The sequence below is a fragment of the Dermochelys coriacea genome, chromosome 24, assembly GCF_009764565.3.
Source record: "Dermochelys coriacea isolate rDerCor1 chromosome 24, rDerCor1.pri.v4, whole genome shotgun sequence".
NCBI lineage: Eukaryota > Metazoa > Chordata > Testudines > Dermochelyidae > Dermochelys > Dermochelys coriacea.
The window spans coordinates 10,979,350-11,087,925 of NC_050091.1; the positions used below are offsets into that span (position 1 = coordinate 10,979,350).

At 50.4% G+C, this 108,576-nt stretch overlaps 3 protein-coding genes and 1 long non-coding RNA gene across 4 annotated transcripts; 1 reads left to right on the plus strand and 3 right to left on the minus strand.

Moving 5' to 3' along the window:
- Positions 1-43,171: 43,171 nt before the first annotated feature.
- Positions 43,172-49,973, minus strand: LOC119847830 (serum amyloid P-component-like). The gene is made up of 2 exons (XM_038382953.1): positions 49,790-49,973; positions 43,172-45,086 (listed from the first exon to the last, which is right to left on the minus strand). Exons 1-2 carry the CDS (start codon positions 49,851-49,853, stop codon positions 44,464-44,466), a joined length of 687 nt encoding a protein of 228 aa, XP_038238881.1. The 5' UTR covers positions 49,854-49,973; the 3' UTR covers positions 43,172-44,463.
- Positions 49,974-54,134: 4,161 nt separating this feature from the next.
- Positions 54,135-73,049, plus strand: LOC122457401. Its single transcript, XR_006276927.1, has 3 exons — positions 54,135-54,164; positions 56,719-56,723; positions 72,900-73,049. It is a non-coding gene; the product is annotated as an uncharacterized LOC122457401 (long non-coding RNA).
- LOC119847894 (serum amyloid P-component-like) lies at positions 58,206-65,810 on the minus strand. Its single transcript, XM_038383092.2, has 2 exons — positions 65,681-65,810; positions 58,206-59,060 (listed from the first exon to the last, which is right to left on the minus strand). Exons 1-2 carry the CDS (start codon positions 65,751-65,753, stop codon positions 58,447-58,449), a joined length of 687 nt encoding a protein of 228 aa, XP_038239020.2. The 5' UTR covers positions 65,754-65,810; the 3' UTR covers positions 58,206-58,446.
- A 6,961-nt stretch (positions 73,050-80,010) lies between the features above and the next one.
- LOC119848058 (mucosal pentraxin-like) lies at positions 80,011-90,666 on the minus strand. Its single transcript, XM_043502280.1, is given in 7 exon segments — positions 80,011-80,424; positions 80,427-80,653; positions 84,782-84,951; positions 86,027-86,075; positions 86,078-86,116; positions 86,988-87,005; positions 90,495-90,666. Coding segments are annotated over 7 exon segments (1,089 nt in total).
- Positions 90,667-108,576: the final 17,910 nt, after the last annotated feature.

Below are 108,576 nucleotides of genomic sequence, written 5' to 3' on the forward strand. Positions count from 1 at the left end.
CTCCAAATAAGGCAAAGCTACTTTTGAAACTTGCACTATATGTCAAATAAAAAAAATGCTGTTAAAAAAAGTGGGTTTAACAAATTGTGTTTTTCAGCAATATAAGCTCCTGTATTTTCTGTATACGCCAGAGCAGCTTTGGCTAACTCTCCCTGTATGCGTATGCTTGAATAAATGGACCTCAAGCTTTGTTCTGATCCAAACACAATGCATGGTTAATTTTCCGTGAACGATTGTTATGTGGAGGAGGGTGATAAATTGTTCCTCTTATCCACTGAGGCCTGGACAAGAAGCAATGGTCTTAAATTGCAGCAAGAGAGATTTAGGTTAGACCAGTGGTTCCCAAACTTGTTCTGCTGCTTGTGCAGGGAAAGCCCCTGGCGGGCTGGGCCGGTTTGTTTACATGCCACGTCCGCAGGTTCGGCCGATTGCAGCTCCCAGTGGCCACTGTTTGCTGCTCCAGGCCAATGGGAGCTGCGGGAAGCGGCGCGGGCCAAGGGATGTACTGGCCACCACGTCCAGAAGCTCCCATTGGCCTGGAGCAGCGAACCGCGGCCACTGGGAGCTGCGATTGGCCAAACCTGTGGACGTGGCAGGTAAACAAACCGGCCTGGCCCGCCAGGGGCTTTCCCGGCACAAGCAGTAGAACAAGTTTGGGAACCACTGGGTTAGACATTAGGAAAAGCTTCCTAACTATCAGGGTGGTTAAGCACTGGAACAAGTTACCTAGGGAGGTTATGAAATCTCCATCATTGCAGGTTTTTAAGAACAGGTTAGACAAACACCTGTCATGGATGGTCTAGATAATATTTAGTCCTGCCTCAGTGCAAGAGACTGGACTAGATGTTTTATTGAATTCCTTTCCAGTCCTACATTTCTATGATTCTATGATCTGGCAAATGGGGTGTACAGTGAAGTGAAAAATGTTTGGTTTCAGAGTAGCAGCCGTGTTAGTCTGTATTCGCAAAAAGAAAAGGAGTACTTGTGGCACCTTAGAGACTAACAAATTTATTAGAGCATAAGCTTTCGTGAGCTACAGCTCACTTCATCGGATGCATTCCGATGAAGTGAGCTGTAGCTCACGAAAGCTTATGCTCTAATAAATTTGTTAGTCTCTAAGGTGCCACAAGTACTCCTTTTCTTTTTGAAAAATGTTTGCAGATGATACACAATTATTTAAGATAGTTTGTCCAAAGCTGACTACAAGAGCTACAGAGGAATCTCACAAAACTGGGTAACTGGGCAACAAAATGGCAGATGAAGTGCAACATTGATAAACATAAAGTAATGCACATTGGAAAAAATAATCCCAAATGCACATATAAAATGGTGGGTTTTAAATTAGCTGATACCACTCAAGAAAGAGATCTTGGAGTCATTGTGGATAGTTCTCTGAAAACTTCTGCTCAGTGCACAGCAATGATCAAAAAGACAAACAGAATGTTAGGAACCATGAGGAAAGGGATGGAAATAAGATTGAAAATATCATAATGGCACTATATAAATCCATGGTGCACCCGCACCTTGCATACTGGGCAGTTCTGGTCACACCATCTCAAAAAAGATATAATGGAACTGGGAAAGGTTCAGAGAAGGGTGACTAAGCTCATCAAAAGTATAAAGTGGGATGAAACTACAAAGATTAGGACTCTTCAGCTCAGAAAAGAGACGACTAAGGGGGAAAGCCAGCAGCAGGAACAGGAAGCTGTCTGAACAACTGAGCTCCACCCTGGACTTTATGCCTTGTGCTTCCTGCTCCCGCTCCCCCAGCTTGTCTTCCTGGCATCTGACTTGTGAGTCTGACCTCTAGTTTGTCTCCTGCCTCTGATCCCTCCCGGTATCTTGTCTTGGCCTGACTCTGGTTACTGACTCGTGGCTCTGATCTCAAATTTGTCCCTGCTTCTGATCTCCTGGTATCCTGACCCAGCTGACTCTGGACTCCTGTCATGGGACTGTGGACCCAGCTCTGATCACTAGGTCTGGTTGCTCAGGGTCTGGCCATGATAGCTTGTCTAGACCACAGTAACCCTATAGCAGGGGTAGTCAACAGGTGGGCTGTGGGCCAAATCCAGACCACCAGATGCTTTTGAACAGACACCAAAATCTTTTAATTTACTTATTATCATCATTTTTTAAAATTGTTTTCTCTGGAGTCTCGACCTTGACCAAGAAATTTGGACTTTGACAAAGAAAATTGACTAGCTCTGCCCTACAGGACTGAACCCAGCATGAGAACAATGGATCCAACTGCACTGCCACAGCCATCAGAAGCATTGGACTTGCCTGAATTGACCATCTGTCTTCAGTGGATAATCAAGCCCTGCAAGCCCAAGTTATGCAACTGATTGGGAGCAACCAGCAGCTGCAGGGGCAAGTGAGGCAGCTCAGTGCTGAGAAAGCCATGCTGTGAGCACAGCCTGTGGTGTCTTGCCTGGAACAGGGGCCTACGATACTCTCACCAGAACAGTTAAATGGGAGTTGCTGGTGGTTCCGGGTCTTCGTGAACCAAAGCTGCCTTCTGTTCCAGATGCCCCGCAGAATCTATGCCTCTGGCCAGTAATCAGCCAGCCGACGGAAGGTGCATTAGACTGGGCCTCCCCCAGCTGGAAGGCCACAGTCTAGTGCTGTCAGACTGGGATGCTTTTCTCCAGACAATATCAATCATCTTTGTTGCCTTGCACCAAACTTGAATGGCCGAGGTTGCTATGAGGAGGCTCCAGTAGGGGCCAGGCACATAGGATTGCCAACTTTCTAATGGCACAAAACCAAACAACCATAGCCCTGCTCCTTCCCTGAGGTGCCACCCCACTCACTACATTCCCCCTCCCTCAGTGGCTCACTCTGCCCGACCCTCAGTCACTTTCACTGGGCTGTGGTAGGGGCTTGGGGTCCAGGAGGGGCTGGGGATGTGAGCTCTGGGGTGGGGCTGGGGATGAGGGTTTGAGGTGCAGGAGGGGGGGTTCAGGCTGGGGGGTGGGGCCAAGGGATTCGGAATGTGGGAGGGGCCTGTGAGTTGAGGCAGGGAGTTGGAGTGTGGGAGAGGATGAGGGCTCTGGGCTGGGGGTGCTGGTTGTGGGGTGGGGCCAGAAATGAGGGTTTCAGGTGTGGGAGGGGGCTCTGGGCTGGGGCAGGGAGTTGGGGTGCAGGAGGGGGTGAAGGCTCTGACTGGGGGTGTGGGCTCTGGGGTGAGGTTGGGGATGAGGGGTTTTGAGGTGCAGGAGGGGGCTCCAGGTTTGGGGTGGCTCAGGGCTGGGGTAGGGGGTTGCGGTGCAGGAGGGGGTATGGGTTCTGTGCTAAGGGTGTGGTCTCTGGGGTGGGGCTGGGGATGAGGACTTTGGGGTGCAGGTGGGGGCTCTGGGTTGGGGGGGCTCAGGGTTGAGGCAGGGGGTTGGAGTTTGGGGTTGGGGTGTGGGCTTACCTTGGGCACCTCCCGGTCAGCAGCGCAGCGGGGCTAAGGCAAGCTGCCTGCCTGTCCTGACATCGTGTTGTGCATACCCTGGAAGCGGCTAGTGGGTCTGGCACTAGTGTGGAGGAGGGACAGAAATATCCATGTGCTGCTCATGCCTGCAGGCACCACCCCCAGATCCTATTGGCCAGGTCCTGGCCAATGGGAGTGTGGAGCCGGTGCTCAGGGCGGGCACCTCCACCCCCGCAATAGTGCCAGACCTGCTGGTCGCTTCCTGGGTATAGCACAGTACCAGAACAGGGAGGGACTATCCTGCCTTAGCACCCCAGCACTGCTGACCAGACCTTTAATAAGCCGGTCAGCGGTGCTGACTGGAGCCCCCAGGATCCCTTTTGACTGGGTGTTCTGGTTGAAAACTGGACAGCTAGTCACCCTACAGGCACAGTGGCCTCTTACATGGCACACTTCCACTTCCTCACAGTAGATACTCGGGGAACGAAGCAGTGCAGCTGTACCAATTCTGGTGGGGCTTGCAGGAAGAAATCAAAGATAAACTGGCCTGTGCAGAGACACCTATGGGCCTAGATGCCCTTGTGGACCTTGCCATCCACATAGATGAGCACTGTGAGAACGAAGAGAGGAAAAAAGTAGTCCCTCTACCCACATATCGTGATCTCTGTTGTTAAGTGTTGAAGTCTGGAATGTTGTTGACTCACTAACGTCATTCAAGCTGCCCAGTGCTTCGGTCCTTGGAACTCCAACGTTATCACTACTAGCCGCAGACAGGGCAGCCTGCTCATTCAGCAGACCTCAATGTTACTCATAAAAAAAGACCATAGACTTGGTTTGGTGGCAAAGGTGCTCAGCCAGGTTTATTGTCAACGAAGCACTGAACCAGCTCCCTGGATCTTCGTCTATATGTACGCTAACATACTTATGCTTGTTACAATGGAGTCAGTTCAGTCAGCAGTGGGACTCTCTGCTGCCCCCTTGGTTGGACAATGGGTTAAGGCGAGGTACTCCAACATTTATAGACTGAGACAAACAACTGGGACCAACAACCTACGTACCACTGTATATATTTCATGACATCTGTTTGTTACCTCTCCTTGTTCCTGATATCTTGAATACAACATCCCTATTCATTATTTGGTCAAACCGTCTTATCTTGTACTAGATTGGGATGTATCTGTACTAGCTGTAATATATTTATGTAAATATCTAGTGCCAGTCCATGTACTGGATAGTGATCTTGTAAGCATCTGCTTTAATACATGGCCTGACTTTGGTTCACAACCTCTGGTTCAGGCTTCAGATCTTGCACCAGGCCCAGTGTTCCAGCCTCTCTCTCTCTCTCTACTACATTCCACAGCTTTTTGCCTTTTTATGGGGAGAATGTTTACCCTTCATCCTGGAAAAGCATAATGCATGAAAATGATCCAGTGGGCTAAACACTATTTTATGGCCATTTTGCTTTGCCCATCCATTCATTCATGCCCCATGTGTCAAATGGTCTGCACATTCCCTCATATGACCTGTGGACAGTTTCCTTCAGTCAGTTGATCTCAGTCCTATATTGTGGGCCTGGGAATGTTATTTCTGGGATTTTGATTGAGGCTTGTAGTTTTAAATTCATTGTGAAAAACTGGGATAGGCACTATTACAATACTTTCCACAGTTTTATGTACATGAGGAGTAAAACAGGAATTTGGAATAGTGACATCAGAAATGAGGCCTTCATATATAAATTTCTTGTAATTAGTTACTACATGGTACTGTCCATCCATGATATAGGTTGCCCTTACTGCTGGTTGTCACCATCTGGTAAGCTTTGCTGGGCAGAAGACAGGAGTGTCTAGCTTCACTGATCCATTGGATTGGCCTAAATTATTGTGGCCACACACTGGAGTTGCAATGTCAACAATGTTTCTGGCATAACAAGCAATGTGTGATGCTCTTTATGTTTGCATTGCTCTGTGACACACCAGTAGTTGACATAGATCTAGTTGTTCCTTGCTGATGCTGTTTTCCAGATGACCTACTGAATGAACAGTAGACTATTTATCAAATATTGCTGTCAGGATTCAATATTGGTAATCTGACACTGAACAAGATTGTTTTGAATAATTTGTGCCTTAGTTAGGATGCAGTGTCACTGACTCCAAATTATGACTGATACTAACAGGAAATGTGTCTGTACAAATTGCAAATTACATACAGCTGTGCTACGCTGAAGCTGATCAAACTCAAACGTGGGGGAGATGGATGCAGGGTACATTACAACTCCATAGTTACACAGAAACCTTCTCCTTTTATATACATTACACATCTCACTGCATTTACTATACACTGCATCACACATTTTTGGCTTGGCTTGGTTACTTTTCAGGAACCAATCCCTGTGCAGCAGGTGTTGTCCATGCACTGGCCATGATTTGACTTGCTCTTTACCTCATTGCTATATTTGTTGTCCCTTGTTATCTAGTTCATAGTAAATAGTTCCCTGAGTGTTTTCTCTCTTATCTTAGTTGGCTCAAACATTCTGTCCTTTTGGCCTATTTACTTATCTTGTTTAGCACAAACATTCTGTTCTCAACCTAAGCATTTATTTCCTTCCCTAATCCTATCTTCCAAACATGAGGCCTCCCTCCATGTCTTAATTACTTATGTCGGGCCAGGCCTCACCTAATTTCCTGCTTCTTTCTTTTCATATCAGCATTCATTTCTTTTGCAACATATTCCTGTCTTTCTGTGCTTTCTTCTTCAAGCTGATTACCCACCAGCACATTCCCAAGACTGCAAAAGTAATAATCATTTGAACCACCACCAATATTAGGCTTAAAGTATGAGCCAGGGGGTGCAAGCTCACCTCCTCCGGTGTGGCACACCAGCGTGTCTCCACTGCCTAAAGAGTATCATCCCCAATTGCTTGTTGTTCTGCTATTATCTGGGCAATGGGCACCAATTGCTCTATTTTTCTTTGTACCAAATTAGTGGTGTTAATGGATAAGAGAGTGCAAAGAGATCAGTCACCAGTGATTCCCATTTGGTGTTGTCTGTCACAGCCTCTGTCACTTTCTCCTTCATCTTCACCCTTGGCCAAAGGGCTTGGGTCCCAATCTGCATCAGAGAGGTGAGGTTCAGAGAAAACCCATCCAGGCTCCCTTGGCTTGGTGTCTCCACCAAAAAGTTGTAGTATCCGATAGCACATACTGTGTTTCCAAGTTGTACTACCTCCTTCTCTGTCTCTGTAATGACTAGTTGGGCCCAATCTCCCTCACTTGTGGTCAGGTTCATTCGGGCCTAGCACTCACAGAACCATCTGTGCTTGATTCGTTTAGAGCAGGCTATGTTTATTTCATCTCCTCCTTGTGTTGCCATCTTCACACTGGGATAGGGCTGTTCATAGGTCCCATTCTCTATTATACGCATACTCTTAACATGTACAAATTCTTTAGGATTCCCTTTCCATTTGGGAATAGCCATAATAATTGGCACAGTCATGACAATGTCACCAGTATTTTTAAATGTTGAAGATTAGAATTTTGCTGCCTCAGTAACACCGTTCAGGCTGGCGAGTGCTTCTGTTCTTGGAGCTCCAATGTTATCACTACTAGCCGCAGATAAGGCAGCCTGCTCATTCAGCAGGCCTTGAAGTTACTCATAGAGACCACAGACCTGGTTCAGTGGTGAAGGAGCTCGACCAGGTTTATTGTCAATACAGCACAGTACTAGCTCCCTGGATCTGTGTCTACAGGTACACTGACACATGTATGTTTGTTACAATGGACTCAGCTCAGTCAGTGGCGGGACTCTCTGCTGCCCCCTCAGCTGGACAAAGGGTTAAGGCGAAATACTCTGACATGCATATACTGAGGCAAACAACTGGGATAAGGACCTATGTACCCAGCTTATGTATTTCATGATATCCATTTGTTACCTCCCCTTGTTCCTGATATCTTGAACACAACATCCCTATTCATTATTTGGACAAACCGTCTTACCTTGTACTAGATTGGGGTGTATCTATACTAGCTGGAATATGTTTACTTAAATATCTAGTGCCTAGTACTCTAGCAGCAACTTGGCCAAGTCCATGTACCGGACAATGAACTTGTAAGCATATGCTTTAATATGTGGCCTGACTTTGGTTCACAGCCTCTGATTCAGGCCTCAGATCTTGCAGCATGCACAGTTCTCCAGGCTTTCTCTCTTTACTACAACCTGAACTTCTGTAATTCCCAATGAACCTATACAAGCTCATCTGCCTTGTCAGTGGCTCACAGCTGATGAAAAGGAATGGCACCATCAGTGCCATCTGTGCTTCTATTGTGGTGAACCTGACCATGCCATCTTGGCCTGCCCATTATGAACGCCAAGGAGCTTGAGGAAACATGCCAGTCCAGACATGGTACGGGGAACCAGCCTGGTCCTTGAGAGAAGAGAATTTCCCTAGTCCTCATTTATATGCACCGTGAGCCCCATTCAAGGGCTTCCCATTTGCAGGTGCTTATCCAACTGCGCATCCTGTGGGAGTCCTGGTATATCCCCCTCCAACAGGTCTTCTTTGATTTGGGAGCAGCTGACAATTTTATGGATGCAACTACAGGCTCAGACCCTACAGATTCCCCTGTGACACAATAATGTCATAATTGAAACTATTGATAGCTCCCCACTGTCTTCAGATCTAGTTGTGGAGGAGACTGTCCCCTGGAGGCCATTATTCAGGGACTCAGAGAAATAATTCCATTTTTCATGATCTATTCCCTGCATTTTCCCCTGATCCTTGGCATCTTCTGGCTGACCCTTCAGGATCTCCTCATTCATTGGTGAAAACAGAAGGTCACTTTCCCTTGAAAATTCTGCCAATGACCCTTCAGGATCACCTCATTCATTGGTGAAAACAGAAGGTCACTTTCCCTTGAGAATTCTGCCAATGGCATAGCCAGGGACTAGTAAGTGTTGCACCCAGGCCCAAGAAGGTTCAGGTAGGTTTAGCCATCTGCATCAAAATACCCACTGAGGGAACTATGGAACTCCCCACCCAAGTACCATGACTATGCTAATGACTTTGAAAAGAAGAATGCAGAAAGCCTCTCCCCACATTGGCACAGAACTCCAGCCAGGGTGAAGATACCATTTGGGAAGATCTTTGCAACGTCAGAGCATGAACTGGCAAGTGTTGTGAGAATACCTCCAAAAGAACCTGGCCTGGGGATTCATCTTCAGGTCAACTTCACCAGCCAGTGCCCCATCCTTTTTGTAAAAAAAAAAGGATGGCAGCCTCCACTTCTGTGTCGATGACAAAGTCCTAAATCAAGTAACAATCTGGAATCATTACCCAACACCCCTAATCCCTGAGTTGTTAGACTGCATGGGGGCTTCCTGCATGTTCACTAAATTGGATCTGTGGGAAGCTTACACTTTCATCCGTATTCAAGAAAGGGATGAATGGAAAACCGTCTTTTGGACCTGCAATGGCCTCTTTGAATATTTAGTCATGTCATTAAGATTGACTATTGCCCAAGCAACATTCCAGCAATTCATTAACGATGTGCTATGAGACCCAATGGAACAGTTTGTAGTGGTATACTTAGATGATATATTAATCTTCTCGCATGATAGGGACCAGCACACCGCTCACAACTGCACAGTGCTGGAGAGACTACAACAACATATGTAAACTCAAAAACAGTGCATTTGATCAGACCTCATCTGAGTTTCTTGATTTCATCCTGTCCCTGGAAGTAATCAAGATGGATCCACAGAAGGTCCAGGCTGTCTGCGACAGGGCAGCCCCCTGGAATATGTTCAACCTACAATGTTTTCTAGGTTTTGCAAACTTTTTCTGGAGGTTTATCTCAAATTTTTCAAAACAAGCCAAGGCCCTCACTGCTCTACTCCAGAAGAAGGTCCAGTTCCACTGGTTGCCTGAGGCCCAGGATGTATTTGAATAACTAAGGCTTGCCTTCACCACTGCTCCAATATTGGCCCACCCAGACATAACACAAGTGTTCATTGTGGAAGTCAACGCCTCTCACACAACAACAGGGTCAGAGGCATGGACTCAAGCAAATACTGCAACTCATTGCCTACTACTCAAGGAAGCTCACCCCCGCTGAGCAAAACTATGAGATCTTGGACGAAGAGCTCTTGGCAATTAACACTTCCTTTGAGGAGTTGTGACAGTATTTGAAAGGGGCCCATCAACTGGTCCAAGTATTTACTGGTCTGGAGTACCTGCACAGGGCCAAGGCCCTAAATCAACGACAGCTCCGATGCGCCCTATTCTTCTCCCAGTTTAACTTTACCTTGACCTATCAACCTGGAACTAGAAATGGTGAGACTGATGCCTTGTCCAAAAGGTGTGGCCCTGTCCCATTGTCAGGGGTTGGCATGTCACCGAAGACGGAGCAGGAAGAGCCGAGCGGCTGCCGGTGTGCCACTGAAGATGGAGAGGGAGGGCTGAGTTGCTGCCGGCGTGCTGCTGAAGAATCAAAGGTCCAGGAGCGCACACCGCACTTTGGAGACCACTGCTCTAGGCTGGCAGTACCAATTATTGGCAATACTCCAGGGTGTAACACAACGACAAGAGTCCCAGGGCCACTTCACCTAGTGGTTACAGATCAGGGAGTGTCACCCAGTGATGAGAGTCCCAAGGCCACTTCATCTAGCGGTTACAGTTCGGGATGTGTCAGGGGAGGAGGTTTGTGGGCTTGGCTCAGCTACTCCACCAGGTACCGACCCAGGACCCTTCAAAACAGTAGCCCCTATGTTGAGCCTAGGGTCTGGTACCTTTAAGTGCATTCCCTGGATTGCTTCCTACCCTTGTTTTGGTCCCTCTGTCATCATAGTGGGTTGTATTGGGGGTCCTTCCTGTGTTCCTCTCCGGTCTGTCTCTGAAGTCTCTTCTGCTGATGACAGCAAGTTGTCATCCTTGGCTCCCATTGTTGAAGGGCCTCCTGTGGCTCGGCTACGAGGCTCAGTCCTGATGACATGGAGCCATGGCAGCTTCCCGGCAGGAGGCTACTGCACCCAACTGCTCTCCTCACTCAGCCCAGAATGAGCTGAGCTGAGCTGCTCCCTTTTGAATGCTTCTGCCACTGGGAGCATGCCCAGCAGAGGCAAGGGGGCATGGTTTCCTGCATCCAGAATAGTTCCTTAACCCTCGCCTTCCCTATGTGGAGTTGATACATCCTGTCACACCCATGAGACCCTCTTCTGAAATTAGCTCACATTCTCAAGTCCCATAATATCCTCAGCCCAATCCACCACCAAGACCTGCTCACACCCATCCGCTCTGCCTCTGGAATTCCACCCAACGAGATAGCCATTGCCAACTGAGAACCACCCGGGAATGGATCACGTTCATAAGGGACTGGATCTGTATTTCCCCCAGACCTTAAGTGCAGTGGTTCTTCAACTGTGCCATGACTCCACTGTGGCAGGACAGTTGAGGTGATATATAACTCAATGACTAATGTCCCAGTAGTTCTGGTGGCCTTGTATGCGCCCCACAATAGAGACCTTTGCCAATTCCTGCCAGGTTTGTGCTTGCACGAAGATCCCAAGCCAGAGACCCTGTAATCTCCTTTGGACACCTGTTTCGGCACAGGGAAGCCATTTCCTTGGACTTTGTGGTGGAAATACCAGAATCCAATGGTTTCACTACCATTGTGAATCGCTTTTCAAAAATGGAGCACTTCATTCCCTTCTCAGGTTTACCCTCTGCAGGGGAAACCACCTGGGTCTGGACCAACAACATATTCCATCTTCATGGGGTCCTGGATCACGTCACTTCTAACTGGGACTCCCAGTTTACTGCTCGCTTCTGGCATGAGACCGTACGTCTATTAGGGGTCTATGTGCACCTGTCCTGTGCCTACTACCCTCGTCAAATGGCCAAACTGAAAGAATCAGATCCTAGAGCAATACCAACAATGCTACACCAACCATCATCAGGATAACTGGTCCACACTATTACCATATGCTGAGTTCTCGCGTAATAATACAGATCACGCATCCACAGGCCACAGCCTCTTCTTTGTCAACTATGGGTACCACCCCCCCCCCGATTTCACCTACAACTACCCACATCCTCCTGCAACCCATCAGCCTTGGACCAATTAGAGCACATCCATCCCTCCCAAAAAGAGGTGAAAGGACACTTTGAGAAGGCAAAGGAGGATTACAAAAAGCATATGACAGGTTTCAGAGTAGCAGCCGTGTTAGTCTGTATTCGCAAAAAGAAAAGGAGTACTTGTGGCACCTTAGAGACTAACAAATTTATTAGAGCATAAGCTTTCGTGAGCTACAGCTCACTTCATCGGATGCATGAAGTGAGCTGTAGCTCACGAAAGCTTATGCTCTAATAAATTTGTTAGTCTCTAAGGTGCCACAAGTACTCCTTTTCAAAAAGCATATGGACAAGCATAGCCAACAAGGGCCTGCCTACTCCACAGGACAAAAGATATGGCTTTCTACAGAACACCTCCATCCAGACAGGCCCTCTTGGAAAGTAGACCACTGGTTTCTTGGCCTGTACCAGATTTGGCAACAAATCAACTTGGTCACCTTGGAGCTCCCGCTTCCTCAGAGTCCACCCTGCATTCCATGTCTCACTTCTCAAACCCTACACTGAGAACACATTTTCCCATAGAGCCCAATCACTGCACCCACCAGTGCAAGCACAAGATCAGGAGGAATACATTGTCCACAAAGTCCTTGATTCCAAGGTCTAGCAGGATAACTCATGGTACCTGATGGAGTGGGAAGATTACGGCCCAGAGGAACACACTTGGGAGCCAGAGGTGAACGTTCATGCTGCTGCCCTGATTCGGGTCTTCCATAGGAGCCACCCTGAGAAACCTGGACCCGTTTTACCCAGAGAGTACCCTAGGGGAGTGGATTATGTCATGACCCACGGGCCTTGAACCTGGGTCCAAAGGAGCAGCCACACTCCAACCCACCACTTGGCAACCTGCTGACTGCTGCTTACCCAAGAAGCCCAGCTCCAGTTTTAGGCTGTGCCGCTAAGATCCTATTGGCAGAGTCCCAGAGCAGCCAGTTGGCCACGGGCCCTACTTAAGTCAGCAGTAGAAGCAGGAAGCTGTCTGAACAACTGAGCTCAGTCCTGCTCCTGCCATTCTGACCTGGCTTGACTCCTGGCATCTGACTTGTTGTTCTGTTCTCCAGTTTGTCTCCTGCCTCTGACCCCCTGACCTAGTAGACTCTTGACGCCTGTCTCATGACTGTAGACTACGGCTCTGACCACTAGGTCTGTCTGCCCATGACCTGGCCGTGACACAGGACAGGATTAGCATATTCTGGGGCTAGGGTGGCCAACCCTTTGGGGTTATCCTGGAGTCTCCAGAAATTAAAGATTAATCTTTAATTAAAGATTATGTGGTGTGATGAAATCTCCAGGAATATGTCCAACCAAAACTGGCAATCCTGTCTGGGGCACTAGGCTCATCCTGACAGCAGCGGTGCCAATTTGCATTTGCTCAAAGTTCCATAGGTTGCAGATCTGGGTGGGGGGCGTGGCCTGACCTGACCACTGTGAAGTAATGGGCCCATACTCAATATGGCTACTGCTGGAGAGTCCAGAGCATTGCTCCAGCTGAAATCCGCCACTGAAATTTGACTTGGCCATCCCTCTGTACAGAGTGGGGGGGAGGGAGCAGCCGGGCCAACTGGTGTTGGGCCCTGGCACATGGACTGTCTGTTCCTGAATGGTGTAGCGCAGGGGAGTCTGCTGAAAACTCGACTTCTGGTGGCACTGTCTCATGCACTGTGCATAAGACAGAGAGTAGATTCCACAGCTGAGACCTGGGGTAGCCTGTGGGAGGAGTGGGGGGATGAGCAGGGCCTGGAGCGGGGACTGGAATGGGGTCCATCTAGGGGATGGAGAGAATGGGGACTGGAATCCCGCCCTGCCACAAAAAATCTGAATTGTTGCCATTCTCTGACAGGGCCCCCTGTGGCCCCATACCTGCTTTGTGGCCCTGGCCTCCACCTGAAGTGATGGTAGCAGGCTTGTGTTGCATTGAGCACTGCCCACACTGGTGTTTCCCATCATATTGTTATGCTCGAAGGCATTAATGACTGCCACCAAGGTGTCTTTAATCTACAGATAAGGCCCTACTTAATTTGCTATATTGTAGATTCTGTAATATTAGGCTTCCATTGGAATTTTGATTTTAATTAGCTTACTTTGCACAGGCCACAATTTTGCATACATTTAGAGGTTTGCAACACTGTACTTTTTTCCCCATTAGTACAGTAGAACGCCATTTATCTGAGCTGATAGTGGCTGGGGCTCAGGCTGCCAGCCCCGCGCATTGTGGGCTCCCTCTGTGAGCCCCGCACATTAATGACTGTAATACAGGTGCAGCAAAAAGTCTGATTATCAAAAAAATTCACAGGCCTAACATAATACGTGAGTGTTTATATTGTTCCAGCAAATTTTTCTTAAACAAATAGGTCTTCTCTGGCTTTTCCAAATTACTGCAATTAATAAAGGTCCATTATTACTTTTCTCTGATTTTCCATGTCTTGTCTGCAACTCAGCTGCAATTATTTGACAATCATCCTGCAATTCAAGTAGGGTTTTTATCTATAGATCATTTACAGACCTGGAGGGAGTTGATGGGTGTGCTAGGTACCCTTCATTTGGTTGAGTGGAGGAGCAATGAAATGATCCTTTGTGGAGAAAGATATAAAATTAACCTGGTGCACATTAAATGGATAAAAGCTGGCTGATAGGTCTTAACATGTAATTGTAAACAGCGAATCATCACTGAGCAGGTGTGTTTCTAATTGGGTCCTGCAGCAATCTGTTTTTGGCCAGGGCTGCACGACCACTTAGTTCAGTATAACTTACGTTGCTCAGGGATGCGAATAAACCAGGTAAGTTACACTGACCTTAGTGCCAGTGTGGACAGTGGGAGAGCTACTGCCTCTCATGGACATGGATTTATTATTCATGAGCACGTCTTCTCCAGACATGCTGCAGTGGCGCAGTGCGACGCTGTAGTGCTTCTAGTGTAGACTAGCCCTAACATTTTTATGAATGACCTGGGTAAAATAATCACTGATAAAGTTTGCAGATAACACGAAAATTGGGGAGTGGTAAATAATGAACAGGACAGGTCACCAAGCATTGTGGATCACTTGGTAAACTGGGTGCAAGCAAACAATATGCATTTTAATATGGCAAAATGTAAATGTAGACATCTCATAGAATGTAGGCCATGTTTCCACAACATGGGACTCTATCCTGGGAAGCTGTGACTCTGAAAAAGATTTGGGGGTCAGCTGGGGGTCGCTCCCTGTGCGATGCTGTGGCCAAAAGTGCTAATTCGATCTTGGGATGCATAAACAAGGGAATTGCAAGTAGGAATAGAGATTATTTTACCTCTGTACTTTGCACTAATGTGACTGCTGCTGGAATCCTGTGTCCAGTTCTGGTGTCCACAATTCAAGAAGGATGTTGATATATTGGAGAGGGGTCAGAGAAGAGCCATGAGAATGATTACAGGATTACAAAACAGGCCTGATAGTGATAGACTCAAAGAGCTCAAGTTCCTTAGTTTAACAAAGAGAAGGTTAAGATTACAATCTACAAATACCTACATGGGGAACAAATATTTAATAATGGGCTCTTCAGTGTAGGAGAGAAACACCTCCAATGCGTGGAAGTTGAAGCCAGACAAATTCAGTCTGGAAATGAGATGTACATTTTTATCAGTACGGGTAATTAACCAGGGGATCAATTTACCAATCCTAACATACTGTAGCATAATTCTCTAACCAATTATATCCCACTACCCTAATTAACTTACACCTAGCAAAATTAATTATACAGCAGACAGAAACAATTAGAGATCCAGACAAATTAACAATAGAAAAGTGGGGGCCATAAAGATAAAACATACAGAAATGAGGGTTTCACAACCACAACTATTGAGAAGTGATTTCTTGCCAGACAGGATGCTATCAAACTAAGTTTTCTTAAACCATCTTTCTCTGGAGGCGATAGGCACTATCAGGACAGGATTGTATCCTAACAGCCCAATAGCACCTTATTTCAATGTGACTGGTTTGGAATGTGAGGAGGTGACCGGTCGCTTCCCAGCTTATGGCTGCCTCTGTTGCTTAGCCAAAGGCCTTGGCCTAAGCACAGGGCCTCAGACTGTCCCAGGGAGAGAAGGCCCTTACACCGGCAGACAGTGATTTTGATTCTTTCTTTTATACCTCTAGGACTAGCCAAGTGATAAGAATACACCCACATTCTTAGAGTACAGGCCTCTACAGACAGGCCTGAATATCTATATCCTAACACTATTTGTTCCTGCTGAGTTCAAGGGAACAGGACTCTGCATGTCCTTTGTAAATAAACAGGATTCCCGGACTCATGGAATCAATTTCTCCTCCTAATGAAAACAGCCTGGCAAGGCCCCAAACACTGGTTAACCACTTGGGTCAAAAGGGGCAACAATCTACTCACTAACCTTAGAAAAACAGGGTTTATTGACAGGAAGCAGCCGCCATGTTGGCTTTGAAAAGGATTTTGCCCAGAGGGTTTTTTTACTTTCTTGACTGCAGAAAGTTTTGTGACTTCAGTAAAATGATGTACAATCCCAGAAACAAGGGTTTCAAGAGCAAAGGGGAAGGTGAGAACCAGTTAGGAAGAAATGGGCAGGGCAGGTAGATCAGATCCCGGCTGGAAGGGCCCTGGCAATGCAGGCAGATACTCTGTGTCTCAGAACCCAGGAGTTGCTCTTTGGAGTCTCTTCCACTCAGTTCATTTGGGGTCTAATCCAGCCATCACAAACAGCAGCCTGTTGGGGACTATGGACCTAGGTCATTTCCCTGAAGTTTCCTAGCAGAAACCACGCTAAAGGGAATGGCTGCTCAAAGGGAGGAAGGGAATCAGACCTTTCCCCCTCTTTCTGTTTGCTAATAGCCCTCGAGCAGGGTGCAATTTTCTCTGATTTATTTTCTGTTTCAACTTATTCCCCAACTAGTTCTTGGCCCATAGTCTGGAAGTTCAGACGACATGGGTAATTTGATTGGACACACAAAACTCCAGATTTGATCCTGTTCCCTGATTGGATCAGTGTAACCAGAGAAAAGCTCAGGTCTGTGAGTTCAGAATTTGCTTTCCCCAAATATATTCCACTAGTTGCTTAAAATTCTCTTTCCACTCCCATTCAGGCGGCAGCGCTGTCACTTGGTTATGCACAGGAAGTAAAGCAGCAACAGTGAATTCCGTGGAGCGTTCATCGGCTCTGCTGAGTTATTCACCCCGCACTAAGCAGTGAATCCTTTCTCTCCGAGAACTGAGCTGGAAACAGGCTTGTTTCACTGGTCAGAAATGCCTCTCTGCAGCCTAGGCACTCAACGTGCCATCGAACCTGCCCCCCCGTCCCCCCGCCGTTCAGAGAGCAGATCTGAAAACAGCGGGGTTATGAGAACCTCATGGCTGGGGCACAAACACAACAAGGTTATGGGAATCTGTTAGTTGAGACACAAGCAAACCAATGGGAGAGGCCAGACAATTTGTCCCTGAGCTCGTCACATGGTCCCTTGGCCAGTGACTGGGGCTCTGGGAAAGCAGCAAGTCGCTCTGTCTCTGGGTCACAGCCCCAGCCCCAGCCCCAGGTGTGTGAGTCTGTCAGGTTGTGTCAGTAATGCGCTGACACTATCTTGGTGGAGCTGCTGGCCACTGCTATCCTTGGTTTGAAGGGGCAAGCAGCTGAGTGCCTGCGCTCTGGGCTGCTGCACTAATGTGGAGACAGGGCTGAGCTCCCATTTGTGGCGGGCTCCTGAGCATGATATGGGAGCTGCTGTGGCTGGTTCCTGGCTGAGGCCCTCACGCTCAACTCTGGGCCCCACAGTACGAGAAACAGGTTGACCGAGAGAAGCCACCAAACAGACAGGGGGCCGGAGGGGATGCGTTGTTGGGAAGGGCTGAATTGGCCTAGCTTGGCCCTGGGGAGGCCTGATAAGGGCCTAAAACTGATGAGTGACTGGGGAAGGCCCAGGGTTAGTAACCAGGAGCAAATATTAGGACAGGAAAGGGTTAGGCTGATTGTCAGGACCAGCTTGGCTGCCCGTGGGGTGGAGGATGTGGAGCTCCCTGGACTCCACCACACCTGAGCTAGTGTACAAGTGGGGCTGATCCTGCCCTGGCCCACAGGGGAGCAGCAGCTGGGCTGTCTGATGGGGTTGCAGCAGGGCCATGGCATCACTCACTCTCCCCTCTACCCGATTTCATTCCACATCCTTTCCCCTCCCAGGAGGAATGTCCTGGATCCTGTCGCAGGGAAGCGGAACCAGCTCCAACTTCACAGGCATTTTAGGATCTGATCCAGAGTCCACTGGAATCAATGGAAAGGCTTCCAGTGACTTTTATGGGCTTCGGATCAAGCCTCTAATGACCATGGTTTGGGTCAGGAGGAGCTTCATTAACTAAACCCAACAGCAAGCAGGTGCCGGCTTGTCCGTAGGCCACCTGGGGAAGTATTCATAAGCACAAAATGCTGGAAATAAAAGGGAGTTTTAAATGACATCCCCAGCATGGTCCATGCACCAGCAAACTTGCCAAGGACTCTCTAGTTCAGGGTTTTATACTGCTGCCCATCACCATAGTATCTGGGCTAAAGTGGCCATCTATAAAACCAGAGTGAGGAGGTTGGCTGATAGAGTCTCCTGTGACTATGGGGCCTATTTCTGGTCCTCCGTGGTTCACGCCTCTGGGCAGAGTTCCTCTGGGCGGCATCCACTGACTCCCTTGACACCTTTGAGGAGAAGTGGGCGCTGTCCGGGGTTCTCTGCTTGGTGTCCCCGTCCAGTTCCCTTCGTTTGACCCTTTAACTGCACCCCTGTCCCTGTTGTTCATTAGTTGTCCCCCGTAATTATTTGGTTTTCCAGGTCCTGTGGACCCCCCTCTTAGGCTGGGGGGGGGGATCCTTTAGCAGTGGACGGGCTTTGCCCGCCCACTTCCTGGATTCCAATACGACCATAGTATCTGGGCTCTCACAGTGGGGAATTAGCTCATATTAAGCATTGCCACTCATATATAGGATCTCGCATGTTTCTCTGATGACGGTCATTAATTTTTACGTCTCTGCTGCTTGCTGAGGTCAGAATGCTGAGCTGGTGACATCACAGTCATTCCTATGGCAACAAGCTGATGTCAAAAAGAGAGGATTGAGCTTATAGCAGGTTCAGGCAGAGGGAGAAGCCTGGGACAGAGGAAGCCCTTCTTTAAAGGCAATACCTGCCCATGCAATATGGGATGAGAGAGGCAGCAAATGTTCCTGGTTGTATAACAAGTTCTTGGTCTGTATTTGCTCCAGCAGGTGAGTGATTAACACCAGCAGCGCTCAGTCTCACAGGCTGATTCTGATCGGGGTGACTCAGGCGCGAAGAGAGAGTGAATGAAATGTGATGCCAGGGAATTATGGCTGCCCTGCTCCTAGGGAGCTCTCAGTAGCACTGCGGAGCAGCTGGCTTTCCTACAGGGCACCTCAGGGAACACACCTGCTCACTCAGGAGCCTGAGTGGTTACAGTTAAACCCCAATGCCAGCAGGCCTTGGGGCTGGGAGGTACTCAGAACCTTCCCAGGGCCGGGCCATGCAATGACCCCAAACAGGATTAACTTCTGCAGGTTTGGGGTTCAGACCCTTGGGATTCTGCTGCGTGGAAGGGGCAGGATCTGCCAAGAGGCCAGAGTGCCTGAGAAACAGCAGTGCTGGGAAATAACTCGGCCCAGCGATCACCCCTGCAATAACTGCCTTGCTGTGTAGTCTGATCCAAACGGCTGGCTGTCAGAGCTGTGATGCCCAGGGTGTTGTCAGGCGGACCCGAGGCTGGCAGAGCAGAGACCTCCACAGAGTCTGTCCTGTTTGCTTCACCCCCGACCCCAGCCTGGACATGCGGCAGCCGCTGGGAGATGGCACAGTCTGTGCACTCCCCCCATGCAGCATGTGCGAGGGTCTGCACTTAGTGCAGCAGCAGGCATTTCTGCAGTGCTGGGTAAGTGGCCCGAAGTCCCTTGGTGCCAGCACCTACATTTTTCTCTGTAAAGTCCCCAGGTGCCTCATTTCTGCTGCTGGGCAGGTGTGCTCTCGGCTAAGCCGCAGCAGGATTCTCAACAAGGGGTTCCCTGCCTACCCTGTCTGTGTGGCCTACTACAGGAGGCATTCTGAAAGCCAACTAATGCTTGGGGACAGGGCAAGGAGGCAGCAGCAGCCGCCTTCCTCCTAACCTTAACCCCAGGGATTGGCGCGCTCACCCGGGATGTGGGAGTCCTGGTTTGATTCCCCCTTTCCCCCTGTCTGACGGAGAGAAAGGATACGAACTGGGGTTTCCTCCTCACAGAGGGTGCCCTTCCCACCTGGCTATAGAGTCAGTGTGACTTGCTGTCTGGCCCAAGGCCGATTCAATTATTTACACAGTGGAACAACTTCAACAGGTGAGTTCAGGGCAGCACATTGTCACGTAGCCCAGTGGCAGGGGTGCAATGTGGGAGGGGGCCCAGACCCGCACCCTGGCTCCTGACTGCAGCTGGGTGATGTAACCCAGACACCCCTCCATCATGGCTAGGACAAATTTGAATGGTGTTGTGACCTGGCTCACAGGGTTGCAACACCACCCAAATTTGGGGTGTCCGGGCAGGTAAACAGGGCAGGTTTCCCTTCTTAGCAAAACTGCTGTTCAGATTCCTTCTCCAGCCCAGACTGAGATGCCTAAGTCCCAGGGAGGGGCAGGGCTTAGGACATCCCTCTCCCTCTGGTCTGTTTAGGTGGCTTTGGGGGTGCCATTCTCAGGTGTCTAATGCTCCCTTGCATTGTGTAGGGAGCCCAGGTACCCAACTCAGGGCAGCTAGACATCAAAACATTATGCACGGCACTGCAGAGTGTTGCAATGGGCCTGTGGTGAGAGCAGGTAAACAAGAGGAGACTGGGCCCAGAAATCAATGGACCAAAACTGGCATGTCAGAAACTAGGCCTAATGAGTGGACACAATAATGTGAGGATGGAGGTCTTGAAAAGAGACTTTGAGGGGGGCTCAAAGGGGGAGTAGATGGCTGGGAGATTCCTGAGGGAAGGGCTGGTGGGCCCCTGCTTCACTCCAGAGACTTTGTCATTCGGGAACCTCGAGGGTCATCCTGACACTCAGGCCTTGGCATGCCAGTGGCGATGCCTGCTGTGATTGTTGGGCCTACAAAACATATCCTGACTGTGAGCTCAAATAGGAAAGGTGAGTGAAAGGTCATAAGATGCCACAATAACCATCATTTTTGCCTACTTGGCCATTACTCATGAAAAATAGGTCAAGTTATTTGTGAAGTTGAATGTTTTAATCAGGTACAAAAGAACCAGGCAGAGAAACTGGATTAGTCTAAATCCAAAAGGTCATGCTGGCAGAAGCCACGGACTGTTGAAATGATGCTTGTTTAAAAACAGATGATGTGGAGCCAGAAGTTGAAATGAAATTGGTGTGTTGGCTCTTAGGCCCAGAGGGAGGACAAACTAATGAGGGAAATGGGCTATTCCACCCCCCATTCCCTGTGTGGGTCGTTAGAGAAAGGGACTTTTGGGGGGAAAGAACAGAAGGAACAGCTGGCGGCTACCCGCGCAAGCTTCACCCTTGTGGCTGCCACCCCACTGTTTCCTGGCACCCAGGGCCTTTATCATCCTGCTCCTGAGAGAAGTCCTGAGGCCAGAGCGGTCCAGCATGAGGGGCCCAGATGACATGGCCACCCGACCATCTCCAGCTGAATCCCAAACACCACCTGGGACGACCGTTACCACCATCTTTGATACTATCTGAAAGACTGTCAAACCAGGGTGCTTTTCCTCCTAAACCCGACGCAGTGACAGCTCCTGCCCATCTCAGCCAGCTCTCTCTCTTTTCATTTATCCTCATCTTCAACACTGCCTCAGAGACTGTCAAGCAACAGGGATTTCCCTTTAAAATGCTCTCCAGCTGAAGGGAAAGGCAACAAGGGATGCTGTACAGTGACAGCGTGACTTCATCCTTTATATTGCAAAGGCTTTAACCATGTTTCCTTCTTTTCTGTATCTTTAATAAAAGCTTAAAAGGATTTTTAATGGTGAGTTTGCCATGGTACTAAGCAGGTTGCGGTCTCTATACACCCCCACTCCCTCAGACCTTGTTTAACTCTATTTAATGTTGTTTCAGTGATGGGGGTATGTTAACACATTTGGCTCATTTATTCCATCTAAATCAGAGGTTTTCAAACTGGGGGTCAGGTCCCCCTGGGGGGCACAGAATGTGTTCTGAGGGAGAGGGGGGCATGAAAAGCTTTAGGGAAAAAAAACTGCACACATTTTACTGCACACATTTTTCCCACAGCAATGAATAACTCTTGAGGTTTGAGGGGGGACAGGACATTCACTTTAGACCCTGGCAGCTGTTCAATATGCCATCCTTACTTCTGCACTGCTGCTGGCGGTGGCACTGCCTTCAGAGCCAGGTGCCTGGCCAGCAGCTACTGCTCACCGGCCACCCACTTCTGAAGGCAGCACTGCTGCTAGCAGCAGGGCAGAAGTAAGGGTGGCACAGTATGCTTACTATATACTTAAAGGGCTCTGTTTGAATCAATGCCTGGCTGTTTTTAATATTTAGTGAGAGTTGTATGAACTTGTGTGGTGAGAGGAGGGGGTGTAAACTGCTACAGACACAAAGAAGGGGGATGCAATCAAATACGTTTGAGAAGCACTGAACTAAATGAATGTAATAGGCCTGACCATCACCACTGCACCAGCGAGGTCCCCAGTCAGATATCTGTGAGATCCTGCTCTGTCTTCCCTCCCTCGTGTGTCCCTTTCCATCCCTCACTTTCTTCCTCCTGGCCTCTCTCTTTTTTCTCTCTCAGCTTGTCACCTGATCCTGAGCCCAGCTGCACTGCACGGCACCTGCACACCCAGAGGAGACGTGTAACTGTTGATAGTTGGAGGGCACATATTTTGAACACACTCCCCACAAAAATATAAATACAAATATAAACTCTGGCAGAAACTGGGGGTCGGGGGAGGACGGGACACACGACCCTGCATGCTCTCCCCATGCATTGCCTCTGCACACAACAAGATGAGACAGTCCTCCCCAGCTCTGCCCAGCCTGAGAAGTTCCAGTGAAGGAGAGGGACCTGACCAGCCCAGCCAGATGCAGTCCGGATGGAGGACTGTCTGACAAAGTGGGAGACTCTAACCTGTCTCTCTCTTGCCACGGGGCTCTCCTAGGTTTTGAATGAACTTGGTTTACAGAACCGAGTGGTAGCAATGCCAAAATGCTTCATGCCTTCTTTTGACACTTTTTCTCTTGTGTATCCTGATCAATACGTTTCCAGTTTTTGCATGAATTTCCTTGTGTGTGTGCCATGGGACTAAGCAGCCGAGGTCTCAGAACCCTGAACTGTGTTTCGAACTATCCACCTGGCTATTGGTGCAGCTGCAAATATTTGCTTTCAGTAGCTCTTACTTATTAACCTGTATGGGCCAGGAGGTGTTCTTTGCCCTCGCACAGTGTTAGTGCTGCCTGAGGAGCAGGGGATATAGCACCTGCATCTGCTCAGCCATTCACGTCCTTTGTGCATTCCTGCCTCCTGGCTCTCCCCTTGGGTTCGCTCTCAGGGGCTGAACATGGAGAAGTAGCTGCTTTGGTACCTTGCCCTCTTGGGAGCCGTTGCACAAACAAGTAGGTGATATGATAGGCGGGCTGAGCCCTGTCTGTCTGTTTGTCTGCCTTCCAAACAGTTGGCAAACATTCCAGGAAGCTATAAACACAAACCCAGGGCCAGGCCCATATCCCAGAATGAACTGCCCGCTGCAGTCTCTGCCCCAGCACAATGTGAGCTCAGCCATTCTGCACCAGCGGCTGCTCCTCTTCCTGGGTAGCTTAATGTGCTCAATGCATCTGGCCCACCATTGGCCCCTAGAGTCAGGGGTGGCGGGTTTGTATAATTTTTGGTGGTGCCCAGAACCTACCCCTGCCCAAACTCTACCCCCCCACCTTCCCAAGGCTCTGGGAGGGAGTTTGCGTGGGGGAGGAGGTCTGGGGTGCAGGCCCTAGGCTGGGGCAGGGGATTGGGGTGCAGGGTGCAGGCTCTGGGCAGGAGTTTGGGGATAGGAGGGGTGAGGAGGGAGGGGGTGCAGGTTCTGGGAGGGAGTTTGGGGATGGGAGCGAGTGCAGAGGGAGGGGTTGCAGGGGTGAAGGCTGTGGGGTATGAGGTGAGGGCTTTGGGGTGTGGCTGCAGATGAGGGGTTTGGGGTGTGGGAGGGGCTCATGGCAAGAATAGGGGTGTAGGGGTGAGGGCTCTGTCTGGGGCTGGGAATGAGGGGTTTGGGGTGTTAGAGAGGTTCAGGGCTGGGGAAGAGGGTTGGAGTGAAGGGGGATGAAGGCTCTGACTGGAACTGGGGATAAGGTGTTTGTGGTGCTGGAGGGGCTCAGGGCTTGGGCAGAGTGTTTGGGTGTGGGGGATGAGGGCTCTGGCTGGGACTGGGGATAAGGTGTTGGGGGGAGGGGCTCAGGGCTGGGGTAGAGGGTTGAGGGTGCGGTGGAGGGGTGAAAGCTCTGGCTGGGACTGGAGATGAGGGGTTTGTGGTGTTGGAGGGGGCTCAGGGCTCAGGCAGAGGGTAGAGGGTGAGGAGGGATGAGGGCTCTGGCTGGGACTGGAGATGAGGGGTTTGCGGTGCTGGAGGGGGCTCAAGGCTGGGGTTGAGGGTGCGGTGGGGGGGTGAAAGTTCTGGCTGGGGGTATGGGCTCTGGGGTGGGGCAGGGCTGGGGATGAGTTTGGGGTGCAGGCAGGCTGCTCTGGGACAGGGGTCAGAGAGGAGGACTCCACCCAGCCCTTTCCCTGCCGGCAGTAGTGAGCTCTGGGGTAGGAGCCCCCCCTTTCCCGACCCCCCAGCAGCACACTCACCCCCACCACTGTCACTGCATGTGCTCCTAGGGCCCCTCTCAGGTTCAGGAATTTCCCTCGCCTCCCCCGTGGTGGGTGCCGGGGGGTGGCTGTGTGCGCCTCCCCCCTGCTGTTGCCCCTGACTGTAGCCTCACTGGGGGCGAGGGATGGGGCTGCCCCTTGCCCAGCATGGGGCAGGAGCGGGGACTGCGGGGCGGGGCCCTGTGCTGGTGGAGGGTCCCGCCAGAAAAGGGAAGGGTCTGAGGTGGAAGGGCAGGCTCAGGGTCAGTCTGCCCAGGCAGTCGAGGGGTGGCACTAGGACCCTGCAGCAGCAGTTGCTGCAGGGAGGCAGCATGGAGCTGCATGGAAGAGGCAGGGATGCTCTGCTCCGGGGCCCAGGGAGGCAGCAAGCAGGGGCAGGGGGACACTCGGGTGAGGTGCGGGGGGGGCAGCAGGTGGGTCGGGGGAGACACCCAGCCCCAAGTATTGGTGGAGCTGGGCTCCTGGGCTCTGAATATTGCTGGTGCCAAGGCACCACATGGAGATATAACTCACTGCCTATGCCTAGATCCCTGCAGCTGGAGCCTTAATTTGTGTATGAGCTAATTGAACTGTGCCACACGACCATAGCCTTGGCACCCGGGCCCGGTCATGGCGCTGCAGGACCTAGTCCTTGGGTTGGGGTCGTAGAGCCATTGCACCGAGGGTTCATGTGAGGCTTTGGCCTCACATGTGTACTCGCCCTGGGCGAATGTGTTGGGGATTGGGGAGTGGGGTGGGAGTATTCGTGGGGGGAGGAGGGAAGCTCATGGAGCCTTCAAAAATATTGGTTGGGGGAGGTTGGAGGAAGGACCCTGCTGCTCCAACAAGAACACAAGCAGCAGGGAGGAGGGAAGGCAGCTCAGGTTTGGGGGGGGTTGTTCCAGCAGCAGCTGCCACAATGTCTGGTGACATTCCTGGTCCATGGCCATCAGGGAGGCCAGTCACTTGCCTGGAGAGAGGGTGGGGGTAGGATGGGGACTGCATGCCAGGCACAGCTCCTGGAGATCCGTGGGGTCTGTGACCTGGTCCCCTGCCCCTCATGGATGGCAGGGGGCTTTCTCCCCATCGGGGGGGGGGGAACAGGATGGACACATCAGCAGGAGGTGCTGGCAGTGGCCACAGTACAGCCTAGATGATGCTTCCATTGGATTGGGGGGCAAAGGAGGTGGGTGGCCTGCCCACAACTGGCTGCATTCCCCAGGCAGGGGGCTGCATGCAGCACACAGAACCAGCAGGGCCATTAGGACCTGGCAGCCGCTGGTTGAAGTGGACTGGGGTCTCAGATTAGCTCCTAGTGGGGCAGGGCTATAACAAGCCCCACTCTCCTATCAAGGGTTTGTGAGCAGAGGGGCCATGGAGACTAAGCGGCCCCTCCAGGCAGGATCCCACTATGCTGGCATGTAGTATGGGGAAGTGGTGTGACAGAGTACACCCTTGTGTTCACACCCTACACACTGTTGTAGTAATCTTTATACAAGGTATGCCTCATGAAGTACCATTTGAAACCTCAGATTTTGCTGGTCAGTATTGTCCTGATAAAATGTGTGTGGCAAGATTGTACATGAAGTTATAAGATTCTTCTGTCTGGTGTTCTAAACACATGTTCCACAGCCCTGTTCGAGCAGAAGTCAGCCAACAGGTCTGTCCTACACAAAGGAGTGTGAGTGTGCCTTAATTTGCATTTCAGCAGGAAACAAAGTCATCACAGAGGAAGGGAAACAAACAGGTGAGGAGAAGCCAGCAGGGAACATCCTTCCACATCGACTCTGTCTCCTGGTGCCCAGCTGGAAATGTTTTTCAAGAGAGGGACTGAAACTATAACAAGGAGGGACAACACCCTAAGGGACACCCCCCCACCCCCACTCATTACATTCACTGCACCTGAAATGACAAAGAAAGCATTCGTTGGACTCTGGGGGAAGAGTCCTGACCTACAGGGTTTGGTCAGTTATGCTGCTGAAAACATGAGGTGAATCTTTGCCTGCACCTGATGGAGATAGTTAAGTTCGGCATTAGTAAACATCTTGTCTTTATTTTTCTTGTAACCATTTCTGACTTTTAGGCCTAGTGACTAGTAATCACTTAAAATCTCTCTTGTTGTAGTTAATAAGCTTGTTTTATTGTTTTATTGAATCCAATGTGTTTAAATGGAGGTGTCTGAACAACTATTTGAGATGATAAACTGGCATATTGTGCCCTTTCAGTAATAATGGACTTAATATATTTGAACTGTCCAGAAGAGGGCTGGGCAGTGCAGGACATACATTTCTGGGGTAAATCTGAGATTGGGGTTGTGTTGGGGTCACCCTGCAGTATAACCCAGGCTGGTGAGAGCCAGCGTGTAACCTACATGAGGCTGGCAGGCTGCAGTCACACAGATACTGGGTCAGACCAAAGGTCCATCTAGCCCAGTATCCTATCTGCCGACAGTGGCCAATGCCAGGTGCCCCAGAGGGAGTGAATCTAACAGGTAATGATCAAGTGATCTCTCTCCTGCCATCCATCTCCAACTTCTGACAAACAGAGGCTAGGGACACCATTCCTTACCCATCCTGGCTAATAGCCATTAATGGACTTAACCTCCATGAATTTATCCAGTTCTCTTTTAAACTCTGTTATAGACTCATAGTCTCATAGATATTAAGGTCAGAAGGGACCATTATGATCATCTAGTCTGAACCTCCTGCACAATGCAGGCCACAGAATCTCACCCGCCCACTCCTGCAATAAACCTCTCACCTATGTCTGAGCTATTGAAATCCTCAAATCATGGTTTAAAGACGTCAAGGTGCAGAGAATCCTCCAGCGAGTGACTCGTGCCCCGTGCTGCAGAGGAAGGCGAAAAAACCCCAGGACCTATTCCAATCTGCCCTGGAGGAAAATTCCTTCCTGACCCCAAATATGGCGATCAGCTGAACTTGAGCATGTGGGCAAGATTCACCAGCCAGATACCCAGGAAAGAATTCTCTGTAGTAACTCAGATCCCACCCCATCTAACATTCCATTATAGGCCATTGGGACTATTTACCATGAATAGTTAAAGATCAATTAATTGCCAAAATCATGTTATCCCATCATGCCATCTCCTTGAGTTTAATCTTGAAGCCAGATAGGTCTTTTGTCCCCACTGCTTCCCTTGGAAGGCTGTTCCAGAACTTCACTCCTCTGATGGTTAGAAACCTTCGTCTAATTTCAAGTCTAAACTTCCTGATGGCCAGTTTATATCCATTTGTTCTTGTGTCCGCATTGGTACTGAGCTTAAATAATTCCTCTCTCTCCCTGGTATTTATCCCTCTGATATATTTATAGAGAGCAATCATATCTCCCCTCAGCCTTCTTTTGGTCAGGCTAAACAAGCCAAGCTCCTTGAGTCTCCTTTCATAAGACAGGTTTTCCATTCCTCAGATCATCCTAGTAGCCCTTCTCTGTACCTGTTCCAGTTTGAATTCATCTTTCTTAAACATGGGAGACCAGAACTGCACACAGTATTCCAGATGAGGTCTCACCAGTGCCTTGTATAACGGTACTAACACCTCCTTATCTCTACTGGAAATACCTCGCCTGATGCATCCCAAGACCGCATTAGCTTTTTTCATGGCCACATCACATTGGCGGCTCATAGTCATCCTGTGGTCAACCAATACTCCAACGTCCTTCTCCTCCTCCGTTACTTCTAATTGATGCATCCCCAGTTTATAACTAAAATTCTTGTTATTAATCCCTAAATGCATAACCTTACACTTCTCACTATTAAATTTCATCCTATTACTATTACTCCAGTTTACAAAGTCATCCAGATCCTCCTGTATAATACCCTATTTATGCATCTGTGATGTTTCCCTCTGGTGTTGTCTGGACTGGTGATCTGCTATGTCACTCCAATCCTTGACCCTGGAAGCCAGCCTTACCCTTCTCTGCTGTGAAAAACCCCACTCCTGGGCTGTTCACGCACAGCCTCTGGTATGTAAACTGTTCCCAGCTACTTGCAACTGAACGACACTAGTGAATATCTCCAGGCCCAGACACAACCCTAGGAGCCTCCATCTTGCAGTGTCCAGTTATGCCCGCTGGATGCTGCAAGCTTATATGAGTTTGTCAATTTAACAAAGAAATTGATATGTACCAGGCTTGTTATCCCAAGGAGAGTCTCTGACATGCTTCAAACCAAACGCACTGCTTTAGGTAGAATAAACAAACAGATTTTTTAACTATAAGGATAGATTTTAAGTGATTATAAGTCAAAGCATAACAAGTCAGATTTGGTCAAAGGAAATGAAATATATGGGGGCAGCATCTCAGCAAGGCGGCTATATTTCCACGGGCTGTGATGTCACCCTGCCCCGAGATGCAGAGTGGTCTCACAGACCTGGCCATGGGACGATAGCAACCATTACCCCATTCCAAAAGAGGATGGGGAATGCATGCCCCATGACAGGAGGCTATAGGGAGCTATGATTGAGTCTGCTCTTACCCCAGTGCTGGGATGGCGGGGTTATAACGGGCTATGGATGAGACTGTCTCCCCCTACTGCTGGGATGGGGAGGTTATAGGGGGCTATGACAGAGCCTGCACTCACCCCAGTGCTGGGATGCAGGAGGATATATTATATATATAATATCTATATAATATATATAATACATCTTTATTAATGATCTGGATGATGGGATTAATTCCACCCTCAGCAAGTTCACCCTCAGCAGATGACACTAAGCTGGGGGGAGAGGTAGATACCCTGGAGGGTAAGGATACCATCCAGAGTGACCTAGATAAATTGGAGGATTGGGCCAAAAGAAATCTGATGAGGCTCAACAAGGATGAGTGCAGAGTCCTGCACTTAGGACAGAAGAATCCCATGTACTGCTACAGGCTGGGTACCGACTGGCTAAGCAGCAGTTCTGCAGAAAAGGATCTGGGGATTAAAGTGGATGAGAAGCTGGATATGAGTCAGCAGTGTGCCCTTGTTTCCAAGAAGGCTAATGGCATAATGGGCTGTATTAGTAGGAGCATTGCCAGCAGATCGAGGGAAGTGATAATTCCCCTCTATTCGGCACTGGTGAGTCCACACCTGGAGTATTGCATCCAGTTGTGGTCCCCACACTACAGGAGGGTTGTGGACAAATTAGAGAGAGTCCAGCAGAGGACAACGAAAATGATTAAGGGGCTAGGGCACATGATTTACAAGGAGAGGCTGAGGGAACTGGGCTTATTTAGTCTGCAGAAGAGAAGAGTAAGGGGGGGATTTTATAGCAGCTTTCAACTACCTGAAGTGGGGTTCCAAAAAGGATGGAGATTGGCTGCTCTCAGTGATGGCAGATGACAGAACAAGGCACAGTGTTGTCAAGTTGCAGTGCGGGAGGTCTAGGTTGGATATTAGGAAACACTATTTCACTAGAAGGGTGGTGAAGCACTGGAATGGGTTACCTAGGGAGATGGTGGAATCTCCATCCTTAGAGGTTTTAAGGCTGGGCTTAACAAAGCCCTGGCTGGGATGATTTAGTTGGGGTTGGTCCTGCTTTGAGCAGGGGGTTAGACTAGATGACCACCTGAGGTCTCTTCCAATCTTAATATTCTATGATTCTATAGGGGGCTATGGAAGAGCCCGCTCTCCCCCCACTACTGGGATGGGGGAGTTATAGGGGGCTATGACTGAGCCTGCTCTCACCCCAGGGCCCAGAATGGGGTTGTCACAGTCTCCACCAATTCATGTTTATTGTGATTGTCAACAAAAGGGGGGTCAGGAAATGTTGGAAGGGAGACAACGCTTTGATCAGCACCTTGTGGAAGAGGGGAGTGTCACAGGTGTCAGGGGACACATCTGTCCTAGTAGGACCTCCCACCCTTCTGAAGGGGTGGGGGATTGTGCGGGTCCCACACCACCGAATCCAGTGCTGATGCCACATTCATGCCCCAAACCTGAACCAATGTATGAGAAGAGGCTGGGAGGCAGGGATGGCTAACACTTCTGATGTCCCCTAGCCAGGGAGTGCTGCCCTGCAAGGCCACTGTGCTCCCAGGCTGACAGACTGTGACAGACTAGGTGCCCAGGACTGTCCCAGATCCAGCAGTGCCAGGGCTATTGGCATGACAGCCCCATTCCCCGGGCCCCAGCTCCTGTGGGGAGCTGAAACCCAGATGAGGTTACCCCTCCCCCAGTGCCCCTGGACATAGAACTGTCATGGGGACCCCTCCCCCACCCCCAAGGGCACCTGAGCCCATACAGCTCTACCCCCAGCCACTGGAGCTGGGGAAGAGAGAAGTTGCTTGGAAGGGCAGCTCAGAAGCAGACCCAGCAAGAGCTGAGGGTGAAGTGATCCCTTCCCCTAGCAGATATACCCCAGCTTCTGGGGTAAGTACTGGGGGGTACAGGGGAGCCTGGTTGGTGGTGTGGTGGGGAGTGGGGCCTCTACTGCTGCTCCTGGGGGAAGAAAGGGGTCTCTGTCTGAGAGAGTAGTAGGGCCACAAACACTGCTACTGTAAGTGGCGGGGCTTGGGCCATGGTGGAGATTCTGTTCTATTCTATTCTAGTTCTTCCCCCACCCTGCTTGCTCTGCCTGAGTACCTTAATCCAGCCCTGACAGCTCCTGCACAAATAGACCCCTCATTAGCACAGAGGAATCTTGCTTGGAAGTGTCACTAGAGAGAGAGAGAGAGAGAGAGAGAGAGAGGAACTCGCTTGGACTCCCTCCCTCTCCTAATGGACATTAGGAGTTGCATTGCATCACTGCCAGTCAGCCAGCCCCAGTGCCAAGGAATAGGAATTCTCACTGTATGACTACACTACGAAATTAGGTCAAATTCATAGTCGATTTTTTAGAAATCGATTTTGTACAGTCGATTGTGTGTGTCCCCACTTAAGACCATTAAGATCATTAAGTTGGCAGTGTGCGTCCACAGTACTGAGGCTAGCGTCGACTTCTAGAGCGTTGCACTAGGGGTTGCTATCCCTCAGTTCCCACAGTCTCTGCTGTCCTTGGAATTCTGGGTAGAAATCCCAATGCCTGATGAGGCAAAAACATTGTGGCGGGTGGTTCTGGGTACATGTCATCAGCCCCCCCCCCCATGAAAGCAACAGCCGACAATCGTTTTGCACCTTTTTTCCTGGTTACCTGTGCAGACGCCATACCACAGCAAGCATGGAGCCTGCTCAGCTCACGGTCACTGTACATGTCCTGGGTGCTGGCAGATACGATACTGCATTGCTATACAGCAGCAACTCATTGCCTTGTGGCAGCAGATGGTGCAGTATGACTGGTAGCTGTTGTCATCGTCCTCTCCTGGGTGCTCTTGACCGACCTCGGTGAAGTCGGTCAGGGGCGCCTGGGCAGACATGGGTGCTCCTGGCAGACCTCGGTGAGGTCTGTCAGGGGTGCCTGGACATAAATGGGAGTGACTTCAGGTCATTCTCTTCTTAAGTTTTGTCTCATGGAAATTCAGTCTGCCTGGAAACGAGTTGGCTACAGTCGTACTGCACCGTCTGCTAGCAAGCACACAGGAGACGACAATGGCTAGCATTCGAACTGCACCATCTGGTACCAGCCTACCCCTTGCTCCCCACTCCCTCCCTCCATGAAAGCAACGGCCGACAATAGTTTCGCGCCTTTTTCCATACAGGCGCCATACTGCTGTCAGCATTGTCATCCACCTGCCGCTTCTGCTGCCACTCTGCTCTCCTGCAGACTCCATACCAAGCATGGAGCCTGCTCAGATCACTGCGGCAGTTATGAGCATTGTAAACACCACTGATGTTATCCAGCAGTATATGCAGAACCAGAAGCTCCAAAAGCAGGCAAAGAGGTGATGGCAGCATGGTTACGAGAGTAACGAAGACATGGACACAGACTTCTATCAAAGTACGGGCCCCGGCAATTTGGACATCATGGTGGTAATGGGGCAGCTTCATGCTGTGGAACACCGATTCTGGGCCCAGGAAACAAGCACAGACTGGTGGGACCATATAGTGTTGCAGGTCTGGGACGATTCCCAGTGGCCCCGAAACTTTCGCATGTGTAAGGGCACTTTCATGGAATGCTGTGACTTGCTTTCCCCTGCCCTGAGGTGCAAGAATACCAAGATGAGAGCAGCCCTCACAGTTCACAAACGAGTGGTGATAGCCCTGTGGAAGCTTGCAATGCCAGAGAGCTACTGGTCAATCGGGAATCAATCTGGAGTGGGCAAATCTACTGTGGGGGCTGCTGTGATCCAAGTGCCAACACAATCACTGAGCTGCTGCTATCAAGGGTTGTGACTCTGGGAAATGTGCAGGTCATAGTGGATGGCTTTGCTGCAATGGGATTCCCTAACTGTGGTGGGGCCATAGACGGAACCCATATCCCTATCTTGGCACCAGAGCACCAAGGCAGCGAGTACATAAACCAAACGGGGTACTTTTCAATGGTGCTGCAAGCACTGGTGGATCACAAGGGACATTTCACCAAGATCAACATGGGATGGTCAGGAAAGGTACACGACGCTCACATCTTCAGGAACTCTGGACTGTTTCAAAAGCTGCAGGAAGGGACTTTATTCCCAGACCAGAAAATAACAGTTAGGGATGTTGAAATGCCTATAGTTATCCTTGGGGACACAGCCTACCTCTTAATGCCATGGCTCATGAAGCCATACATAGGCAGCCTGGACAGTAGTCAGGAGCTGTTCAACTATAGGCTGAGCAAGTGCAGAATGGTGGTAGAATGTGCATTTGGATGTTTAAAAGCGCGCTGGTGCAGTTTACTGACTTGCTTAGACATCCGCAAAAACAATATTCCCATTGTTATTACTGATTTCAGAGTAGCAGCCGTGTTAGTCTGTATTCGCAAAAAGAAAAGGAATACTTGTGGCATCTTAGAGATTAACAAATTTATTTGAGCATAAGCTTTCGTGAGCTACAGCTCACTTCATCGGATGCATTCAGTGGAAAATACAGTGGGGAGATTTATATACACACACAGAGAACATGAAACAATGGGTTTTTATCATACACACTGTAAGGAGAGTGATCACTTAAGATGAGCTATTACCAGCAGGTGTGGGGGGGGGAAGAAAACCTTTTGTGGTGATAATCAAGGTGGGCTATTTCCAGCAGTTGACAAGAACGTCTGAGGAACAGTGCGGGGTGGGGGTGGGGAAAATAACATGGGGAAATAGTTATACTTTGTGTAATGACTCATCCACTCCCAGTCTCTATTCAAGCTTAAGTTATCCAGTTTGCAAATTAATTCCAATTCAGCAGTCTCTCGTTGGAGTCTGTTTTTGAAGCTTTTTTGTTGAAGGATAGCCACTCTTAGGTCTGTAATCGAGTGACCAGAGAGATTGAAGTGTTCTCCAACTGGTTTTTGAATGTTATAATTCTTGACGTCTGATTTGTGTCCATTTATTCTTTTACGTAGAGACTGTCCAGTTTGGCCAATGTACATGGCAGAGGGGCATTGCTGGCACATTGATGGCATATATCACATTGGTAGATGCACAGGTGAACGAGCCTCTGATAGTGTGGCTGATGTGATTAGGCCCTCTGATGGTGTCCCCTGAATAGATATGTGGACAGAGTTGGCAACGGGCTTTGTTGCAAGGATAGGTTCCTGGGTTAGTGGCTCTGTTGTGTGGTCTGTGGTTGCTGGTGAGTATTTGCTTCAGGTTGGGGGGCTGTCTGTAAGCAAGGACTGGCCTGTCTCCCAAGATCTGTGAGAGTGATGGGTCGTCCTTCAGGATAGGTTGTAGATCCTTGATGATGCATTGGAGAGGTTTTAGTTGGGGGCCTAAACACCTTTAGTTTAGAAGGTGATGGCTAGTGGCATTCTGTTGTTTTATTTGTTGGGCCTGTCCTGTAGTAGGTAACTTCTGGGTACCCTTCTGGCTCTGTCAATCTGTTTCTTCACTTCAGCAGGTGGGTATTGTAGTTGTAAGAATGCTTGATAGAGAACTTGTAGGTGTTTGTCTCTGTCTGAGGGGTTGGAGCAAATGCGGTTGTATCGTAGAGCTTGGCTGTAGACAATAGATCATGTGGTGTGATCTGGGTGAAAGCTGGAGCCATGTAGGTAGGAATAGTGGTCAGTAGGTTTCCGTATAGGGTAGTGTTTATGTGACCATCGCTTATTAGCACCGTAGTTATGCTGCTGCTTGCTGTGTGCTCCACAATATCTGTGAGAGTAAGGGGGAGATGTTTATGGTGGGGTGAGAGGTTGAGGCAAATCGCCTGGCCACTGATTACATGCAGCCAGGCACCAGGGTGGGTAGAAGAGTACAGGAGGCCGCGGTGTGCATCAGAGAAGCTTTGAAAACCAGTTTCATGACTGGCTAGGCTATGGTGTGAAAGTTCTGTTTGTTTCTCCTTTTTGAAAACCGAACCCCTTGGTTCACTCAACTTCCCTATAAGCCAACCGCCCTCCCCTCCCCCCTTCGATCATCACTTGCAGAGGCAATAAAGTCATTGTTGTTTCAAATTCATGCATTCTTTAAATAGGGGGATAACTGTCAAGGTAGCCTGGGAGGGGTGGGGGAGGAGGGTAGCACCGGGTGGGGTGGGGGAGGAGAGAAGGACAAGGACACACTACACTTTAAAACTTACTGAATGCCAGCTTTCTGTTGCTTGGGCAGTCCTCTGGGGTGGAGTGGTTGGGTGCCCGGAGGCCTCCCACCGCGTTCCTGGGCATCTGGGTCAGGAGGCTATGGAACTTGGGGAGGAGGGTGATTGGTTGCACAGGGGCTGTAGCTGCGGTCTGTGCTCCTGCCTTTCCTGCAGCTCAACCATACACCGGAGCATATCAGTTTGATCCTCCAGTAGCCTCAGCATTGCCTCCTGCCTTCTGTGAGCAAGTTGATGCCACCTATCATCTTCAACCCACCACCTATCATGTTCAACCCGCCACCTGTCCTCGCCTTAATATTGTGCTTTCCTGGACTCTGACATTGCTTGCCTCCACGCATTCTGCTATGATCTTTCAGTGTGGGATGACTGCATGAGCTCAGAGAACATTTCATCGCGAGTGCATTTTTTTTGCCTTCTAATTTTTGCTAGTCTCTGGGACAGAGATGATAGTGTGAGTGTTGAAACATTTGCAGCTGTGGGAGAGAAAAAAAGGGAGAATAGTAGTTAAAAAGACACATTTTAGAGAACAATGGGTAGACTCTTTTATGATGAACCTTGCTGTTAACATTACATAGCACATGTGCTTTTGGTACAAGGTCGCATTTTGCCTCTTATATTGAGGGTCTGCCAGTTTGGTGTGAGAGATCACTCACTCAGGGCCAGGCAACAGAATTCTGCTTGCAGGCAGCCATGGTAAGCCACAGTCTTTTGGCTTGTTTAACCTTCATAAAATGTGGGAATGGTTTCAAACAGCAGCGACCCCATTTCCCATACCAAGCAGCCATTGGGTTGGCCATTTAAAATGGGTTGGCAATTTAAAAGGAAGGGCTGTGGTTTTCAGGTTAACATGCAGCACAAACCCAATTTACACCCCCAGACACACACCCAATTCTCTGGGATGATCGCTTCACCCCTCCCACCACCACGTGGCTAACAGCGGGGAATATTTCTTTTCAGCCACAGGCAAACAGCCCAGCAGGAACAGCCACCTCTGAATGTCTGCTTACTAAAATTACCCTATTTCAACCAGGTGACCATGAGGAGATGTCCCTGGAGGATTTCTGCTCCATCCCCAGACACGTTAACAGACATTTCCAGTAGCTGTACTGGCTGCAACTGCATCCCAAGTCTTCAGGGAAATTAATCATTAAACACGATTGCTTTTAAACCATGTATTATATTTACAAAGGTACACTCACCAGAGGTCCCTTCTCTGCCTGGCGGGTCCGGGAGCCCGCCTTGGGTGGGTTCGGGAGGTACTGGCTCCAGATCCAGGGTGAGAAACAGTTCCTGGCTCTCGGGGAAAACGATTTCTCCTCTTGCTTGCTGTGCGCTATCTTCAACCTCCTCCTCACCATCATCATTTTCCTTGTCCCCGAAATGCGCATCCCTGTTGCATGATAATCCATTGATGGAGTCAAAGCACAGGGGTGGGGCTCTGACCCCGAGTGGCCGTTTGCCTCTCTTGTTTTTTGGTAGGCTTGCCTGAGCTCCTTAAGTTTCATGTGGTACTGCTGCAGGTCCCTGTTATAGCCTCTGTCCTTCATGCCCTTGGAGATTTTTTCAAATGTTTGGGCATTTTGTCTTTTGGAACGAAGTTCTGATAGCACAGATTCATCTCCCCATACAGCAATCAGATCCTGTACCTCCCGTTCAGTCCATGCTGGAGCTCTTTTGCGATTCTGGGGCTCCATCATGGTCACCTCTGCTGATGAGATCTGCACTCACCTGCAGCTTTTCACGCTGGCCAAACAGGAAATGAGATTCAAAAGTTTGCGTGCCTTTTCCTGTCCACCTGGCCAGTGCATCTGAGTTGAGAGCGCTGTCCAGAATGGTCACAATGGAGCACTCTGCGATAGCTCCCGGAGGCCAATACCATCGAATTGTGACCACACTACCCCAAATTCGACCCATCAAGGTCGATTTCAGCGCTAATCCCCTCATTGGGGGAGGAGTACAGAAATCAATTTTAAGAGTCCTTTAAGTTGAAAAAAATGGCTTTGTCGTGTGGACGGGTGCAGGGTTAAATCGATCTAACGCTGCTAAATTCGACCTAAACTCGTAGTGAGACCAGGGCTTATATAATGAAGCTGAGTTTAGTGCTGTTCTTATCTGAAAACTGGCCAGAGTCTCTGCTGCGCTTCACTACAGAGACAGAGCTAAATAAATGGCTCTGTCTTAGGTCCTTGCAAACTGTGAATTAATTTTTTAAAGTTCATGCAAAATCCATTGGTTTATGCCATGCAAGGAAAGCAGACTTTCTCCATTAAAAAGAAAACAGTCGAGTCTTATTGTCTGCTCATATAATTTGATTACAGTGCAGTGTGAGCCCTCAGCATTATCATGTGACCAGTCCCCAAGAAAGCCTCACTTGGGGCAAAGAGCTGGGGGCGCAGTTGCAAAGGGCAGGGTTTAGATGCATACTCAGTGCAACGCCCTGCCTTGTTCTGGTGAGGTAAGTGGCAGCCCCTGGAGAGAACAGGAGATGTGCATTTACTGTGAAGGCTGCTGGCCTTCCCTTGCAGAAAGTCTTGTCAGTGATCTTCCCAGATCCTACGCCACCAGAGACGCTTACGGAGAAAAGCTGAGCTTAATTCTGCAGCCCAGCCTGTGGGGCAGTCACACACCATATCATCTCGACCAGTGAGGAGCTCTGTTCTTTTTCAGACGTTCTAGGTCCTCAGCACCAGTAACTTAGCCACTCTGCTCAGACTGGAGATGCCGAGTTGCACCGTCCAGGGCACAAATGATCTGAGAAAGTCACTGCAATGAGGTCCAGGGCTGAAGTCCATACTCAGTGAAAACTCCCACAGCCCCCCAGGCCCAGAATGGAAGTTCTCACCTAGTAAAGACTAAAAATCTCAGAACTGGGGCCAGTAATTTGTGCTGTTCTCACCTTAACTGAGCGTTCCAATGGTCTGTCTGGGCAGTGTGGGGAAGGCCATGATGCTCAAGGGCTCCACCCTGGGGAATCCCCAGTCTCTCCCTAAATGAAGGTTTTAACAAGATTTCCAATACAAGCCTGATTTGCTCCTGTTTCCCTTAGTTTTCCCAAAAGCCCTTAGCGCTTCCAATGTTGCTTATGTCCTCAGTAGCCAGAGGAAAATTTGTTTGAAATTTTTGAACTGAATGAAAAAAAAGGTGTGTGTGAGGGAAATAGTCGACTTTGCCTAACTGGTCCGGGCACATCTGGGCCTTTCAACAGTGACCTCTGATTTTGGGAGGCTAACCTCAGGTACCTCGGGCCTGTATCACAGAGAATCTGAGCAGCCCAGCTCTCATTGACTTTGCCTTGTGGGTGTCATTTGTGTGTGCTCAACCATTCTGAAAATCTGGCCCAAGAGGTGTCCAGTTAGGCATCCAAAATGACTGGCCACTTTTGAACATGGAGCCCTTTTATCTGAAAGGTACCTCGAGTAGGGTATTTTAGGGAGTTGTACAGTGCTGGTCTCTGTAGTGTCTAAGTGCTAATTTGCTTCATTCTTGTGCATGGGACAATTTCTGTGGACACTTGTTTTTGTAAAATGAAAAGGAGTACTTGTGGCAACTTAGAGACTAACAAATGTATTTGAGCATAAGCTTTCGTGAGCTACGCTCACTTCATCGGTTGCATTCAGTGGAAAATACAGTGGGGAGATTTATATACATAGAGAACATGAAACAATGGGTGTTACCATACAGACTGTAAGGAGAGTGATCACTTAAGGTGAGCTATTACCAGCAGGAGAGCGGGGGAGGGGTGAGGAACATTTTGTAGTAGTAATCAAGGTGGGTCATTTCCAGCAGTTGACAAGAACATCTGAGGAACCGGGGGTGGGGGGTGGTGGTGGCTGGGGGAATAAACATGGGGAAATAGTTTTACTTTGTGTAATGACCTATCCACTCCCAGTCTTTATTCAAGCCTAAATTAATTGTATCCAGTTTGCAAATTAATTCCAATTCAGCAGTCTCTCGTTGGAGTCTGTTTTTGAAGTTTTTTTGTTGAAGAATTGCCACTTTTACGTCTGTAATTGAGTGACCAAAGAGATTGAAGTGTTCTCTGGCTGGTTTTTGAATGTTTTTAATTCTTGACGTCTGATTTGTGTCCTTTTATTTTTTTACGTAGAGACTGTCCAGTTTGACCAATGTACATGGCAGAAGGGCATTGCTGGCACATAATGGCATACACTGTATTTTCCACTGAATGCATCCGATGAAGTGAGCTGTAGCTCAAGAAAGCTTATGCTCAAATAAATTTGTTAGTCGCTAAGGTGCCACAAGTACTCCTTTTCTTTTTGCGAATACAGACTAACACGGCTGCTACTCTGAAACTTCTTTTTGTAGTTATTCATCTTGGATATAGGAGCAGATGATGCTCTGCCAGGGATTGTCAAACATAATGAAGCCTTTTAGATTACATTACAAAATTAGGGGCTATTTGCAGGAGTAAGAATTACTCACTTGAGTAAAGGTTACAGATCCAGGTCCTTAGTGGCTGAAGAGAATGCAGGGGATGTGCTATGTGTGGATATTATTCAACCATTTCATTCTCTGTTTCATTGAAATCTCACTCAACATTCAGATTGGCTTGGAAATGACACTAACGCATGGGCTGAGAACTGGCTGCAGGCCTGAAAACTTGTGAGCCATGTAACATGCTGGGACACTAGGTCCAGTGCTGCTGCAGGGGTCTATTATAACATCATCTGGTTTCATAGATTCCATGGCCAGAAGGGACCATTGTGATTGTCTAGTATAACACAGGCCAGAGAACTGTTAAAAAAATATCCGTTTAATCTCTTCATTAACACCATAGAAGGGGGTGTAATGGCAAGACACAGAGAAACCGAGAGTTCCTGGCTAAAGGGAAACAACGCACCTGAGACAATAGAGCGTGCCTGAGAATCCTTTCCTGTGCACTCAGCTGATCCCTGCCTTCGGCGAAGGCGGGGATGAGCTGGATTCATGCTACTAGTCTCCTTCCTTATGTTTGCTTTGGGTCTAATGAAGAAAAGGCCCGTGAGCTCTGCCAGGAACTCCTTTGGGACTCATTAACACCACTGCAGGCTAAACAGCCATGCAGAGCGTCCACACACATTGTGGCACCAGTTTAACCAGAATGTCCACACTGCTATGTTTAGTGCACTAGCTCGAGCCTTGCTAGCATAAGTCTCTCTAGCTGGGCTAGGAGGTGTGTTGCGTGCTGCCGTGTGGCCAAGCCCTTGGAGGGGGTGTATTCACAGGGGGAACTGAACGAGATGGTGATTGGAGCTGCGCTGAAAGCAGGGGCAGAAGGATATGGAGAATGCCGTGGGCACATTCCCTGGCGTTTCTCTTTAAGAAGCTGGTCTCAGTGGAGGCAGCTCTGAGCTCTCAGCCTTCCCGTCCCCTGGCTCCTGCCCACTCACTGTTTCACTGTCCTCTCTCATTCTGTCTTTCCTAAACAGCACATATCCTTCAATACCTGTAGTTCAGTCATGACTACTATTCCACCATGTTTCTGTTATCCCTATAATATCTGGTTTCACTTCCTGCACCAGTAGCTCTAGTTCTCCATTTTGTTACCTAGGCTTCTTGCATTGGTGTACAAACATCTTAATTTTTGCTGTTTGGTCTCGCTCACATTCTTTACCCGGTTAGGCGTGGACATTCTACAGCCAGTATGACCTATTAGACTGTATCCACACTGCCCTTCCTCCTTACGTCCATTCTCCTACCCATGGCTGAATCCTTTCTTACTTTGTTTTCTTCCCTCTCAATGTTAAAATCTGGTGTGGAGATTACCTGGACATCTCCCAACCATCCTCCACAAATTCCTAGTTTAAAGCTCTCCTAATCAGTTGTGCCAGCCTCCATCCTCGAAGTCTCTTTCCTTCCCTACTAGATAAAGTCCATCCCGAGAGAACTGTCCTCTGTCCATGAATGCCTCCGAGTGGCCATACTTCCCAAAGCCCTCCTTATAGCACCACTGCCTGAGCCATCTGTTGATAGTCATAGTCTTGTCACACCTTTGTTGCCCTTCTCTAGGAACAGGCAGAATCCCACTTAAGATCAGTCCTAGCCTTCACAACTTCCTTAGGCAAGGAGTTCCACAGGTTGATTGTGCGCTGTGTGCTTGCTGCCCATTAATTTCATTTGGTGGCCCCTAGTTCTTATATTATGGGAACAAGTAAATAACTTTTTCTTATTCACTTTCTCCACAGCATTCATGATTTTATATATCTGTATCATATGTCCCCTTAGTCTTCTCTTTTCCAAGCTGAAAATCTCTTTAGCCTCTTTAATCTCTCCTCATACGGGACCCGTTCCAAACCCCTAGTCTTTTGAGTTGCCCTTGTCTGAACCTTTTCTAATGCCAGTGTATCTGTTTTGAGATGAGACCACATCTGTATGCAGTATTCAAGATGTGGGCGTACCATGGATTTATATAAGGGCAATAAGATATTCTCCGTCTTATTCTCTATCCCTTCTTTAATAATTCCTAACATCCTTTTTGCTTTTTTGACTGCTGCTGCACACTGCGTGGGCATCTTCAGAGAACTAGCCATGATGACTCCAAGCTCTTTCCTGATTTTCTGATCTTGGATGGGAAGGTCTGTGTGTTCCCCAAGAGGTCCAATGACACACGCGCCATCCTGTCGCCAAGGCTGGAGAGGCTGCAGCAGAGCTTCACTGTGTGCCTGAGACCCTTCAGCCACCTAGCCCAGCCCTATGGCCTCTTCTTCTGTGCCACCAGGGACACAATGACCAGCTCCTGCTCTGCCGGGAGAGCCCCACTGAGTATCAGAGGCACGTGGGCAAGAAGCCCCTGACGTTCAGTGTCCCACTGAGCAGCAGCAGTGCCTGGCCTGGGACTCGGCCACGGGGCTGGTGCAGCAGCGGTGAACAGGCAAGCCTTAGGCAGGAAGGGCTGCCGAGGGCTGAGCCGGTGATTGCCCTGGGGAAGGACCAGGACTTCTACGGGGGCTCATTGGATGCCAATCAGGCATTTGTGGGGAGAGAGCGGAGGTGAACGTGTGGCATTATGTGCTGTCGCCTGAACAGATGGGGCAGCTGCACAGGGAGAAGCTCCCAGCCCCGGGCCGGACAGGGCAGCCTGGAGTTACCAGCTCCAGGCTAGGGGGTGACGGAGCCCACGGTGCAGGACAAGAATTCCACTCTATCAGGACAGGAATTCCATTTTTCAGCTAGCTCTGGCCTAAGGCAGTGTGACCACAGGAATGAAACGGAAGTCTTTGGGGTTAGAACCAGGGTCTTGTCCCTGATGTGTTCTGTGCAGTCACTCAGCTAGCATCTCTGAGAAAGGGGAGCTGCTTATAGCTGCCTGCCTCTGAAGGGGATAAGAGGCCTTGAGCTTAGAGTGAGTGTGTATGTGTGTGTGCGTGCACACTCACACACAGGTGTGCAAAGTGAGGCTGACCCAACAGTGCCTGTGTGGTTTCTCCATTTTCTTTGTGTTGTGTGAAGAGCAGTACACACTGACAGGGTGTTTTGTGGAATCAGTCTCTCCTGTACACCAATGCATTGTAGCTCTCAGAAACAGTGAAGGTTGCCACCTTTTGGATGGCTGGTAACCAGACCCCCAACGTCCCGCTCTCTTCCCCACTCCTTCCCCCAAGTCCCTGCCCCCCACCCCACCCCTTCCCCCAAGGCTCCACCCCAGCTCCACCTCTTATCATGAGGCCCTGTCTCCTTCTCCCCCGCTTCTCCCCATGGCCCTGCCTCAATCAATCGCTCCTCTCTCCCCCTCTCCCCCTCACTGGATCGTCTCCACCTCCCTCTCCCCACTGGCTGGGCTCTCCCCTCTGCTCTGGGGCTGCAGCAGCTGCTGCAGTCTGACAAAGAGCCTACCTGCAGGTAGGAGGCGGTTCTGGTTGAGGTGGGGCTGGCATGGTTTAATGAGCCGGTGTCTCCCCCCACCCCGTGGTAACTGCCCTTTTGATGTCCACTCAGTACATCTGACCGGACATTGTCAGGTCCCCTTTCGACCAGACTTTCTGGTTGAAAAGCAGGCACCTGGCAACCAAAGAAACAGGATGGATAACTGTTCAGACCTCCCTTTAGCTACCTGAAGAAGGCCTGGCGCTACAAGCCCCCGCCCACCTGTTCTTTCCCTGTCTGGGCACTAACAGGTGTTAGAAGAGGTCTTGACCACAACACCCACCTCACTGGGCCCTGCAGGTCACTGGGTGGGTTCCCAATAACCACGCACACAGCTCAGCTGAAAGGGTCATTTACTGGGGCTGGCAGGGCCCCAAGCCCCTGGGACAATGGCACAGTCTCTTACAACACAGATGATCACAGTCATTCCAAACTCGGCCTTAGGCACCCAGTGGAGAGGCAGCAGGGTAACTGTGGGGCTCCTTGGGCCTAGTTCTTGGGATGCCTCCCAGCAGCAATGGAGACAATGACGTACAAGGCTGGGAAACATCTCCAGCACTGAGCCAACCCAGGAATGTATCCAGCTGGACACATGGAGCTGGTCTGCTCTGGCAGGCTCTGCTTATGGTGACCATGAAGGGCCTTGACACTTCCAGCACTGCTGTGCTCCAAGCACATCACAGACTCTGGCTGGGCACAAACTCCTATTGAACTGAGTGGGGCTCGGGTGCCTGAACCCCTTGCGCACTGTTCACAAGGCAGCCCTGGTCTGGTTCTACCTCCCAACTCCCCGGAAGGCACGTGCTGCCATCAGCACCTCACAGGAGGGAAGGGTGAGTGCTCAAAAGCTCAGCACAGGTGTGTGCCTCAGGGTGGTTGCCCCTTGAGGGGGATGGCCACAGCCTGTGACATGGCCATTTTCAGGGGAGATGAGTTAGAGGGTGTTAGAGATGGGGGAGGCCATGGGCAGTGGCAGGGAGCCTGGCAGAGCTGCAGCAGAGAACAGCCCCCTCGGGAAGAAGGGCTGAGCCCAGTCAGAAAGAGTGCAAAGATGCTGCAGAGGGTGTGCTGCAGGGACTCTGAGAAGGCTGAGGGACCAGCAAAGGGCTTTGCCTGCAGACCCCTTGGAGCCATGGGTAGGCACAGAGGTCTGCTCATAGGCTAAGCTGGGTGGGGCTCTTTGAATCTTTTGGCATTTTATAGCCTTAAACCAGACCCCAAGAAGGGCTGTTGTAATTGTTTTGAGCACTCATGAAAGGCTTTGGGGGAATGATTGAGAGTCCAAGAGGGGAAACTGAGGCAGGGAACCGCAGAGCCACCCCTGGCCACCAGGGGATGCTCAGGGGTGGCTGGCCCTGTTACAGGGTGAGCACCCATGCAAATCTGGCCCATGTGATTTCCCAAGGTCCCAGCAGGAGTTGGGGTCAGAGCTGTTGATAGACGTGAGGAGCTCCCTGGTCCCAGGTCCATGTGCAGATCTCCGGATCACACCTGCCTCTTTCCCATTGCAGGGCTCTGGCCAGCCCCCTGCCGAGCAGGTCCATTACATTACCACAATGATACAGACAATTCCTTGCTTTGCGCCCCCACCCATTTTCCAGCTCCACTAGCCAAGCAGTGCTGGGCCCTCAGTACACTGGGAGCAGGCTGGGTTTAATGACAACATAATCTTTGGTCTCGTAGCTCAGGGTTCTCCAGTCAAGGATGAGGTGAGACAGGACCCCATTGTTCATGACAAGGCTAACTTCATCCGGGGAAAGCAGAGTGTCCCACATGTACACATCTGTGATTTCCCCAACAAACGACTGATTTATGTCGAACCCACCCCCAGGGGTGTCCTGCTCCTGCCCCAGAACGAGCACACCCTGGGTGCCAACAGAGTAGCCTTTCTTTAGCCCTTTCCTGGGTAAGGGACTCCCGTTCACCCAGAGCTCGGCTATGCCGGTGGTGGACTCCCAGCTGGCACAGATGTGCATCCACCCAGAGCTTGTTCCTGTTCTTTCTGGGACTTTGAAGGTGACCAGTTCACCTCCGACGTACAGACTGAGCTCCCCGGGCTTGGGTTTGAAGAGGAGGAAGTCATTGTCCTTGGCCTTGGTGGCATAGGAGAAGAGGCTGTAGGCCCGAGTCAGGTCGCACCCAAATCTCAGACACATGGTGACGTTCCGCAGCGGCTGCTCCAGCCTCGGCTTCAGGATGACGTGGGCAGTTCCAGATGCCTTAGGGAACACGAACACTTTGCCGTGTAGATCTGCCAGGGAGACACGGGCAGCCAGTGAGGCTGGGTTCTGTGTCAGCCTCACAGCCTGGCACTTGCCCTGACCTGCCCCATCAGTGCCCCAGGGCTGGGCAAGCTGGGCTGGAGCACCACTTCATCAGGAGGCCTGGCTGCCCTGCTAGCCCCACAGGAAGTGGGCTAGTGCCTCAGGAGCAGAGCGCTCCCCACCAAGCCCAGAACGGAGCTGGGTGGGATTGGGACATGGGGTGGACCCCAAGAGGTGATTTGGGCAGGGGGATGGAGGGTACTGCGTGGGGACTTGGGGGCTGTGCTGGGGGGAGTGGTTCAGGTGCGCGGTGTGGTTTGGTTGGGGAGTGCTGGGGATGATTTGGGCAGGGGGTGCAGGGTGCTGGGGGGGACGGTTCGGGCAGGGGGATGAAGGGTGCTGGGGGGGCAGTTCGGACAAGGGAGTGCAGGGTGCTGGGGAGGCAGTTCAGGCAGTGGGTGCAGCGTGCTGGGGGCGTGGTTCGGACAGGGGGATGCAGGTTGCTGGGGGGGCAGTTTGGGCAGGGGATGAAGGGTGCTGGGGAGGCGGTTCGCACAGGGGGATAAAGGGTGCTGGGGGGGCAGTTCGGACAAGGGAGTGCAGGGTGCTGGGGAGGCAGTTCAGGCAGTGGGTGCAGCGTGCTGGGGGGGTGGTTCGGACAGGGGGATGCAGGTTGCTGGGGGGGCAGTTTGGGCAGGGGATGAAGGGTGCTGGGGAGGCGGTTCGCACAGGGGGATAAAGGGTGCTGGGGGGGCAGTTCGGACAAGGGAGTGCAGGGTGCTGGGGAGACGGTTCAGGCAGTGGGTGCAGCGTGCTGGGGGGGTGGTTCGGATGGGGGGTGCAGGTTGCTGGGGGGAGTTTGGGCAGGGGGTGCAGGTTGGTGCAGGGCAGTTTAGGTGGCATTTGCTGCCTGGCAGTCAGGGGAGAGCAGTTGTGCCCTAACCCGGTCCCTGTGCGAAGAGCACGGGCAGCATCATGCTGCTTGTCTCCCAGAGCTCAGGGTCTGATTTCAGCCATTTCCAGGGAGGATGGTGGGTCCCTACAGACCCACGTGGGTCTGAGCCCCGCAGGCTGCCTGAGAGTATGGCAGTCCCGTGTGTGCTGGGGTTTGCAGAGCCCACTGACCAGGAGGGTGAATGAGAGCCCTGGGCCCAGACCTGGGATGGCGCCTGGGGCAGAGCCCAGCAGCGCTGTCTGGAGCAGGGGGTGTGCCTCTTGTGCCAGGGCCCGCCCAGAGACTGCTGGACTCCAGATCCTCCTGGGCCACAGGCCAATGGGGCTCCCCTGCCTGCTCCGTTCCTGCCTGCGGAGTGAGTGTGTCGCCCTGCCCAGCTCCGCATAAGGTCAATGGAAGGCACGGTGGTACGGCCCTCCCCATGCAGGGGGGACTGAGCTGGGCTGAGCCTGCCAATCCCCAGGAGACCCCAAGCAACTCATCACAGAGTGTAACAAGCCTTCAGGGGGGCAGGAGCCGTCCCCCCTTTCTCACTGCACCTGGCTGAGCCTGCCCAGCTTCCCTCCTGCCTTAGGGCACCTAGCCAAGCCCGCCCGTTCCCCCTCCTATCCACACCACGGTGCCTGTCTGAGCCTGTCTACCGCAAGGTTCTGTGGGGGTCCGAGCCTGTCTACTCCCCACAGCACCTGGCCGAATCTGCTCTACCCCAAGGCTTCCGGCCAAGCCTGCCCAGTCCCGGCCACCCACCCGCCTGGCACTGGCCCCTCCCTGCCACCCTTCCACCCCGTGGCACCCTGCCCTGTGGCACCTGGCTAATGGATTCACCACTGGCTTGGTGGACTGGAATCAGTAAATCACTTGGTGTGACGCAGAATTCACATGGGACCAGCTGACTGGTAGGAAGATGCCAGTTGTCCGACTAGGCTGGCACTCTGATCCCCACAGCAAGGCCTTGTCAGACCCCAGCTCAGCCCAGTGTATTCACCAGCCACAATCCCCTGCAGACAGCATCCCTCTTTGCGCCTGGCGCCAGGGCTCTGCCATGCAGCTGCTGTGCACAAACACCCACTGGGTCCCGCCCCCATGGTGACTTCTGCTGGTGGAGGGGGCGATCTGCGAGTGAATCCCAGCTCATCTGCATGGTACCTGCGGATCCCCTGGTGAAACGTGCCCTGCGAGGGGTGGTGCTGTTCGCTCCCTGTAGGGGAGCTGCTCCTCATCCCCATGGGTGCTCGGATGCAGGAAATTTCAGCCTGTCAGAAAATGGCTCATTCTAGGTTTCAACCTCTCCCATGAGGAAACATATGGGGCCTGAGCTGCAGCTGGTGTTAACAAGGCACAACAAGTCATGTCACCAGAGCTCTGCTGATTTGCACCTATTGAGGAGCTGGCCCTGTGCCAGCTGAGGCTGGATGGAACCTGGGCCATGTTCTCAGATAGGAGGCTCAGTCCTGGCTGGCGACAGACAGGCTGGGTTGACAGAGGGCGAGTTTCCCTCTCACTCTGTGACCAGAGATGGGACCCCGATCTCGGTACCTGCTGCCCTTCCAGTCTGGGCTGCCTCCAGCCCTGGCCTGCAGAAAAACTACTATTCCTATCCCTGGACAGTCACACCCCTTCCCACCCATGCATGAGTCATGTAGTCCTCGGGAGATGCTCTGGAACTGCTCCCAACGAAGCCAGGCAGGACTCTGGGGAAGTCTCCTTTCTGGGAGCAGCCTGTCTGCAGGACACACAGCTCACACAACTTCCACCTTCCTGGGTCTGACCTCCGAGCATTCAGCATCCTCTGCCCCTCCGTGCGCTTCCCACAGCGAGTCCACCCAGGTGGGGTCCTGGGGAAGCCAGAGGGCCCTGCACCCCAACTCCGCAGTCAGACGTGACTCTCAGCCAGGCAGTAAAACAGAAGGTTTATTAGATGACAGGAACATGGTCTAACACAGAGCTTGTAGGTGCAGAGAACAGGACCCCTCAGCTGGATCCATTTTGGGGGGCAGTGAGCCAGACAACCATGTCTGCACTTCACTCCATGTCCCCAGCCAGCCCCCAAACTGAAACTCTCTCCAGCCCCTCCTCCTCTGGGCTTTGTCCCTTTCCTGGGCCAGGAGGTCACCTGATTCCTTTATTCTCCAACCCTTTATCTCTCACCTTGCAGGGGGGAAGGGCCCGGCCATCAGTTGCCAGGACCAGGGTGTTGGCCATTCTCTGTGTCCAGACCCCTGCACACACCTGCCCTCTAGGGCTCTGCAAGGATCATGCACCCTTATCCAAAAAAGAAAAGGAGTACTTGTGGCACCTTAGAGACTAATAAATTTATCTGAGCATAAGCTTTCGTGAACTACAGCTCACTTCATTGGATACTCCTTTTCTTTTTTGCGAATACAGACTAACATGGCTGCTACTCTGTACCCTTATCCCACCACCTAGATACTTAAGAACTGCATAGGGGAAACTGAGGCACCCCCACAATATTCAGAGGAAACATTAAGAACACCCCGCTTCGTCACAGTATGCGCTCACCTCTGCCCGTGGCCACAATCCACAGGCCCCTGCTCTTGCTGTGCAATGGGCCATGTACACAGCTCTGCTGATGCCCCTCAATCCCGACCTGCAGCCCCCTGTTATCCCAGCCCTAAGCTCCCCCCACACAGCTCTGTCCAGGCACCTCTCTCTGGGGCTGTGCAGTATATCTGGCAATGAGACTTAGTGCTGGGAGGTGAGTGCTTTGGCCGATGCCCCATGGAGCCCTGTCTTCCCCTACAACCTCCTTTCTCCCTCCCTCGATTTCCTCTCTTCCGTTTCTCTGCAGCTGCTGTGTGGGGGCAACTCTCAGTGTGAGGAGCTGCTGAGCCAAGAACCTGGGAACTCTGTCACTGCAGAGACAGCTCACAGCTTCCCCCAGCACCCAGGCCCGCTGCAGCAGAGGGACTTGAGTGAGTGAGGGTCCCAGCACCAAACCCGGCTTGTCCCCTCCTCTCCCCACGCACTCGACGAGCAAGCCAGGAAGAGGGTTTGGAATATGGACCCATGGGCTTAGAAGGAACCGCCAGGGTTATCTAGTCTAACCCCTGCCAAGATGCAGGATTTGTTGTGGCTAAACCATCGCAGACAGATGGCTCCAGCCTCCTTTTGAAAACTTCCAGTGAAGGAGCTTCCACAACCTCCCTACGAGTCTGCTCCATTGTCCTTCTATTCTTACCATTAGGAAGTTTTTCATCTAAATCTGCTCTGCTGTAGTCTGAACATGTTGCCTCTTGTCCTGCCTTCCGTGGCAAGAGAGAGCAACTTTTCTCCATCTTTTTTATGGCAGCCTTTCAAGTATTTGAAGCTCGCTATCATATTCCCCCTTAATCTCCTCTTTTCCAAACTAAACCTACCCAGTTCCTTCAGCCTGTACTCAGACGGCCTGCATTCCCTCCCTCCGATCATCTTGGTCGCTTGCCTCTGGATCCTTGCCAGTTTCTCTACGACCTTTCTGTACATTGGGGACCAAAACTGAACACAGTACAGCAGCTGAGACCTCACCAGCACTGAGAAGGGCGGTGCTATCTCCACCCGTGACTTGTAGGCTGTGCCTCTGGTAATGCAACCCAAAATTGCATTTGCTTTTTGCAGCAGCAGTATCATCGCAATAACAAGGGTCATCTTAAACCTTGCAGAAGCCAGCTGCCAGCCCCATCCTTCTGCAAATTCAGCCAGGGCTTGGCCCCCTGGCACAGCCGGCTCTGCCCCTACCTGTCTGGGCGACCGCTCCTGAGAAGCCAGCGAGGATGAGGAGCCAAAGCTGCAGTTTCTCCATATTCTTCACCTGCAGAGTGACCCAGAGGGGAGTGTTACCAGGGCAGGAACGCAGAGAAGGGAGGTGGGAGGCCAGGGCTGCTCTGCCCTGAAACCTGCCCCCCAGGCAACGCCAATCCCCAAGCACAGAGACCGGGGGACCAGCCCTGATTTATATTCCCAGTGGTGATGGCAGCAGAATCGATGTGTAAACAATATTCCAGTATTTGCAGGTCGGGTGCAGTCAGAGTTGCAGATGCAGGGGGTGGGGCTGGGCAGTTGCAGGGCTGGTGATCATGGCAGTTACTCATTAGAGTAGCACATGGGAAACCAGCCGCACTTTCAACAGCTTCTTCCAAGAAGGAACAGGATGTTCCCGAGGTGGGGGGAGGGAAGGAAAAGGGCTCGGCCAGCCACGTGCAGCCATGCAGGGCATCTGGCACAGCCGTGGCTGCAGTGCTGGCCTCGGGGCCAGTGCTCTCAGAGCTGCTGGCAATGGCTCCAGCCACAGCACCCTCCAGCCTACCGTGGCTATGGAATGGTCTCCACGACAGCAGCTTTTGAGGGGGATGGAGGGGAAGCTCAGCCCACAGGGAACCCCCCACCCTGCCGCCATAATAGAACCAGGGCGGGTAAAGGGGCGATGAGCTGCCCACACACTCTCTGTGTCCATCACCCCAGGGCACCATGGCCCTGCCCAGCACGGCTCCTTGTTACACCATGTGCTGGGTGCAGGTGCAGCAGGGCCCTTGTCCAGGGTCAGAAACACCCTCTCCCCACAGCCCGCCTAAACTTGCCTGCCAGGTGCCAGGAGACTGCAGTGGCTTCTAACCCACAGCCGCTTCCCTGGCTGAAGCATTCCAGGAAGCAGCAGTTCCGGGTCCCTGGGATGGCATGTGATGCCATGCACCTGGCAGGTGACATCAGTGCTGGAAGGAGGGTCTGTGCTGGTGCTGACGGGGTGTTCACAGCAGCACCAAGGGGTGCCCAGGCCTGGTACTGGGGGGCTTGCTGGAGCTCCCTGGCTGGCTCTGTCAGGAGATGGGTGGAAGCAGATCTCACCCAGCTCAACCCTGCTATTCTGAAGGGCTGAGGCCAAAAAAGCGCACTAGTCCCCATGGCAAGAGGCAGCGGCCCTGGGAGGGGCTTTGCCTGTGGGGACACCGGGGCATCAGTGTCTCAGGGGTCCCAGCACTAGACTTTGGTTCTGCTCAGTGTCCAGGCAGCTCTCAGCACAGAGATGAATATGCCCCTGGCTCAGGCTGCTGCACTGCTCTGGGAGGGCGAATGGGAAAGGCCGGGGTGGGGCAGGATGGCACAGCTTCACTGTGAGCTACTATGGCCAGCGGCCGGTTGGGCCCAGCTCTCTGTGTGGTGATGAGTGCAGCAGTGGAGGTGTAGCGACACGGGGTCGGTGCAGCAGAGGGGTCGCTGAATTAGCTGTGCTGAGGGCTCATCCCCAGCCATCTCCCCATCCACCCAGGCAGCTCACAGCCTCCGCGTTGCAGGCTCCTGCCCATCCCCTTGCTGATTTCGGAGCCCCACCAGCAGAGGCCCGAGCAGGTTTCCTCACTTCATTGGACTCAATAGTGACACAGAGATGGGGGGCTCCAAAGAAGCCCATCAGGCACAAATGGGCCCAGACAAGGGCCAATGTTTTTAGAAGTGACGAGTGATTTGGGGGCCCCTGGAAAGGCCAGGTCTTGGCAGCAGATTGCTCAGCCCCCCCTGGAGCTAGGCCCTTCCAGGTGTCCCACAAATCGAGACACCCAAAATCCCAAGTCACTTGTGAAAAGCATCTCCCCCGCTCCCAGGGCTCAGCAGCTGTGTGGCTCCCTCCATCTCCCAGGGCCCTCGAACTCCTCCCCATGCCAGGTTGCTGGGAGCTAGCTGCTCGCGGCCTCATTTGCGGTGACATTTTGAAAGGTGGTTTTGTCCCAAATCAGGAGGAAAATTCAAAATTGCAGAATATTTTGCACAACAAATTTTTTTGATTTGCACCCATCAGAATGACCTTATCACAATGTTTCATTAAAAGAAAAGGAGTACTTGTGGCACCTTAAAGACTAACAAATTTATTTGAGCATAAGCTTTCGTGAGCTACAGCTCACTTCATCGGATGCATTTAGTAGAAAATACAGTGGGGAGATTTATATACACACACAGAGAACATGAAACAATGGGTTGTATCATACACACTGTAAGGAGAGTGATCACTTAAGATGAGCCATCACCAGCAGGAGGGGGGAAAGGAGGAAAACCTTTCATGGTGACAAGCAAAGTGGGCATGAAGTTGATAGATTTCCACTCTATACGGATAAATTCAGTGCCTTGCATAATGCCCACCTTGCTTGTCACCATGAAAGGTTTTCCTCCTTCCCCCCCCCCTCCTGCTGGTGATGGCTCATCCTAAGTGATCACTCTCCTTACAGTGTGTATGATAAAACCCATTGTTTCATGTTCTCTGTGTGTGTATATAAATCTCCCCACTGTATTTTTCACCAAATGCATCCGATGAAGTGAGCTGTAGCTCACAAAAGCTTATGCTCAAATAAATTTGTTAGTCTCTAAGGTGCCACAAGTCCTCCTTTTCTTTTTGCAAATACAGACTAACACGGCTGCTACTCTGAAACCTGACAATGTTTCATTGTGATAGTGTCAAACCCCTGTAATGTAAGCAGGGTCTGAATGAGTTTTCCCCTGACATCTAATGATGAGCTATGGAATAGGACTTCAGGAACTGATCTCATTTGCATTGCACATTGCCTAGGTGCTCAGCATGATGGGATTACTTGCCCAAATGATCACTTTTGGCTGGTGTTGCATCCCCAGTCTCCTTGTTATTGGAACAGGAGTAAGAAAGTGTTGTTATCCTTGTTGTGTGCACCAAGGGAAGCAGAACTGTGCTTGGAATGCCATGACTGATCAACTAAATGGCAGGGGACATAGGTTCCACAGACCAGCAGTGGTGGTGGGATTATGAGTAAGTGTATTTGGCGGGGTGGATGTGACTGCAGGGTGCTAGAGACCATCTGATCCATCCTTTCACCACTGTGTAATAAAAAACCTAATTTAGACTCAATTGAAAGTTTTGTTACATGCTGTGGAGTTGAAATAATTGATACCTGGATTTGAGTGTTAAACCTGCTTTGGGACAGTGTTTCTGGTGTAAGAGACTGCCCAGTATGTACCAGCAGTGAGGATCCCATACTAACAATTGGAATCACTGAGAGCTATGTTAAGTGGTGGGACTTGAAGGCATCCTGGCGGGTTGGCAATCATCTGGCACAGTGGTCAGTGGAGAGGTGCGGCAATCATCCAGCAAGGCAGCTGTTGGAGAGGACTGGAGTGGAGCGCCGCCGAGCAGCGTGACAATTGGCCAGCAGGGTGGCTGGCGGAGAGATGCGGAGCACCAGTTGGCCAGCAAGGTGGCTGGCGGAGAGGAGCAGAGTGCTGATTAGCCAGTAGGGCAGCCAGCAATGAGGAGTGGCAAGCAAGTGCCTGGGCAGTAGAGTGAGTAAAGTGCCAAGCTGGGAGGTGAACTCTGCAGATCCATCTCTGAACTCTGGGTCTGCACTGACCAAGGACAGCAACTGTGAGTGGGGTGCAGAGGAGGGACTGGCATGTTAAAGGGACTTTTGGTTGCTGGACTTAAGAACCTGAGGGGAAAAGGACATTTCCAAACTTACTTGGGGGGTGGGTGGTTTGCTCATGGTTTATGTTTTTGAACCCTGTTTGCGGTGTTTTCCCAAATTAATGCTGAGTTACTTCCCTCCTTTTATTAAAAGTTTATTTGCTACACTAAGACTCTGTGCTTGCGAGAGGGGAAGTATTGCCTCTTAGAGGTGCCCAGGGGTTGGTATGTAATAGTCCCAGATCACTGCGTGTGGGCTCGAGATGCTTTTATGTTGAATTGTTGAAAAGGAACCCCTAGATACTGAACCCGGCCCTTGTTGCTGCCAATGCTGACTGGCAGAAGGGTTACAGAAATATAATATCAAAATAATGAATAATCTATTAAGAATACAATGCAATATAAAAGTAAATTGAAATGAAAAAGTCAAACTGAGCTAAACTATTTCATGTTGATTTTTAATCTTTTTAGAAATGTTTCCTTCAGATGTTTTGTTGAAATTGACACGTTCCCACCAAACCTGACAATTTTGACTAAGCAGCCCTTTCTGATGGAAAACTGATCAACGAGCTCTCCTTTTGGCATGAATATGCCAGATCTCTGTTTGGCTGTCCTGCCTGTAGCACCTGCTTTACCCACTTCCAGAGCTGGGAAGGTAAGGGGTTACCATGTGCTTCTGCTATCTAGCCAGAGGTGAAAGTAGGCCAGTACGGGTCGGTATGGCATACTGGTAAGAAGTGGCCGCCTGTACCAGCCTGTACACAGCCCACATTAAAGTGCTGCTGCTTTAATGTCGCTGGCCCTTTTACCCCCCCCCCCCTGCATGCCACTGACAGGGTGGGGGGGGGGCGCAAACGGGGCTGCTGCCCCGAGGCCTGACGATTTAAAAGGGCCTGAGGCTCCTGGCTGCTGCCACCACTACCCAAGCAGTGGTCAGAGCCCCAGGCCATTTAAATGGCTGCCAGAGCCCCAGGCGGCATGGGCCAGGCAGCATGGAAGGGCTGGCTGGGGGAGGCTGACCCCACCCCTTCCGGGGCCCCAGAGCCGGACCCCCTTACCGGTAAGTATTTTATCTTTTTTTCACCCCTGTGTCTAGCCAAGAATGTGTCACCCACTGCCAAAGCTCATGGTGTGTGGATCTGAAAGTTCCATGTTCAAACCTTGCTACTGACCCACGGGCTTGTCGTTACAGGTCCCTGTGGAGGCGTGGGAATGGGAAACCCTGGAATGGGGGGAGGGGAGGCTAGAGGGGTCCACACAGATCCTAGTGTGGGGAACCCTGGTAAGGAGGAAGGGGGAAAGAGGGGCACACAGAGCCCCCAGCATGGGGAGAAGATGAGAATGGGGGCCACACAGAACTCCTGGCATGGGGGGAAGGTGAGAATGGGTGGGCACACAGAGCCCCTGGCATGGGGGGAAGTGGGAGGTGGGATGCAATTAATGCTGGTGGAAGGAGGAGCATGCTGGGAGGAAAGAGAGGTGACACAGTTTCTGTGATGGGATGGTGATGGCTGGCCACACCCTTTTTGGACATTTCTTTGGGGAGCCCTTTGCCAAAGGCTACAAACACCAGAACTCACCTATGGCTTGTGCAGGTCATTTGTCTCTAAACTTTGGGGAACTTTTCCCCTACACCCAGTCCATAGGTGGACAACTTTGGAACCAGGGAGACCATAGCAAGGGTCCAGAGAGGACATCAGACCGTCAGCACAAGACTGCTGGGGCCTCAGCAACTTCTAGGATGCCAGTTTGAGAATACTGCTGCTCCCTTCCCTGATGTCTCATTTCAACCCATCTGACGGTCTCTGTTTGCTTCTGTCTGCCTTCTTCTGGCTGTCCAATCATTGGCAAGCTCAGTCAGCTTTGCAACTGGTCCCTTCTATTAGCTCACAGCTGTAGCTGGACTGGTGTGAACAGCTTTATCCTGGCAGGAGGGGACCAGGCCATACCAGTCAGATGTTGTCTCAAAGATGTAGCCAATGATTTTAGTTTGTTGTAATGTTATTGTGTGATGTTATAATTAACTAACGTTATGTCATACAGACTCGTATGTTAAAGAGGGTTAAAGTGTAGGATTATAGAAGTATAAGATTGATCCATATTTAGAGGGAATCATTTATAAGATATCTAAGTAAGAAAGGCTAAAGTGCAAGACCTGTAGGCTGAGGCTTGCAGACCTTTAGCTTAGCTATTTTAGGCCTTGGAGCTAAGAAATGCTGGTATAAGTAAGTGACTGAAGAATAACCCAATGCCCTAAGATTACGGGAAAAGAGTTAACAAGTGGTAATATTGTAAAAAAGTAGATGGAAGATAGCAGCATTTTTATGATTTAAAATTAGAGGCACATCTGTCTTCAGCATGTGTCTTAACCACACAATACAGGTTATGTGTCAATGTTAATGAGAATAAAGAGAACCTACATGATCTATGAAAGTTGGGGTCCCATATATTTCTGGGGGACATGGACCAATAAGGAAAAAGAGGGTTGACACTTTCATGGACATATGCAGAATGTAGATATAGACAGAATCACATTATAAAAAGGGGATGCCCGGGAAAATTGAGCTTCCTATGGGAGAACTCCAGCAGGAACAGAGTAGCAGTCATGTTAGTCTGTATTTGCAAAAAGAAAAGGAATACTTGTGGCACCTTAGAGATTAACAAATTTATTTGAGCATAAGCTTTCGTGCATCCGATGAAGTGAGCTGTAGCTCACGAAAGCTTATGCTCAAATAAATTTGTTAGTCTCTAAGGTGCCACAAGTACTCCTTTTCTTCTTCCAGCAGGAACCATCCCTCTACTGATGATCAATCCACGAGAGAGCCATCAGACTCTAACAGTATCTAGGAGGATGTGAGCATGTCTGTAGTTATAACTGGTACATGGATATATTTAGGAGTTGTACATGCTGGAACATTCATATCTTTGTTGGTAACTTTAATAAAGCTGATAAAAGATAGCGGAGCTTGTTCTTATGATTGTCTGTGTTACTTGCCTATGGTTTCATGTGTTTCCATGAGCTCTAGGCCGAAAACAAGCAGAGATAACTCTGTTGAACTTGAGACTGTAGCTGCCAAAGCCAAACCCTCGATGATGTAATATAACATCACTAAAATTCATTTTAAATAAAAGCAAAGGCTACTAAGCAGTTCACGGAAGATAAGGTGACTGACCTGACCCTGGATTGTACCCAAGATGCAACATGGCATCCAGAGCCAACCACGTTTCCCTTCTGTTATGCTCCTGCCTTGAGCCTTTGTCAGGTATCTCTCAAGGCAGCATTAAGTGTAACCACCAATGACAGCACCAGAATTCTAGGTGTAACTGGCTCCACAAAGGGAATTTGGTGGCCAAGGGACTTGAATTGATACCAGATTAAAGGATTTTACGTAGATAATTTCTGGCACAGGCTATGATCTATTTCATACAAAGCATGCCATGTAAGATATCATATGAAAGGTCATGATCTTCTGAAACCCGTCGTTCTGTTCAAATATGTATATCTTTCTTATGTATGAAGTTATGAGATTTTGCTGTATGATTGTTACTGGAATATATTGTAAATTTGACAGTCTCTACTGCTAGGTGGTGATCCATTCCCAGGAGGGTGTTAAGTGACCATTAATCAGCAGAGGAGTTGTAAACAAGTGATTTACAATTCTGTAAGAGAAGCACCACACAATTGGGGATTGTTCAACCCTGTGAGTCAGCAAAGCCCAGCAGGACATGTCTGGGCTAGTATTTTCCAGGCACATGGACTGAGGATATAATATAGGGGACAATGGCATCATGCTTTGACCTTTCTCCTCCTGCACCTATGCTGAAAGCAACAAGAACACGGAGAAGACAAAGACTTGAACTGAGGAGACTGGTCCCAGGCTTAAAGGGGAAGCCTGTGTATTAAGGACTATAATCTATCTGCAACAATGAGTGAGGTGAGAGAACTTCTTGATCCAAACACTGCCTAGTCTAATAAGGTTTAAGATTTAGACCTTTTATTTTCTTTGGTAACTATCTCTGACCTGTTGTGCCTACCACTTATAATCACTTAACGTCTATCTTTCTGTAGTCAATAAATCTGTTTTAGGTAAAATAAAAAACAATGTGTTTTGGTTGAAATGCTTGAGAAATCTCAGCTCAGGTTACAAAAGCTACTGTATGTCCACTCCACATTGAGGAAGGGGCAGACTGGATAATGAATTTATACTGGTCAGGCTTCTGACCATGACAAGACAGTACAGTTCTGGGGTGCAAGGCTGGGGGCTTGGGAGATTTGCTGGTACTTTTCTCTGTGTGATTTGTGAGTGGCTCGGGGAGCATTCATGCAATCTATCTGGGTGTGGGGCTCTACATGCTGTTGTATTGAGTGATAACAGCACCTAGAGGGGTTTGCTGCTTGTTACTAGCAAAGCATTGTGAGAGACAGCCCAGGCTGGAGAGTTAAGGGGGCACAGTCATACCCAGTTCCAGGTTGTACCCTGGGGATCCTATAACACTATGGAATGGGGACTGTTTGTGAGGTTCTGGTGTGTGTATTAATATTGAATAGGATCCCCTTGTTTGGTTCTCACAAGGAATAACTAACTCCTGTGGTGGCCATGAACATTAGGAACCCAGAATTCTCAGCACCCACTGACACAATGGGTCACAAACCGGATTTCCATTCTTAGACTGCGCCCAGTGGGGCTGTGCTGGGATTCTCAATACACCACAGGCTGCAGGGGGGAAGATCAGCTCATTTATTGGGATACAGAAGTAGACCAGGCTTTAGACACAGGTAAATGCCCAAATGACACAAACACCAGGGATTGGTTGATTTCACACAGTTCCCATAGGATTCACAAAAGCAGAGGTTGGCACTAGTTTTGCTCAGATGCCGCTGGAGTGTGTGCATCACTATTCGCTGTCATGCACCAATGGAGTTTGGAGCTGGATGGCCAGGCCCCTGTTCCCAAGGCAAGGCTGCATTTCAATAGGACCTTTATGCCAGCATGGGTTTCAGTACCACGTAACCCTTTATTTGATACTGCAAACTGCCCCAGCCCACTATGGAGTGGGCCAACTGCGAATCATCGCTGGCAGCCTGCATTGCAACAGTTGGGGTGGCACAGTCCCACATGTACACATCAGCAATTTCCCCTACAAATGACTGCTTGGCATCAAATCCACCCCCAAAGGAGTCCTGATCCTGCGCCAGGACGAGCAAACCCTGGTTGTTGATAGCATAGCCTTTCTTCAGCCCCTTCCTGGGTAAGGGACTCCCATTCACCCAGAGCTCGGCTATGCCTGTGGCGGATTCCCAGCTGGCACAAATATGCTCCCAGCCAGTGCTTGTGCCTTTGTTTTCTGGGACTTTGAAGGTCACCGGTTCCCCCCCAACATATAGGCTGAGCTCCCTGGGCTTGTCTTTGTAGAGGAGGATCTCATTATCTCTGGTCCTGGTAGCGTAGGAGAACAGGCTATAGGCCCGGGTCAGGTCAGTGAAATATCTCAGACACACGGTGAAGGTCTGCAGAGTACCATTGTTATTCATGTTCAGGATAACATGGGCATCAGCCGACTCCTTTGGAAAAACAAACACCTGCCCACCGAGATCTGTGTGGAGAAGTGAGAGGAAAAGGCTGGGTTCTCTATCAGGCTCACAGTCTAAGGTAATTCATTCTAATGTTTCCAGGGTGGCTAGCTTGTCCAGCTTCAGGCCTCCCCCTGCTATTCCAGCACTGGGCCTTCCCCTGCTATTCCAGCCCCATCGTACACAGCTCTGTCAGGTAGGATTGCCAACTTTTTAATTGCACAAAACCGAACACCCTTGCCCTGCCCCTGCCTTGCCCCTTCTCTGAGGCCCCACCCCCACTCATTCCATCCACCCTCCCTCCATTGCTTATTCTTCCCCACCCTCACTCACTCGCTCAGGGGCAGGGGGTTGGGGTGAGGAAGTGAGGACTCCAGCTGGGGGTGCCGGCTCTGGGGTGGGGCCTGGGATGAAGGGTTTGTTGTGCAGGAGGAGGGTGTGCCAAAGGGTTCAGAGTGTAAGAGTGGGCTCTGGGCAGAGGCAGGGGGTTGGGGTGTGGGAGGGGGTACAGGCTCTGGGCTGGGGGCTCAGGCTCCAGGGTGGGTCCAGAAATGAGGGGTTCAGGGTGCTGGAGGGGGTGAGAACTCCGGCTGGGGATGTGGGCTCTGGGGTGGAGCCAGGAATGAGTAGTTTGGGGTACAGGAGGGGGCTCTGGGCTGGGGCTGAGGGGTTTGGTGTGTGGGAGGGGGCTCTGGACTGGGGTAGGGGATTGGGGTGCAGGGTGCAGGCTCCAGGCAGTGTTTACCACGGGCAGCTCCCAGGAAGTGGTGACATGTCCCTCCGGGTCTTAGGCAGAGGCACGGCGAGATGGCTTGGCGAGCTGCGCCTGCCCGCAGGCACTGCCCCCACCCACAGGCGCCACCCCTGCAGCTCCCATTGGCGACAATTTGGAGCAGCACCTCCGGGTGGGGACAACGCACAGAGCCCCCCTGGCTGTCCCTCTGCCTAGGAGCCGGACATGCTGGCTGCTTCCTGGAAGCCGTGCAGAGCCGGGCAGGGAGCCTGCCTGCCCCCTGCAGCCAACCGGACTTTTAATGGCTCAGTCAGTAGCGCTGACCGGAGTCACCAGGGTCCCTTTTTGACTGGGTGTTCTGGCCAAAAACTGGACACCTGGCAACCCTACTGTCAGGGTAAATCTTTGGGTGCGGCTCTTGCTATGTCAGTTCTGGGCCTGCACTTAATTCTACAAATGCAGCTCTGTCCTGGCCTACAGCACCAGAGAGTGGGGGGGAGGTGCTGTGGAGAACAAGAACTAGACAACCCAAGTGAGAACTCCCCCAAGTTTCTAGTGCTTCCTAGCATGGGGCCTGCCACATTCCAAAGGTTACTTCTCACATGGGAATGCCCCAAGCCGTGTCCCTCCATCATTCCCCCAGCCATTGCCTTGCAGGGGCAGTCTCCTCCCACTCGTCGGAACAGATGCCCAGGGCTGGGCACTAACAGGGCGTGTTTATAGGAATGCACCCATGGTGGGGGGAGGGAGACATCTAGGGATCATGGTGGAGTCTCCATGGCTGGCAATTTTTAGCTCAAGATTGGATGTTTTTCTAGAAGCTCTGCTCCAGGAATTAGTTTGGAGCAGGTCTCTGGCTTGTGCTATATGGGGGTCAGACTAGGTGATCTGGTCTTGGAATACATGAATCTACAAACCCAGCCTGGCTCAGAGCTACCCAAAGGAGCTTCTTATACCTCAGTGGCAGAGGGAGGAGGGTGGAAAGGGCTCAGAGAGGCCAGACACCCCAGGGTACACAAACAGAGTCTGGGGAACATGGTCAAAAGCACCCCAGAGGTAGGACAGCTGACCAATCTCCACACATCAGAAATCCTGAGTCGCACCCTCAAAATCATGCGCTTCTATCTGAAGGGTGACATTGCATCTTCGGTCTGTCAGCACCTGCCTCCCCCATGTGCGGGTGACAATCAGTGCTGACTCCTCTCCCAAATGTATTGAATAAGGTGATTTTGGCCCTGGCTGCAAGTGCTCTCACCCCCACGTCTGCCCATCCCCTGCCCAGCAATTAATGCTGTTCCCCAGTCCCCCTTTTGGTCCAGCCCCCCATCCCCACATGTTCTCCTTCTGGATCTCGTCTCACCCCTTCTCCCAGACTGCTTGGGGGGCTGCAGAGGGGTCCACTCCTCTTGCAGGCTGGGGTGGGTGGGGTGGCTTGAGGGGCTCTTCACACACCTCTGGCCCTTTCCAGGAGAGTGCTACAGTGGACAGGGGCAGTATTGCCATCCCATCCCCGTAACTCCCACGTGGGGAGGGGGCAGAGCCGTCCTGAGCTGCTGAGGCCTGCTCCTCCCTCCCCTGATCATGAGGATGGCTTTGGGTTGTTATGGGGGTGGGCAGGGCGGGGGGAGCGGGGAGCTCTGCCTGAAGCAGCTGTCAGGGGTGCCATTTCTTATGGGGGGGAGGGAGGCACAACTTTAACCATGATTCCAGAGGCTACTTGGGCACCTGAAAACTCTTGGGTTTTTTTGCAGACAACTTAGATACAGTTCTCCTGTCATATAAGAATTTCTAATTCCTATATAAAGAAAGAAAATTAAAGAAATATTAGACCCACACAGCTCTAATACTAACATGTTCTGACATCTTGTGTCAAGTCACTTAAGGGACACTGATTAGGTTTAAAATTTTAATGTATCTTCGTACTTTGTTACTAACTCTTGAATACAACAATTGAAACAATTGTAGAAAAATATAGATTACTTTCTACCACTTTTTTGCAGTTCATCAAGCTTGGAATAGATCATTTAACTTTTGGGAACATCTTATTAGGGCAAAGCGCCGTGAGTTTATACTGCAGCTGCCTGAGGCTCTAGGGGTGTTACCCCACTACAAATAGACTAGAAACTGACCTTAAACAGGAGTGAAACTGACACTTTCAAGTCACTTTCATAGTACTGCCAACTCCAAATGTTCAAAAATCAAGGATCAGGCTCACCAAAAATCATGAAATTGGCTTTAAAATAATGAGATTATATACAAATAATAGATCTGATGGTTTTTTATTTACATTCTGCTTTTTGAGCATTTAAGGTGCACTGGGGTCACATTTTGAAGTTTTCTCCACAGCCACATGAGCCAAAAACTTCATTTTTCTTTAAGAATGAAGGCTAAAATCATCACTTACCACTTGACTTCAGGAGCTGGGGCTTTAGGGAAAACAATAATTATCATGAGACTCATGACAAAATCATGAGAGTTTCACTTCTGTTTAAAGGCTAGTTACTTTCCAGAAGGGTCTTAAACACAACACTACAGAGAGTGAGTTGCAGCTTTCACAGGAGAGTATTTTAAATCAAACACTAAGAAAATTCCACATTTTGAAGTTGGAGAAAAAATTGAGACTTCTGAGGTATATAAGGACCACTGAAGATAGGAAAGGAAAATAAACAAGCACAGTTCTGGGCAGCTGTTCCTCTTAAAAGAAAGTTGGAGGGTCAGATCTTCTAGTCGTTAATAAAATAAAACTTCTATTGCCATCAGTACCTCCACTTATAGATATAAATATCACAGTGAACATGTGATAACATGTGTGGTCAATAACTATACACTTCATACTTAAATATCTGAGCCATCTTACCCAGAGTTACACATCTTATATGCATTCGCTTAGGGACTACATTTTCTGGGATATTCTGAATAGTGCTGAGCACTTTATGGACTCTGTGGATGCAATTTCTAATTTCTTCTGGAATTGGCCTGAATACATCTGAAACCCTAAGAATTTGATGTATAATCACATCTGATACTTATTCAACACTTTCTCATTTCTTCCTTTTCTCAAACTCAGAACAAAAAATGATCAAACAAAATGGTTTTCAGCTAAAATCTAAAACTGCACTGCAGGCATTGCTGTACAACCCAGCCTGAGGCAGAACCTGCCACCCATTGGCCATTAAGTGCTCTCCTCTCATCTGACTCTCATTCTCTTTCTTTCTGCTTCCTTCCTGACCTCCGTGCTGCTTTTCATACCGTCAACCATGCCGCCTTTCCCAATCCCCTGGGACCAATTGCTGGAGTCTCAGAGAACTGGCCTTCTTGGTTTGGCCCCCATCTATCAGAGTCCTCTTTTTTTGCAGCATGCAGCAGAGAGAAAGTCTGGTCCAGTGGATCGGGAGCTGGCCCTGAGAGACTTGGGTTCTATTCTCCCACCCCCATGGACTGCCTGTTTGACCTCAGGTCAGTGCCTTAGGGACAGAGTTTCAAGGTTTTTAGGCACCCAAAGATGCAGTTTTCAGGGTAGCAGCCATGTTAGTCTGTATCCGCAAAGAAAAAAGGAGTACTTTTGGCACCTTAGAGACTAACAAATTTATTAGAGCATAAGCTTTCATGAGCTACAGCTCACTTCATCAGATGTATACAGTGGAAATATAGTGCGGAGATTTTTATATACACAGAGAACATGAGACAATGGGTGTTACCATACACACTATAATGAGAGTGGGGCAGGCGGGAAAGGTGAGCTATTACCAGCAGGAGAGCGGTGGGGGAGGGGGGCAGACGGGAACCTTTTGTAGTGATAATCAAGGTGGGCCATTTCCAGCACTTGACAAGAACAGTAGTGGGGGAAAATAAACAAGGGGAAATAGTTTTACTTTGTGTAATAACACATCCACTCCCAGTCTTTATTCAAGCCTAAGTTAATTGTATCCAGCTTGCAAATTAATTCCAATACAGCAGTCTCTTGTTGGAGTCTGTTTTTGAAGTTTTTTTGTTGAAGAATTACCACTCTTAAGTCTGTAATCGAGTGACCAAAGAGATTGAAGTGTTCTCCAACTGGTTTTTGAATGTTATAATTCTTGACATCTGATTTGTGTCCATTTATTCTTTTACATAGAGACTGTCCAGTTTGACCAATGTACATGGCAGAGGGGCATTGCTGGCATATTGATGGCATATATCACATTGGTAGATGCACAGGTGAACGAGCCTCTGATAGTGTGGCTGATGTGATTAGGCCCTATGATGGTGTCCCCTGAATAGATATGTGGACACAGTTGGCAACAGGCTTTGTTGCAAAGATAGGTTCCTGGGTTAATGTTTTTGTTGTGTGGTGTGTGGTTGCTGGTGAGTATTTGCTTCAGGTTGGGGGGCTGTCTGTAAGCAAGGACTGGCCTGTCTCCCAAGATCTGTGAGAGTGATGGGTCGCCTTCAGGATAGGTTGTAGATCCTTGATGATGCATTGGAGAGGTTTTAGTTGGGGGCTGAAGGTGATGGCTAGTGGCGTTCTGTTATTTTCCTTGTTGGGCCTGTCCTGTAGTAGGTAACTTCTGGGTACTCTTCTGGCCAGTCCTTGCTTATATATATATAAAATCTCCCCACTATATTTCCACTGTATGCATCTGATGAAGTGAGCTGTAGCTCACAAAAGCTTATGCTCTAATACATTTGTTAGTCTCTAAGGTGCCACAAGTACTCCTTTTCTTTTTAAAGATGCAGTTAGACATCTAGTGGGATTTACAAAGCATCTAAGCTTCTAGGTGCTTTTGAAAATCCCACTAGGTGCCTAAGTACCTTTGAAAATCTGTCCCTTAGTCTGTGTTTGCCTCTGTGCCACATCTGTACAATGGGGATAACAGCACTGCTCTACCTCATTGAGGGACTGTGATGTGAGGTACTCAGATACTACGGTGATGTGGCCACATAAGTATCACAGGTTGAGTGGGAACTTCTCTATACCATTGCTATCCCTTCCCTGGATTTTGGCCCCTTCTTTTCTCCTATGCCCCTCAAATCTCCCTCTTTTCTGAACGTGAACTTGACTCAGAGGGCTTGGCGGTATTTCTTCTGAGTCCCCTGCGTTCTCTCTTCAAATCCCCACCCCCCATTGGCACAGGGATTCCTGTTTTTTACAGGTTCATCTAATGACTTCCAGATCCTTAATTTCATTACCAGCCTTTTCTTATCTTAATCACCCTGCCTCTGTTTGTAAACAAAACACTGACTCCCTGCCCCAGGGACACAAGCTGGGAGAGGCACCTCTCTGCATTCTATTCTAAGGCTGTGCCATTCAAAGAGCTCTGCCTGGGAGCACCCCTCCTGTATGAAACTTGGGGGGAGGAGGGGAGGGCTCTTGTCCCCCCCCCCGCCCTACCTAATTGGCGCCCTTGGCAGCTGTGGTTGGTTCTTCTGCCCCAGGAGGTGGGCAAGTGGGGCAGGCAGCCAATCAGAGAGCTCAGATTTGCTAGAGGGCTGTAGCATCTCATGTAATGGGCCAACAGCTCCAGCCCAACCAATCCCGTTACAGTGAGAACATGGCGGGAGCTGGTGGTGCTGCGCATGGGAGCCAGACTCAGTGAAACAGACGCTCTCGGGGTTTGGGGCTCCCCAGTCAGAGGCGTTTGGACAGTGCTCCCCCACGTCCCTGCTGCATGCTGCCCCAATGGTGCTCTCTGCCATGCCCAGGGTGGGGCACTGCTCCCCCCCCCAGGAACACCTGAGCACTGCTTCCTGCAGCATGACACACTGGGGCTCGGGACAGGGCTGTGGCTACTGCCGAGGCATTTCTGACAGGACCTAGCACCCTCGGTACTGTGAGGAAGGCTGTTCAGTTTCCCCCTGGAGCCCCATGCTCCCCTGTGTCATTCTGTGCCCAGCCAGGGCTTGGCCCCCGATACTGCCGCCTGCCCCTACCTGATGGGGCGACGGCTCCCGAGAGGCCAGCGAGGATGAGGAGCCAAAGCTGCAGCTTCTCCATGTTATTCATCTGCAGAGCGACCCAGAGGGGAGAGTCAGAGGGGCAGGAAGGTGGGAGGCTGGGGCTGCTCTGCCCTGAAACCTGCTCCCTAATTAATCTGTGAGTGGAGGTGAGAGTGGAAACGTGTTCAACCAATCCTGTCCCAGGGGCGGATTCTGGAATTCCCCTTTGGATCTGGATCTCATCCTGTCACCACCCTGCAGTTGTTATTAGCCCTTCCTATCCTCTGCACCCAACACTGCCCCTTTATGGAGACACTTCCCATGCACACAGTGTTTCCTGACTGTATCCCGCTCTGCAACCAGCACCTTCCCATCTAGCGAGTCACCTGTTGGCAACTGACACATTTCCATTGGGAGCTTTGCTTCCTCTGCTAAACAATCTGGTTGTTAATATATGGCCTGAGCCAAAGCCCATTGCGGCCCATGGGAGACCCTGACCTGGGTCTCAAGGGCACTGGTCTGGGCCCATAATGCAAAATGTCTAATTCTTAGGAATGTTGTTGTAGCTGGGTAGCAGGATATAAGAGAGACGGCGAGGGAGGGGACTGAGGCAATATCTTTTACTGTACCAAATTCTGTTGGTGAGATAGACAAGCTTTGGAGCTTACATAGAGCTCTTCTTCAGCTCTGGGGAAAGTATTCCGAGTGTCACAGCTAAATACAAGGTGGAACAGATTGTTCAGCATAAGGAGTTAACGTGTTGTAAAAGACTGTTCCAGGTGAAGAGGACAGTTATTTCCTCTGAAGTTGTAGCACAAAGGCGAATTAGTGGGTTACAGATTGTTGGAAATAGCCATAAATCCAGTGTCTTTATTAAGTCCGTGATTTTTGGTGTCTAGCAAAGTTATGAATTAAGCTCCCAGCCTGGTCTGTTGAGGGCCCTGTGCAGGTTTCCTTTGTGGACCAAGTCTGAGAGGTTAGATATAGAGTGATGATTTTGTGAAAAGTGTTCACCCCAGGATGCTGTGGTGTTTGTCATGTATCAGTTTTCCTGTGTTAGTTTTCAAGTTTTTGTAGTGCTTGTTGGGTTTCTCTCACATAGTTGATATAAGAGCATTTAGTGCACTTGATGAGATGTACAACATGTTGTGATGGGCATGTATAGACCCTGGGATCTTGAAATGTGTGTTGTGGGAGATGTTGATGATTGTAGCAGTGGAGATATGTCTTCAGATTTTGCATCTGTTGTTCTGGCAGGGGCTGGTGCCACTTTGAGTTAATGTGTCCTGGACTGTGGGGAGCTTGCTCCTGATGATGAGCTTGGCAAGGTTGTGGGGTTGTTTGAAGGCCAGAAAGGGGTGGGGGTGGGAAAATGTTCTTTCAGGATTTGGTCCCCATAAAGCAGTGATCACCAACCGGTCAATCGCAATCGACTAGTCGATCATGGAGCCTCTTCCAGTTGATCGCAATCTCTGGTGGCTAAAAGTCCTGCAGCATGGTAGGGCTTAGGGGGAGAATTAGGCATCTCTGTGCGCTGCCTAATTCCTTAGCACCATCCCCGCAGCTGCTATGGCCGGGAACCAGTCAATGGGAACTGTGGGGGTGGCGCTTGTGGGCATGGGCAGCTCACAGAGACCCCCTGCCCACCCTCACTCTCAGGGGCCTCAGAGACGTGCCAGCAGCCAGCTGCTTCTGGGAGTGGCGTGGGGCCAGGGCAGGCACAGAGCCTGCTTGAGCCCCACTGCGCCACCGTCTGGGAGCTGCCTGTGGTAAGCACTTCCCGGCCGGAGCCTGCACCTTGCACACGCTCCCGCACCCCAACACTCTGCCCCAGTCTGGAGCCCTCTCCTGCATCCAAACCCCCTCCCAGAGCCTGCACCCCTCACTCTTGCACCGCAATTCGCTGCCCCAGGCTCAGCCAGGAGCCCCCTCCCACACTCCGAACCACTCGGCCCCAGCCCAGTGTCTGCACCCCCTCCCGTACTCCTAATCCCTGCCCCAGCCTGGTGAAAGTGAGTGAGGGTGTGGGAGAGCGAGCCATGGAGGGAGGGGGGAATGGAGTGAGTGGGGCGTAGCCTCAGGGAAGGGACGGGGCCTCAGGGAAAGAGCAGGGTAGATCCTGGGTTGATCTTAAATTCAAAAAGTGATCGTGTGGGTAAAAAGGTTGGAGACCACTGCCATAGCGTATGGGTTGTAACTGTTTAATGATACCCCATATGGGTTCCAGGGTGGGGTAGTAGATGACAACTACGGGCACAGTTGGAGGAGGTTTTTTTCCATATTGAAGCATGTTCTCTTGTGATATTGGGATGGCTTATTCCATGATGCAAGCTACTTCTCTGGTAGAGTGTCTTTGTTTGGTGAAGGCGGTTTTGAGTGTGCTAAGGTGTGTATCCTGGACTTTCTCCTTGGAGCATGTTCTGTGGTATCTGAGAGCCTGGCTGTAGATAACAGATTCCTTGGTGTGTCTGGGTTGGTTATTGCAGCTATTAGGGTAGGCGTGGTGATCCGTGGGTTTCTTGTACATAACTTCCTGGAGGATTCCTTTATTGAAGCTGCTCATAGTGTCCAGGAAGTTGATGCTGGTGTGGGAGTATCCTACGACTGCAGAGGGGTTAATTCCCCCGCATCACCTTGAATGGTCTCTTACAACATGCTAACTCCTCATGGTAAACAATTTCTGAGAACTTTTTCCCAGCCCTGACACAGAGCCCTGTGTAAACTTATCTCTTTCATTAACAGAAGTTGGTCCAATCAAAGATATTACCACACCCACCTTGTCTCTAGTTCTTAACAACACTCGGATTCATGCCAGTCAACACAGCACTTCAAATGACCTTTGTGCAAACAATCTTCTTGTTCCATGGAATTGTACAGCTATTGTCCCATATCTGCCAACACCTTTGGCCACCTGGTGAGGGAACATTCCCTGTTCAGGTTCTCAGCAGTCCTTCTTCTGTTTTCCTGTAACCTAACTGAGCGTCAGGAGACTTTACTCCCTGTGCAGACTGTCACGGAGTCCCCGGGAAATGCTCTGGAACTACTCCCTACGAAGCCAGTCAGGACTCTGGTGAAGTCTCCTCTCTGTGAGCAGGTTTCAGAGTAGCAGCCGGGTTAGTCTGTATTCGCAAAAAGAAAAGGAGTACTTGTGGCACCTTAGAGATTAACAAATTTATTTGAGCATAAGCTTTTGCGAGCTACAGCTCACTTCATCGGATGCTTTGTGAGCAGACTGTCTTCAGGGCAAAAAGCTCACACAGTTTCCATCTTCCTGGGTCTGACCTTGGAGCATTCAGCATCCTCTGCCCCTCTGTGTGCTTCCCACAGTTAGTCCACCCAGGCGGGGTCTTGGGGAAGCCAGAGGGTCCTGCTTCCCAACTTCGCAATCAGACGTGACTCTCAGCCAGCCAGTAAAACAGAGGTTTATTAGATGACAGGAACACGGTCTAAAACAGAGCTTGTAGGTACAGAGAACAGGACCCCTCAGCTGGGTCCATTTTGGGCGGCAGTGAACCAGACAACCACATCTGAACTTCACTCCATGTCCCCAGCCAGCCCCAAACTGAATCTCTCTCCAGCCCCTCCTTCTCTGGGCTTTGTCTCTTTCCCAGGCCAGGAGGTCACCTGATTTCTTTGTTCTCTAACCCTTTAACTCTCATCTTGCGGGGGAAAGGGCCCAGGCCAGCAGTTGCCAGGAGACAGAGTGTTGGCCATTTATGTACACTGGCCCTTTGCTCTGCAACAATTACATCTTCTTGTCCCACCACCTAGAGACTTAAGAAATGCATAGGGGAAATTGAGGCACCCCTATAGTATTCAGAGGAAACATTAAGAACAGTCCCACTTCATCACACAGACAATCACAGGGTTCTGGCTGTGCTGGCCAGTGGTTGAACAGGTTGGATGGCATTTGGCATTTCAGACGGTGCTGGGACAGAAGGGATCCATGTGGGGAGCTCTGGGTCAGCAATGCACAGCATCCTGCACGTGCCAAGTGAACACTGTGGCCTTGTCAATACTACACAGCTTTGTTAGCAAAAGTCAACTTTTGTTGCCAAAACAGTGGAGGTGAACACACTACAGTGTCCTCCAGCCACAAAACTCTCCTGTTTTGCTGACAAAATAAAACCACCATGACAAGCGGCGGAGAGCTTTTTGCAGCAAAGTGTCAGTGTAGACACCGTACTTGGCTTTGTCGCTGTAAATGATCTTCAGGAGGCATCCCACAAGCCCATACTGACAGCTCTGCATCAGCAGTTTGAACTCCGCCACCCTGCACTCAGGTACACAGGCATCCAGCCCTCCCCATTTAAATGCTTGGGAATTTTAGAAATTCTGCTTCCTGTTGGCTCAGCATGGAGAGCTCACATCTTCTCAGCTGACCCTGGTGGCTCCACACAGCAAACACTCTTCTGCTGGATCTGCTCAGTGTATGCGGAGAGGAGGCTGTCCAGTCCGAGCTGCACTCCAGCCATAGGGACTGCAATACCTATGGGCAGACTTTCTCATGGCTTGTGTGATTAGGGCTATGAATGGGATATGGCGCCGTGCTGAGCGAAGATAAAGGAGATGTAGCAGGCACACCAGAAGGCAAGGGAGGCACCATAGACCTGCTGCTTCCATAAGGAGCTGGACTCCATCCTTGGTGGCAAGGGTCCACCGTCAAGAGGTGGATATTTCAGTGGGGCTGAAGGCGGCAGATAGTGGACCTAGCTCCAAGGATGAAGTCGTGGATGAGGAGGTCGAGTTGGAGGATGATGTGGAGCACACAGCAGGGTCGTCTGGTGGGATGGCGAGTAAGAACCTCTTTTCCACTCCTGAGAGATATAGCCCGTCTCTGGTGCACATGATGCAGGAGAGGAGAGCCCTGGTAAATGATCTTTTTGATTTGATGCTGCTTGGTTATATGAAGTAGAGCTATGTTTTGATCTGCATATGGTGGAAGTTGGTGAAGGGATAGAAATGTGCAAGACTAGCTGTGTTAAGTGTGCTCCACATTCTCCCGTGCAACTAAGCAGTGTGGTGAAACAGGGTGTCGATGCACACCGAGATTTCACAGGAATGCTCCAGAGAGATCTCCAGGAAACTTTCCTGGAGGTACTCGCCAATCCTCTGCTGAAGGTTCCTTGGGAGAGTTGCTTTGTTCCTTCCCCTATTGTAGGAAACTTTCCTGAGCCACTCAGCAATCACTTGTGCAGGGACCAAAGTGGCACACAAACAAGCAGCATAGGGACCAGGTCTGAAGCCGCACGTATGCAGGAGATGCACCCTTGCATCCTTGCTTACCCTCAGGAGTGAGATATCGGCTTCAATGACCCTCGCCTGTGAAAAATGGTGGCAGAATTTACAATATTGTCCATAGTCGCCTTCACTGATCCCCTGAAAACAACACCTAAACCCTTGACCCATCTTGAATGCCCACTCCCCACCCGTGCCTAACTCACCATATTTAGGGTGTTCGCCAAGACTTGTTTTTGACAAAGTGATTGGTATGTTACAAGAGGTGTGTTTTTTACTGTAATGATTGAATGTTGTGTGTAAACTAACAATCATGCTTCTGGGTATTCTTTCTTGTGCTTCTGCAGATGTGACCTTCAGGGGAACTCTGTACACGCCAGCAGAATGCCTTTGCCAGATAAGGATGTGACCCAGGCATGGCAAGGAGGACATGTTTTGAGAGGTGCTCCAATACTCAGAGGCCAAAGAAAGAGAATGTAGGGAGTGGAGAGAAAAGTAAAGGCAGGACAGAAAGCAGAGTGAGAAGTGCATTCTAAAGGACCAGGAGCTGATGATAAAAGTGATGGAGGAGCAAACAGAAATGTTGAAGTTTCTAATCACACTACAGTCAGAACAGACACATGCTCACCCCTGTCCCCTGCAGCCCATACAGCACTGTTTTCCCCAAACTCCTCCCACACATTCCTTGCAACTTCCTGGCACGTCTTGGTACCCCATTCCCTCCACCCCTTTGGACAGCTTCCAGAATGATAGTTGGACTTATGGACAGCTCTGAGAGCCTACACTGCCTTTCACTGTGATCTCCCTTCTGACCAAGCCTTTTGTGTGTGTTAAATGGTGTTTAATAAAAACAAAAAGAAAAGGAGTACTTGTGGCACCTTAGAGACTAACAAATTTATTTGAGCATAAGCTTTCATGAGCTACAGCTCACTTCATCGGATGCACGAAAGCTTATGCTCAAATAAATTTGTTAGTCTCTAAGGTGCCACAAGTACTCCTTTTCTTTTTGCGAATACAGACTAACACAGCTGCTACTCTGAAACCAATAAAAACAAACTCTCTGAAACAGAACCAATCTTTATTTGTGTCCTACATGTAGTGATCAGAGCAGGTAGTGATACATAGATGCAGATTAATAATTTGCTTAGTACAAATCCTGCTCTGGAATTATCACAATTTTTAGGCAAAACAAGGTATCTGAAGTTACTGAAGCATGGCAGATTGCTGTATAGAAATACACGTTACTGGTGCTCATTATCAAAGTGTTGCTTCAAAGTCTTCCTGATTCCAATAGCCCCCCATTATGCCCTCTAATAGCCCTGGTATCTGGATGTTCAAAATCAGCAGCCAGGAAATCTGCCTCAGCACTCCACCCCGGGGGAAACTTTACACCCTTAGCCTCACAAATATTATGGAGAATGCAGCATGCTGCTATGACCATGGGAATGTTTTCCTCATTTAGGTCTAACCTGCCATAAAGGCAGCACCAGTGTGCTTTTAATATGCCAAAGGCACATTCCACGATCATTCTGCACCTGCTCAGCCTATTGTTGAAGTGCTCCTTGCTACTGTCCAAGTTTCCCATCTAAGGCTTTGTAAGCCATGGGAGTAAGGGGTACGCCAGGGCTCCTGGATCATTAAGGGCATTTTGGCATCCCCACTGGAATCTTCTGGTCTGTGCTCCTGTTGTGCAAAAGGCACATCGACCCCTGCATGCAGAGTCAGGAGGAGAGGGCTTTAACGGGCACTTGGTGCACAGCAGAGCAGGCTTTAGACAAAGCATGCAGAGTCACTGAGGTTTATGAATCTGGCCCTTGAATCGCTTTTCTGGCACGTTGTTTTCCCACTGCATTAAAATGCAGCTCAGACAGAAACAAGAGCCCGACGCACAAGGCCTTGTATCAGAGTCCTGGTGTGAGGCCTGAAGCCTGAACTAAAGTAGTGGTCAGGCCTTGTTAATATAAAGCAAAGTTAGCAAGAGACAGGCTGTGAGCAGAAGTCAGGCTCTGCCTGCGTGCAGGCTCACTGAACCTGGCAAGAACAGAGCTGGTATTGCAAAAACACACACATTCCTGAGAAGTGCTAGGCACAGGACACTCATGCAAACACGTTCTAGAAGAGTGGCACCAGAACACCCCGAAAGAAAGGATGATACAAATCCCCCTTGAAGCTGATTCAAGGACACACTGACCCTCTCCTAAAGATAAGGTCGGATGACAGGGTGATGGATAGAGATATTTTGATCGAATCAACCTGTACAAGGTAAAGGATGGCAACTTACCACGTCAGAGGGACAGTAACTAACTATGTCAGAGGGGCAATACGTAGCTTGTTTGTATTGGGGTACAAAGAGGGGTCTCAGAGGGAGTGTCTTTGGCTGGCCTAGGGGGAGTGGAAAGTCCTGCCATTGATTGAGCTGCTCCATTGCTATGGGCATCCATGTATTAGTGGCCTGATAGTGTCTGCGGGATGCTAGTACTGTGCTTTGTCGACCATAAACCTGGCTGGGTGCCTTTGCTACTAAATGGGTGTGTGGTTATTGGGCCCGTTGTGCAGACTATTTGGCCAGAGCCAGTGCAGCATGCAGAGAGGGCACGCACACACAGCCAACATCTGAGAACACACACTACCACAAAATCCTGTGGGTTCATGCTGGTGGATCTAAATGCTTCAGTGCCTGAATCCTACAGACTGAGATCAGGTCTCTTCCCCCAGAGTGGACCTGTGTATACGTTGTGAAAAAAGCCCCTAAAAAGTAGTAATTTTTACCATACTCCCACCATTTTAAGAAAGGCTGCACCCCTGAGAGGGATGTCTAGCCATGCGCAGAGAAACCTGGCCCATTTAAAACTGCTCCTCAAAGCGAGTCTGAAGCAGAGAAAGGCTATTTTGTGCTGTGCCTCCGATGACCTGGTAGTGGCCATCTCAGAAATAGCTCTCAGCCCTTTAAAAGGAAACATCCCCCTGAAGCCCTGTGAAGTGAGTGTACAAAAGACAATGGGGTTTATTAAAAATGGAGTGATAAGTTGTCTCTCAAAAGGCAAAAGCTTTATTGGTCCTTTGTCAAGCTTTGCTCTCCCCCTACTGTCAGGACTTTTACATACCTGATAATGGAACATGCTTTAAAAAACGTATCTGGTTCTGTGTCATCAGCTAGAACAATTGAGAAGGGCCTCTAGCGGCACAGAAAATATCAGACCACAACCACTCTGAGATGAAAGACAAAGATCGGGTTTATCCGACTAGGAAAAGGCTAACCGTTACCACAAGGTCCTGCAAAGATATCTGGTAAGTGCCAAGCAAGGGGAAGTGCAAAAGGCTAAAATAAGTCTCTTTCTCTGAACAAGAGCAAAATCAGTCTCCTGAAGCTGATGGGAGTTCATCGGACTGTGTCTCTCAGGAGGTATTGGACGGGATAATTACCTGCTGGACGAAGAACACTGAAATGCTGTTAAATAAACTGGGTCAGCATAAAGAAATTTCCTCTTTGGATGATAAAGGAACCTCTGTATATTGGGATGTGGTTGTGGGGGTTTAACATATAGTACTCAGTTTAGTCAGGTGATACTAATGCGCATTCTTTTTTTTTCCACCAAATGCATCCGATGAAGTGAGCTGTAGCTCACGAAAGCTTATGCTCTAATAAATTTGTTAGTCTCTAAGGTGCCACAAGTACTCCTTTTCTTAATGCGCATTCTCTCGCTAACAAGAGACAGCCTAAAGGGTGGGATGTTTTTATTAAAATCACCGGTAGAGCTGAATATGCCTACCTCTGTCATGGGGCACAGTGCCATCAGAGTTTTCAGAATGTCTAAAAACAGGCCTAGAGCCAGCCAGAGGACAGATAAGAATGGAGGCTGACAGCGGCATCTCCCCTTTCAGAACTATGCTTCCCAAAAACCAGAGGCTGTGAGAAGGCCTGACTGGTTAACTCTGTAAAACAAATACTTGAACAGAAACCAATGGGTGTGTTATTTGTTTTTAAAGGGTTTGGGGTACATCTTTAAACTCACAACAAGAAAGACAGGTCTGGATATGTTAAAACATGTCAGGGGCATGTAGAGTGCTTAATTGCTGCATCAGTTATGAATGTACAAAAAATTGCTTGAGCCCTGGCACCTCTTTCATTACAAATTAAACACTGGGCATGTTTGACCTCCCTCCCCCGCGCCGTCTTTTTACAAACTGCACCCCCATGTGGTCATTTTCTGGTAAATCATTGGTGTACAATTTGACAATCTGAACAATGGATAATCCCTTACTAAATTTCTTAAAAAAAAATATGAAGTGATATCCACAGGCTACTGCAAGGAGGTCTTGTAGCGGTCTCTGGTAAAACACAATGTTATCAGAATTACAATTTTAAAAAGTCATGATAGCTTCAGGATAAACATTACTGTCTGGGAGCAACCCATAGGAATAAAAACACTTGCCTGGCCCAAGTTTGGTAGGTAGAGAGAGCATGTGTGTGTGTGTGCGTGTGCATGCACACGTGTGTGTGTGTGCGTGCATGTGTACACATGCATGCATTTGTGAGTGAACAATCTTCTGGACACAGAACCCTTTGGAAGCAGGTCGCTAGGAAATCCATTTTAAATCAAAGCATCCATTGATAAAATACATGTGAACTGCACAGTGTTCATACTCACGTATAGTCAAACAAGACAGATTGGAGAGGCCCTGGAGGTTTTTTGCCTTCCTCTGTAGCATGGGGCATGGTTGACTTGAGGGAGGCTTCTCTGCTCCTCGAAGTCTTTAAACCATGATTTAAGGACTTCAATAGCTCAGACATAGGTGAGGTTTTTCATAGGAGTGGGTGGGTGAGATTCTGTGGCCTGCGCTGTGCAGGAGGTCGGACTAGATGACCAGAATGGTCCCTTCTGACCTTAGTATCTATGAATCTATAAGATATTCCTTCGGTGATTAACTTTGAGCACATTGTCAACCCCACCCTTACTATGAGATTGACTGTAGAGGGCAGTGCCAGGGCAGAATGCATCTCTGCTCTCAGGTTGCAAGTTTTAATCAGAGAATAATGATGGGCTCATTCCGGGTCCGGGGTCAGGGTGGGAGTGTACCACAGAATCATAGAATCATAGAATATCCGGGTTGGAAGGGACCTCAGGAGGTCATCTAGTCCAACCCCCTGCTCAAAGAAGGACCAATCCCAAACTAAATCATCCCAGCCAGGGCTTTGTCAAGCCTGACCTTAAAAACTTCCATGCGTAACCTGGGACAAATTCATCACAATAGATGAAAAGCACTCGGTCTTTTACATATTTCCCAGAACCCTGCATGAGCTGCATGCACTCCCTCACACAGTTCCCATTCTCAAAATCAGGGTGTAGATGTTTAGCTGGCAGCTGCTCGCTATTCCCATACAAGGCCACAAAATTAATGTTGTAATGTTTAACATTGAAAGAGGTTTTAATGTACTTACGGCCGAAGGCGTCATTATGTATAAGGCTGTTGAGTTGTTTTGGTAACTGCCTCAAAGAGATGCTTTCTTGGTTACTGATATGACTACCAGGCAGAATACTATAAACACCTTCATGCCTACCTGGTCCACAGAGTCCTTAGCATTAGTGGTCATTAGAGTCTCTGAGTGGCACAAACAGCCCCCCAGAGTAATTGTCACCCATTTCATTCATTAGAATTCTGATTGACATTCCCACTCAGGAGGCAAAAAGTATCTTTGCTACATGTGAATTTAATTTTCAAGTCATAGAATCATAGAACCATAGGGTAAGAAGGGACCACAAGGGTCATTTGGTCTAACCCCCTGCCAAGATACAGGATTTGTTGTGTCTAAACCATCCAAGACAGATGGCTCCAGCCTCCTTTTGAAAACGTCCAGTGAAGATGATTCCACATCTTGCCTAGGTAATCTGTTCCTTTGTCTTACTGTTCCTACAGTTAGGAAATTTACAGGTCCAAAAATGAGGCTGGGGGTGGGACATACATTTAAAAAGGGGGTATGGACACCTGTCAGAATTATACGTTGAATAACACTATAGAGCCTTTCCTACTTACTTGCCCCCAAATCCCTGAGCAGTGCAAAGCAGATCTTGCCAGCAAATGGCATTGTTTGTTTCCCAAATGATTTTTATTTACTTGATGCCATGTGGATAATCTGAGGTTACATGCTGGGGTCAAGTAAAATAGGCCAAGACATAATATAACAGTGTTGTACGCTGCAGTAGGATGGAGAGTACGCATCATCAAAACATACATAAGAGTATTTATTCCATGGAGTGGGTGTATGCTGAATATCAAAGAATCATAGAAGATCAGGGTTGGAAGGGGCCTCAGGAGGTCATCTAGTCCAACCCCCTGCTCAAAGCAGGACCAACACCAACTAAATCATCCCAGCCAGGGCTTTGTCAAGCCTGACCTTAAAAACTTCTAAGGAAGGAGATTCCGCCACCTCCCTAGGTAACCCATTCCAGTGCTTCACCACCCTCCTAGTGAAATAGTTTTCCCTAATATCCAACCTAGACCTCCCCCACTGCAACTTGAGACCATTGCTCCTTCTTCTGTCATCTGCCACCACTGAGAACAGCCAAGCTCCATCCACTTTGGAACCCTCTTTCAGGGGTAGTTGAAGGCTGCTATCAAATCCCCCCTCACTCTTCTCTTCTACAGACTAAATAGGCCCAGTTCCCTGAGCCTCTCCTCTATCTCACATTCAGAGTGAAAAAACAGGAGGCCGAGAAACCAGGACTGAACTCCTGATGACCAGGGAGCCTAGAAATCCGTTTGCCAGGGAAAAATGCGGAATTTGCGTTCTTACAGAAAATCTTTAGTTTTTACATTTTGTGAAAAAATAAAAACCTATATTAACAATTAATTAAGTTTTACTGAAAGTGCCAGTGCCATTTATTCAATGAACATAACCACCCCCTCTTGTGGTTGCTTTTTGAATTTGTTTTAAATTAACAGCTGAAACCTATTTATCCGATCTAATTGGGACCGGGGCCAGATTGGATAATCAAAAACCGGGATAATCAGGAGAACTAGCAAAGAGCTTTCAATCCCTTATTTTAAGATAGGGGGCTCAGGCTGTCGGCCCCGCACAGCTGGCAGTTGGACTGTCAGCCTTAGGAGACTGGTGGGTCGGTTAGTACGGAGAGCTGGATAATGGAGGCTTGGATAAATGGGCTTCTAATGTATATCAATACACCATTGTGTTCAAATGATATCTGTAAGTATGGTGCCTAGGGAAACTACAGTTCAGCCTTTCATTTTAATTGTGGAAAAATGCAAATTTTTATAGTTTTTATCAGAGAAGTTTGTTTTTTTTGTCACGGAAAACTAGGATCCCTGCTGCTGACAGCCTTGAGCTCCACCCATGGCCTGGACCTGAGCTGAGCACAGAGCTAAGAACCATGGGTGGGCCCAGGCTTGGATCAGCTTGGAGACCTTAACCATGAAAAAGTTATAATGATTTGGTGGTTGAGGGTGTAGATGTGTCGCTCCTGCCAGCCCGCTCATGGAATGGAGCAGGTTTGCTGGGCATCCAGCAGCGCTACCACGCCCATGTGCGAATGGTTCCCCAGCCGCCATGCTCTGCTGCACCAGCATGGGCTGGCTGAATGGGAATGGCTGTGACCTGTTGGTGGGTTCTGTGCTGCTCTCACTCAGGGTAGGTCTACACTGCAATTGGACAGCTCGGCTGGCCCATGGCAGCTGACTCCGTCTGGTGGGGCTCAAGCAAAGGGGCTGTTTAATTGGGGTCTAGGAAGGTCCTGGGTGGTGGGAGGGTCCCAGCGCTTGAGCTGCAGCCAGAGCTGGAACGTCTACTCTGCAATTAAACATCTACACTGCAATTAGCCGATATGAATCAAGAGCTCCAGCAGGACCATAAACGGGAAACGCTAGAGGGTAATGGAATGAGAGCGGGAGGGGATTGCACCTTTTGGTCTCATTTCAGAGCCTCTTAAGACCTAAGTGACCTGGAAGAGAGCGAGGAGAATGCCTGTGTGAGAAAATCACGGACATAAGGAGGTGAGTGGGGGGATGGGAGCCTGGAGAAACAATGCAACAGGTAGGATTATAGCCAAACAGACAGTAGGAAAATGGAGATGTACAACCAGCCATGGAGGGCCAGGGGGGAGCTAATCAGCAGCCAAGCTTTTCAAGGGAAGGGCACTGTCACACTGAGGGAATGGGTAGGAGTTTGCAATGTAGTGTGCCTGCATGAAAAGCCAATGGGATTTGGACCTGTCTGTGTCAAGGACTTATCCCAGCAGTGAAAGGCAGGGCCTGGCACATCTCTGCAGGGCCAGAATTCACCAGATTAGTGGGAGGAACCCAGGCAAATGGTGCTGAGTGCATGTCAGGATCCCATCCTGCCCATGAGATCTGCAGCGAGCAGGAAAGCTCATGGAGAGCTGCACCAGTCGTGATGCCAGGCACATTTATGAGCAGACTGGACCAAGCACTGGAAAGCTCACTGAGGAGCATCCAGTGCTGGGGCCCAGGGTGAGAGGCCACGACAGCACCTTCCAGCCTCTCTCAGCTCTGTGCTTTGGCCCAGTGTGTGCGACAGGGAACGGCATAAAGTCCAGGGACTGGAGATCATATTCTCCTTTGTGCTAGACTTGCCAGGATTTATGGCACAGTTGCCAACTTTCACATAGTAAATAAGCACCTCAACTTTCACAATCAAGCTAATCCCATTTCAAAACAAGGCCAAAACAAACCAATCCCTAAGAACCCCAACACTCTATGTGACTAGATCCCCCCAATGTGCAGTCTGGGACTGTGGTGGGCCCGCTGTGCACCTCTGACTCTCCTTCTCTTGCCCCTGCTTGCCCCTTGCCCCAGCTTGCCCCCCCTTGCCCCTGCTTGCCGGGAGCCAATCAAAAAAAAGAAGCAACAAGCTACAACAGGAAACGAGCTACAAGCCCAAACTAGCCAACACACAACTCACTAGCCAATTAAGCCAAAAACAAGCCCAATTTCTGAGTTTTCTTCACGGGTTTGGCATGTCTGGTTTATGGCTGCAGACAGCACAGCCTGGGGACACGTCACTCTCTGAAAGCAGACAGCAGGAGTTGGAGATCCATGGCTTTGGCCTGGGGCTACACCGCTAATGAATGCAACCCGTGTTCACAGAATTGCAGCCTGGGTTTCAGCAACACGTCACCTACTAATTCATAGTGCAAATTATTCCAGCCAAAGATGTAGCGGCAAAAGTACCCACCCCTCATTATAGACTCCATGTTATAGAGGACATGGTCCCATATGTACACATCTGTGATTTCCCCTACAAATGACTCTGGGAGTTCAAACCCGCCCCTGAAGGAGTCCGGCTCCTGCCCCAGGATGATCACAGCCTCGGCACTGACAGAGTAGCCTTTCCACAGGCCCTTCCTGGGTAAGGGTTTCCCGTTCACCCAGAACTCGGCTATGCCGGTGGTGGAGTCCCAGCCGGCACAGATGTGCTCCCAGTCCATACGGGTCTCTGGGACTCTGAAGGTCACAAATTCCCCCCCCTCCCCCCCCACACATATAGTCTGTACTTCCCGGAGCTGGATTTGAAGAGCAGGATTTCGTTGTCATGGGCCTTGGTGGCATAGGAGAAGAGAGCGTACGGTCGGGGCAGGTCAGTGTAGGATCTCAGACACATGGTAAAACTCTGGAGTGATTGCTCTGACTTCGGCTTCAGGATTACATAGGAGTCATTGGATGCTCTTGGGAAAACAAACACCTTATGGAAGAGGTCTGTGAGGAGAAGAGAGATGAGGGGGCGTGTTTCTCCATCAGGGTAAGGGACCCGATTGGTACCATTCTTCCTAGTTAACCCCTGAGGCCCCTAATTCCCCCCCCCCCCCCCGCTATCCTGGCCCTGGATCCGACCCAGCTCTGCCAATGCCCACCCCCATTCTCCACCAAGCTGATATTTCAGCCCTGTGCCCGACCAATATCTGTCAGTGCCCCTTACTTCCCCACACCATGCTATCCCAGCCCTGGGCTTTACCTAGTTCTGCTAATTCCCTTACCCCCTCCCACACCCCACTATCCCAGCTGTGGCAGTGTGCTGCTGCAAACACACCTCATCAGCCCCTGCCATACCAGCCCCAATTAAGGGGGATATATTGGGGTTAATTGAAAAGCCTTATGTCTGCCTGGTGATTGGCAACACCTGCCAGCCTAACAGGCAAGAGCTACAAAGGTTGGGAAGAAGCCAGAAGGAAAAGGTCAGTCAGAGAGAGTGGTGGAAGCCCTCTAGCTGGTTACTGACCCAGCCTGCGGTAGGTGAGACACTTGCAAGGATTGTATATAGTTGGACACTGGTGGTGGGAAAATGCTTAAAGAAAAAAGGACACAGCTATTGCACCGAGCTGAAGTCTGCCTGGACTTATTTGGGAGGGCAACCGTGCCCAGAAGAAGAGGGGTCGGCCGTGCACACCATGACACATGGGGGCTTGTCCAAGATCCTTTTGTGCCAGAGTTACAGTTTGGCGACCCAGAGATGGAGGGAACCCTGCAGTGGCTGGCTCAGCAGCTGGAGGAGATGCAGAAGACGCTGCAGGCCTTCCAGCAATCCCACCAGATGGAGAGACAGGCTCTACTTGCCTGGCAGGTTGAGCAGCAGAGGACTGAACAGGACTTTGTTAAGGAGCAAGCGGGGGTGCAACAACAACTCCTGCAGAAACTGGTGAGTTCCTTGTGGGAAGATGGCACCCGCACTACGGGGTTGGGCCTTGGTAAAATGGGCCCCAATGATGACCCCAACACTTTCCTCTGCACCTTGGAATGAGTCGCCATGGGTGGCAGATGGGACAGGGCAAACTGGGTCCTACGGCTAGCCCCATATCTAGGGTGACCAGATGTCCTGTTTTTATAGGGACAGTCCATTTTTTTGGGACTTTTTCTTATATAGGCGCCTATTACCCCCCACCCTGTCGCGTTTTTTCACAGTTGCTATCTGGTCACCCTACCCATATCTCATCCCCAGGCAGTGTGCGGACACTCCGGAGGTGGGCACGGCGGGTGCTGGGGCTGCGTGTGGCCCCCAGGCAGTGTGCGGACACTCCGGAGGTGGGCACGGTGGGTGCTGGGGCTGCGTGTGGCCCCTAGGCAGTGTGCCGATGCTCCGGAGGTGGGCACGGCGGGTGCTGGGGCTGCGTGTGGCCCCCAGGCAGTGTGCCGACGCTCCGGCGGTGGGCACGGCGGGTGCTGGGGCTGTGTGTGACCCCAGCCAGTGTGCCGACGCTCCGGCGGTGGGCACGGCGGGTGCTGGGGCTGTGTGTGACCCCAGCCAGTGTGCCGACGCTCCGGCGGTGGGCACGGCGGGTGCTGGGGCTGCGTGTGACCCCAGCCAGTGTGCCGACGCTCCGGCGGTGGGCACGGCGGGTGCTGGGGCTGCGTGTGACCCCAGCCAGTGTGCCGACGCTCCGGCGGTGGGCACGGCGGGTGCTGGGGCTGCGTGTGACCCCAGCCAGTGTGCCGACGCTCCGGCGGTGGGCACGGCGGGTGCTGGGGCTGCGTGTGACCCCAGCCAGTGTGCCGACGCTCCGGCGGTGGGCACGGCGGGTGCTGGGGCTGCGTGTGACCCCAGCCAGTGTGCCGACGCTCCGGCGGTGGGCACGGCGGGTGCTGGGGCTGCGTGTGACCCCAGCCAGTGTGCCGACGCTCCGGCGGTGGGCACGGCGGGTGCTGGGGCTGCGTGTGACCCCAGCCAGTGTGCCGACGCTCCGGCGGTGGGCACGGCGGGTGCTGGGGCTGCGTGTGACCCCAGCCAGTGTGCCGACGCTCCGGCGGTGGGCACGGCGGGTGCTGGGGCTGCGTGTGGCCCCCAGCCAGTGTGCCGACGCTCCGGCGGTGGGCACGGCGGGTGCTGGGGCTGCGTGTGGCCCCCAGACAGTGTGCAGACGCTCCGGCGGTGGGCACGGCGGGTGCTGGGGCTGTGTGTGACCCCAGCCAGTGTGCAGACGCTCCGGCGGTGGGCACGGCGGGTGCTGGGGCTGTGTGTGACCCCAGCCAGTGTGCAGACGCTCCGGCGGTGGGCACGGCGGGTGCTGGGGCTGTGTGTGACCCCAGCCAGTGTGCAGACGCTCCGGCGGTGGGCACGGCGGGTGCTGGGGCTGTGTGTGACCCCAGCCAGTGTGCAGACGCTCCGGCGGTGGGCACGGCGGGTGCTGGGGCTGTGTGTGACCCCAGCCAGTGTGCAGACGCTCCGGCGGTGGGCACGGCGGGTGCTGGGGCTGTGTGTGACCCCAGCCAGTGTGCAGACGCTCCGGCGGTGGGCACGGCGGGTGCTGGGGCTGTGTGTGACCCCAGCCAGTGTGCAGACGCTCCGGCGGTGGGCACGGCGGGTGCTGGGGCTGTGTGTGACCCCAGCCAGTGTGCAGACGCTCCGGCGGTGGGCACGGCGGGTGCTGGGGCTGTGTGTGACCCCAGCCAGTGTGCAGACGCTCCGGCGGTGGGCACGGCGGGTGCTGGGGCTGTGTGTGACCCCAGCCAGTGTGCAGACGCTCCGGAGGTGGGCATGGCGAGTGCTGGGGCTGTGTGTGACCCCAGCCAGTGTGCAGACACTCCGGAGGTGGGCATGGCGAGTGCTGGGGCTGTGGGAAGGTCACAGCTGCAAGGCTGCCTGGCCACAGGTACATTCAGAACATGAACCCAGATGGGGCACTTTGAGTCAGGGGTTGTTAGCTTCACTGAGGCCATCCTCTATTCCGCACCTAGCCACTGGCCCGAGCAAGGAGAGTGGGAGTCGGCTGAGGGCCTTTCCCATTCCAGGTGCTCTGCACTGGCCCTGGCGCCCACCTCCTCCCCAGGCATAATCAGGGTGCCTGCATCTCCCGTGCCTTCTGCAAGCACCCCCCACCACTCTCCACCCTGTCCCCCCCAACATGCTCCACCATCCCCCCCAAACATACTCTGCTCCAAGCCCCCCCCAACACATTCTGCCCCTGGTCCCCCTCCCTCCAATAGGCTCCACCCCCAGGTCCCTCCACACACGCTGCACCGTCCCTCCCCCCAAACATGCTCCACCCCAGGCATCCCCCTTAGCACACTCCATCCCTGGGATCCCCTGACATACTCTGCTCCCAGCCCCTCCAAACATACTCTGACCCTGGCCCCCATGCCCCAAACACACTCCGCCCCCAGAAACCCCCCCAACATACTGCACTCCCAGGACACTCCCCCTCAAACATGCTGTACCCCAGGGCCCCCCCAACACACTGTAGCCCGGACCCCCACACTGTGAGCTTTGAGGGGTGGGGTAACTCATTGGGAATGCAGGCAAAGTGCCACATAGAGGCAGGCGTTCAACTCCTCCAGAGAGATGGGGAGTGGGGGGAAGCATTAACCCTTGGGGAAGCCCTATCGATTTGAACAGAGATCACCACTGTCCATGCTAGATTCCCCTGTACACCACCCTGAGGCCCCTCCATCTGCACCAAGAGTCTGACCCTGTCCCCTCTCCTGACATCAGCTGCAGACCCCACACACCAAAATGGCAGGATGGGCTCGGGCACTGGATCTGCTCCCTCCAGGACAGGGGAATGCTGGATACACACTGCGCCCCCTGCTGGTCACGGGGAAGTGGAGAAGTGAACAGCCCCCTGCTGTCTCTGAGGCTGGGGACAGATGGACCCCACGGCCATCTTCCCCAAGTCTCGGACAGCATGTTCCAGGGGAAGCAGCATTCAAATAAGGCCCTTTTAATTGAAAAGCTCCATCAGCACATGGCCACATTGGCACTTTGCCCACCAGGAGACAGGGCACAAAAGTGGATGCTGGTGCTGGCGAAAGCCCACTCCTGTGGGGGCAGGAGGGAGCTCAGTGCCCTGGCTGCTGCCATGTGCCCTCCCTGGGCCGAGGGCTGCAGGGACCTACTGATCATCTCCAGGCCGTACTTGGCCACGGAGCTGCCCCAGCCACTGGTGGCCGTACAGTTGTAGGTGCTGGTTTCATTCTTGCTGACGGGGGGGAGGGTGAGGATGTGGTTGGGGTTTATCTGCAGGGGGACATCGCTGCCTTCCTTTGTCCACAGAAATTCCAGGGGGCTAAGAGGAAGAGGGTTAGTCAGAGATAAGGAGCGGTTTCCCAAGGGGCACACACTGGGACAGGTCTGACTGCACCTCCATTGCAGTGCCTGTGGGGCAGGCCCCAGCAGGTGATATCAGCACACAGCAATGCTGCAGCCATTCCACGACAGCATGTGAAGGACGCCAGGGCCAAGAGGCCTGGTCCTCTGGTGCCAGGCACACCAGGACGGGGCGAGTGCAGAGGCAGCGTATAACGCTACCAGTGAGATCTGGCAGCGTGTGCCACCCCCTCTGACCTCTGCAACAGTGTGGGCACGAGGCAGGGCAGGGCAGAGCCAGGCCTGGATCTCTTAGGGAGCGGGATACGTGGGGTTTGTCCCGAAAGGCAGTGCGGTTTCCCAGTGTGGCAACCGTGCTCAGGACAAGAACTCAGAGAGCAGGTGAGTGGCCGCAGGGAGGTGCCCGGCTGCTCCCCCACTGGTTGGTCTATGTTCTGGACCCAGCATCCCACCAGGGCAGGACTCTCTGCGGGTGTGGGGTGGAAGGTTTGTGCTTTGGCAGATCTGATCCTACTGCTCCATGCACAGTGCAGGGCTCAGCAAAAGCTGCAGGGGGGTCGTTCGGCATTTCCCACCCTGTGGGGATGATCCTGGTGTGACCCATGTTGTGTCCTGGGCTCTACCGATGGGTGCAGGGTGGGCGTGATGGGAGGGGTGAACACTACGGGCCCAGTGTTGGGGTGGGTGCAGTGGGAGGGGAAGGGGAGTGCTACAGGTGCAGGGGGGGTGATGGGAGGCAGAGGGGCGAGAGCTATGGGCCCAGGGTGGGGGTGGGCGTGATGGGAGGGGCAAGTGCGGTGGCGCTATGGGCCCAGGATGGGAGTGGGTGTGATGGGAAGGGGAGGGGCAAGTGCTATGGGTGCAGGGTAGGGGTGGGCACTGTGGGTGGGGTGGGGCGAGTGCTTTGGGTGCAGGGTGGGCTGGACGCGATGGGGGGAGGGGGGAGCTCTTGGGCGCAGGGTGGGGGTGGGTGTGCTAGGAAGGGGGTCACTAGAGCAAGAGCAGCTGAGGGGGGAGGGAGGGGAGCTCCTTACCCAGGATCTGCTGGGACGTCACACTGCAGCTGCAGCTCTCCACCCGGCTGGGGTAGGGGGGCTGTGGCTGAATCCTCACTGCTGGCTTGTCTGGTAATGTGGAGAAGGAAGAACATGGAGCCAAGCCTGTTCCACTGCAGGGGCCGGGGTAAGCAGCGACTGCACCAGGGAACAACCCTGCAAGCCCCCTGGCTGCCTGCAGTGTCTTCGCCAACCCCTTGTGCTGCTCACCGAGCCCCTATGTCATCTGCTGATGCCCACAGGCTGGCTGCAGTGTGCCCACCACAATCCCCTTTTGCTGGCCAGAATGGAGCCCCCAATCCTCCTGCACTGTCACAACACCTCCCATAGATCCCCCATGCTGTTGCAATGCCCCCCATATCTCCCTGTGCTGTGGCAGTTTGCCCCAATGGACCCCCCTGTGCTGTCACAGCATGCCCCCTTCAGGCAGTAGGGCAGGGCGCAGCTGATTGGCCATTATATTCTTATGGCACTTCAATAAATGTCTCTAGCCACATCTGTGAGCACCTGAGCAGTGCCATCAGATACGGGCAGCAATGCATGCCTTCCCAAAGCCTCCTCTACCCCGCGCTAGTTCCGCATTGCTGTTTCTGGGTGTCTTGGGGCCTGGCCCTCAGAGGCACTGAGCCCCAGCACTTCAACTGACATCAGGCCCCACTGTCTCGAGGTGGGTGCCAAGATCAAATGGGGCTAAATACTGAGCACCAGGGGACTTAGCACTGACAGACCGCCGAGTCCAACAGAAGCCCTGCTCTGGATGGGGGCATTACCGGGAGTCCCATCTTTGGCTGGGAGCCGTGGGGTGGGAGATTGGAAAACATGACCCATGCACCCTCCAGAGTGCCAGGGAATCGGCTGCTCTCTGCCTGTCCTCCCTGTACAGAGGGCATCATAGCCAGTGCTTGCCCTCCTCCCCCAGGACAGCGAGCTCTGCCCCTACCCCTCTGGGCCACAGCTCCTGAGAAGCCAGTGAGGAGGAGCTAAAGCTGCAGAATAAACCAGAGGGAAGAATCAGAGGGACAGATATCAAGAGTCTGTGGCCAGTGTGTTATGGACAATCAAAAGTAGCAAAGAGTCCTGGGACATCTTATAGACTAACAGACGTTTTGGAGCATGAGCTTTCGTGGGTGAATACCCACTTCATCAGCTCTAATACATCTGTTAGTCTGTAAGGTTTCACAGGACTCTTTGCTGCTTTTACAGATCCAGACTAACACGGCTACCCCTCTGATGATGGACAATCAAGGCATTCTTTAAATCTATCAGGAACAAACAAAATCACAGTGTTCATACAGATCCATTACGGGAGAGCAGCGGCAACACTGTCAGCCATGATGACAAGAAAGGGGGAAGTGTTCAGTAAATATTTCTGTTCTGTACTGGAAGGAGGCTGGGAGACATTTCCAAGTCATTCTTTCTATCTCATCTGTGACTAGGGAGGGTGTTACCCAGCAGTGACTAAAGTTAAACATTTTTAAGTGGACAGGAACAGACCACTCACATCCAAGAGTATTAAAATAATTGTCCGAGGAGCAATCTGAGTATTAATGTTGATATTGATGAACTCTTGGAACACTGGGGAAGTTGCAGAGGACTGGCAGAAGAAACATGCAAGATTTAAATATGGTAAATGATGTGAGTCAAGAAACTATAGGTCAGTTAGGCTGTCATCGTTCCAGGGCAAAACCCTGGAAAGGCTGAGACAGGTGCAATCAATAAAGAACTAGAGGATGGGAGTACAATTACTGCCAGCCCACATGCTTTTGGGGGAATAGGTCTTGTCAGACACACCTAAGACTGGTTTTTGATGAGCTCACACATTTGGCTGATCAAGGCAGGAGTGTGACCTCCATACCTATCACACATAGCCTGACTGCAGCTCTCCGCTACTGCTCTGGTTGCCCTGCCTAAGATCTGCCCCCAGGCAATGCCAATCTCCAGATGCATGGGTTGCTGCCCCTGTATGGGGAGGGAGGCAGGCAAGTTGGGAATGAGTGATGGGATGGATCACTTGATGATTACCTGTTCTGTACATTCCCTCTGGGGCACCTGGCATTGGCCACTATCGGAAGACAGGATAATGGGTTAGAGGGACCTTTGATGTGACCCAGTATGGCCATTCTTATGTTATATCCTTAGGGACATGGCCTCCTCACTGGCTCACTCCAGCCTGGGGCGCACCAGGGAGCAGGTGCTCTGTCAGAAAGGACAGTGCCATCGGGGCACTCCTCCCAGCGCTAGGGGAGAATGGCAGCTCCCCAAACCCCCTCAGGCCAGCATCTCCGCCTGCACCTGCTTTGGGCTGTGCATAAGGACACGATTTAGTCACGGATTCCATGATCTTGCCAGACCTCCGTGACCGGCTTCAGCTATCAGTGGCTGTGGCTAGGTTAGGTTTTTACTAGAGGCCTCTCTGTGGGATGGGGGAGCAGGCAGATATTGGACACAGTGTTGGTATATAATACTCTAAATACCTTCTACTGATTAAATATAAACCTCACTCCACATTCATACCCCAAACATACTGCACCAGAATCTGAAGATTGGAACAAAGTCCCAATGGCCAGACAAGGTTCGGTCCAATCACAAGGCATGGCAAGCTGACACTGCACACCTCTTCAAAATCTGGGCTCTGGATCGATGTCTGACTCCAAATTTCAGATATGTCAGGGAGCTATTTATAGACCACTCTGTCACATCATCTGCTCTTTGTCTCCATTTGCTAGACCTTTCACCCACAACTCTGAGAAAGCAGCCCCAGGGAGGCTGCCATAATCCAAGCAGTCCCGGGGAGGCTGCGTTCCATTTCCCCCAGTTTTTATCCACAGTTGTAATGGATACGCCACCCTTTTCTGCTGATTTTGTATGTTTCCCATGGACACAACAAGACTGTTTTGCATGAACAGTCCTTGACTGCTTAAAACCTTAAATCCTCACTTCAGTTGCCAGCATGCAACTCACATACTCATGTCAAAGACACTTCATTCACACTAGGCCTCAATGGTCTATAACATATTGCATTATATATAGTGCAGATATAACCCAACAGCTGGAGCTGGGGCTGCGCCCCCCCCCCACCTCCCTTGCAGCTGTGGCCTAGGCTATGCACCACCTCCAGCCAGGGCTGTGCCCCTCCCCCCTGCCCCCCATGGCTAGGGCTGTGCCAAAATCTTAACCTTAGCTATGTGGTATGAGAAGAATCTGCTGGCAACATTCTTGTCTGTAGCCTTTCACTCGGTGCCCAAGGCACTCAGGGCTTGGAAACAGGCTTCAGGAGCAATCCCAGGCACCGCGTAGCTCAGGGCATGGAGAACAGCAGTGGGAGCAGAGCCAAGGCTGTGCCATGCATTTGTGGTCAGGTGGCTGGGTGGGCGTGTGCCAGGCAGACACTTGCTGGAGTGGGAGGCAGAGGCACCTCAGGGAGAGTTCTGCTTCTATGGGCTAGTAAAACTGGGCTGTTCAGCACCTCCTCCCTAAAGTTAGTGGTGCAGGGGACGGGGGCACTCAGAGCTGGCAGGGCTCTGGGGAGGGGCGGGGGAGATGCAGGACCAGGTGGGATGTTGACCTGTGTCCCAGAATGCCTTGTTGTGAGGGTGCTCAGGTCACTAGCTCAGCTGAGGAAGGATAGAAAGCAGCCCTCTGTGCCCCTGGCCCTCCCACGACTAAAAGAAGGCACCTGGGCTTTGGCATCCACATGAGCTGTGCAGCAGTCCATGGAGAACCAGAGCCTTGCAGAATGCAGCCTGTTCCCAGTGCATTGCTGTTCCCAGTGCATCGCTACTGAGCCCCCGACTCGCCCAACATTGCACCGGCCTGCGGACCTCAGCTGTGATCCATAACTGGGCTAATGCTCACCAGACAAGCCAGGCCCCAGCAGGTCAGAGGCTGTGTGGATCCAATCTGCGATGCAGACAGGACAGTTCTGTCTACTCCCAGACGTGTCTCAGAACACTCCCTCGCTTGAGCATGGTGCCCAGCCTCAACAGCTGCCCTAGGCTGGGCAGCTGAGGGACAGGCTGGGCCCTGGCTCCAGGCCGAGTGAGAGGTACACACTTTCACTTCTGCTCATCAAGTCCGATTGCCCCAGAGACGAAGCTATGCTTGCAAACCAGGTTTCCTCCAGCTATGCCCCAGGAACTCGGTCAGGCTGGGACCTGGCTGCCAGCCACAGCGCCTGGGCAGAAACATCTGCTTCCCCTTCACGCTCCAGGGGATATTTGGTGTCACCCTGAGGGGAAGTGAGCCCAAAGCAGCCAGACCTTAAAGGGGGGGGTGAGGAAGGCAGAGGTCCAGACGAACTCTGGCAGACAGTGCCTGAAGCATGCCCCTCTCTTGCTCCCCAGTGAGCTCGGTTTGCAGGTCTACGGCCCTGGCGCCCCCAGGAAGCCGTGAGTGTCTCCGCGAGCTACCCCTGCTGTGCCCTGTGCTGGCCATATAGCCTCCTCACCTAGCACAGACTGGCATTGCCTGTTTCCCCCAGCATCGCTCAGCGTCTCCTGGTCTCCCCAGGCATCACCTGTTCCCCCTGGCATCAGCTGTTCCCCCTGGAATTGCTGGTTCCCCCCAGCATCACCCGGCATCTCCTGGTCTCCCCTGGCATCACCTGTTCCCCCTGGCATCGCCTATTCCCCCTGGAATTGCTGGTTCCCCCCAGCATCACTCGGCATCTCCTGGTCTTCCCCGGCATCACCTGTTCCCAGCAGTTCCCAGCTTTGTTTAGGGGCTGGTCCCATTGCTGCACTGGAGGGGCATTGTCCTGTGACCCACTGCAGAGGGGCTGTCACTTCTTCAAAGTATTTACTGTGAAAAAGTTATTTTTATTACTCTTAGCACCTCATCATTCCTCTCCCTTAACGCTGTGCAGATGGAGGTCATGGTGCATATACTTAATAACAGATAATCATTGAAGATACTAAGTTGCTAGTAGCTTCAACAACTACCTGTTTCTAGTGTAGCACTTCCTGGTTATACTGCAATAATTATAAATTCTTGGATTTTTCTTCTTTTTCTGCACACAAGTTTATTTTTCGGAAGCATCCGACTTGAAGGCTGACTGATGTCCTGGATTGGTGTCACAACTTCTTCAGTTTCCTTTGATCTACCGTTGGAGACTGCCTTTGTCAACTGGAATTTTGCCTCTGTATCCAGCACCTGAGTGTTTTTTTTCACATCCCCACCCCTGTGTAGAACTTCATTCCCAAATATTCACCACAAGCCAGATTTTTAAAGGTTGAATCCCACTAGTCACCTAAATAACTTTTAAAAATCTGGTCCGAAGGGTACTGGACTATCTTGTATGAAATCCTCCGCAAAGGCAAATTTCTACTGTAATTTTTACTAAATATAGTTATGCAACCTGAAGGTAGATTGACAACCGCAACAATTCAAAAATCATGAATTAAGCACCCAAAAGTCATGAAATTTAAATAAATAAATATAGAGCTTTTGTGTTGTTTTAATTTGCCTTTTTCTTTCTGAGCCTTTAGGGTGCACTAGCTTCCCACTCCTGCTGTGACCCTGCCCAAAGAATCCATACACCTAAAATGGTTGTACAGTCCTGTAACATTCCATACTGTTTTGGACTTCCAGTAATGTGATTCCTGCCCTCCATCTTCTTTGGAATTGAAAATTTATTCAAAATCCTTATTTCTGTGATGTAACCCCCCATCATGCAAATGCAGTCACGCAAACTTTACTCTTCTGTTACTGCACTTGCTGGATACATAGATGTTGATTTTTCTGCTGAATTGTTTATACTTCTAATTGCATATTTTAATTCCATAGCCTCTTATTCTGGCTACATATTTTGTCATGATACCATTCAGTGATGTTCTTCATTCTGACAATTTTATTGTCTGAAGTAAAGTTTATTTGTCTGACATCTGCTGGGAGAGTAATACAGCAGTGCACATTCAATCTTGGAAGTTTTTGGAGAGTGTTGGGAACAACTTCCTGATGCAAGTGCTGGAGGAATCAACTAGCGGCCATTCTCTTCTTGACCTGCTGCTCACAAACAGGGAAAAATTGGTTGGGGGAGTAGAAGTGGGTGGCAACCTGGGCAGCAGTGGCCATGAGATGGTTGAATTCAGGATCTTGACAAAAGGAAGAAAGGAGAACAGCAGAATACTAACCCTGGTCTTCAGAAAAGCAGACTTTGACTCTCTTGTGGAACTGATGGGCAGGATCCTCTGGGAGGCTAATATGAAGAGGAAAGGAGTCCAAGAGAGTTAGCTGTATTTTAAAGAAGCCTTATTGAGGGCACAGGAACAAACCATCCCGATGTGCAGAAAGACTAGCAAATATGGCAGGCAACCAGCTTGTCTTAACAGACAAATCTTTGGTGAGCTTTAACACAAAAAGGAAGGTTACAAGAAGTGGAAATTTGGACAGATGACTAGGGAGGAGTATAAAAGTTTGGCTTGAGCATGCCGTAGTGGACTGCATTAGTAGGAGCATTGCCAGCAGATCGAAGGAAGTGATTATTCCCCTCTATTCAGCACTGGTGAGGGCACATCTGGAGTATTGCATCCAGTTTTGGCCCCCCCACTATAGAAAGGATGTGGACAAATTGGAAAAAGAGTCCAGCGGAGGACAATGAAAATGGTTAGGGGGCTGGGACACATGACTTATGAGGAGAGGCTGAGAGAAGTGGCTTTATTTAGTCTGCAGAGGAGAAGAGTGAGGGGGGATTTGAGAGCAGCCTTCAACTACCTGAAGCGAGGTTCCAAAGAGGATGGAGCTTGGCTGTTCTTAGGGGTGAAAGATACAGAACAAGGAAGAATGGTCTCAAGTTACAGTGGTGGAGGTCTAGGCTGAATATTAGGAAACACTATTTCACTAGGAGGGTGGTGAAGCACTGGAATGGGTTACCTAGGGAAGTGGTGGAATTTCCATCCATTGAGAGTTTTAAGGGCTGGCTTGACAAAGCTCTGGCGGGGATGATTTAGTTGGGGTTGGTCTTGCTTTGAGCAGGGGGTCAGAATAGATGACCTCTCGAGGTCCCTTCCAGTCCTATGATTCAATGATTGTTCTGTACTGTCAAAATCCGAGGCTTTTAAAAAATCAGTGACCCTATTATTCCTTTACATTGGTTGGGTTGGGGAGTGGGGTCATAATGCTGACCTCATCTAATTTGCCTTTTGGTTAAACTAAAGGGCATTGTCTCCCTTGTGTTTTTTCAGTGGGATGGCTAATGCATGTTAATTATCCCTCTGATAAAACACATGTTTTCTTAGCACTGGTGATACAGACTATACTGTTGACTCTGATGTTAAATGAACCATTATTTTTTTGGCTTGACAACTCTGATACTGATTGTTTGGGTGGCTAATGTTAGGGGGCTTATTCCTTCACCCGCTTACTTCCATGGTCCTTCTCGCATGAACACAGAGCAACAATACCCGAAGTCCAAAGGTGCAAACAATTCAATGTTTATTGGGGTGAACTTCCAGCAAGCATGATTTCAGTTCCCTTCCTTCGTGACCCTCTTCCCAGCTCTGACACCACAGAGCCTTACCTGTGTCCCTGTTCCCATTCCCCCCCTTAGCAAAACATGATTCCAATTTCCCCACCCCCATTCCGTTCCCATTCCGCCCCCCCCACACTTCCTGATTAACTGCAGACTAAATAGTAAAACTTGAGTTCTGCTTAGCTATACCTTAACCAATCATTTTACTGAAATTTAACTAACCAATCCTAACATATTGTAACATGATTATTTAACCAATTCTATCCTACCACCTTAATTAGTTTACACCCAGCAAAATTAATTATACAGCAGACAGAAACAATCACAGAACCAGACAGAGGTTATGCAAATAAACAATAGCAAAGTGGGAACTATAATGACAAAACAATACAGAAGTGAGGATTTCACATCCCGGCTATTGATAAATGAGTTCTTGCCAGACAGGATGCTATCAAACTAAGTTTCCTTTTACATTTTCTAGGCACTTCCCTTTCTCTGGAGGCGATAGGCACTATCAGGACAGGATTGTATCCTAACAGCCCAATAGCACCTTATTTCAATGTGACTGGTTTGGAATGTGAGGAGGTGACCGGTCGCTTCCCAGCTTATGGTTGCCTCTGTTGCTTAGCCAAAGGCCTTGGCCTAAGCACAGGGCCTCAGACTGTCCCAGGGAGAGAAGGCCCTTACACCGGCAGACAGTGATTTTGATTCTTTCTTTTATACCTCTAGAACTAGCCAAGTGATAAGAATACACCTAAATTCTTAGAGTATAGGCCTTTACGGACAGGCCTGAATATCTATATCCTAACAGCTAACACCACTCCTTCACCATCAGAGCCAGGTATTTGAATGTCTACAGTGTGTCATCCCGTTCCGCCCCCCTCCCCCCCCTTGTGTGGGTGTCATGGAAAACCAGTTAAAACATTTTAAACAAAAGGAATTAACAGAGGCTCCCCCTCAATATCCTTTATTCCCCCTCCCCCATTAAGGGCTTGTCATCACGATGTGACAGTAAAGTTGTGAAGTTAATGCACATAAGTTACAACTCTATGTGGATGCTCTCTTCAGAAATAAAGCATCCTTAGTTTTGACAACAGCTGTCAGGGCAATAGAAAAGTGCAGGTGTCCTTCCTCCAAACATTGCTAATCATCAGGGGTTTGGACCGTCTTGAACGTTGTTATGTTTTGTATAGTCCAGCTGTATCCTCTCGGACTTTTTACATTCAAGTGGAAGGAATGAAGTAGGGGAGACCTTGTCTGAACTTTCCTGGGTATTGCCCTGGGTCAAAAAGCCTTTACAATATTTCACAGGTACCAATTTTGGTCTGAGACAATTTCAATAAATGGTTTAAGATGAAAATAAAAGGTGATCTCGCTCCTTCTCTCTGTCCTGCACTGGTCAGGGCACTGTTCATGAGCTGGAGAATAAAGGCCTGATGGTGCCACGGTGGATCCCGATGGGTAGGCAGAGACCTTTTACTCACCTTCTCACATCGCTGAGCCAATCAGAACTGGGGGCAGGAGGAGGGATGTTATAAATATAGCTGATGAAGACAGCAGTTGATGGTCAATGCAAGAGCTGGTGAGTGTCTGCTGTGAGGGATGGTTTTGCTGACAGCTCTGAGAAACGTTTGGTAAAGGAGGATCCTGACGTTCATATGAAACTCTGAAGAAGCCAGGCATGAACACTACATATTATTGCCACATCACAGAGACTTAGAGCCAGATTCACAAAGGTTTAGGTGCCTACATCCCAATTTTAGGCTCCACTGTAATTTCCCAAACTCCCACCACACGCTTTGGGCACCTAAACTCACTCAGCACCTACATTTTCAGGGTAAAAGTTCCCTAGATGCCTAAGTTTCTGCCTTTGGGCCTGTGCATGGCTGCTTCCCTTTAGGCATCTAGACACCTATCTCTCATCTAAGCCCCAGAGTGAATCACAAACTAGGGAAGATTGCAGGGGCCTGGGGGGAGGCTTATCTTGTGTGTAGGGACCGATCCCATAGGTGTGCTCAGGGGCTGCCTAGTGGATTGGGTCCCATTCAAATCTGGCAGGTTGAGGAGGACATAGTATCACCATCCAGATTCTAGCCTAGTGATTGGCACACATAGCTGTAATGTGGGAGACTGAGGATCAATTCTCCCCTCAGGCAAAGGGGGAGAAAAGATTTGAATAAGGGTCTGCTGCACCCCAGGTGATGCTCCAACATTTGGGCTAGAGGTTAGAAGTGAGGCACCAGCTCCCCCTCCTGCAGCAGTTTTGGGTGGAGTTAGGCACCTCCCTAGCTCCTTCTGCCAAGAGCCAGTTTGGGCGCCCAAGCCACCTGACTCCAGGAGAGGGGTCCCTGTTCGCAGAGCTAGGTACAGAACTCTGCGAGGGGGCAGGGCTTAGCACACACCCCTCTGCTCAGCATCCCCCATTGGCTGCCTTGGTGGCTCCCCACCTAGCTCTGCTATGTGGGTGACAGTGTCAGGTGCCTCTCCCCCCCCCCCATTCATTGTCTAAGGAGCCTGGGTGTCTGAGTCAAACTTTGTGAATTGCAGGGCATTCCTGTGACTTTCTAGGTGCCTAAAAGCCAGGCCTTGTGACACTGAGCAGTGACACTTCGACGTCCCTCTGTGACTTTAGCCTTTTTGTTGTCTTTTTTCTAAGCTCGGGGTGACAAAGGTGCAGGAGCTATTCTGTGGTAAAAATCCAGGGAGGATAAGGCATTTCAGTTTTAGCAGGCAAGAAAGGGCCTGAGAAAATGTCTCAGGAATATGATCTGGGCCACTGTGCTCACAGATTTGTGCCAAAGTACAGAAGTACAAATTCTGCACTGAAAACTTGCTCAGTGTGTGTAACAGTGGCATGGGGGGACATCTGTGTAAGGAACAATGGCAGATGTTCTGCCTAATAGATTATATTTCTAATGTATTCGTGTTTCAAAAACCGCTTACAAGGCTTTACACTGGTCTCAGTGTTTTGTGTCCATTAAATGTTTCTTTACTGTAGAAACTTAATGGCCTAATGCACAATGGTGTAACCAGTCTGCCAGCTGCTGTTGTCAGCAACAAGGTCCGGGTTCAATATCTAGGGCAGGGGGTGGCCAAACCCTGGCTCATGAGCTGCATGCAGCTCTTTTACAATTAAAGTGCAGCTTGCGGAGTCCCCACCATTCCCTGCCTACCAGACTGGCAGATAGGGTGGTGGGCGGGGGAGGAAGAACTTGGGGCTTCTGCCCTGCAGCGGGGTGGTGGGGCTAAGGGCTTCTGCCCAGCAGGAAAGGGGAATCTCAGGGTTTCAGCCCCATGGGGCACTCCTGCTGGGGTTCAGGGCTTCAGCGGGAGTGGGGCTGAAGCCCTGAGACCCCCCTCCCCACAGGGCAGAAGGCCCTAGCCCCACCGCCCTATTGCAGGGCGGAAGCCCTGCTCTGGCTGGTGCGCCCCAGCTCTCAAACTTCTAAAGATTGTTATATGTGGCTTGGAGGGTCAGTAAGTTTGACCACCCCGATCTAGGGGTTCCTCTTAACAACACAAAAGAGAACCAGCTCAAGCCCCAACCCTGAAATCTGGGAAAACTAAACACCACCCCTAGGCATCTCTAAGCAGCAATAATTCCCCTCTCCCAAGCACTGACTCTGTGTATAACAAGAGAAAATGTTTATTAAAAGGGAAACGGGGAGCCAGCATTAATTTGTGAAAATATCACAGCCATGATTCAAAAGCATGTGGCCATAAGCAACCTCCCCATGCACTGGGCACTGTCCTTTGCCTCAGTTTCCTACCTTGTGGTGTAACAATCCAACAAAGGAATGCCCCTTTAACACATCAACCTCACTCCCCTCTTCCTCCATTGCACCCCACTCCCCATTGGCCATCCTTGGTCAGCAAAGACCCAGAGTTCAGAGGTGCATTCACGTGTTCACCTCCCACACATGGGGGTGTGTGAGGGAAGGCATTGAGGAATGCCTTTATGGCTGCAGCTTCTGCATCTGGCTCACAGCTGTTGCGGTCTCTCTGCCACCACAGGCTGCTGCTGCCCTGCTGCTGTTTCTGCATCCTCGGTCCCTAGAGGGGATAGCTTCATGCCCAAAGCCTCGGGTTTGAAATACCTAGACTCAAGAACCCCAAGTTCAAATCCTGGCAACAGTGACTCATCCCTTGGTTCTTCCAAGCTAGATAAGCTTAGTGTCAGGTTCTGAGGTTCTCCCACTTAACCCAGTGCACAGCGAGGAACCTCATGGCCAGTGCAGTTTCTGTGGGGTCTTTCACCACAACACTGTCCCCCAACCAGCTCCAAGTTTAGCCCCTGGACCTGTTCAGCAATTCTACCAGCTGCAGAAATCACCCCCCAGAAACAAGGACTCTCAGTTGAGTCTAATCAGTTCTGACTGAAGACAAGCAGCTCAGGACTCTTTACTCCTCACTGGGCAGCAACAACACCTGTCCCTATCCCTACTATCTTTCACTGGGATTTGGCAGCCCTAACCATTGCCTAGCCAGTGAGGTTCATGTGAGGGTGACCCCCTTAACCAGGGTATGCTCAGCACAGTTCTGCTGCCCATTACTTGTACAATGAGGATAACAACATTTCATTGCTCCTGCATTCAAATACCAGAGTGATTTGTAACCCAAAATGAGCCAAAATGGATCCCTTTGGCAAAGCACCTACATCTGCTGCGCACCTAGGCAGAGGAGGGAGGGCATCTCTATGCAAATATGGTCTGCTCCTGAAGTCTTTTCCCCTAGCTCATCACTAGGTGTCAGGGGAGAGCTCATTCAGACCCTGCTTAAAATGGAGACTACAAGAAACACAGAACCTTAAGTCAGAGTTTTACATACAATGGCCCTGAGATTTAACACTGTGGAATGCTTTTCCAAATGGCAAAAATACCTTTCTTTATTTGTGTCCAAATATACAACAGAGATTTTACAATGGTAGCACATTGTGACAGGAGTGCCCCCATCCATCACAATTGGCTGCATCCTGGACCAGAGGATGGGGAAAGGTAGAGGTCGCAAATAATCTGTGACAGACATAACCCCATCCATCCCACTCTGCTATCCTTTGGGCCAGGAGATGGGAGGAAATGTGAGGAAGCAAAGTGTGATGGGCATGCCCCATCCATCAGAACTTGCTATCCCTAGACCAGAGGATGAGGACAGGCAGAGACTGCAAATTGCAACCGGGCAGGAAAAGAGAATGGCTAGATGTCAGTATCTGCTAGCAGGAGCTGGTTTTAATGCCACACACATGCCTGCTCCCAGCACGGCCCAGCTGCATCTGAGGGAGCAATTCTCTGACCAGAAACCCCATTCTAAGACCTGCCCCACCCTAAGCATTGTCCCCAGCCCAGGACCTGGCCCTCACCCAGACACCCACTGACCCCCAGCTTAGTATGGGGCTCACCCCCCACCCAGAATCACACTACCCCCCCCAACTTCCCCAGGTACCTGTCACCCCTTGCAGCCCAGCCTGAGATCTGCTGCTCTCCTCAACCCAGTATCCATCCCTCCAGGTTCCCCCCATCAGCCCAGGACCATGCCCCATACCCAGACATCCACTACCCCCCCAGACCAGCCCATGACCTGCCCCCCCCCCCGCACACCTGCCCTCCCAACCCAGAATCCTGCTGCCCCCTCACCACAGGAACCCAGACACCAATCGCTCTCTCCAGCTCAGCCTGGGACTCCCCCACCCTCCCAGGCACTTACAATCCCCCCCTCAGTCTGGGACTTGCTGCCACCCAGAATTCCACTGACCCAGGGCCTGACTCTAGGATTTTTGCCACCCCAAGCAAAAAATTTTCCACCCCAAGCTCCGAGAGCGCAACTGCCAAGCAAAAAAGAGCCAGTCCTGCACTGACACCACCCCTGCCTCCCACAGGACCTGCTCCCAATGGGGGAAGCCAGATGTCTCACACAGGTTGTAATTCTGGTGTTTCAAACCCCATTGTCGACTGGGGTCTACATATCCCATGATGCACCACAGTCTCCCCTCTTTCTGAGACACCATGGTGCATCATGGGAGTTCCACTGATTCACTATTTTTGAACAGCCCTAATCATTAGGGCCATATTCCTGGAGAGGTCTGGACCACAGGCCCCCAAACCTGTTGAAATCAGTGATTGGTGCTGTGACACTGTGGCTCTGTGCACCAGGTTGCAATGCTTGGAGGGAGCAAAACCAAGCCCAGCCCCATGTGACAGTAGCCACTGCTGGGAGGTGAGTGAAGGACAGCAGGGCCTGGGACAAAGTGGGAATTTTCTGTAATATTTTTATGAATCCAATGTGTGCCTCAGTTTCCCCTAAATTTGCATGGCTACCCAGTCGGGGGGGGGGGTAGGGCTAAGTTTGCTCTCATGACAGGCTAAGGCTTGGTCTACACTACATATTTACTTTGGTATAACTGTCGCTCAGAGGTGAGAAAAATCCAACCCCATAGCGACGTTGTTTTATCAACTGTAACCCCCCGTGTAGACAGTGCTGGGACAGCCTCTCCCAGTTCCTGGGCTCAGGTGTAACCCTGCGGGTTTGCAGGACCTTTATCAGTGAAAGAGCCTTACACAGTAATATCCTTATCCTGTATTTATTAACAATTACCAAAAACAGACTGCACACACTACACATACAGTGCTCACCATTCCCAATAAGACAGATGAACTTTTCTTGATGGCCAGTCACGATCAGGTCCATCTGGGGGATTCCAGTTTCTGCACGGTGTCATTGGCAGAGAACATGAAACAATGGGTTTTATCATACACACTGTAAGGAGGGTGATCACTTAAGATGAGCCATCACCATGTTCTCTGTGTGTGTATATAAATCTCCCCTCTGTATTTTCCACCAAATGCATCCGATGAAGTGAGCTGTAGCTCACAAAAGCTTATGCTCAAATAAATTTGTTAGTCTCTAAGGTGCCACAAGTACTCCTTTTCTTTTTGCGAATACAGACTAACACAGCTGCTACTTTGAAACCTAACCCCAGGGTTGTGAGTTCAATCTTTAAGGGGGCCATTTAGGGATCTGGGCCAAATTGGGAATTGGTCCTGCTTTGAGCAGGGGGTTGGACTAGATAACTGACTGAGGTCCCTTCCAACCCTGATAGTCAAGAAGTCTTGCCAATTATTACTGATTTTTTCTCCCCAAGCAACCAATGTTTTCACAAACCCTTTTTTCCCCTTGGTCATTTCACTTTGTGCTTCAAAATTTTTTATGTTTATTCTTCCATTCTCATCAACAGATAAACCTTGTGCCTCAGGCATATTCTGCCTTTTAATGTGCCTTTGCCACCTGTGGATGTTTCCCTGTTAACAGACTGGTGTTCCTTGACCTCTGCCCTTTTACAACATTAGTATCTGTAAATACAGTTTAAATGCTTATTAATCCTTTTCTGCCTAATGCAGTATCCTCTCTTTTTGTAATACAATACAAAACAATGCTAGCAACAAGACAAACACCATAAAACAAACACCACATAAAACACATAAACACAAAACACAATCTTCATCATGACAGTATTCTGGCATTCTTGTTGGTATTCTGGTTGCTCTTTAGTTGGCGCCAGCTTTTCCTAAAGTTCTGAAAGACAAAAAACATTTTTCTACCCCTTTCGGGGTGGCAGATTATTGCTTAAAATATCCCTTCCTTTTACAAATACCCTTGCTGATTGCAGGCAAAACAGAGGAATTACCCGCATACTTTCTTGTGTTTTTGTTCTATAGGCAGGTTTAGTGGTTTTTAGCCTTTAAGGGTTTAGGGGAAATTATCCCACTGTTCAGTCATTAAATTCAGGATGTGGTGTACCTCAGTTTCCCTTCATATACAGCAGACCAGGTTTGTAATGTTTTTTCTGCTGTGCTACGCTTTAAGGTTATTCACAGGTACTAGCTGAGAAGCATCATCACCATATGACCTTAAAGGATTTTTCCAAAAATCATACACTATACATTGTTACAGGGGTACTTATTAACCTTAAATTTATCCCAATGTTTAATATTAACAGTAACATTAGTATCAAATATATTCAAGGTATCTTGTTATACCATAAATTATATCCTTGGGGGTGGGGGTTGGTGAATTAAAAGGTAGGGGTATCATGCATATAAGCAGACCCCTTTTGTATTTGTCTTCAGATTTTAGCACTGAGCATACACGCAAAAACATATTTTTTTTCTACTTAGGGTTAACCTGTCCCTCTTATTCTTAGGGCTGACTTATTTTTCCACCTTCTTCTGGAGGGTCATAATTTGAGCCTTTTGTTTTCAGGTAGTTTGTTTGCTGACCAGGTATGTTCATTATCTGCAGCTCCTTTGTGCTGGCATTTATGGGCATTTCTCTCCGTCCTCTATCAGTTAGGTAATTTGCATCAACATAGATGCTTTCTGGCTTGCTTTTGGATCCAAAGCCATCAGCAGAGCTCAGACACTCTGTCTTAAAAGGGACACAATCAACTTCCACCAGGGTTTTGACTACTTTTTACTTTCAACTCCTGCTTCCAAAACACACTACAGTCCGAAAAAGAAAACACAAACTACAGTGGCTCCTTTTAGGAGCCCTAATAGGATTTTAATTAAGTAGCATGTTTTGGTTGCATTTCTTTTACCCCTTCTACAATAGACACTGCACATGTCCTGAAAAAATGCACATTCCTTTCATAGTTTAACTTCTGTGACAAATCTCTGTCCTTCCCTCCGTGGGTCCCGCGTTTCCTGGTGGATTTCGCTAGCCTCAGAGGCTCACTGTGGCCCTCCACTTAACCCTTCTTTCTCTAGAGACAAGAGTCACAGTCTACTGAGCCATTTTCATCATAAGCCAGCGAGGGAAGTGAGGAGAAGTTATCCTTCCTTGTACAGTCTCTGTTGTCTCCCAGTCTCAGTGATTAAACAGGGGGCAAAGGTGGGGGTGGGGGGGAGCCCGGGCCCACCCTCTACTCCAGGCTCCAGCCCAGGGACCCTAATAGTATCAGCTATGGTAGCTGACCTTTTAGAAACATGACATGTACAATTCCCTGGGCTACCTCCCCCACAGCAGCCCTCACTTCCTCAAGCTCCACTTCACCCTTACCTCAGGGTCTCCTTCCTTGTGCCTGATATGGTGTGTACTACTCAACCTCTCCAACAGCGCAACTTCCTCCCACAGCTCCTGACATGCACCCCCACTTGACTGACTGGGAGGCTTTTAACTAGTTTCAGCCAGCCCCGATTGGCTTCAGGTGTCCCAATCAACCTAGTCTTCTCCCTGCCTTTTGGAAAGTTCTTAATTGGCCCCAGGTGTCTTAATTGACCTGGAGCAGCTACCATTTCACTTATCCTGGTACCAGGGATTTGTTTAGCCTGGAGCTAATATATCTATTTCCCACTACTTTTCTATAGCCATCTGGCCTTGCCCCGTCACATATCCCCCCCCTCTGTTCAACACCATAGAGTTGGGCAACTTGCGATGCCAGGCAGTATGCTCGAGACGGACCATCAACATTGCCATGGTGGCATCCAGCCCTGTGCTGTATGCGGAACTGGAATGGTTGGAGGGATAAGAACCACCTGGTGACCCTTGCATTCTTTTCCTTATTCCGCTGCATCCACTGGAGGGGTGCATGGTCCGTCACAAGAGTAAATTGCTGGCCTAAGAGGTAATAACGCAGTGTCTCCATAGCCCATTTGACAGCAAGGCATTCTCTCTCGACTACTGCGTATTTCTGTTCTCTTGGGAGAAGCTTTCTGCTCAGGTAGAGGATTGGGTGTTCCTCTTCTCCCACCATTTGCGACAGAACTGCTCCCAACCCCACCTCGGAAGCATCTGTTTATAAAATAAATTCCCTATAAAAGTCTGGAGCTATGAGTATGGGGTCATTACAGAGGGCCGTCCGAAGGTCTGTAAATGCCCCCTCTGCTACGTTGGTCCACTTTACCATGTCTGGACCTCGGGCCTTCACCAGGTCCGTTAGGGGACTTGCCCTAGTGGCGAAGTGGGGAATAAACCGTCGGTAGTAGCTTAACATGCCTAGAAACGCATGGACCTGCTTCTTTCGGGTCGGCCGGGGCCAGTTTTGAATTGCCTCTAGCTTATTCATTTGGGGCTTCACTATGCCCCTTCCCATAATATATCCCAGGTACCTAGCTTCTGCTAGCCCTATGGCGCATTTAGCAGGATTAGCAGTGAGGCCAGCCCGCCTTAAGGTGCGCAGTACTGCCTCAACTTTCTCCAAGTGGGTTCCCCAGTCTGGTGTATGGATGATGACATCATCTAGGTATGCAGCTGCATAACTAGTATGCGGGTGCAGCAGCTTATCCATGAGGCGCTGGAATGTGGCTGGGGCCCCATGTAGCCCAAAAGGGAGGATGGTGTATTGGAAAAGCCCATCCGGGGTGGAGAATGCTGTCTTTTCTTTAGCTTCTTTGGTCAGAGGAATCTGCCAGTACCCTTTTGTCAGATCCAGTGTAGTCAAGAATCGGGCACTACCCAGTCGGTGAACCAGTTCATCGATGTGTGGTATGGGGTATGCATCAAACTGGGATATTTCATTCAGTCGGCGAAAGTCGTTACAGAATCTCATGGTACCATCAGGTTTAAGCACTAGAACAATTGGACTGGACCACTGACTGCAAGATTCTTCAATAACCCCTAATTCTAACGTTTTCTTCGGCCTTGATTTCCTCTCTTTTGGCTGCTGGAATTCGGTAGGGTCTCAATGTTACCTTGGTTCCGGGGATTGTGCGGATATGGTGATAGGTCTCAGTTGTCTGCCCTGGTTTTGTAGAGAACACATCTCTGTTGCGATTAATCATGTCGGCTGCCTCAATCTTTTGGATCGGCGTCAAGTTGGATGATATCCTCACTTGCTCGTGTAAGTTATCCTCCGGGGGAAGGTTCTCCTGCATGACTAAGCATGCCTCTTGATCGTGCCAAGGTTTTAGAAGACTGATGTGGTAAATTTGCTCCGATTTTCGGCGGCCCCGCACCTTATAGTTCACTTCTCCTACAGCTTTGATTATTTCGTAGGGTCCCTGCCACTGGGCCAACAGTTTACTTTCTGTTGTAGGCACCAGTATCATCACCTGATCCCCTGGTTGGAACCATTGAAGCTTCGCTTGGTGGTTATAATGGGTTCGTTGGGTCTCCTGTGCTTCTCCAAGTGTTCCCATACAATGGGCGTAACTCGGGCTATCCGATCTCTCATCTGCAGTACATGCTTCCAGGATTTGGCTCCTCTTCCCAGGCTTCTCTGGCTATATCCTATATGCCCCGAGGGTAGCGCTCATATAGTAGTTCGAATGGAGAGAAACCCGTGGAGGCTTGTGGAACCTCCTGGAGGGCAAACATGAGGTAAGGCAATAGGTTATCCCAATCTTTCCCATCCCGGCTCACCACTTTCCTGATCATGGCCTTGAGGGTCCTATTGAACCTTTCCACAAGGCCATCTGTTTGTGGGTGGTATACAGAGGTCCGTAGAGCTTGTACATGGAGCAATGAACGGAGATCTTTCATCAACTTGGACATGAAAGGTGTCCCTTGATCGGGCAATATCTCCTTGGGTAGCCCAACCCAGGCAAAGATCTGTACTAGCTCCTTAGCTATTGTCTTGGAAGCTGTGTTGCTCAGGGGAACAGCTTCCAGGTACCGGGTTGCATAGTCCAGTACAACAAGCATATGTTGGTGGCCCCGAGCTGTCTTCTCTAGGGGCCCTACCAGATCCATGGCTATCCGTTCAAAAGGAACCTCTATTATTGGAAGAGGTATCAAAGGAGACCGCAAGTGCGGGCGAGGGCTAACTGACACTCGGGTCAAGAGGTGCAGTATCGCTGGACATCTTCATATACTCCTGGACAGAAGAACCTCTGCAGGATCCGTGCCTGGGTTTTCTCTACCCTAGGTGTCCTCCAAACAGGTGACTGTGGGCGAGACTCAATATGGCTTTTTGATGTTTTCGTGGCACCAGAAGTTGTTGTATCTCTTGCTCCTGCATTTGCACCACGTGGTACAGGAGATCTTTCTTCACTATAAAGTAAGGTCCGGGACCCCGGACCTTCCCATCCACGGGTATCCCATCGATCTCGGCCAGTTCTTTCCTGGCGTTATCATATCTGGGGTCCTCCGCCTGGTCCCGCCCAAAAGTCTCTCTCCCGGGACTAACCTACCCAAGCTCCCAGGGGCCAGCTTCTGCTTCTTCCAATGGCTCGCCACCGTCATGGCTGGGGGCAGCTTCTGGCTCACCTTCTGTGGTGGAAGTTTCACTGTTGGCTGCTCGCGTCCATCTGCCTATTAAGGAGGTCTTCTGGCCCTGGGTCAGGATCCAGGTTCCCAAGGCCTTCGCGGCCTTCCTCCCTTTTTTTGTCTTCCAGGTCTTTTGGGGGGCTGAGAATAGATCCTGAGAAATCTCAGCGAACATCGAGGGTTGACATTCCCCCGGTGACGAGTCGCTGTCCTCAGGGTCCCCACCTCCCTCCAGCCTCTACGGGGGGAGTAAATTATCAAACCCTGAATAGTCCCTCCCAATGACTACAGGATATGGGAGTTTAGGAACTATGCCCACGGTCACCTCAATGGGGTTTCCATGAACCTCTATCTCCACTGGGATGGTGGGGTAATGGCTCATGGCCCCATGCATGCACGTCACTGCTACGCGTTTGGCTTGTAGCAGCTGACTATTTTTTACCAGCTTACCCGATATGAGGGTGATAGCACTCCCAGAGTCCACAAGTGCTGTAGTCTCTGCTCCATATATCCTCACTGGCCTGGTGTAATTATGCGGGGCTAATGCAACCCCCGTGAGGTGGATAAGGGAGCATGGGACCTCCCAATCCCCCAAGTTACATTGCATAGGCTCCTCGGTGCTGGGACACTGTGCTGCTATGTGTCCCCACTCCCCACATGCATAACATCTATAATTGCTTTTAATCACTCCCCTATCCCGAGGGTTAGGGGATTTAGTCCTGGGATTCCTCCCACTCAGGCCAATCCCTTCCTTCTGGGGTCCCCACTGGTTTTCGTCCCCCCCTTCTTCCACCTAGGACTCCCCGGGGGTTTGGCTACCCAACCTTCCAGGGTTGGGATCGGATGCTTGCTTCAAAAGGGGCCTTCCTTGGGTAGTCGGGTCAGTTCCCTGGCTGTCATCTGTCTTTCTAACAGTGTGATCATCTCATCGTACGTGGTCGGATCGTTCTGGCCTACCCATTTGCGGAGATCTGGTGGCAGTCCCCGCATGTAATGGTCTATGACCAGGGTCTCCAAAATCTCCTCCAGCCTGCACACCTCGGGCTGTAACCACTTTCGTGAGAGGTGTATGAGGTCGAATAGCTGGGACCTTGGGGTTTTTTTCTCCTGGTATTTCCACTATAGAATCTGTGGGTCCTTACCGCTGCCGTTACCCCTGCTCGTGCTAGGATCTCTGCCTTCAGATGGGTATAGTCAGTGGCAGGCAAGTCAAAGTAGGCCTTCTGGGCCTCTCCCCACAAAAAAGGGGCGAGAATGCTGGCCCACTGCTCCTGGAGCCACGCCTCACGCTGAGCAGTCCTTTCGAATGAGAGGAGATATGCCTCTACGTCATCTCCTGACGTCATTTTTGGCAGACAACCAGTGGCCCTCAGGGTTCGCATCCTGTCGGACCCCCAGGCCTGGGTGGTGAGGATCTTCAGCTGGTCCACCACCTCTCTCAAGATCTTGCCTGGCCTGGCTCATCAATAATTGATTGGTTTCCTGCTGTAGCCGCATAGACTCCTGTTGTGCCATTGTCTGAACCCAGGAGGCCTCCTGCTGGGCTGCCGTGGCTTATACCAGAGCTCTTACCACCTCCTCCATTGTGGTACAAAGCAAACAAACAAAAACCAAAACAAAAAAAATCCAAAACCCCAGTGCATTTTTTTTAAACCTCTTTCTTCCACCATGCTGTGAATGAAGTTCCACTCCTGACCCCAGTTGTGACAAAGCTCTGTCCTTGCCTCCATGGGTTCCGCGTTACCTGGCGGATTTCGCTAGCCTCAGAGGCTCACTGTGGCCCTCCACATAACCCTTCTTTCTCTAGAGACAAGTCTACTGAGCCATTTTCATCATAAGCCAGCGAGGGAGGTGAGGAGAAGTTATCCTTCCTTGCACAGTCTCTATTGTCTCCCAGTCTCAGTGATTAAACAGGAGGCAAAGGTGGGTGGGGGGAGCCCAGGCCCACTCTCTACTCCGGGCTCCAGCCCAGGGACCCTAATAGTATCAGCTATGGTAGCTGACCTTTTAGAAACATGACATGTACAATTCCCTGGGCTACTTCCCCCACAGCAGCCCTCACTTCCTCAAGCTCCACTTCACCCTTACCTCAGGGTCTCCTTCCTTGTGCCTGATATGGTGTGTACTACTCAGCCTCTCCAACAGCGCAACTTCCTCCCACAGCTCCTGACATGCACTCCCACCTGACTACCTGGGAGGCTTTTAACTAGTTTCAGCCAGCCTCGATTGGCTTCAGGTGTCCCAATCAACATAGCCTTCTCCCTGCCTTCTGGAAAGTTCTTAATTGGCCCCAGGTGTCTTAATTGACCTGGAGCAGCTACCATTTCACTTATCCTGGTACCAGGGATTTGTTTAACCTGGAGCTAATATATCTATCTCCCACTACTTTTCTATAGCCATCTGGCCTTGTCCCGTCAGACTTCTATAACATTATATTAGCCATATCAGTTATTACATAAGGTGTAACTGTTTCTTTTTGCTCACAGAGTTTTAATGTATCCTTATCAAAGTGACAGTCTGATAACTCAGAGCCACCTTAAGGCTCAGTGCTTCTAATGTTGCTTTTTTTGTTTTGTGAACCTCACCCCTGCTGTTGTTCCAGAGGGGCACTGTCTTTTTAAATTTCTTATTCTTTTACTATAGCTTTTATCTGCTATTTTGTTACCAAAAAACAAATCCAGAATCTCTTTCCATTCTCCCATTTTAGTGACATTATTTAAAAACAAAACAAAACAGAAACCAATTTATCTTAAACCTACAAAAAAGAGTTTTACAAGCCAAGAGTGCTGGTTTAGGTCCTAAACACTCCACATATTTACACAATATATTTATACACACACACACCCAGATTCATACATACTCT

Bases quoted from the DNA above. Each gene is read 5' to 3' on its own strand.
- LOC119847894 (XM_038383092.2), bottom strand. From the start codon at position 65,753: ATGAATAACATGGAGAAGCTGCAGCTTTGGCTCCTCATCCTCGCTGGC. The intron at 59,061-65,680 runs GTAGGGGCAGGC...TTCTCCACACAG, and splicing joins GGGAGCCGTCGCCCCATCAG to ATCTCGGTGGGCAGGTGTTT.
- LOC119847830 (XM_038382953.1), bottom strand. From the start codon at position 49,853: ATGGAGAAACTGCAGCTTTGGCTCCTCATCCTCGCTGGCTTCTCAGGA. The intron at 45,087-49,789 runs GTAGGGGCAGAG...TCTCCCTGGCAG, and splicing joins AGGAGCGGTCGCCCAGACAG to ATCTACACGGCAAAGTGTTC.